Source organism: Vipera berus (assembly GCF_964194415.1).
Source record: "Vipera berus genome assembly, chromosome: 2".
Lineage (NCBI taxonomy): Eukaryota > Metazoa > Chordata > Lepidosauria > Squamata > Viperidae > Vipera > Vipera berus.
In genome coordinates, this window is record NC_138203.1 from 242296036 (window position 1) to 242431018 (window position 134983).

Consider the following 134983-nt stretch of genomic DNA (forward strand, 5'->3'; position numbering starts at 1 on the left):
TATTCCTATTCCTATTCCTATTCCTATTCCTATTCCTATTCCTATTCCTATTCCTATTCCTATTCCTACCCTATTCCTATTCCATTATTTCTATTTCATCCATCTCTGCAAGTTCCAACACTTTCACCATCACTCCTCCACTGTGAGTAGTGTCAAACCTTTCCATTTCAGAGCATATAATAGTCTTGCTGCAGTTGTAAAAAATAAAGAAATCCATGACTTTTTTCTAATTGCTCTTCCATTAGTTCTAAATGAAAAATCTAGTTTCAGATCTATTTTAACCTTTAGAATCTTTTGAATTAGTGTATGTATTGGTATCCAAAATTTTTTGGCTTAAAAGTATATGGCTACCTTATGTTCAGCTAATGGAAAAAATTAAGCTTGATAGGAAGAGTTATGAATTTGAAAATGTTAAGATTGAATTTTGTGTTGCTGGCATAAATTACTGCATATACCATGGACAGCCAAAGTAACTAACAGAGAGCTGTTAAATTCTTTAAAACTGGACACATCACTGGAAGCTAAAAATAATAAGACTATGTCTGATTTACTTTGGCCATGTTATGGTTGTGAATTCATTGGAAAAGACAACAATGCTAGGAATGGTTAGTGGATAAAGAAGGGGCAAACAAAGAACACACTGGCTTGATGACATTGAATCTTATGCAAAGTTGAGCATACAATTGAAAGAAGCTGTGTTTGACAGGGTAGCATGGAGAGCACTTGCTCATAAAGTCACCAAGAGTCAGTCATGACCAAATGGTTAAAAACAAACAAAACAAGATTGAATTTCATGTGGAGTTGTGTACAAATGATGACCATGGCATTGCTATCATGTACAAACTTTTATTGAAGATGGAAACAGAGGATGAATGCTAAAGACTATATAATAAAATGGGCAAACAATTTTGAATTACTATTATTTATATTTGTATGCTGCCCATCTGGATCAGTTGGAGAGTATGTAGAACAAGAGATTGAAATATACACTTAATTCTAATCTTAAAGAGAATTTTTATTAAAATATATCACTAGTACATGACCCCATACAAATTGTCAAAAATGTATAAGGGAATTTCAAATATTTGTTGGAAATGTAATCACTAATGTGCATTTGAAGTAAGACTTGCTTTGGGAAGAAAGACTGTTATTAATGGCTTTGGCTTCCATTGCAAAAATTGTATTTTGAATAAAACATAATTTACCAGTTTAGACTCTTTTATCTTTATCTTTAAATCTTTAAATCAATGAGGTTATCTCTCTAGGAAATGTTTTGAGAGATAATTTTGGAAATGACATGGAATTCTTATTAGGTAGTCAACATGGTGAGCAATGTCCATTAATAAAATAGTTTCTACAGTGGCTGACAGCCACAAAGTACCAATTTACCAAAAGGTGAACTGCCGAGATTGGTTCTTGTCATCTTTATTTATTTATTTAGAAAATATATTATTATTATTATTATTATTATTATTATTATTATTATTATTATTATTATTATTATTATTATTATTATTATTATTATTATTATTATTATTATTATTATTATTATTATTAATTTTATTTGTATACCGCCCTTCTCCCGAAGGACTCAGGGCAGTGAACAGGGCAAACATATAAAAATACAAAGATACAAAAGTTAAAAAGAGAATTAAACACAATGCCCAAGCTAAAATGATAAATAGATATATTAAAACAACAATAAAATCCCAACACATCCCCCATCAGGCCAGGCCGGCTTGTTCGAACAAGTGAGTCTTCAGATCGCGTTGGAAGGAGCGAAGGTCGGGCACCATCCGGAGCTCGACCGGCAACCAATTCCATAAATCCGGGGCGCCCACAGAGAAGGACCTCCCCCTGGGGGCCACCAGACGACATTCTCTGACCGGTGGCACCCTGAGGAGGCCCTCTCTGTGGGAACGCACAGGGCGGAGGGAAGTTGATGCCGGCAGCAGGTGATGCCTGAGGTACTCCGGACCCATGCCATGTAGGGCCTTGAAAACCATTACCAGTACCTTGAATCTCACTCGGAAGACAACTGGGAGCCAATGCAGCTCACGGAGCAGAGGTGTAACATGGGAGTATCGGGAGACTCCCAACACAACTTTCGCGGCTGCATTCTGTACCAGTTGGAGCCTCCGAGTGGTCCTCAAGGGCAGCCCCATGTAGAGAGCATTGCAGTAGTCTAAACGAGAGGTCACGAGTGCATGAGTGACCGTATACAGGGCATCCCAGTCTAGATAGGGTTGCAACTGGTGCACCAAACGAACCTGGGCGAAGGCCCCCCTAGTCACAGCCACTATGTGGTCTTCCAAAGTAAGCCATGAATTTAGGAGGACTCCCAAGTTGCGAGCCCTATCTACGGGGGGTAATAGCTGACATATTGCTGTCTACTGGCTCACAGTGACTCAAGGCAGCTTACAGGAAATAAAAACACAATATAAAAGAAATAAAAGAATTAAAAATAATAATAATAAAATAATAACTTCCCACCATCCCCATCCTGGCAACAACACACACTCATACCAACCATTTAATAGGCTCCATCCTGCTCTGGGTTCCCCAGGCCTGTTGGCAGAACCATGTCTTCAGGGCCTTGAGAAAGAGTATCAGAGGGCCTGTCTAATTTCCAGAGGGATGATGTTCCAGGGGGGGGGACCCACCATGGGGAAGGCCCTTCTTCTGGATCCTGCCAGATGTATCTCCTTAGGGGAGGGATCCACAACATTCCTTGCCTCCCTGTTCAAGTGGGTTGGGTGGATGGGACTGGCAAGAGACAGTCCCTCAAATAACCTGGTCCCAAGCCATGAAGGGCTTTAAAGGTGACAATCAGCATCTTGAATTGCATCTGGAAGGAAATCCACAACCAATGCAGTTCCCACAGAAGAGGTGACACATGTGCACTCTGAGTTTTGCACAAAACCATGTGGGCTGCTGCATTTTGTATCAACTAGAGCTTCCAGATGCTTTTCAAGGGCTGCCCCATATAGAGTGCATTGCAATAGTCAAGATGGGAAGTGACTAGGGCATGAGTGACCATGAATAGGAATTGTTGGTTGAGGAAATGGCATAACTGGCACACAACCCACAGTTGCGCAAAGGCCCTCCAGGCCACGACTGCCACCTACTCTTTGACCAGAACCAGGAGAACCCCCAGAATATGCACTGGCTCTGTTTAGGGCAGTGCCACTCCTTCCAAGACCAAAGGTGACAATTCTCCATGGATCAAAGAACCCCAAACACAGAGCTACTGTTTTTGGCAGGGTTCAGTTTCAACCTGTTGCTCCACATACAGCCCCTAACAGCCTCCAGGAACTGCAAGAGAGAGGTCACAGCATCACTTAACTCACCAAGGGCCTAGATATACAGCTAAGTATCATCAGCATATTGATGATATCTCAGTTCATGATGATGGATGATCTCACCCAACGGCTTCATGTAGATGTTAAATAGAAGTGGAGAGAGTACTGAGCTCTGCGGGACTCTGCAAAGCAGTGGGCTGGATCTCTCACCTCCTATTAAGACCAACTGAGAGAGGCCACAGAGGAAGGAAGTGAACCAGGATAGCACAAAGCCCCTCTCTCAACTCTCAACACTTCTCTCTCTCTCTCCACCCCAAGATGGAGTAGATGGGTACAACTGGCTAAGTATGGGACTGCAGCAATTCATCCTTTTAATGAATAGGACAGAGAGTCTGGCTTGCACCAGGTAAGGTCTTTGTGGCCATTGGGAGGGCTATTGCATAATATTTGAAGTCCCCATGTTTGCAAGATTAAATTTGTCTGCCTGGCAATAATTGTCATTGGGTCCAATGTTATTATTTTCTGGTGGGTTATGTAAGACTACATTTAGAGAAAATATGGCCAGATATACTTACAGAAACTTTTTTATGAAATTTCCATTAAACCAGCAATACATTTTAAAGGGTACTATTAGCCAAAGGCAGCATATTGATTTAGAAAGGTGGCAGTTGATTAGTTGGTTATTTATTCTACAGTATAAAGGCAAATAATGGTAGAATATATTTAGAAGGGACGCGGTGGCTCAGTGGGTTAGGATGCTGAGCTTGTCGATCAGATGGTCAGCAGTTTGGCGGGTCGAATCCCGAGTGCCGCGTAACAGAGTAAGCGCCTGTTACTCATCCCAGCTTCTGCCAACCTAGCAGTTTGAAAGCACGTAAAAATGCAAGTAGAAAAATAAGGACCACTACGGTGGGAAGGTAACAGCGCTCCGTGCACCTTTGGCATCTAGTCATGCCGGCCACATGATCACGGAGACGTCCTCGGACAAGCGCTGGCTCTTCGGCTTTGAAATGGAGATGAGCACCGGCCCCTAGAGTTGGAAACGACTAGCACCCATGTGCAGGGGAACCTTTATCTTTACCTATATTTAGCAACTCAAAATGAAAATAATAATGAAGTTCAAATATCTAGTTATGAAATGATTTTCTAATTTATGCTGGGATGACAGCTATTTATTTTAAACCATAATAATTAATGAAGAAGACAATGGTACTTCCATAGGTCAACAATTCACAGTTCTAACCACATGGTGGTGCCTTGATCATAATAAACACAGTAAAACATTTTCACCAGTTTTTAAAGGAGTTGTGACATATATATATGTCACACATACACACATATGCCTTCCATTGTATTCAAGTAGGCAGCATGGAAGAATCTGTCCAGCTACAATAAATTTAAGGTAGGCCTCCAAACCTTTGAAAATTTCTTGTGAACACTCTGAGAAAGGCTCTCCAGTATTTTGTTTTAGTTTGAAGAAAATATGTTTGAAGCAACCTTATACTATCATGGAAAATTTGGAGCAGGTGTCAATACTGCTAACATTGGATTTTCTTGCCTTGACAACATATGGAGATGCAGCCATTTTCCTTCTTATGTTTTACTCTTAGCATTAGAATTAGATGATACTGGGGTGGGGGGAGGAGGAATGTGTATGGAAGTTAGTTAGACATAACAATACTGCAGTAGTATGAGAGTCAAGGTTTTTTGAAATAAGAGATGATAAGAAATGGCGGGTTGGAGAACTGGAGGCTGTGTTTCAAATTAATTGGAGAACGTGATTTATGACTGTTAATTAGAGGAGGGATTTGTGCTAGATACTATGTGTTCAGGGGAGGGGAATTCAGATTTTGGCTTCACCTATGTTCGTGCCAATGCTATGTTACTCGAATAAAGATTCTTTAAGGAAAACAATGCCTCGAAATTCTTTGAAGAGTTTCATCTGTCAGAACCATGACAGCAGGTAGATTAGACAATAGGAGGTAACTGTCCCAGATGGCAGATGCTGAGAGGGCAACTTTGCCCACTGGTTCTTCTTTCATTGAGAAGTGAATGTAGCAAAACTTCTTCCAAGCTCCTGAATTTGCTTGCAGCCTTAATGATGCTAGGAAGTGAACAGGGCTGAAGAGCAAATTGCTGGCAGATTCAATGGCTGCATGCAAAAGGGGAATAGGGAACCATCTTTTGCTGAGGTTCCTGTAACAAAATATTTTATGACAATCTTGAATTAACCCAAGAACCCTAACCAGACATTGTTTCGATCAGTGCCAATGAATGATTGAACTCCGCAATAGAACTATCTGCAAATATATATTACAGGTCAGAGATTCCTAGGATCCCTTTCCCTCAATTCTACTCCAATACGTTTGGAGGAAGAATCAGAGATTTCCTGTAGAGGTGAGCTCAATGCACCGTAGAAGTTAATAATCTTATTTACTACTTTATTTGATTTACATAGCTACCCATCTCGCATAAGTGACTTTTGCAATAAAATGGATAAAACCAATAACATTCATAACATAAAATGAAAAACACAGCAGACATGCTCCATAAAAAAATGTAATTTATTAAATAAAGGGGAGTGAGGAAAAACAACACAAAGCCATTCATTCAATATGTATTCCACTGCAATTCAGAAACTCTTAGCAGCTTAATGATGATGATCGTGTGCCATTAAGTCACTGTCCACTCTTAGCAACCGCATAGATCAGACATGTCAAACACAAGGCCCGGGGGCCGGATCCGGCCCACGAAGTGGTTTCATGTGGCCCATGAAGCCATCCTGGAAACAGTGAGGGAATGGCCCCCACTGCCTTGGCCCTGGCCCAGAGACCCTCCTTCTGCCAGAGACCCTCAGATCTGTCCCACTCCTGCCCAGGCCCCCATAGGCACCCTTGATGCAAACGATGTACAGCTGGCCACGCCCACCCAGTAGGCCATACGCACTCTAGCCATGCCCACCCAGTAGGCCACACCCACCCTGGCCATACCCACCCGGCCCCCTGACGGCAACCGCAATGCTGATGCGGCCCTCAATGAAATTGAGTTTGACACCCCTGGCATAGATTATCTCTATGATGATCTGTCCCTAACCTGGTTCTACAGCAATTCCAATAATGCAATTATCACTTCTGTAACTGAGTCTATCTACCTCACTGCTCGTTAAAGCATCCACAGTAAGATTTAAAAACTATTTAAAATGAAGAATTACAAAAACCAAATAAATAATGTAAAACAAAAGACAAAGATGGCCAAAATTAACATTAGCTAGAATGCTTTGTGGGCTTTTTCAGCATCTTCCTGAATGCCATCATGGAGAAGGTTGGCCTGACCTTCCCTGGGGCTGATGGTGCCCCTGAAAAGCAGCAGCAGTTCCTGGCTTCAGCTCCGTTCACTTCCCAGAACCAAAAGCAGTTTCTTACCAAACTGACCTCTTTAGGGCAAAAACTGTGGAAAAATCAATTTGTAAATTTTACATTATATACTTATGCCCTTCAATTAACAATGCAGACAATTGTCAGGGGAGAGCCAGATTTAAATATCCATCACCCACAGACCTCATTAGACGATTTCAGTCAGTCACTTTCTTTCAACCCAACCCTTCCTTTCAACTCAATCTATCTCATAGGGTTGTTATTGGAGAATGAGCGTATACTCTCATTCATGATAATATGGCCTATACACAGTGGTGGGATTTAGCCAGTTTGCACCAGTTCGGTAGAACTGGTAGCTAATTTTTTGTTGCCCAGGCCCAGAATGGACTTCCGGAAGGGGCATCCACACAGAGAACTGGTTGTTCATATATTTGAATCCCACCACTGGCTATAGAGTATAAGAGACACTATACTTGTGAAAGTCACAAGACTAATTTGACTTACTTTGGCCATGTAAATTTACTTTGGTTTGTCATGCATGCAAATTCATTCAGAAGTCAATGATGCTAGGAATGGTTAGTGGAACAAAAGAAAGGGCAAGCAAAGAACAAAGTGGCTTGATAACATCAAAACAGACACAAAGATGAACATCTGACAACTGAAGGAAGCTGTGCTTGATAGAATAGCATGGAGAGCACTTACCTATAAAGCCTTCAAGAGTTGAACATAACTGAATGGTTAAAACAACTACAACTGGTGGTATTTCTTTCTCTATTTCTCCAGAAATTGCTTGGCAGGCCTTACTGGGTGTTGCTCATCTTGCACTGGATCGATCCAAGATTTGTTCTGAAGTATTGAGGTAAGATACATTGACATGATTGCTCTCGAGAGACTAAGCAGAATCAAATTTATAAAAATATTTGGGAGACACCAGAACTGCAAGGTACAGTAACGTGGAAATAAAATAGAATTATACCAGAGGAAAGTAGTGGCAAACTAGTTCCATGATATTGCCGAGAGTTCCTGGACATGTCCATGAAGTCACCAAGAGCTGAACTTGTTGGAGACACTTTATGGCACAGAAAGAACATCATAGGCCACATGATCAGGAAGATTTTAATGTGTTTGAGCAACATGGTGGAACTAAGGTAACATACGACATACGACCGACAATCTTTGCTGGCCTGGCGAGTTTCTAGTTGTTTTGGAACTGTTGGTGAGACCGTTAAAAGTCATTGGCGCTGTTTGAATTTGTTCTGCCAGCAGCAAGATCTGACTGCTGGCCCAGTGATGGATTCTATTGCAAATCAGGGCTGTTTCCAGAGGAGGCAGAGGAGGAGAGGACCTGGAGCTTATGGAGCGAAGGAACTGGATGAGGCTGTCGGCAGGCCCAGAGGAAGAGAGAGAGGCTTTTGGAGGAGTTGGTGGTGGCGGCAGCGTGCTCCAGGGGCGAAAAGAAGCAAGGCCTCTTTAAGGAAAAGGTGGAAGAGTCAGGATCAGAAAAAGGAAAGAAGGCGAGGTTGTCGGAATACAAGCTAACTTGAGGGCTAATCCACATGGAGCCCCATTTCCATCTGTCTTGTTTGCCATCGTTCACTCCCTAGAGACTAAAATGGACAATGTGAAATTTGAGCAGGCCCCGAACAAGGAGTATATATCTGAGGTGGTGACCCTTTGAGAGCTGTATGCAACGAAATTTCATTTTGATGTATGCTGATTGGTGTACATTCAAAGTGACAATAAAGTTATCATCATCATCATCAGAGGTTGGTAAAAGGTGCCAGCCAGTTCAACAGTTTTCTGAACTTTGGCTCATCTGATGAAAAGGCAGACAGCTGAAGCTTCAATGATAGTTTATCGCTTTTTAAATTTTGCTGTAGTATTATCATTTTCATAAGTGCCCTCGAGAGCAAAAATACAAACTTAATACATGTTAACCCATGGGAAAACTTTAGATGCTCACTTGGCTTGTTTTGCTCGCCATGCAGAAAAAGGACTGTTTTTCAGAGCACTTTATTCATGGCAGCTTTTCATTTTGTTTTGTATCTGAATCAGATTTTTAATGTTGAATTATCTCACCCTTCTTTCACTTTCTTTTGTTTATCTCAGCACACATTTAAGCATGTTTTATGTATGGTCTATTCTTGAAGAAAATCCACTGAAAACAGAAGGTTGTTTTGTTTTTGCTTTTTCCTTATAGGTTTATTCATTTTTCCCTCCTGAAAGATCTTATACAAGTTACCTTTTCAGACCTGGTATTGACATTAAGTCCAAATATACCTTTTGTTTATTAGAACTCTAGCAGTGCTACTGTATGTTGCTGCCATATTAGATTAGATTGTGATTCATAATAGAGACTAGCTCACCAGCTAAGATTGATGGTCTGGATCAAGTGTTGTTTATTTTTGGGCCATTCACTCCTTTGAGAATCTGGTGAAACCTCAGACCCACTTTTCAGTAAAATGTATTTATGTGTATAAAATGTAGAGCTAGAACTGTATTGCAAAGGAAACCACTGAGCCTCAAATACAGTTTTCAAAATATGAAACACTAGAATCCTAACCCTGTTTTAGGCATTGTTTGTCAATGCGGCTCTAGCCCTGTCTAGGAATTGCATTTCCCAGTATTTCAATATCCATTGGGACCTTGGGAATTGCTATGGAAAATATCAGGATGGGGAACATTGGTCCATGGAATATCAGATGTTTGCCTATCAGTTTAACATAACAAAGTGTTTTGGGAAAAGAGGAAAGAGTTTGAAATAGAATCCTTTGTGAAGGCAATCTAATTGTTGAATACTTGCTACTCATCATCATCATCATCATCCTGGCAAATAGATGGGAAAGAAACGGAAGTAGTGACAGATTTTATTTTCCTGGGCTCCAAGATCACTGCAGGTGGAGACTGCAGCCAAGAAATTAGAAGACGCTTGCTCCTGGGGAGGAAAGCCATGGCAAATCTAGGCAGCACACTAAAAAACAGAGACATCACCCTGCCAACAAAAGTGCGTATAGTCAAGGCTATGGTTTTCCCAGTTGTAATGTATGGCTTTAAAAGTTGGACCATAAGAAAGGCTGAGCACCAAAGAATTGAGGCATTTGAACTAAGGTGCTGGAAAAGACTCCTGCGAGTCCCTTGGACTGTGAGGCGATCAAACTGGTCAGTCCTAGAGGAGATCAAACCTGACTGCTCTTTAGAAGGCCAGATCCTGAAGTTGAAATTCAAATACTTTGGCCACCTAATGAGAAGGAAGGACTCACTGGAGAAGAGCCTAATACTGGGAAAGATCGAGGTCAAGAGAAGAAGGGGACGACATAGAATGAGGTGGCTGGATGGAGTCACTGAAGCAGTAGGTGTGAGCTTAAATGGACTTCAGAAGATGGTGGTGGACAGGAAGGCCTGGAGGAACGTTGTTCATGGGATTGCGATGGGTCGGACACGACTTCGCAACTAACAACAACAACAATAATAATAAATTGGAAGGGAACTAGGAGGTCATTTAGTCCAAACCCTTGCTCAGGAAGGAAACCCTATACCATTTCAGACAAATGGCTGTCCAATCTCTTCTTAAAGACTTACAGTGTTTTTCACAGCTTCTGGAAGCAGGTTGTTCCACTGATTAAATTATTCTAACTATCAGGAAATTTCTCCTTAGTTCTAGGTTGCTTCTCTCTTCGGTTAGTTTCCATCCATTGCCTCTCGTCCTGCCATCAGGCACTTTGGAAAATAGCTTGACTCCCTCTTCTTTGTGGCAACCTCTGAGATATTGGAACACTGCTATCATTTCACCCCTCGTCCTTCTCTTCATTAGACTAGACATACCCAATTCCAGCAACCATTCTTTATATGTTTTAGCCTTCAGTCCCCTTTGTTGCTCTTCTCTGTATTCTTTCTAGAGTCTCAACATCTTTTTTACATCATGGTGACCAAAACTGAATGCAATATTCCAAGTGTGGACTTACCAAGCCATTGGAAAGTGGTATTATCACTTCACGTGATCTTGATTCTATCCCACTGTTAATGCAGCCTACTACTATGTTGGATTTTTTTGGCAGCTGGGGCACATTGCTGGCTCATATTTAAGTGTTTGTCTACTAGGACTCCAATATCCCTCTCAATATTGAGCAAGGTACCACCTATACTATACCTGTGCATTTGGTTTTTCTTGCCTAAATGTAGAATTGAATTCCATTTTGTCAAAATCCTTCTATATCTTAAGCCTATCTTCTGAAGTGTTGGCTATTCCTGCCAGCTTGGTGTCGTCTGCAAATTTGATGAGTTCCCCATCTATCCCCTCGTCCAAATCATTGATGAAGATGTTGAAGACCACTGGGCCCAGAACAGAGTCCTGGGGCACCCCACTACACACTTCCCTCCATGTAGATGCAGTTCCATTGAGGGCCATATGCTGAGTGTGGCCAGTCAGCCAGCTACAAATCCATCTGGTGGTGATGCTGTCTAATCCACATTTTTCTATCTTATCAAGTAATAGGTTGTGATCTACTTTATCAAATGCCTTATTGAAGTCCAAGTAAATTATATCCACAGAATTCCTCTGGTCCACTAATTTTGTAACTTGGTCAAAGAATGGGATAAGATTTGTCTGGCGTGATCTGTTTTTGACAAACCATGTTGGCTTTTGGTAATGAATTTGTTTGCCTCTAGGTATTTGCTGATTCATTGTTTGATTATCTTTTCCAGAATCTTCCCAGGTATCTAGGTCAGGCTGATAGATCTGTAGTTTCCTGGATCCATTTTTTCCCCTTTTTTGAAGATGGGAACTATATCAGCTCTTTTCCAGTCCTCTGGTAGTTCCCCAGTGGTCCATGATCTTTAAAATATTAGTTCAGTGGTTCTGAGATCACATTGGCCAGTTCCTTCGGAACCTTGGAGTGTAGTCTGTCTGGTCCTGGTGATTGAACTCGTCTAGGCTGGACAGGTGTTTCACTTACCTTTTTCTTGCTTATCTTAACTTGTGTTTCTAATATGTTTTTTACAGTACTGTTTTTGATAGGTTGGGCTGTTTTTTTCCCTTGTTGTAAAGACAGATGCAAAAAAAATGAGTTAAATAGTTCTGCTTTCTCCCTGTTGCTTGTCACCTTCTTGCCACTTTCTCCCACTAATGGACCAATCATTTCCTTAACTTTTTTTCTTGTTTTTTACATGTTGAAAGAAGCTTTGTTATTTTTGACTTTTGTTGCAAGCCTTAGTTCATTTTGAGCCTTAGCTTTCCTCACTTCATCTTTGCAGGCATGGGCTATTTGCTGATATTCTGCCTTAGTTATGTGCCCCTTTCCACCTTTTATACTTGTCCTTTTTGTCTTTCAATTTATCAGAGTTGTTTGAGAGCTGTTATTTTTTTCTTCATTGGTGTTGTGCTAGACTGGGCTTTTATAATCTCACTTTTCAAAATTTCCCTAAGCTTGGTTGTTTGCTTACATTTTATTACCCAACTAGGCAACAATATCAGTGCAAATGAGTGTGAGGTTTGCTCCCCGTTTATATATAGTAGCTTGCCTTATGAGTGCTGGCGGAGATATTTTTCTCATTGGTATTTCCTTGATTAGGGTATCGTTTCTTTTTGATAGTTTGTTTGGTTTTAATCCCCTGCTTATTTGGGTGTTTGGTGCTGGAAAGGATATGTTCTGAACTTTTTTTTCTTTGTAGCTTTTTATTGTTTCTTTTGAATGGTGTGTACATGTGGTTTATCTTCATGTGTCTATAGATGGCTGACTTGCAAACTTCCAGGAATTCCTTAGAATTTCAGGAATTAGCTTAGTCTAGGGCAGACATGTCAAACCTGTGATGTCATGTGATGTCGCACAATGTATCACAACTTTTTCCCCATTGCTGGCAATGGGGTGGGAGTGGTTTCCTCATGACACGTCTGGCCCATGGGCCGGCAGTTTGATACCCTTGGTCTAGGATGTTCAGAGTTCCCAACTGAAACTATGTTTGAGTTGTGTAATTAAATGTGTTGTGTAATTAAATGGTTTTTGTTGTGCCTTCTACTAGTTAGTATTTATGGATGTATTCTGCAAGTCTTCAATTTGTCGGTCCTAGATAGTGGTGGCTGTTATAGTCCTTATACTATATTGTTGTAGATGAGTCCTTTTTTTCTTCTTGGTCTTCTGAGTCTTTTGGTTTACTTAACATGTTCTGGAAGGCTTTAGCTGGTCTGTGTGGCTGTAAGAGTTTGATGGTTATTTCTGAGATGTTATTAATGTATGGCAATGTTATCCTTTTCATCTTGTGAGATGGGAAGTTATATAAATTTTATTAATACATAAAATAAATAAGATTGTGTTGGTTGTTCGGTAGAGGGTTGAGTGGTCAGGCACATTTGATAATTCTTGTTAAGCTTGGGGTATTTTGCTGGAGTAATTTGTACTCAGATTGTCTATTTTGCTTGGTAGAAGGAATTATTTGCTCAAATGACTAAAGGGAACACTGCTAAATGAAGTCAAAGGTCTAGCCATACAGCAAAGTAGAGACTTGGAGAAGATCACAAGTAGGGCATAAGGTCAACAACGCACACTATCCATCCTCTACTGTAGCCACTTTGGGAATGACTCACATACTCATTCTCTTTCTCCTTAAATTGAAAGGTCACATAAATTTAGCATGCCTGTGTGCTGTTCATCAGCTCATGGAAAATTACATGCTTAAATTTACCTTCTTCCACACTTATTGAACAAATCTTCAAGAGTCTGGCATAGCATGTATGGTTTCCTCTTTCATTACTGATTCGTACAACAAAATAATGAGATAGTTTAGGCAGAGAGGTAGTAATTTGTCCAGGGTTGACCCATTAGTTTCAGAGACTGAGATTTTTGAACCTGGGTCATCACTGCCGTAACCAGTTTTATAATATAGATGTGTCCGAAATCTGGAAAACATTCTGCTGTATGGTAATATAAAACAAATCCACTTATCAGTCAGTCTCTCATGATTGCGGGCAGGGTTTGCGATGTTTGAACTTTATCTGGGGAAATATCTCTTTGAATTCAGTTCTTAGTAAACATACCTATAGAAGGGGCAGCACTGACTAACTTAGGGCGGCCAGTCAGCAGGAAAGGATCTCGTTAATACTTGGACTGGGGCCCATCAACAAATCTCAGAGGTAGAAAAAAGTCCTTCACTCGGCAAATGCGGGTGTGCCACTTTGCTCCGCAATCTTCGGGCTCCCCCCCCCACACAAAAGGATTACAACCTACCCACCCCACCCACCCCCCAGCCCCAATGTACACGTATATATATATACACACACGGCACCCGACGGGCGCTACACACCGTGGCAAACTCTAGGTGGCACAAAAGCATCTCCAGCCTCAATCCCAAATCATTCGTAAGCCAGAACCCCGCCCTCTCCACCCGCATTTTGGCCGCGAACCCTAAAAGGGCCTTCCCTCTTTCGTGCTTTCCTTCCCGACTCCTATCCGGAGACTTTCGCAAAACCGGGAAGTTGGCTCGTCGGGCTGAAAGGCGGGGCCCGGGTTATTGGTTAAAGAGAAATGAAAGTGAAAGTAAGGGGAAAGTCAGGCGGGCGAGCTTGTGGTTGATTCCCTTCTAAGCTTCCAGAGAGCTTCTACGCAGCCATGGCCCAAGCAAGCCAAGCGATCCGGTGAGAGCCTTTTACCCTCCCGCTTCCCCGGCAGCACCCCCCCCCCAATTTTTAAGTTTTTCAGTGACGCTCTGCAACTAGTAGAAAAGGGAGCGGAGCTGACTGCAGTTCATAAGCCACGGCGCCAGCGCTTTGCCTCTTTCTGGAGACTGGGAATTAAATCTTACGAAGCCACACCTAATCTCCGGTTAAAGATCGGGGCTTGGCTCTCAAGAAATCACGTTTTACGGATCGAATCTGATTGAAGATTACAGGGACCCGGTTCGCCCAACTCGGTCGGTCGTTTTACGGAGTTGGTTCAAAAAACGGCACTGCCCTTTTCTTCTTAAAAGAAGAAACCTAGTTGACATAGTAGACGCTGTATTCGCAGCAGCTATAGAGACCATAGAACAAAACCACCTTCTGAAGTTACTTCAGATTCTTTGTTAAGAACATAGGACCTGACACTGAATCAGGAGGCTGCTCATTTAATCTCGCATGCAAAGTGGCCTCAGGCTTTGCTCATAGTTTGCTTAATCGTGGTTTATTGAATAAACCACAATCATCTTGAGTTCACACAACATGGTAACAACTTGTGGTTTACAGACTGCAATGGCTGGGTTCATCCATATGCAGTAACAAGCCACTTTATGACTGCATTCTTACAATACACTGGTTGTATAACTAGTTGTATAAGATGCTGTGTACTCATTGTGATTTATAAGCAATCTTTATGGAGGTGTGATAGTCAGGCCTCAGGGTTGCAAGAGGTCTTGGATCCCTTTTTGTGACTCCTGGAGATTTCTCCGACCATGAATACTGAAAATCATAGCACAATCTTTTGCAGGTTTGAGTTGAGGTATGCATAAAATCTATTATTATCTAAACAAAATTCGAGACCAAACCAGTTTGTGGGCTCTCAGCCTTTGAAAAATGTCAGTGTACTCTATGGCCATCAAAAGATTGTCCACCCCTGCGATAAACTAGTGGTGTTAACTCAGGATTGTGTGTGTTATAACTCCTGAGTGAAGTTGGTTTTCCTATTAGCATTATTTTTTCATTGTTATTAAATATATTTGACACCTTTCTCATTTCAAAGTGACTCTGGGCAGTTTTTGTTGCAATGGTTACCTTTCTTTTATGTCCCCCTTCATTTCAAATTAACTACATGTTTTGGAAAAATTAGAAGATTGCTCATTGCTTTGGGACAAGAAAAACAAATAGTCACAGAAATTTAGCCTCATTTAAGCACAAATCCTATCTGGACAACAAAAATACAGACAGCTATTTAAATAACCACAAAGAGAGTTTCCAGTATCTCTCTTCTGTCATCTGGTTCCTGATTTATTAGATCCAGCCTGGTTATATATATTTGCATTATTGATTGGCTATGTTTTCCTCAGTATTAAATATTGGATGCTTACTGAGACATTGAAAAGAGCAGAAACTTGTCTTCAGCTTCCATTTATGAAAGTTTGCCTTTGTAGTACGATGGTAAAGAAGCTAATTTGGCCCACGGAAATCTGGCTTCATGTCCCCACTTGACCCTGGAGCTGGCTGAGAGACTTTGACTAGTTAGTTTTTTTCAGCCCAGCCTCCTGATAAAATTGTTGTGAGGATCAAGTGAAATGGAATTTTCAAGAGAAAAAAAAGAAATAATAAACTAAAGACGTGCTATTTTGCAACATCTTCTCTTTCTTTCTCTCCCCATAGTGACGCATCAAATCATAAATATTATGGAAGTATTAATCAGACGATGCCTGCTCCAGAGACTTTTGGTATGAAAATTAAGCCATCACTGATAGCAAGTATTCTAAAGATTGCAAGTGAACCCTGCAACGTAATAAATGTAGATGTTATTGTCATAAACCCTGCTTTAAGATAGGTTGAGTGGAATCAGATAAAAAATGATTGTGACTGCATCAGTTGATCTACTGTAATTTACTCCTTTAGAGGGACGTGGTGGCTCAGTGGGTTAGGACGCTGAGCTTGTCGATCAGAAGGTCGGCAGTTTGGCGGGTCAAATCCCGAGTACTGCATAGCAGAGTGAGCGCCTGTTACTCGTCCCAGCTTCTGCCAACCTAGCAGTTCGAAAGCACGTAAAAATGCAAGTAGAAAAATAGGGACCACTGCGGTGGGAAGGTAACAGCATTCTGTGCGCCTTTGGCGTCTAGTCATGCCGGCCACATGCCCACGGAGACATCCTCGGACAAGCGCTGGCTCTTCGGCTTTGAAACGGAGATGAGCACCGGAAATGACTAGCGACTAGCACGCATGTGCATGTGAGCACCGGAAACGACTAACGAATAGCACGCATGTGCGGGGGAACCTTTACTCCTTTAACACAAATTCACTCCTTTAACATTGCCATCATGTTTAAAGGGACTTCTTGTGTGCTATCAAGGGCCCATGACTACTTAAGATCAGACTAGCTGAGCGAACCTCATCTGCCTTGCTTCTAGAGCCTTGGTGGAGCAGTGGGCTAATGCCTCCTTAAGTAATACCAGCTGCCTGCAATTAGTGCAGGTTCGCATCCCACCAGGCTCAAGGTTGACTCAGCCTTCCATCCTTCCGAGGTAGGTAAAATGAGGACCCAGATTGTTGGGGGCAATTAAGCTGACTTTGTAATAATGCCGCTTGGGGTGTGTGTGAAAGCCCTAATAAGCAGGCATATACATAGAATGAAGGCTACTGCTAAGCTTGTAAGCCACCCTGAGTCTTTGGAGAAGGGCAGGATATAAATGGAATTAAAATAATAAAAATAAAAATAAAGATGTGCTACCAACACTTTGGATCTAAAGCCAAAAAGCAGCTTCAGTATATGCTGAAACAAGTCAACATCTTAAAGAAGCTGGATCTTTTCTTAGCCTTGTGTGGTAGCTGCACAGTCCTCAGGAAAACATGTGTTTGCACCAAGGAACCTCTTCTTTAATTCAAACATTTCTTGTTCCTGAGAGCTTCTACGTGGCTTCTATAAGGAGATGCTCACAGCTATGACACTTCACTTCTCACATTCAGATTCAAAGCCCTGCAAATCCCTGCTTGTCAATTATTAGCAACAGGAAGCTTTAATATCTTCCAGGAAACAGCTGGAATTGGCAAGCTGCGGTTCTCACCATAACCACTAACTTCAACACCATAGAGACTGAAACAAATTCTAGCCTTTTTTCCCCTAAGGATTAATAGCATGCAGTAGTATAGTCCAATTTAGGCACTGTGGGAGGGTTTTTTTTCTTCCCCAAATTATTTAGGACGCAGACACCAACATTACCCCTAAAAAGGAAAATTATATCTTATAATACATGTACTTTACCTAAAATTATTTTTTTTACATTCCAGGATTTACCTCCACTCCCAGCCCTTTTAATTTCTGACAAGATTTATCATTTCACTGCAAAATATAAATTGTGACATCCTGTGGTTGGTTTTTTTTATCTGAAGGAGATTTTAGAGCTTATTTAAACATAGTTTCTCACCCTTAAAACTGAAGAACTGCAGGCCTAGGATTTTTGCTCTTTCTCCTCCCAGTCTGCTTCTTAATGTCACCCTGTAAATCTTGGGTTGGCACATTCTGTCCAAAAGTACCAGTGTGTTCTTTGGCACCAGCAAAGCTTTTTCTTTCAGCAGTTGCCTCCCCAACCTCCTTGATCTTTCTCCATCCAAGCAGACATGGACAAAGGTCTTTAGCAATTTTACCTGTCCCCAAAGCAGACTTTGGGACACAAAGACAGCAGTTATCTGCTATAGGACTACCTAATCTGGACTGAAAAGATCTAGGAAATGGCAGGGGGAAAGGTACAGAAAGCAATGGTGTTTCCTTTCTTTTCATTTTTTTGTGCTTTGTGGTTGTCATGAGTTTTGCAGCTGGTAGCCTGCTGCTGTAGATAAGAGCTAAACAGTTTTGATTCAGAAGTGAAACCTGCTTGGGGGAAGTAACAACAGAGGGCTTCTACTCCCACCACTAGCTCACCCCTCCCCCCATTGTTAAGCTCATTGGGAGGGTGGAGGGGGAAGCAACTAACCGGATGTAAGCTCATCGGTATGCAACAAAGCACTTGGGCTGGGAGAAGGAACAGCTTTGAAAAACCTGTAGGAGTTCAGATAACTGACAGAAAGGTAAGCTGAATTTAAAGAGAGGAAGCCTACAAAAAGATCCCCAAAGCATGGTGTTTTAGGGAAGAGGAAGCCTGTGGGAGAGGCCCTTGTTCTATGGGAGTGTACTGTGGCTGTAGACTTCACACCAGTGTTTCTCAACCTTTTACGCTGGGTGGACTTCAACTCCTAGAATTATTCCCCAGCCAGCAGTGGAAGTTGAAATCCAGCTTAAAGTTGCTAAGGTTGAGAAACACCGCTTTACACTGATTATATTATAATAACAATAACAATAATAATGTTGGAAGGGACCTTGGAGCTACACTGAGCTAGAGTGTTTTAGATTAATCCGTACTCGGTTTGTGTGGTTGGTGTTGGGCCAGTCTCCAGACAATGCCTGCAAGATTCTCCCACACCCAGCCATGTTTGCCTGGTAAAGCAAAGTTCAAGTGGACTCTTGTCTGTTGCTTGACAAGAAGCAGAACTGGGCTTCTGCCTTCTTTCACTGCAGCAGATAAAAAGGACATTCTTCCACTGCATTCATCAGGTGTGAGAAAGTTGCAGCCTTGTTTAAATTTATCCTGGAAGAAAAAGGAAAAAAAAAACTTGTTGCGATGCATTTTTTCCTCCATGCTTTTCTCAGATGAAAGTCTAATATGCTGCAAACTGAAAACTAGAATGTTTGGGGACAGTGGGGCTTTGCGAAGCGGGTGGTCCGAATCTGCAGGAAGAGGAAGGAGGGAAGGGTCTTTGCTATGGGTGAGAGACCAGAGTGTCAAGCCTGGGACCCACAAGCACCTCCACATAGTGTTAGAAGAAAAGTCTTCGTCATGGTTCCTCCAAGCGGGGAATAAACATAGCAACTGCTTTGGGAAGAAGGTTGTAGTTTATTGCAGATGGATCCAACCGAAAAGAGCGAGAGAAGAGAGAGACCACATGTGGGCAGTGAGTTTTTATACCCCCTGGACTCTATTGTCTGGAGTTATTTCCTGTTTCAAGCTTTGTATTTCCTTTGTCAGGTATTCTGTCCTGAGCCCAGGTGTGCCCCTCTAGGATTCTTGCTGGTTGTCTGTCCCAGCCCACCTCCCTGGGGGCAGGGTATATAGCTTTCCATTTCCTCTCCCTTTCTCTTGTTTCGATTCACATTTCTTCTACAGCTTGTTTTGATGACTCCTCCCACTCTTTGACCATATGTGGGGCCTGGTAAATCCAAATGAGACAAAGGGCTGGGCTTTTCCAGGCTCTTGCATAATGTCATTTCCTGGGTTGGAAAAAGAAATGAGATCTAGAGAATTGAGAAACATTCCTTTCTTAATTGCTCCTTTATGGTGATGAGACCAGCGGGAAGGAAGATCATCCTGGTGCTCCACAAATCACAGGGCCTTTTTGGTGGATCTATTGCCTGCCGTGTTTCAGATCTTCCATACTGGTAGCTATTTGTTTGCTTCCCCTATCATGTCTTTCTTTTCCCTTCTTCCCTTTCTCCCCTTTCCAGTGCTCCTCTTTTTTTCTCTCTCCCCTTTTATTCTTTGCAATCCCAGCTCTTGGTTTTCTTGTTTTTCTTGTTTTTCTTTTTCTTTTTTTTTCTTTTTTTAAAAAAAGACATTGGCACAGGAATATGAAAATCAGGTAGTCACCTTCTGGCTAAAGCATTTTTTTTAAGAAAAGTGCTTGGGAGCTGCATACAGCTGATGAAAGTAGCTGCTGCTCAGGAAAGTTTATGCCTTTTGATAAAATTGTTAGTTGGAAAAGTTACTACCAGACTCCTGATTTGAGATTATAGCAGACTGATGGGGCTCCCTTCCCACAATTGCTGCAAGAATAGAAAGAGATTCCTTCATCTTTGTCTCATGCTATAAAAATGATATGGCATTTTCTATAAAGATTTTCGATTAGCCTTTAATTTCTCACCTAATGACTTCTAATGAGGAACTGGTATTTGGGGGAATATTTATTTTATGAACAGAGCAGTGCAGTGGCTTAGAGATGAAGATGCTTACCTCCCACTTGGAAGGTTGAGAGTTCAATCCTAGGCAGCTGTTTCCTATCGGTGCAAAGCGAAAATATCTGCTGTGAACTCAGCATAGGCATCAGGAAAGGCATGCAGCCAGTAAAGTCTCAGCTCCATTCAGTCACCCCAATTCCACCCCAAATGAAGGAATTAAAGCAGAGGTCTCCAACCTTTTTGGTTTGGCGGCCCAGAAAGGGAGGCAGGTACCGCTATGTGTGTGCATACAAATGGGCCACATGTGAACGCTTGCGCGCACACAAACGGCCACACATGAGTGCATGCGCATGTGCAAACAGGACTGCACAGGTGCGAGTGCTGCAAATGGGGCGGTGCTAGCGCTGGCAGGAAGCTATGGGCAGCACTAGTGCCGGTGGGACGCTTTGGGCCGTGGAGGTGCTAGCACCGGCGGGATGCTCGGGGGTGTGTGTGCTAGTGCTGGTGGGATGCTCAAGGGTGGGGCGGTGCTAGTACTGGTGGGATGCTTGGGGTGGCACTAGCATCGGGATGCTTGGGGCGGTGCTAGTGCTGGTGAGACACTCAGGGCAGAGTGGTGCTAGCGCCGGCAGGATGCTCAGGGCGGTGCTAGCGTGAGTGTGAGGGGAGGTGAGTGCATGTGCATGTGTGCTAGCCATCCCTTCATGCGGTCCAGTGGCCAAGAGGCCGTGGCCCAAGTTGGGGACCCCTGAATTAAAGGATTGTAAAAGGAAAAAAAGGTTTTATGAACAGCCCCCATGACAGCTATTTCTTTGTTCCTCTGAATACAAGACATACTAGTCAAAAAGATTTTACATAGCTATCAGACAGGCTAGCTCAGAAGTAAGTCCCACTAAATTCAGTGAGCTTCCCCCCCTGAACAAATATAGAAACCAGCCCTACATGTGTGACTCAGGAACAGCTTTCTCAAAAAGAGAAGATGTTCTTCACACAGGCATGCATGCTCACCCATGGAGAGTTTGGGCTATATAAAAAAATATGTTCTTTCAGTGGACTGGCTAATTAAACGTAGTCCTATGCAATAATAATAATAAAATAGCCTCCCTATTAATAATAAAATCACTTTCTGTTGTACTTTAGAAAAAAATGGAGATGACAGCATGACTTGCAAAACTAAAAGAAGTATAAAGTGACTGGTTTTCATAACCTTCCTTTTTTGGCTTTTAATCACAGATGACTTTCATTTTTGGCTCGTCACTGGATTTCCTAAGCTGGAGCCTTGGGTAGTGCAACAAAGGACTTGACTTGACTTGCAAAATATCTTGAGAACATAAAAAAGTCAAACAGGACGTTCTTCATCAGACGTGGATTAAAATTAGAGCTCTGAAAAAAAATACATCACACTCCATTTTGACTCTCCCTTTCTCTCTGGGAGGTGCCGACCTATTCTGAGCAACATGCAAACTGCCTTTCATACAGAAAAACACATGTTTCCTTGCCACTGAGATTAGAACTGTCACCCTTTCCTATGCCTCCCTTGGCTTGGATGCCCTACCCAAAGCAAATCCCAACAGACATACTAAAATGCAAAGGAATCACAAAATGCCGTGAGCATTGATTTAGCAGCCATGTTCACCCATTACCGGTAGTCATCAACTTACAGCGATTCATTGAGTGACCGTTCAAAGTTATGACCTTTGCAGCATCCCCATGGTAATGTGATCAAAATTGGGATGTTTGGCAACTGGTTCATGTTTATAAGTTACAGCGTTCTAGGGTTATGTGGTCACCTTTTGCAACCTGCTGACAAGCACAGTCAATGGGAAAATCAGATTCACTTAGCAACCACAACCAGTTAAGTGATTCACTTAGCTGTGGCAAGAAAGGTCATAAAATGGGACAAAATTCATTTAACAAATGTTTCGCTTAGCAACAAATTTTGGGCTCAATTATGGTTCTAAATTAGTCTATTCAACGGTGTTCACTTTGGTTCTGAGTGGACACTGGACACTGATTAACCATGAGTGTTACTTAGATCACATTGAGGTGTTTTTTAAAATTATTATTTATATTTATTGAGGATTTTACATAGAGCATAAAGCAAATCTAAAGGAAAAGTTAAAAGAGGAAAGAAGTGCAAGGGAAGGAAAAAAAACCTAATATAATGACTTCCAATGTTCTCTTTAACAGCTATTAACAAACGTACCGTCTAGCCTCCTTCTTAATTCTTATAGAAATCCCTTCAACCCTCTATTGAATTCTCATGTTTCAATCATTAAATCCATAACTCATCATCTCACTTTCTTTTAGTGAAAATTCTATAAAAGGTTTCCAGTCTCTTTTTTTTTAAAAAATGCTTGTTTTCTGCCTGACCAGAGAGGTTAATTTTCCATTTTTGCTAGTTTTGACATGTTAATGATCCATCTTCCATTTGCTCTTCCATCTCTGTGTATATAATAAACTTGTTTCAGTCACATATACAAGCTACTTTTAATTACGTTGAAACCATTTGGGGAATGCTTTAAACTAGCTAAAGGTCATGGAAGAGAGTCACTTTAATAATAACAATAATAAGTTGGAAGGGACCTTGGAGGTCATCTAGTCCAACCCCCAGCTCAGGCAGGAAACCTTACACCATTTCAGGCAAATGGCTGTCCACTGTCTTCTTAAAAACTTCCAGTGTTGGAGCATTCACCATTTCTGGAGGCAGGTTGTTCCACTGGTTAATTGTTCTGTCAGGAAGTTTCTCCTTAGTTCTAGGTTGCTTCTCTCCTTGACTAGTTTCCATCCGTTGCTTTTTGTCCTGCTTTCAGGTGCTTTGGAGAATAGCTTGACTCCCTCTTCTTTGTGGCAGCCCCTGAGATATTGGAACACTGCTATCATGTCACCCCTCACCCTTCTCTTTGTTAAACTACACATACCCAATTCTACCAACCGTTCCCTATATGTTTTAGCCTCCAGTCCCCCAATCATCTTTGTTGCTCTTCTCTGTACCCTTTCTAGAGTCTCAACATCTTTTTTACATCGTGGTGACCAAAACTGGATGCAGTATTCTAGGTGTGGCCTTACCAAGGCATTGCAAAGTGGTATTAGTACTTCACATGATCTTGATTCTATCCCTCTGTTAATAATGCAGCCTAGCACTGTGTGGCCTTTCTTAGCAGCTGCAGCATATTTCTGGATCACACTTAAGTGATTGTCTACTAGGACTCCGAGATCCCTCTCACAGTTACTACTATTGAGCAAGGTACCACCTATGCTATACCTGTGCATTTGATTTTTTGTGCCTAAATGTAGAACCTTACTTTTTTCACCAGTGAATTTCATTTTGTTAGATAGCGCCCAGTGTTCGAGTCTGTCCAGATCCTCCTGTATTTTAAGCCAATCTTCTGGAGTATTGGCTATTCCTGCCAGCTTGGTGTCGTCTGCAAATTTGATGAGTTCCCATCTATCCCCTCATCCAAATCATTGATGAAGATGTTGAAGAGCACTGGGCCCAGAACAGAGCCCCGGGGCACCCCACTACACACTTCCTTCCATGTAGATGCAGTTCTATTGAGGACCACACGCTGAGTACGGCCTGTCAGCCAGCTACGAATCCATCTGGTGGTGATGCTATCTAACCCACATTTTTCTATCTTATCAAGTAGTAGGTTGTGATCTATTTTATCAAATGCCTTACTGAAGTCCAAGTAAATTATATCTACAGCATTCCTCTGGTCCACTAATTTTGTCACTTGGTCAAAGAATGCAATAAGATTTGTCTGGCATGATCTGTTTTTGACAAACCCATGTTGACTTTTAGTGATGACTTTGTTTGCATCAAGGTGTTCGCTGATTTGTTGTTTAATTATCTTTTCCAGAATCTTCCCAGGTATTGAGGTCAGGCTGATAGGTCTGTAGTTTCCTGGATGTATTTTTTCCCCTTTTTTGAATATGGGAACTACATCAGCTCTCTTCCAGTCTTCTGGTAGTTCCCCAGTGCTCCTGGATCTTTGAAAAATATAGTTCAGTGGTTCTGAGATCACATCTGCCAGTTCCTTGAGAACTTTGGGGTGTAATCCATCTGGTCCTGGTGATTTGAACTCGTCTAGGCTGGACAGGTGCTCACTTACCATTTTCTTGCCTATCTTAACTTGTGTTTCTATTCTGTTTTTATGGCACTGGTTTGGGTAGGTTGGACTGTTTTTTCCCCTTTGTGTAAAGAAAGATGCAAAAAACGAGTTAAATAGTTCTGCTTTTTCCCTGTTGCTTGTCACTTTCTTGCCACTTTTCCCCACTAATGGACCAATCATTTCCTCAACTTTTTTCTATATATGTTGAAAGAAGCTTTTTTCGTTATTTTTGACTTTGGTTGCAAGTCTTAATTCATTTTGAGCCTTTCCTCACTTCATCTTTGCAGGCACGGGATATTTGCTGATATTCTGCTTTAGTTATGTGCCCCTCTTTCCACTTCTTATACTTGTCCTTTTTATCTTTCAATTTATCAGAGAGTTCTTTATGCAGCCATGCTGGTTTCTTTTGAGAGCTGTTATTTTTCTTCTTTGTTGGTATTGTGCTAGACTGGGTCTTTATTATCTCACTTTTCAAAATTTCCCAAGCTTCGTGAGTTGTTTTCCCCTTTAGGAGTCTCATCCATGGAATTCTTCCCAAGGTCTTTGATGTAGTGGTTTAAGGAACCCATGCTAAAAATTAGGAAACTGTTAAATTCCAATCCTTCCTTAGATGTGGAAGCTTGCTGGATGACTTTGGCCTATCACAGTCGCTCAGTCCCGGGAAGAAGCAGGCAATGGCAAATCACTTCCAAAAATGTTGCCAAGAAAACTGCAGGGACTATTTTGGGAAGTCCCCAGTAGTGAAGACTGACTCGAAAGCACCCAAAAACTAAAACAAACAACAACAACAACCCCCCCAAACTAAACATAGAAAGCCATGTCTGTATTACAACAGGCAACCAGTCATCCAACTGGCTTTGGGCTTAAGGTGGAACTGGAATTCACGGTCTCTTGTTTTCTAGCCTGATGCCTTCACCACTACACCTAATAGGCTTACATAATTTACAGCAGTGTAAGAAATGTTGGGATGATTTGTTTATAGTCATCAAGATAAGAATGTAGAAGGCTTCTGGTTTGACGTCACGGTGGAATGGGCGCAGGAAGACAGTGTTTGATTTTGCCCTGCTGGGGACCCTGGAAAGGGTCGAAAGTCGTCCTGTAGTGCCGACAAGCAAGGAGGGGACCCTCATGGATTGCAAGAGGGCAGTGGCCCTTCTGTTTGATCTGAGGAAGCCCTCCAAACCAGCAGTGGAAAGACTGGCTACATTTGTGTAGCCAGTCAGAAGCTGCTGACAACGGAAGACAATAAACACTAACAAGCAACCTTTCAGCAACAAGACTTTATTCTCTCTTTATGACTTTAAGACTTCTTCCTGAAAAAACTACCCAAAGCACCCTCCCTGATGAGAGCGGGATGGGGAATTTCCACTCCATTCCCTCAGGAAAGGAAAAGCGATGAACTAATTATTTGGGTGAAACAGGAAATTACAAGATTAATTTGGAATTAATACACATATATAGCTTTGAAATTTGGGGACTAAAAGTGCTTTTGAGACATTTAAAAAAAAGATTTGAAAAGCTTGTAATATGTTTGGATTTTAAAAACTGGAAAATGGCGCTAATGACATCTAGTGGCGAATTATGGCACTACAATTTACTGTGTCTAAAGGAAACCTCCTGAAGCTAAAACTCAAATACTTTGGCCACCTAATGAGAAGGAAGGACTCACTGGAGAAGAGCCTAATGCTGGGAAGGGTTGAGCGCAAGAGAAGAAGGGGACGACAGAGAATGAGGTGGCTGGATTGAGTCACTGAAGCAGTAGGCGTGAGCCTAGATGGACTCCAGAAGATGGTAGAGGACAGGAAGGCCTGGAGGAACATTGTCCATAGGGTCACAATGGGTCGAACACGACTTTGCAGCTGCTAACAACAACAAAGGAAACCTGGCTTGATAAGACTCTTGCTGACCTTGGGAACTTTCACTTTTGAAGACTGCAGCTAGGAAAAGGGGAAAGAAAACTTTTCGGCTCCTTATCAGTGTGGCAGAGACGATGAACTACTTTGAAATTGGCCTGCCTGAACTACAAATGTAAATATTAACTGATTTTCAGAGCTATGTTGTGGAACTATTTCCCTGCAAGAGAAACACACATCGTTGCTTGAGATGATGGAAAATTTTGGATTACAAATCTTTGATTGATGAACAATTTTTATTATAAAGACCACCTACAAAAAATGAATCAGAAGTCCCATATTCAGCTTAAAAATGGTAAAAAAAACATCTCTAACACCTGTCCCCAAGGTCTTAAGTTTGATATACCACCTAGAAAATATGGATGAAGATCAGAACGAAATTCTCTCCATGCTGAAATCAGTACAAGAGACTATTGCTTTAGCTCGTGATGAGACAAGAAATAACACTAAGGAGATAAAAGAATAATTTTCTAATCTAAATTTACAAATTCAGAAAATGACTACAAAGAAGGACTAGCAACTAGCAACTCTGAAAATAAAAGGAAAACTGGAGGAAGCAGATCCAAAGATGGAGGACTTAAAGGAAGGAACTAACCGACAGATTCAGACAACTGAAGAACTAGAAGACGGAGCAATAATATCGGAAATGAAAAAGACATCTTGTCAATTAAGAATTCAAAATACACTTGAGGAAAAGGAAGAACTACTGATTGAATGGAAGATAGAGCTGTTAGGAGAACTGGGGAACTGGAGAAGGAGGGAGGCTGTTTAATGAATATCAATGGGTTGGTTCTTCCAAAAATACTTTAATCAAATGGTCTTTCTTATTCCAAACAATATACACAAAACCAGAGGAAAAATTACCTGATGATTCAAATACATTGACTTGAAAAATTAGTTGGCAAAGGAAGAAAGCTAGAGTAAGATTGAAGAAAATAGAGGTTTTGATCCAATAGATGGGATATTATATTATTAAGTAGATGTTTGAAGATGGTGGAGAATAGATAATTGCTAGAAATAGAAAGATAAGATTAGTAATTAGAATATTAGATTTTGGTATGAGAAGGGAAACAGGAAAATGCTAAGAAGTTTGAATAAGGGAAGCTTTTGGTTACCCAAATATAACTTACTTTGAAATTACAAACAATGGAGACATTTTGAACACTGAGGGGAAATTAAAAAATTTAAAAAAAGCAAAAACAGGATACTGATTGAATGTATGGATATGAAGTGCAAATGCAATTAAGACATGTTTTGATTAGAAAAGTTATCTAAAACTGACATTATTGATATGAGACAAATGTAACAAATATGTTAATATTCAATTGTATATTTATTAATAGCAATTTGTATTTGCCTAGTGTGGGAAAACAGGTATTACCGGAGGAAGAGAGGAAACATTTGATGGTGTAATATTGGATCTAGACTGAAGAAGTTAATATATACAAATGAATTACTAATGGAGATAGACAACATGTTGTCTATGAAGTATTTGATTGTAAAACTACAAAATTAATAAAATATTAAAAAAGATAAGGATGTAGAGGATATTTTATTGGAAAGGGGAGATCTGCTTGTTTGGGGAAGAGGGATCACTTCACATAGACATTAACTTATCAGAGGCATACCCTGCAAATGGCCCCTTCTAATCATGGTAACACTGTGATGGACTCTTCTTGTGTTCTAAATGCAGGAAAGCTTGAATGGGTTTATTATCTTTATCCTTGAGTAAATCAGCACCACCAGAGGACATCTGATGCACATTTCAAAACTCCCTTTAGACATTATATAGTAAGGAATGTGGGTCTTGCTGCTGTCATGAGGATTTCCTACTTGCATGGCAGTTTGATGTTGTTTATGTATGAGGTGAGAAGAATCGCAGAGACTGCAGTTCTATACAAGGTTGCCAGTTATCTTAACCTTCCAGGTTCCATGATGTTCACAAAGCTTGTAGCCTCTAATTACTAGAGTAAGCCACACTGGATCCACGGTTAGGTCATTAAAAGGATTTAAGAGAAACATTTTATTTTAATGCTAAGGGTTCTGGAGTTAAGTTGCCCTCCTGTCATGCTTCTGGTCTTAAGATAATAAATTACAGTAGTTAGTTTTATTGCTATATAAACTGCTACTGTTGATTTCTAGGGTAAATAGATTCCTTATCATCCCATTCTCTACCTTCCCAGTATATACTGACAATCCATCTTTATTATCCAATAAAGAATGGGAGAAAATAGACTTGACATTCCAGCTGTAAGCAAGGTGACCTACCCACCTCTGTCTTAAAGTTTTCTGAAGACAAGGTCTGTATTAAGATGCACAAGTTAATGGTTGTATCAAGTGACCAGTCCTTCGGGGGAGAAATACATTTTAGACTTTTCTTTAATGTATGTACCAAAGAAAGAGAATATAGTAGATGCTGTGTTTCATATGGTTTGTTAAATGTTTGTATGCTGACAGTATTAATGTTTCTCCGTTGCATGTTACAGGGATCACCCCTCCTGTTATGACAGCTGAAGTAGCTTCTGCTCCTCCTGCCTTTGATGTAAACAATGTGTCTGGCTATGAAGGCACTACGATTGGAGATGGTAAGTTTGGTGTAGATGTGATATCATATATTGGATGCTAAATTGTCCCAAGGTTCTGGTGTTGATTTGGGGACAATTAAATTTGTCACTTTTGGGGGAAATACTGTATTTTTCTGAAAGGAAGATTCCCTTCCCCCCAATAATTACATTGCAATAGCAATAGCACTTAGACTTATGTACCGCTTCACAGTGCTTTACAGCCCTCTCTAAGTGGTTTACAGAGTCAGCCTGTTGCCACCCAACAATCTGGGTCCTCATTTTACCAACCTTGGAAGGATGGAAGGCTGAGTGAACCTGGAGCTGGTGAGAATTGAACTGTTGGCAGTCAGCAGAGTTAGCCGGCAATACTGCATTCTAACCACTGCGCCACCGTGGCTCTTGTTGTTTGATCTGCAAACAGTACATCAATTTACATTTGTGGAGTGTGGTAGTAACGGCAGATGGAGGTGTAGAAAAAGAGTGAATGAGGAAGGTGTGGAAACATTCCATTGCAGATAATGACAGTGACTATCTGGAGCAGAGAGAGGAGAGGTTGCCCCCCATTGCTTTGAGGGAAACATGGACAAGTCTGCTTATCTTGCCACCTGCAGTCACTCTGGGTAGCAAGACTGGTGGCATATACTTTTAATACATAAGATTAAAAACACAACTAGAGAGAATGAAAGTCTACCATGAGAAGGTCATGAACATTCTCCAGAGAGTGGGAATGTGCTCAAATCAACCATGCACACCACTTCCATGGACCTCGGAGCATTCCCTTGAAGATTTTCATCTCCAACATGGAGGGCAACAAGAGATGGGTCCTGTCTGTACAGGACTTAAAAATCTTAAATATACTGACCTAATGGGCAGAGCCACTGAATACTGTGGGACTTACAACAGAGCAGAAATGCATAGATTTCCCCTTGCAAACAGAAGGAAAAAAATAGAGGTCTTTATCCAAATGATCCATTGGCCAGCTGCTCAACTATCACCTGTTGCTTGTACTTGGTAACAGTCTGTAAGGAAACAGATTACAGATTATACTGTAAACAAATGTATCCTGAGCATAGCAGGAAATTTACTGGAGAATAAGAACCTTGATTTAGGAAGACTTTAACAATGGGACGTGGTGGCTCAGTGGGTTAGGACGCTGAGCTTGTCGATCAGAAGATCGGCAGTTTGGCGGGTTGAATCCCGAGTGCCGCGTAGCAGAGTGAGCACCTGTTACTCGTCCCAGCTTCTGCTAACCTAGCAGTTCGAAAGCACATAAAAATGTAAGTAGAAAAATAGGGACCACTACGGTGGGAAGGTAACAGCGTTCTGTACGCCTTTGGCGTCTAGTCATGCCGGCCACATGACCACAGAGATGTCCTCAGACAAGCGCTGGCTCTTCAGCTTTGAAACGGAGATGAGCACCGGCCCTTAGAGTTGGAAATGACTAGTACGCATGTGTAGGGGAACCTTTACCTTTTTAACAATGGGATAAGCCATTCTCACTGCTCCTTCGACCACAGACCATTAGGCCACTGTTTAACCAGCAGCCTCTTTTCTCATCTCTACTCCCTTCTTTTGCAGCAGGGAAGTATTTCCCTCCTCCACCTGATTCGCTTCCTTATCAGGAAAGAGAGCCAACGCCAGCTCAGACAAACTGGAAGTAAGATGGATACTGTGCTTTTAAATCTTCTAATAATCCATTTTTATTTTTCCTTTGCCTCAGACTAAGTGGTTGTCTGCTGCTTATCTGGAGGAAGGGAAAATGAAAGTGCAATAGATACACAGGTGGTCCTTGACTTACAACCACAATTGAGCCCAAAATTTCTCTTGATAAGCAAGATAGTTGTTAAGTGAGTTTTGCCCCATTTTACGACCTTTCTTGGCACATTTGTCAAAGTGAATCACTGCAGCTCTTAGGTTAGTAATATGGTTGTGAAGTGAATCTGGCTTCCCCAGATGGTCGCAAAAGTTGATCGCATGATCTCGGGACCCTGCAACCATCATAAATATCAACCAATTGCCAAGTGGCCCCAATTTTGATCATGTGACCGTAGGGATGCTGCAATGGTCGTGTGTGTGAAAAACGTTCATAAATCACTTTTTTCCCAGTGCCATTGTAACTTCAAACTAAATGAAAAATTGTAAGTTGTAAGTCGAGGACTTTCTGCAAAGTGAAATAGATCAGGCAGGAAATAAGAGCTGCTTCTATTGAGGGAAGGTTAGGGGTTTTTTTTTTATAAAGCATGGTTTTCTCAGCATCCTGTAGCCCAGAGGTCCCCAACCTTTTGGCCACCAGGGACCGGCTACGTGGAGAGAAGTCTTTCCACGGACCAGAGAATACATGGTTTTTTGTGCTGCCTGCATCTCGTGGATGGGGCTTTGGTTGTTTGTGCAAACCGGTTGCTAGCATGCCGCGGCCCGGTACCAGTCCACGGACCGGGGGTTGTGGACCCCTGCTGTAGCCACATGGCTTTTACACTTGTTTCCAGCATCACCTTTCTTCCCCCAAAGCTTTCTTTGAATGTATACGAATGATGGGTGACTACAGTCAGTTGCTTTTGGGAGAAATTTGCCCGTTTGGCCAGAAGAAGAAGAAGAAGAAGAAGTAGAAAAAATTACTAAAACACAAAATCACTGAGAGAGGCAATGAGAATTCTAAGTCCATAGCACCCTCTTTCATTTTGTCAACTGATAAATGAGGCTCTGTAACCGAGTGTGCCCACCGGGGCTTTTCATTTTGTGGGAGAATTAATAGATGCTCTAAAAATTCTGAACATACCTAGCAACTCAAAAGATACTGCATTTGTGTCCTAGAGGAGTATTTGAAGCTTGTGCTGTGATTTATGCTTACTGTCTCCATTGCTTTTGCTTGCCATGCAGTATTCCTGCTATTTCAGAAGATGAAGCCAAAGAAGCTTTTATCCAGTATGCTGCTAGCAAGTGCTGCTACAGCAGAGCTCCAGCGAGAGACTTGATGTTTCAGGATCTCGTAGCACTGAACACTTACAGAGTAAGCAGAATACGGCATTAGAACGTGTGTGCATGCAACAAGTTGTATGTGCGTCATGCACAGGTGGCCCTCGACTTACAACTATTTGTTTAGTGAGTGTTTGAAGTTACGGCAGCACTGAAAAAAGTGAGTTTTGGCCATTTTTCACATTTATGACTGTTTTGCGTTCAAAATTTGGACATTTAGCAACTGGCATGTCTTCATGACGGTTGCATGTCCCGGGGTCATAGGATCACTTTTTGTGGCCTTCTGACAAGCAAAGTCAACGGCAAAGCCAGATTCACTGAACCCACCATGCTATTAACTGAACATATTGCAGTGATTCACTTAATACCTGTGGCAAGAACGGTTGTAAGCTTGGGCAAAACTCACTTAAGAACAGCCTTGCTTAGCAACAGAAATTTTGTGGTCGTAAGTCAAGGACTACCTATATTATATTTAGACCGTATGATGCATAAAGACCTTGGTAAGAAATGTAGGTCACAAGCTTAAATAATTAAGCAGTAAATTCTCTGCTAGCTTTCAGGAACATATTGTGCAGCATGCTTTAAAGTAACCGATGCTGCAATTTTATATGTGGGTGTGTCTATTCCAAAATCATTCTTGCTGGATTCAAATTTATTTTGAGGTGATATAAGATTATCGATCAAAATTATTTGTGGAAATCACATGAACTTTTATCAGTGACCAAATTCTTTCTCCACATGAGTAAACTCAGGAGAGGCATAGTTATTGGGAAATTGAACTGAGATGGATGATATTTAGTAACAGGGTAGAAGAGTGCTTTGCGTATATATATATATATATATATATATATATATATATATATATATATATATATATATATATATATATATATATATATATATATATATATATATATATATATATATATATATATATTGTGTGTGTGTGTGTGTGTGTGTGTGTGTGTGTGTGTGTGTGTGTATGTATGTATGTATGTATGTATATATGTATATATGTATATATATATATATATATATATATATATATATATATATTCGTAACTTCAACCCCAACTTTTTCCAAGAAGATTGGAATATTTTCTAATATATGCAGGGAAAGCTTTGAAGAGCCATTGCCAATCACTTGTTTCCGTAATAAGGACAATTGATCTATTTATGAGACTGAACCAACCCCTGCCCCCCCTGATGTTCTGGATTTTATTACACACAGTTTTCTTGCAAGTATTTATATTGTGTCTATCAATCTGAATATGTTCAGAAAGATTTGCAGTTTCTGGCTTTTGTAAAGAACATAAGGTAATTCACAATGAATATTTAAAAGTAAAATAACATCACTTCGTACAAAACTGCTAAGCTTGTAAGCCGCCCTGAGTCTTCGGAGAAGGGCGGGGTATAAATGGAATTAAAAAAAAAACAATATGCAGTTTCAGGATAGATGGCTTAAGAAAGGACATGTGGAAAAAGTGATGAAGTACAAGTAGTCCTCGACTTACAACAGTTTACTTAGTGACTGTTCGAAGTTACAATGGCACTGAAAAAAGTGCCCCCCCAAGCCACAGCCGAGCAAGACACCTGCCTGTCCGTCCGAGGTTTTCATTGTTGTGACACTTCTATTGAGGATTGGCAGCGGGCATGGGCTGGGGGTGTGTGCTTGGTTTTTATTTCCCCCCCTCTGCTGTGTGGTTGCAGCAGGTTTTGGTCACTTCACATGACCCTGGGACACTGTGACCGTCATAAATATGAATCAGTTGCCAAGCACCTGAATGTAAATGACAAGACCCTGGAGATGCTGCAACATTCCAGCTGGTTTCTTCTGGGCTCAGCAGAAGCGCCAGGATCAGCGCCGAGCTCCAGCTGGAGCCTGGTGCTGATCCTGGCACTTCCACTGAGCCCAATAACCCCAAAGAAGTGCTGATCCTGGCGCCTCCGTTCAGCCCTGACAGCCCTGCAGCTCCAGCCTTCTCTCGCTCAGGCTTGTGTGGTGTTGCCACCGGTTCAGCTCAGTCCTCTCCCCCACTACCACTTTTCTAGGATAGTCGTGTACCACCTGCCAGGTGCCAATATACCACAGGTGGTACCCATACCACTGGTTGAAAAGCCATGGTCTATCTGAAGTGAATCCAACAAGAGAATAATAAAAACAGGAACTATAACCTAGCAGATTCTTTCTCCAGTTACTATCCACCTTATTGAGGACAGAATGGCATATTGAGGTCCAAGGAGGATTACAATATTTGTGTATATTTACCAGAGGTATAGCAATTGATGGGAAGTTCCATTTTCCACAAATTCATTCAGTGGTCTTAGACAAGATCATACTTAAACTTCCATCTTCTGATCTGAATCCACGGTGTGACAAAACATAGGCAAGTGACAAAACATAGTGCAAACACTGTCACGTTGCACATTTTTGTGATTTTGGCATCATGGAGAGAAATGGACACCTTTCTATAACACTGGAAAATAATACTTATTTTAGTGATGACTGGAGGAATGGAGAAAATGTTAGAGAAACTGTCACTTCTGTTCAGATATGCTTTGTTTTTCCTCTGTGGCTTGCTGCTTTTTACCTTTGTTTTTCTCTCCTTGCTGCTTTCCTTACCCATTTACTTTTTTTCAATAAAATATCAGTGATGAAAATAGAATCTTCCAATAGGAAATAAGTGATTGAAAAGAGAATAGAAACTGGCAACTTGATAATTCACTGTAATTCTACCTGTGGGAGCACAAGCAAATAGCATGTGATGCCTAGTTGACCTGAGAAAGTCACCTGTTGTGCAATGTCTTATGTACAGAGTTGTATATATATGTTTAAGACAGGAAGGAAAGAAGGAACAAAAGCTTCATAAAAATCACTTGACTTGCTGGCCTTTGTAGCCTTTAGTTTAACTTTGGATACATTTGCATTTTTGACTTTATAATATAGAACATAATTTTCATTTTCTGGATTCTGCTCAGTGGGTTGAATGGAAATCAATAGCTGTGGGCCACACTCAGCCTAAATTATAATAGTAACAACACATCATAATTCTAGACAGCCCTTTCTTGTTGGCAGCTATGGGGACATAATTAATACTCTCTTTTGCTAAAATGCTTGGGAATTCTTAGACGTTTGGCATTCAGACAAATCAACCACCAATAGACACATCGAGATAAACTCCCTTTACATACTATGTTAAAGATATAGTAAAAAATCCAGGAAGGCAACAAACAGCCTAGAACACATCCCCTCCAGCAGCCAAGTCCAGATAAAGAGGAAACCCACCAGGAAAACATGGAAGAAACAAAAGTAGCTGACAGGGCAAATTCCCGGGTATAATCAAACAGCAAACCCTTCCTTCCCTCACGCTGATGGTATTACCTAGCCTGGTAATGAAATGCTCACAAAGTTCCAAGAAGCCAGCATCAGTAGCTTCCAATATCCTAGTTATGTGGACTAAGTGGAATAAAACTTTAGTTAAAGCAGTCTTAACTTAGAATTTTAAACTGGCAGTTTTACATCCAAGTTATTGCTATTGTCAGGACCCACCCCAAACCACGTCTTAGGAAGACAAAACTCTTGGAGCCAAATCTTAGTCCAAAAGAAATCTTTACTATGACATGCTTGGTTGTAGGAATACAAGACAGGACTTAATATTGTTCTACAAACGAAACCCTTATAAAGAGTTCCCGGTTCAACCCCCCTTAACCCCATTTGGTCAGTCCCCCATCATTTACCTCGTATCATCCGTCTCGTGGGAAAAATGAACTTAAGACCTTTTATGTTTATTGCTCTCTTCCGTGACACAAGCCAGATGCTCCTACCCTAACCCCCCTCTTTTGTTTCCCCAGTTCAAAAGGCTTCTCTTTTCCTTTGAAATGCCTAATACAGGCTCAATACACATCCGTTCCCTCCTCCTCGGAGATGGCAGGATCCATGGAATAATGTTTTAAACATACATTTATGAATATGATATAAATGGATTCTGACAGTTATATTATATATAAAGATATTGATCTTCTTTGCACGCCATGGCTGCCTTTGGCAATATTTCTTGGAGATTTCTGTTAATCTGCTACTTTTTGAGACTAAAGTGTAGTTTTTTTACATTTCTTTTTAGTATTACTTGGAGACTTTCACTGAATCAAGGTCTTCATTATGGAAAACTATACCATATAGAGGTAAGTGTTGCTATGCTATGGCAGGAATTTGATTTTGCTGCCCCAATATGTTGTGTTCTTGTATTCTTTCCGGAGGGTATTTGTGGAAGTCATAGAGATGGCATTGGATTGTATTAAGCTTCATATACTGTAGGATTCAAATTCCATACTGGAGACGTCTTGTTTGCTCATTGTCAATTTCCATTGTCTCATGCCACATTCAATTTTGTTCTAACATGCAGACCTATTTATACATTTGGTTTTTTTAGTAGCAAAGTGGGAAGTAAAGATATGCTTCATCCTATAAGTGAAGATAATTTCTCTATCCGTAGAGTGTGCTGTATTCCAGGAGTCTATGCTTGATTCAGTACACTGGAAAAAACATGAATATAAAAGAGTCTCTTACCTCAATTTGAGGAGGATATGCGGATAACAAAACGTAGGGTGAAGCTAGTATACTTGACCTCACTTTCAGACTTTAGTGGTTAACTTCTGCCAAGATGGATGTAGCTTTACAGCACCAGTGCAGGATTAATGTGAGCTTAGGAAATTAATGATCTGTTTACATCACTACAAAAATTTATTAATTTGGACACGGTGATGCATTTTGCGATTTATGAAGCAATAGCGCTGTTTAAGAATTCCACTAGTATAATGAACTGTATAATTTGTTGAGTTCCTTGGAAGGGAGAACTTTTTTTTAATATTTAAATATTAACTCATTTATATAGGTAGGATGAAATATATGAACTGCGTGACGTTCAGGCTTTATCTGCTTTCTGAGAAAAATGCACTTCTTTTTGCTATTATTACTATTTTATATCCTGCCTTTCAGCACTAGGGAACTATTTTTAAGAAAATAAACACAGTAAAAAAGATGAGAATTTCAACTGTCAGAATTCTCTAACCAACATGATAATTTTGGGAGATGAAGTCCACAAATGGAGAGGATCCAGGTTAGGAATGCAGTTATCTGGTTACCTTGTTAGGTAATGAAATGTTCAAAAGTGAACAACCAAGCTCAGCAAGCATTAAGGATTCCACAGTTCATCCCTGAGTTATGTTCCCTTCTATTGAAATTAAATATATAAGCCTCAAGCTATGCTGCGGAAATGTTCATGCGCAAGATAGAATATTATGACATTGTCCAATCATCGTTGCTTTGATCAGGAGAACCTGTCGATTCTGCTCTGTATGGTGCAGCTCCTTCTCCCTGGGAGATGAGAGTAGAAGTTCCTGAGATATTCAAAGACAACGTCGCAAGAGTTAAAGTGCCTCGCACGTCATCAGTAAAGGTACAGAAAGCAAAAATGGGACAATGTTTCAGTTGCCGGGAGTTCCCTCTCTCCCTCCCCGCCTTCTTTCTTTCTCTTCAGTACTTTGCTTTACATTATTTATTAGTTTAGACAAACTACCGGTAAACTGCAGTGTATTAGGTAGAGCTTGGTTTGGGAGGTGTGCAGTATATGTGCACAGAATCGCAGCCTTAATTCTCAAGCTCTTGCTGCTTCCTTGAAAGTAGGTCAATAACAATCACCTACTTTGCACTCTAATTCACACTTCCATCACTATGGAACATTAATGGAGATTTCTTTGGGGCTGACTGAAGAAAGTAATTGAAGCATTTCTAAGCAATCATGTCTACCTTTCTTATGAAGAGCCTGGGATTTGTTTTGGGAGTGCTGAGGGTGCTTTAATAGTCATTTTGCCTAAATGGCCAGCCCATTTTCTTTCTAGCTTGGGAAAGAGGCAAGTGGTTAAAGTCTTCCAGGTTCTGCATTCAGACATGTTTCATATTAAACAAAGCCTGACCACGGAAAGATGTAGTACACATGCTGTTCATGGGAGATGCCAGTAGGCAGAGGTAGACGCGTTTGAGGCTTAAACACAAGCTTACATAACCACCATGTACAAACTGTCTTGTTTTTTCCTGTTAGATTGTGATAAGTAGTTAGACTGATTCTCATCCGGACAGGATATGGAGCAGAAAAATGGATTAGTGCCGACTTAAGCAATAAGGGACATGGTGGCTCAGTGGGTTAAGACGCTGAGCTTGTCGATCAGAAGGTTGGCAGTTTGGCGGGTCGAATCCCGAGTGCCGCGTAACAGAGTGAGCGCCTGTTACTCGTCCCAGCTGCTGCCAACCTAGCAGTTCGAAAGCACGTAAAAATGCAAGTAGAAAAATAGGGACCACTCTGGTGGGAAGGTAACAGCGTTCCATGCACCTTTGGCATCTAGTCATGCTGGCCACATGACCATGGAGACGTCTTTGGACAAACGCTGGCATGCCGGCCACGTGACCATGGAGACGTCTTCGGACAAACGCTGGCTCTTCGGCTTTGAAACAGAGATGAGCACCGGCCCCTAGAGTCGGAAACGACTAGCACGCATGTGCGGGGGAAACTACTTTTTACCTTAAGCAATTAAACCAGCTGGGATTGGTTTTTGAAGAAAATATTTTCTGGAAAAGCAAGTCTATTCTCTTGCATACATAAATGGGTAATATTTTATTTATAGGATTCTTCTTATTTGGATTGTTTTTGCTATTCAAAGAAAAACAAAAATCACAGATGAAAAATCCTAAAAATTTTTGGAAACTGGGGATGATTGTTACAAGATTCATTCAAGTAAATGATTATATATACATTTCAAACATGATTATGAAAAACTAAATTTAGTACACCATTTCTTTCATTGCTGGTGCAGGCCTTTTGTGCAAGAACAAAGGACTGTGGCTGTAGTTACAGGAATCATTAATTCAGTGTGCTTTCTTTAATCATGAAGCAATTATTAGCAGCTCTATTTTTATTTTTATTTTGTTGTTGTGGAAAGGATTTTCAAGAGGAAAGTATGGTGCATGGCCAGAGCATTGAAGAGGGACAGTGCTGTTTAGAAGTTAATAAGGCCAGAGCTACAAATGGCTATAAAATAAAATAATAAAATAAAGAACAAGGTGGTTGACAATTTTGCAGAATTTATCAGTTAATGTATGAAGACAAAGAAGTGAAAGAGGTTTAGAAAGGCCATCACAGTTTGAGAATATGGTAACTTTGGTGGAGAGGTTGGAAACACCCCCAGGCGAAGTGAAAAAAAAATAACTTTCTGGTGCTAATGAATCCTTTTACATTTCTTGTCAAAGTTGAGTCAGTCACAGTAAAAATGAAAGGCTGCCTTTTAACGCCTCTTTTTATTTGAAGGGATGTCCAATATGTGGCTGTTCTGGCAGACGACCCTGCACCCAGTGCCATGGCCTCACGAGGGTATGTACTTCTAAGTCAGAGACGTGTCTTGCTTCATGTGGAAAGTTCCCTGAAGAAAAGGGTTTTTTTTTTTTTAGAAAAAATAAAAGATAAAGTTGACGTCCTCAGAGCAGTTTGCAAATTGGGTTGCTACAAATAATAAGCTAGGAGAAGCACTAATGAAAATATTATGGTTGAGAAGACTGCTAGCAGAAAGAGGACTTATCGAGTATCTGATAATGGTATCTACTTACCATTATTTGAGGATATGTCCTCCCCACAAAGCCTCCATCTCAACAATAATCTCCTGGGGAGGCAGATGGAAGCCTGTTCCAGGCATTCCAGCATGGAGGGGAGTGTTTTTCACAGGGAATGGAAGAAGCTCTCCCAATTGGAAAGTCCATGGAGGTGCATGGTGGAAGTTTAAGGTGAGCTGATTAGGGTAAACATCTGCTTTATTACAACTGGCCCAGGAGTTCTATTTTTGGAGCTGCCTCCATCTGAGCAGTCTGGTGAGCGCATACCTCTGAAATTGACTGAAATTGTAATTGAAAGGACTAGGGTCTTATATTTCTGTAACATATGTGGTATGGCAGGAGTTTCCCAGTGACCTCCTCCCTTGCCCCTCACACGATGTTCTAGAATGAAACCTGGCACAGAAATAGCTTCAACACAGAACCACATTTTACATCTCCTTCCCTTTGAGATGATGGGCACTGATTTGCTGTAATTTGACACACGAATCAGGAAAGTGTTTCTCAGACTACCTAGTGCTCAGTAACAGGTTGACTGGTCAACCAGCCATTTTGAGAAACACAAGAGCACCCCACAGTTGGATGTGTTTCTCACACATCTTGAACTCCATTTGCAGGAAGACTTAACAGCAGCTTTATCTCAGCTGCACAAGTCCAGATGACCAGTTCTTCTGCAGCTAAGACTCTTAACGTTTTGTCACCTAGCAATAATTACTTTAATAGATCCTTTGGAGAAAATGTTTCAGTCAACTGCCTGGGTCTTACAAAGACCAGCACAACATACAACCAATCTCTGTATAGGGATTGGTAGCTTTTCTTGTGGTTGGCGATAGTCATATTTTAGCTAGAAGAAATAACCAATCACTGCTCTTACAGTGTCATGCCTCCGGAAGACCTAGAGGATCTACTAAGCAATGGTTGCTACTGTTATAAATAGCACCTGGCTGCACAGTATGTTCACAGATTTCAGTGTGAATTTATTTACAGAAAGAATGATGATTGTGATGGTTGGGCATTATACCAGCAGCTCAGGTTTTCTTATTTACTATTCTACCAACCGTTGAGAATGGAACTCTACAAAGTGATGACAGTTTCCATGGAAGGAAGAATTTTTAGAGGAAAGGAATTTCATAATGAGCATCTTTCTAAACACTTTCACAATCCTACCCAATTTTAAAGCCACTCTATATAGAGTGCTGTTTTTTCTAAGAGGAGCACAGAGGTCTGCTTTTGACTAATGAAAAAATGGTTGGTAGAAATCCTGCTAATTTAATGCTCTTCTATTTGATGTTATATGTCAACAGAAACAATGTTGGGTGTGTAATGGAACAGGATCCCAGTTCAGTAACCAGAGGTGTTCTACTTGTTCTGGAGTGGGAACAACCATGTACGTGAGTTAGTGCACTTCCTTTTTATTTGCAGTCTAGCCTTGAATGTGAGAAAATGATCGTGCTCACTTCTGTTCTGTAAATCGCAGCTAGGTGATAACACTGTAAATAATCTGATAATGGATTGTTCTACATGATTCCAGCCCTTTAAGCTAGACCAGGGGTCGGCAACCTGAAAAAGCAAAAGAGCCACTGGGAACTGGTTCCATCACACATAAAAAAAAGTGGGAGCCGCACGCGTGCATCCACGCATGTGCGTGCGTGGATACACGCACGTGGTTCCACTTTTTTTATGTGGACGCACCTGCACGCCAGCGGTGACGGGTCTCCGTGGTGACGGGTGCTGGGTTGCGGCACCGCCTTCAGCCCGGGCGCCGCCGGAGCCACCCCCGGGACCTCCAACCTGCCGCCCGAACACCCGTTTGGAGACCTGCTGGTGCAGCACCAGCAGGTCTCCAAACGGGTGTTCGGGCGGAGGTGCGCGCGCACCTCTCCAAAGGTGCATGCAGGAGCTCTCCAAAGATGATTGCAAAGGTGCGCGCAGCTCTCCAAACCTTTGGAGAGGTGCGCGCGCACCTCCGCCCGAACACCCGTTTGGAGACCTACTGGTGTTCGGGCGGAGGTATGGTTTGGAGACCTGCTGGTGCCGGTTTAGAAAGCTGCCGCAGCACCAACAGGTCTCCAAACCGCACCTCCGCCCGAACACCAGCAGGTCTCCAAACGGGTGTTCGGGCGGAGGTGCGCGCGCACCTCTCCAAAGGTTTGGAGAGCGGTGCGCGCAGGCCGATGAAACCTTCTGATGTTAGTAAAATGAGGACCTAGAGCAGGGATCGGCAACCTGAAAAAGCAAAAGAGCCACTGGGAACCGGTTCCATCATACATAAAAAAAAAGTGGGAGCTGCGTGCGTGTATCCTCGCACGAGCATGCACAAAAAACATTTTGCGCATGCGCAAAATGTTTTGTTTCTTGCACGTGCGCAGATGCGCGCGCGGTTGCCACTTTATGTGTGATGGAACCAGTTGCGCGGCGGCGACGGCCCGTTTGCAGAGCCGACATTAATCTGGCACCCAGTCAAATGGTCACCTCCTTATTGTGATGCCATCTTTCAACCACCCGCATAAAATTTTCTGGCAAAGCTTCCGTAATCTTAGAAATACAGGGAGAAAGAAAAGCAACACAAAGCGTGAGCTTTTTGTTTTTTCTTTACAAGAAAAGATCCTGTTGTTAAAGTGCTCTTTTCCCCACAACATAAAAGCCCAAACCTTACAAACTGGCAGCCCTCCTCCATTACATCAGATCTCCACACAGCCTAGTATTGTGCTGATTTAATTTTAAAAGTCCCTGAGAGTTCTGAGGAACTTGCTCCCCAACTTCGACGTTTTCCCATTTCGACAAAATGGCAGAACCCCACCCCTCTTCTTGGTGCCATTCGATGCTTTAATAGCTACGAGAAAGGCAGAAATTTAGCACGATCAGCCCTCAGGCAGCGCTGGCTGCCCCAGTATTTCTGCCTCCCACGCAGCAGAAAGACCACAAGGGGCGAGACTGGGTGGAGTGGGGTGGCAGAGATACGACAAACCCTTGAAAGAAGCCTGATTCCCTTTTCCTTACCCGCCGCGATCGCGGCCTCGGTCACCGAAGCGTAGTGGCTTCGGGCCAAAATATTCAAAGTACCTGGAGCCTCTCTGATTCTTCCTTTTATACACTTGTGCTTAACTGCCAATAAGACGCTGTGTGAACCAGAGAATTAAATTAAAAGTTCAATAAACACCGATCAATATTCGTGTAAATATTGAATCCATAAAACGATCTTCTCCTTAACTGTAGTTATACTGCAGGTACTCGTCCTTATCCTCCCGGGCGGAACGGAGAAGCGCGGTCGTTTCGCAGCTTTCCAGCCCAACTCAATTCGTCCCTCATAAAACCCAGGCAGGAAAGGCCGGCGCACTTCCCAGAGCCGCGCTCTTCACTTGCCAAAGGTTGCCGGGTGCCGAGCTCGCCGGTGGAATAAAGAAATCGTCTCTCCCTGTCTCACGTGTAAATAAATCATCAGCCTCACTTACTTGACCACCGGCTTGCTGGTCATTCAGGGAAATAATGGTTAATCGATGGCTAATCGATGGAGACGTGTAACGTATTAGTTTGCAGTCCTTCATCATCCTATTTTCTTCAATTGCCCCGGGGGGGGGTGTCGTCTGCGGTACTTACAGAATCCATGGTGGGGTTGGGTGGGGGGTGGGAACGGACAGAGACGACCATTCAACCCGCGCGGAGAGCCCGTCAAGCAGCGCTCTGAGGGAACGGGAGCGGGACGAGATCGGGCTTTTGCCCTTCGGCTGAAGGCGAGGTGCTCACCTCTAGTTGCAGACCTGGCAAACGGGGGATAGCCAGAAGTTGCGCGGAGGTGGGGGTGGGGGAAAAACGGGGCCCGCTACGAGTTGCTTCAAGGGAGTCGCGGCACTTTGGGGAAAGGCAACTTTTTCCCCCCGGCTCCGCAAACGAAAAGCGTCGCGCGCCTGAGTCTCAGAGCACACCTGAAGGGTAAGTGAGAATCCAGGCGACGGGGAGGCCGAGTGTGTGTGTGTGTGTGGGGGGTGTTCATTCTCCCCATTTTTCACAACCAGGTCGCAAGGGGTTTTGCCCTCGTTGCCTGTGGACGCGCAGGACAAGTCCTCCGTCCCAGCCACGCTCAAAAAAAAAAAGTTCCTCCTTAGCCGAGCGCCTCGGGAAACAGCATCGGCGGCAAAGATGGGTGAAGACGAGAGACGTTTCCCCTCACGTAAAATGCCTAGTGTTATACTGTGTTCCTTTCGGGGGGCAAGGGGGGGGTGGAACGAGGGGAAGGGGAATCCATTTTATTTTATTTTAAAGGAAATGTAAGCTTGTTTGTCATCAACATCAGACCGCGACAAGCCTGACTGGCTTCTTTTAAGCCCCCGGCGGAGGGCCACAATCAATGCCTTAATCATGGCTTTTAGCATTTCCCTTGCAAATCCGCGCCGTTTGGATTTGTCACCGGGCGCGTGGATGGTGCCAAAGACACCACATTCAAGGCTTTCCAGGAAATAGTTGCAAGCTGAACAATAGCGCTTCAAAGCATAGGGCGCTCACCATCACCACCACCACCCCGCGCCCGCGCGCCCCCGCAGGTATAGAGAAGGTATGAGAGGGATACCGGCGTGCGCAGGCCCCAGTCAGTTTCCTTAGAAACTGGCAAGTTATGTGTGCTCTGCAATATGTAGAGTTTAGTAACGGGCCGCGGCAACTTTCCATTCGGAGAGGTGCACGCGCACCTCTCCAAAGGTTTGGAGAGCTGCGCGCGCACCTCCACCCGTTCGGAGAGGTGCGTGCACAGCGCCACCCGTTTATAGACCTGCTGCTGCGGCCCGTTTGCAGAGCTACCGCCTTCCTCTGAAGGTGGCAGCTCTGCAAATGGGCCGCAGCAGCTTTCCCAACGAGCGGCGCCACTGCCTGTTCAGGCGGAGATGCGCGTGCACCTCTCCAAAGTTTTGGAGAGGTGCACGCACCCCTCCGCCCGTTCGGAGAGGTGCGCGCGCACCTCTCGGAACGGGCAGTGGCGCCATCCGTCGGGAAAGCTGCCGCGGCCCGTTTGCAGGCTACCGCCTTCCTCTGAAGGCGGCAGCTCTGCAAACGGGCCGCAGCTGCTTTCCCAACGAGCAGCACCACTGCCCGTTCGGGCGGAGCGCGCGTACCTCCACCCGTTCGAAGAGGTGCGTGTGCACCTCCGCCCGTTCGAAGAGGTGCGCGCGCACCTCCGCCCGTTCGAAGAGGTGCGTGTGCACCTCCGCCCGTTCGAAGAGGTGCGTGTGCACCTCCGCCCGTTTGAAGAGGTGCGCGTGCACCACCGCCCGTTCGAAGAGGTGCGCGCGCACCACCGCCCGTTCGAAGAGGTGCGCACGCACCGGGCGACTGGGAGCCACAGGAGATGGCTCAAAGAGCCGCATGCGGCTCCGGAGCCGCGGATTGCCGACTCGTGTCCTAGAGAGTGTTTGGGCCAATATGGTCACATTTGTAAACCACTCAGAGTGCTGTAAAGCACTATGGAGCAGTATATAAGTCTAAACGCTATTGCTATTGCTACATCATCATCATTCTAGCCATTATTTATCCATTGCAGGATGGAGGCCTCTTCCGTATTTTTCCAATCAGTAAGGTCTTGAGCTTTCTTTTACCAACTGGGCCCACAATACTTGCTGATGTTGTTGATCCATCTTGTTTTAGGTCTCTTTTGTAGACATAAAACAAGATTAGATTAGAATAACAGAGTTGGAAGGGACCTTGTAGGTGATATAGTCCAACCCCCTTGCCCCCACCCAAGCAGGAGACCTTACACCATTTCTGACAGTTGGCAGTCCAGTCTCTTTTTGAAAGCTTCCAGTGATGAAGCTCCCACAACATCTGAAGGCAAAATGTTCTATTGGTTGATTGTTGCTACACATTGACTACTATTGCTTTGTGAGGCAACATATAACTTCATTTTGTGCAGTTGCCTCATCCCCAATCACTGAAGCACCACTTTATCTTGGTGGGTCCAGTTGAAAGCCCTGACGTGGGCCACGTCACCTGGCTGCTTTGCTTCAGCAGAGCTGTCTTCTCTGCATGTGCAGACATTTGGTACATACTGTCTAGGACAGAGGTAGGCAACCTTGGCTCTTTTATGACTGTGGACTTCAACTCCCAGAATTCCTGGTCTAGAAGGAGAGTTTGCATTGCTCTGTGGAACTGTATTGGAGAGGCCTCATTCAAAGCAACAAGTCCTTATGAGTCTTTGCATGGACCTCCTGAGTAGGCATACATGCAAAACAGGTTATTTGTCTGTCACATCATTATGTGGACTTGGAAGCAATAGACAAGCAGCCTCCTGGTTTCAGATCTCACTTTTAATTTGAACTTACTAAGACTGCGACTGGGTCGGACACGACTTCGCAACTAACAACAACAAAAGACTGCCTAATAGACTTTAGGTGCAAAATAAGAGGAAGCATCATTTTGAATGTCCTTAGAGAAATGAGAACACGTTTTAGGGAAATAGCAATAGAAATGCTAATGTTATTTTTATTGAAAGAACTGGAATCCTGTGCTAATTGAAATGAAGTTTGAAAAGCAGTCCTATCATTTTGATATGCAGCTGTCTGAGAAACCAGAAAGGGAAAAAAATGTCTGTTTTGTTCTGCTCTGCATTTCAAAGAAATATTTGGTGACTTTCCACATAAGCGCGGAAATTGAACATATCTCAAGTGAATCAAGAAGAGATCCTTGCTTGAATTGTGTGTCTTCTCCAGTTACAGTATGTTTGGGCCTTATAAACAAGCATGGAAGCCATCATGTGAGCTATGATGAGCAGCCCCTCTTGTTCTTTAAAGTTGCACTGGAGTTATCGATGCAGAGCTAGTCTCCATGAGTATAATGCAATTTTCTACAGCCAGAAATCCTTGCATGTAGATTTGTCCAGTATGAAGGCTTATGGGTTTGTTGGGATCCTTAAAGTAAGGGTGTTTTTAGTCTCCCTCTCCCCAGTGGCACAGGGAAAGAGGAGGACAGCCTCTGGACCAGAATTTATGGAATATATAAAGACGACAGATAAATGATGTTCTGGAATCTTATGTCATCGACATACTTATAGTATTTGCTATATAGGATTCCAAAGTGGAACAAAACGGATGGAAAAATGTATTTATACAACATATAGGGAGATTTATTTATTTATTAAATTCATACGCCATTCCTCTTGCTAGCCATAGCGACTCTGGGCAGCTTACCATGCAATATATATATATATACAATATATATATATATATATATATATATATATATATATATATATATATATATATATATATATATATATATATATACAATATATATATATACAATATATATATATATATATACCGTATATACTTGAGTATAAGCCGACTCGAGTATAAGCCGAGACCCCCAATTTCACCCCCAAAAACTGGGAAAAGTTGTTGACTCGAGTATAAGCCGATCCGCCGTTCTGCATGCCTCGGAGGCTGGATCCGCGCTCTGCAAGCCTCTGCCGCCAGCAGAGGCTCGATCCGCCATTTTGCAAGCCTGAATACACAGGAATACCCTGTGTGGCCGCGGCTCTCGGGGAAGCCCTGGCTGTCCGCTTCCTCACTCCACGCTGCCATTCGGGGCCCGCGCGTTCCCCGGGCAAATCGCGGCGCCCAGCAGGCGAGGAAACACGCCCGTTCCAGTCGCCCCCCCCTTCCCTCAGGAGACGCGAAGCAAGTGACCGCCCGGAGCTTACCGAGGACTTGCGCGCGGCCGAGGCTTCGGTACTTCCAGGATCGCGCGCACCTCTCCCAAGCCGCCGCCGTCCGGAGACCTGCCGAAGTTTGGGGAGGTTTGGGGAGGTACGCGCGCACCTCCCCAAACCTCCCCAAACGTCAGCAGGTCTCCGTTCCTCCACGCAGACCTGCCGACGTTTGGGGAGGTTTGGGTGCCTCCCCAAACCTCCCCAGGTCTCCGTTCCTCCTGCCGAAGTTTGGGGAGGTTTGGGCGCCTCCCCAAACCTCCCCAGGTCTCCGTTCCTCCGCGCAGACCTGCCGACGTTTGGGGAGGTTTGGGCACCTCCCCAAACCTCCCCAGGTCTCCGTTCCTCCTGCCGAAGTTTGGGGAGGTTTGGGCGCCTCCCCAAACCTCCCCAGGTCTCACTATACACATTCACCCAGAAGTGACTCCCTCTGTCCTGACAGGGGATTATTCCCCTCCAAGTACATCTAGAATGGTAGTCAAAAGAATTGTTAAGTAGTTTTTACCTTTCACAAATCTCTTTCAACTTCTTTAGTTGATTGCTTTGGCATTCTTCTGCTACATCTGTTAGCTTTTGTATAAGCTTAGGAGGGGGAAAAAACAGATATGTCATAGACTGTACCAGCCACACATTCTGTTGATAAGTATTGCACAGATAGTCTTCAGGTTGTGACCCTAATGGAGACTGCCATTAAATAATGTTAAATGAACTGCCTCAAGTAATGACCAGCCATACGTATTCTCCTCAGTGCATTCATTAAAGAGTGCACTGGTCATTAATTGAGGGTGGGGGAGATCCTGGGAGGCCTAATGCAAGCACCAGCCCGCCTGCCTCAGGTCTCCCCCACCCCCAGATACTGGGCTTCAGCACAGCTGGCTGTCTTGCCAAAGAGAAACATCTGGGAAGGAAAACCCTGTCTTACCTCTTTCCCAATTCTGCCTCTGCCCTTCCTCCTACCAAGGTGTTCTGGGACTAGTTCCCTAGCCTTTTGGAGCTTTTGGTGTTCGCCCATCAGCTGTCTACGGGGAGGCAACAAAGCTGCCTCTCTAGGCTTTGAGAAAAGGCCCCTTGCACAAAAGGCAGCTTCAGGACGAGCTTCCAAAAACCCTTTCCTTCCTTAACGCCCTCCCCACCTTCCCCCAGAAAGCCATATTTGGTTTTTTTTATTGAAAATTTTTATTGAAGTTACAATATTATCCCCTCCCCAACCCACCCCAGAACCCCTCCCCCTCCCCCATATTTCTTCAATAACAAAAACATAAAAAGCTGGTTGGGATGTACTCGCTGATTTCCCCCCCCCCTTTTTTTAGATGCTAAAACTAAACTCTCCCTCTGCCTTCCAACCAATATCCCTTTTTAAAATCTTACCTTGGCTCCAGATGGAAGAGTAGAGGAACTAAGCTAGTAAGGAGAGAATTTTTTTCTGCAACTTTTTACTCCTGAAGTAGTAGTAGTAGTAATAGTAGTAGTAGGAATAATAATAATAAATCCATAAAAGTTGTGCCAGAAAATGGAGGACGCTGGGTCTTTGCAAGTTTTAGCTGTCTGTCAGACTGCCTGAAAAGGGCGGCCTTCAGGCAGCCAGGCGGACAGCTAAAGCTTGCAAAGACCCAGCGTCCTCCATTTTCTGGCATAACCTTCGGAGATTACTTTAAAAAACAAAACAAAAAAAAAACTTCAGAGGAAAAACAGCTGCAGAAACATTTTGTCTCCTTGCTGGCTTGGTTCATCTACTCTTCAGCCAGGAGGGAGTCCAAGGCCTAGAGAAGGAGAGCTTTGCAGCATCCCTATGGACAGCTGATGGGCAGACAGCTGAAAGAAGCAGGCAGGCAGGGCGCGGAGGAACGGAGACCTGCAGGTCTCGGACGGCGGTGGCTTGGGAGAGGTGCGCGCGATCCCGGAAGCACCAAAGCCTCGGCCGCACACAAGTCCTCGGTAAGTTTTTTTTGTTGACTGGAGTATAAGCCGAAGTGGAATTTTTCAGCCCAAAAAGTGGGCTGAAAAATTCGGCTTATACTCAAGTATATACGGTATATATATATATATATATATATATATATATATATATATATATATATATATATATATATATATATATATATATATATATATATATATATATATATATATATATATATATAATAGGAAGAATTAAAATTACAAGAACTTGCATGGAGCAAGGGTGGTGCTTTCTCTGTCACCTCCATCCTAAAACTTTCCAAATGGGTCCCCATGCCAACTGGGTGGGCCAAGTCTTAAGGCCACCCCTTTGGAAACCAGATGTATCAGATTAGACCAGAGCTCCCCAACCCCCAGTCTGTGGACTGGCACTGGGCCACAGCATGCCAGAAACTGGGCCATGCAAACAAGTGAAGCCCCATCCATGGGATGCAGGTAGCACACGAAACCATGCCCCCTGTGGTCTGTGAAAAAAACTTTCCCCCCCAGGACCGATCCCTGGTGCCTAAAAGGTTGGGGGCCTCTGGATTAAACTACACCTCCAGTGGTAAGGGGGGGCATGACAGAAAAGGCACTTCTTCTAGATCCCCCAACTGAAATTCCTTGGCTGACAGGGTTCACAGTAGGCCTTTTCTACTGGAATGTGTTGGGTGGGCCAGTCCCATTGAACAAGATGGTTCTTCAGATAACCTGGCCCCATCCCATAAAGGACTTTAAAGGCGGTAACCAGCATTTTGACTTGGACCTAGAAGCAGATCTGCAAGCAGTGCAGCTTGAGTAACAATGGTGCTATTTCAGGCACCTCCAGAACTGTCTGCGCCACTGTATTCTGAACCAGTTGTAGCTTCTGAATACTCTTAAAGGGTAGCCCCATATAGAGCACATTGCAGTAGTCCAGATAAGAGATGATCAGGGTATGAGTGCTTAAATGTGGGGCCTCACAATCCAGGAAATGGTGCGACTGGCGCACAGCATGAAGCTGCACAGAGGTTCTCCTATCCACGACTGCCACCTGCTCCTTGAGCAGGAGTTGTGAGTCTAGAACAGATATGTCAAATTTTCAACGTCACGTGACGTCGCGCAACGTATCAGGACTCTTTTGCCATTGCCGGCAATGGGGTGGGCGCGGCTTCCGCGTGACGTGTCTGGCCCACTGGCCAGCAGTTTAACACCTCTGGTCTAGAAGGAACCCCAGATTGTGCACCGGATCTGTCTGGGGTAGTATAACCTCATGCAGAACTAAAGATGGTAAACCTCTGGATCCCAATACATGAAAGAAAGTTACATAAAAGAAAGAAAGGAAACACCAGCCTTTATCAGAGACCTCTTAAATTTGTGTGTGAGTGTGTATTTGTGTGTGTGTGTAGGAAAAAGGCTTTTTGTATGTAGCGCATTAGATTATTAACAAAAATCCATGTGTGCTGTAGTGTCTGTGATGCACTTAGTATCCACTGATCTCCGTGGTTTTTTTTAAATTAGTAAAATTACATGAAATAGCCTAATGTTGCATAGTTTCTTAGTTGTCTTATAAAACTTATTACTGTTTGATACCTGTGATGGTATGCAGTATCACCCGCCCCCAAAGTCTGCTAATCCCTGAGTTTCCCAGTTGGTAACAGTGATCACAGTTAGAAATTCCTGCCTGGAATAGTCAATATTGAGTTGCTAACTAAAAGTTTTACTTTTAGTCTGGTAGATATTAATCTACCAGATCCAGCAGATGGCACCATTTACCCAGCAGAAAAGCTGAACAAAAAGGGAGCTGAATTTATTTACTGTAGTTCTTGAATTCCCATAGTTCTACCCATAAAGGAAGAAATTGCTATTATTTTTAATATCTGAGTCATTGGTAAAAAAGTAAGAAGGAACTTAAATAAACAAAATGATATTTTAGACATTTAAAAGTCTTCTTTTGCCAATTCTGATTATTTTTCCTGTCTATCATTCATTTGTGAAACCCAGAGACTTCTAGGCTTCTTGATTCATAAATAAAATTGTATATCAACCCATTTTATTCCATGTAGCTGCTGGGATTAATTGTAGTAAGTTTGTTGCTAGAATAGATGAAGAAATATATTATCATCATCATCATCATTATTGTTGTTGTTATATTTTTATCCATATCAAAATGGAATTCTCAGGGTACATTACAAAAGTTATATAAAATTTGAAATACAATAAATAATATTAAATAGTACAGAAAATGCATAATATAAATCACCATCCTATACTAATGTTGGCAGGTGCTTAACAAAATTGGTTCAGTGCTGAAAATGTACTTTGAAGAGAAAAAAAATAATCAGGAAACTTCAAGTCCAAAGACTTATTTCTCTTTCCAAGGATTCAGGGCAGTGACCAGGAAAGTGATGTAAGGTTACTAATGTGGTATGATGGTTTAGTTGTCAGGCTGCAATTAAGAGATCCTGGTTGAATTGTGCACTCACCGCTCTCTGGATAATTTTGAGCTAAAGGTAATCCTTGACTTACAACAGTTCATTTAGTGACTGCTCAGAGTTACAACGGCACTGGAAAAAGTGACTTATGACCGTTTTTCACACGACCTTTGCAGCATCGCCATGGTCACGTGATCAAAATTCAGACACTTGGCAAGTGACTTGTATTTATGATGGTTGCAGGGTCCCAGTGTCATGTGATCACCTTTTGAGACCTTCTGACAAGCAAAGTCAATGAGGAAGCCTAACAAATGAGCCTTGGTGGAGCAGTAGGCTAATGCCTCCTTAAGTAACACCAGCTGCCTGCAATTAGTGCAGGTTCGCATCCCACCAGGCTCAAGGTTGACTCAGCCTTCCATCCTTCCCAGGTAGGTAAAATGAGGACCCAGATTGTTGGGGGCAATTAAGCTGACTTTGTAATAATGCCGCTTGGGGGTGTGTGTGAAAGCCCTAACAAGCAGGCATATACATAGAATGAAGGCTACTGCTAAGCTTGTAAGCCGCCCTGAGTCTTCGGAGAAGGGCGGGATATAAATGGAATTAAAATAAAATAAATAAATAAATAAATAAATAACTGTGTTAGTAACTTAGCAATTGCAGTGGCAAGAAAAGTCGTAAAATGGAACAAAATTAACACCTCTCTCACTTAGCAAAAGAAATTTTGGCCTCAATTGTGGTCCTAAGTCAAGGACTACCTGTACTGTCTCTTAGCTTGTTGTGAGCATAAAATGAGGTGACACACACAGGAACGACCTTTGAATTCCCAGAGGAAAGTAAGTAAAAAGAAATAGTCTTTTAGCAAAATTGACTCTGGTGACTTTCTTGGCAAGACTATAGAAGGCCCCAGAGAAAAGATAGGAAATAAATGTAATTATTGATACAGTAATGTTTCTTTGTCCCATCCACACATGCCTGCACGTTCCACATGTGCCTGTCAGCCACCCAATCTGTCCAGGGGATCATCATCCTCCTTATTAGAAAAATGACTTCAGAAATGTGGTGAAAGTCTTGAAATAGAGGAAATTCACCAGCCATTTTATAGCACTAGACCAGGGGTAGGCAACCTTGGGTCTTTTATGACTCGTGGACTTCAACTCCCAGAATGGCTGACTCAGGAATTTTGGGAGTTGAAGTCCACGAGTCATAAAAGACCCAAGCTTGCCTACCCCTGCACTAGACCTTTCACAGGTTGTATAATCCAAACTCATCCTGGCTATTTTAAACTGCTTTTGCCAAAGCTGCTAAGAAAATTTATTCAGCTTTTGGGATGGTTTCATTTGTTGAGCCGTTTTGACCTCGTTCTATGAAGAAAATTAATTGTAGGCCATCTGAGAGAAAAGTATCCCAAGGAAAACATGCTGAAATTGAACAGGCATATCTCCTTTTCCTTCTTATTTGTGGTGCATTTTTTTTGGGGGGGGGGGAATTTAAATGCAAAACAATTTGTGTTCCTCACAAGAATTCTGTACAGGGGTCTTCCCACCTCTTTAAAAGCAATCTTTTTGGTTCAGTGGCTCCTCTTAGAATCTAAAAATTAAGTGGGGGGGAGAATCTCTGAAATTGGCAGGGAAAGATGGAAAGAGAAATTAACTTCCTCTAGTGGCCTAGTTAAGTAAATTATTGTAGAAGAGGATGGGATGAAACTACATTAAAAGAAATAAACTGAAGTTTCTTTAAGGAAGTGGTAGTGGGTTTTAAGCCAAGGTGTTAAGAACTTCAAAGATTTCTTGTTAGATTTCTCCATCCTTAACTGCTGCATGGATCACGATGTTATTTCCATTCTCTGAAAATGTCTTCTTATCTCATTTCCTTTATAGGTGCAATGCCTGTTCTGGCTTGGGGACAACTGCTTGTACAGACTGTGGAGGAACAGGACAGTTGCTGACCTACATTGAGCTGCAAGTTGAATGGCAAGTTCTGCCAGCCTATAGACTGAAGAACAGCTTTTCTTGTTCCAGGTTTTGTTTCTCACAGTGGCCCACAGATTCCTCTGGGAGTTTCCAAGTAGGAGACAGAGGCTGTTCTCCATGTCCCTCTTCCTTGCCTAACTGGTGTTTGGATCCAGACTGTTCCCAGCCCTGAAGTAACATGGCGGCATCAAGTCTGGTAGTCTTTCATAGACCTGTCCTGAAAGAACTTTTTGATCCACTTTCAGAGACATCCAATTTACAAGCCATATTTATGCAGTCTCATTGGTTTATTTATATTTTACAAAGAGAAGAAAAAAAGAGAAATACATAGGAATTACAGATTATAGATACAACTTAGAAATGTTTCTACAGCAAAATGAAGTAAAATTAAAAGAAGGGAAAAACCATTCCATTGGAAGAAACATTTCACTTTTATTTTTTTATGTTTACTAGGATAAAATAAATAAAGATTGTTTCACAACAGTTGTAGGTTTTATCACTTTCAAAACTATTATATTACATTAAACTATTACTAAAATCCCTGTCAACAAAAGTGCGTATAGTCAAGGCTATGGTCTTCCCAGTTGCAATGTATGGCAGTGAAAGCTGGACCATAAGAAAGGCTGAGCGCCAAAGAATTGAGGCCTTTGAACTATGGTGCTGGAGAAGACTCCTGCGAGTCCCTTGGACTGCAAGGCGATCAAACCGGTCAGTCCTAGAGGAGATCAATCCTGACTGCTCTTTAGAAGGCCAGATCCTGAAGCTAAAACTCAAATACTTTGGCCACCTAATGAGAAGGAAGGACTCACTGGAGAAGAGCCTAATGCTGGGAAAGATCGAGGGCAATAGAAGAAGGGGACGACAGAGAATGAGGTGGCTGGATGGAGTCACTGAAGCAGTAGGCGTGAGCTTAAATGGACTCCAGAAGATGGTAGAGGACAGGAAGGCCTGGAGGAATGTTGTCCATAGGGTCGCGATGGGTCGGACACGACTTCGCAGCTAACAACAACATTACTAAAATAAAAAAAAACCAATAGGTTAATTGTGAGCTAGTTTAATCTTTGATATCTATGTAACATATGTAATCATAGTACAGGTTAAAACTTTTAACTCTAAGAGGACCCAAGTTTTGAATGTGACAGCAAGCTGTGTATAAAATTGTATTCCATGAACATTATCTAAGTTAGATTAAAACAAAAGGCTTGTTTTTCATGTATGAAGTTATTTGGGCTGTTGATGAATACTCCCGTAATTTAAGCTGTCATTCCTCTAAATGTGACCATTTGGAATTTTCTGAAGCCTGTACAAATGCTTGGTGGAAGATCTCCAATTCATTTCAAAAATAGTTTAAATAGTTAAATCTTGAAAATTGGGCTTGCAATCTTTTGTCACTTAATTTGGCAGTATAAGACTAGATTATGGCATTGGCCTGTATTTCAGAGCTACCATTAACCATCATTTTAGAAGCAATGTTGGTTTTTCACTTTATTTTATCTTCTTTTTGACATAATACCAAATAATCACGTGCCTGCCTCATTGTTGATATACATTAGAGGCTTCGGCAGACAATTGACTGTTATTCTTCCTGATACTGAGTTTTTCTGAATCTGTTTTGCTGTGAAAATAGGGCATGCCCCAGAGGTGTTCTTTGTAAATGGTGTTGTTTGCCTTCACAGGAAAAATAACGTATTTGAATTTGTGGTGGATGAAAGAACTGGGTTTCCTACTGAACTCTTCAAAGCAGTTAAAGGGAAGAAGCTGTTTGTGGATGAGCAATACATGGTAATGAAATACTTTTGGCAGAAACGCAGGGCTTGCCCGGTGGCAGGATTGAAAAAAGCAATTTGAATTCATGCATTTATGCACTTATGCATGCGTGAATGTATGCATGTGCATGTTGCACAAAAGGGCAACGTATAACAATTACAAATGGCACAGTATAAATACAACTAGTCCTCATTTATGACTGATTGCTTAGAAGCTGTTCAAAGTTATAACGGACCCCTCGGAAAAGGTACTTATGACCCAGTTCCAAAATTCTGATGGCAAAAGTTCCCCGCCCCCATTAAGTGACCGCGTTTCAGGAAGTCAGCAACTGGCCCATTTACGACTGTTTGCAGTGTCCCGAAGTTATGTAACCATGATTTATAATTTAAAAGATTTTTGCTGAAAATTGGCATTTAGTTAAGGGTTTTTTTGCAAAAATGCTGCAGAGCAAAAAATGTGTTCACTTAACAAGTGTGGCATTTGCTTAATGACGGCTGGAAAAAAAGGGTCATAAAACTGGGTCAGTTATATGAGGATCCACTTTATCATGGCCATGACTTACAACAATAAAGGGCAGGATCTGTTAAGGTCATCAGTCAAGAACTTATGAAACATCCTCCCTCTGGAGATCAGGATGGCTTTGACCTTGCTGGACTTCTGTAAGGCCTTCAGACTTGATTCTCTGCCCAAGCCTGCCTTCCCGAGTTTGTGCAGAGGCCTGTTTGTTAGTTATATTAGTAGTTTGGGCTATGATGTTTCTTGGCTGCTGTGTACTTTATTTTTTTTATAATGTGTAAAGGTAAAGGTTCCCCCGCACATGTGTGCTAGTCGTTTCCAACTCTAGGGGCTGGTGCTCATCTCCGTTTCAAAGCCGACAAGCCAGCGCTTGTCTGAGGACGTCTCTGTGGTCATGTGGCCAGCATGACTAGACACCAAAGGCGCATGGAACGCTGTTACCTTCCCACCGTAGTGGTCCCTATTTTTCTACTTGCATTTTTACGTGCTTTTGAACTGCTAGGTTGGCAGAAGCTGGGACGAGTAACAGGTGCTCACTCTGTTACGCGGCACTCGGGATTCAACCCACCAAACTGCCGACCTTCTGATCGACAAGCTCAGCATCCTAACCCACTGAGCCACCGCGTCCCTTATACACATATAACTATTTCAATTTTGTTCACTTCTCAGAGCCACATGTTGAGATGGGCAGTCATATAAATTCAATGAATGAATGAATGAATGAAAAATAAATAAATAAATTGTGGCAATATATCTTCTTTCAGTCATGGATCTATCCAGTACTGGATGGAAACTTATCAGGGAGAGAACCTTATCTAGAAATAAGGAGAAATTTCCTAACACTGAGAACAATCAATCAGTGGAATGGCTTGCCTTCAGAAGTTGTCAGTGTTCCAACAATGGAAGTTTTTTAAGAGGTTGGAGAGCCATTTGTCCAGAATGATTGAGAATCTCCTGCTTGGGCAGGGTCCCTTCCAACTCTGTTATTCAATATTCTACATATCTTCATGAACGTTGTTTGTGTAGATCCAGCCCACTATTTAGTACATCCTTCTCTAGTGGTACTGAGATTATGCATCTCAGAAGTCCCTTTCTGCACTGTCAATGTTTTTTCAGAGCATCTGAAAAAGACTAAGCCAGAGGCAGCTATATCCCAGTTTTCTTCTCCCCCCCCATTAATTTATTTTTTTATTTAATTGAGCATCCATCCACATACTGTACTCCCATGGACATGTTTTTCTGCTTATTTATCTCCTATCTCCGCTTACTTTTTTAGTTACTTAATTTGATTATTTTAATTTGTATGGTGGTCTAGCAGTTCTGGGGGACTTTTAACAGTATTAAAAACATCACTGTACAAAAGCAACAGTTGAAAAATAAAATACACGTTACGTATTTGTGACAAAGTCTGATTCTCCAATCTTATATCTACAGTGAGCTTACAGGATCACCTGGCCCAGTGCCTGGATCAAAAACCAAGTCTTTGAGGCTTTCTTAAAGGCTGGCAGAATCAAGAAATCAGAGAGGAACTCTTTATTAGAGCAGGGACTGCAAAAGAGAAGTGTGTCTGCTGGATACCATCAGATGATACTGTTTAATTGGTAGGATCTGGATCATGCCAGTCCTGTTGGATCTTGTATGATAGGCTGAAATCATTGCAGTCCCTCAAATATTCAGCTCTGGGCTTTGTAGAATATTATGAATGACCACCAGCATCTTGGATTGCACCTGGAAATGTACTGGCAACCAATGAAGTTCACACAGTTGTGATGTTTCATGGATATATTGAGACACACCTATATTTACTTGCACGGCTGTTTTTTCAGGACTAGCCTTAGCTTTCAAGTAGTCTTCAAGGGCAGACTTATAGTCTAGACCAGGGGTGTCAAACTCAATTTCATTGAGGGCCACATCAGCATTGTAGTTGCCCTCGGCGGGCCGGGTGGGTATGGCCAGGGTGGGCATGTCCTACTGGGTGGGCGTGGCTGGAGTGCGTATGGCCTACTGGGTGGGCATGGCCAGCTCTACATTGTTGGCATCAATGGTGCCTATGGGGGCCTGGGCAGGAGTGGGACAGATCTGAGGGTCTCTGGCAGAAGGAGGGTCTCTGGGCCAGGGCCAAGGCAGCGGGGGCCATTCCCTCACTGTTTCCAGGATGGCTTCGCGGGCCACATGAAACCACTTTGCGGGCCGGATCCGGCCCCCGGGCCTTGTGTTTGACATGTCTGGTCTAGACTCTAGAGTTCTGAAATAAAAGACTGAACTGTAAATGTTTGTTGTACTTACCTGGCTATAGTCCATACAGAAACTGTTTCTAGCTCTTAGTTTCAGCATTCAGTTAAGTTTCTCTTAGTGTAGGGCAATAACATTACCGTAGTTTCCGGCGTATAAGACGACTTTTTAACCCATGAAAATCTTCTCAAAAGTCAGGGGTCGTCTTATACGCCGGGTGCTGAAACTTTAGGGACAGGGCTGGCTGGAAAACCTGGAGCGGATCTTCCATTTAGTCTGCGCAGGGAAAGCGGGACCAATTGGAGTAGAAGCTTCAGTCTGTGATTTTTTACAGGCTGGGGTCTGGGCGTCTTTCCTTCTAAAGTTGAAGAGCAGCTGTAGTATATCCCAACTTGAAAGGCAGGTGGGGAAGGCAGCAGCCAGAGCAGCGGCTTAGCTCTAAGGACACATTTGACTCAGGAACTGGGCGGGCTGGCTGGAAAACCTGGAGCGGATCTCCCATTTGGTCTTTTTTTTTTTAATCCCATTTATATCCCGCCCTTCTCTGAAGACTCAGGATGGCTTACAATTTAAAGCACAAATCAATGTGCTTAGCAATAGCCTTCATTCTATGTATATGCCTGCTTATTAGAGCTTTCACCCCCCCCACAAGCAGCATTATTACAAAGTCAGCTTATTGCTCCCAACAATAAGCAGCTGGTGTTACCTAAGGCTCTGCGCAGGGAAAGCTTTAGAGTGAATTAGGAAAAGTGAAAAAGTGAATTAGGAAACTAGGAAACGGTTGCTGGAATTGGGTATGTGTAGTTTAACGAAGAGAAGGGTGAGGGGTGACATAGCAGTGATCCAATATCTCAGGGGCTGCCACAAAGAAGAGGGAGCCAAGCTATTCTCCAAAGCACCTGAAAGCAGGACAAGAAGCAATGGATGGAAACTAGTCAAGGAGAGAAGCAACCTAGAACTAAGGAGAAACTTCCTGACAGTTAGAACAATTAACCAGTGGAACAACCTGCCTCCAGAAGTGGTGAATGCTCCAACACTGGAAGTTTATAAGAAGAGACTGGACAGCCATTGGTCTGAAATGGTATAGGGTTTCCTGCCTTAGCAGGGGGTTGGACTAGATGACCTCCAAGGTCCCTTCCAACTTCTTCTTCTTCTTCTTCTTCTTCTTCTTCTTCTTCTTCTTCTTCTTCTTCTTCTTCTTCTTCTTCTTATTATTATTATTATTATTATTATTATTATTATTATTATTATTATTATTCAGTTTAATCCACTTGCACTGTTTTATGTTTACATGTTTGATGACAAACAGCCTTATGTTTATAAGTGACAGTTTTCCTACTAAGTACCTGCATGTCATAAGCATTTGAATTAAAATTACCATATTAAAATCAAATCTGATGTTTTTTAATTTTTATTTGGTGTGCGTTGGAAGAGGGGTAGTCTTATACAGCGAGTATAGCCCAAACCCTATAATTTAACAGGAAATGTAGGGGGTTGTCTTATACACCCAATTGTCTTATACGCCGGAAAATACGGTACCCATCCATTCTTTTTATTCTAGAATTTTGTATCTCCTAAAAATGTTGTTTTTTCTAGGTTTTTCCAGTGTTAACCTTCCCTAACAGTGCCGTTAACCAAGCTTCCCGAAATGCTATTGAACAACATCAAGCTCAGTTTGGATCCACGACACGGATACTGAGACAGGTGAGATCAATAGAGATTGGCAAAATGCTTTTTGTAAAGGTGGTACAGTACTATGGATTAATACTCCTTTCCGATAGGGAATATAAAGGAAAGGAAAATACCGTGTTTCCCCGAAAATAAGACCGGGTTTTTTTGTTTGTTTTTTTTTGCCTCCAAAAGAGGCACCAGTTCTTATTTTCAGGGTAGGCCTTCCTTTTCCAATGGTCACCTGAAAAAAGTAAAAAGGGGACGCTTAGAGTGAGAAAAAGGTTGGGAAGGGAAAGAGACCTCCCCCTCCCCAAGGGAAAATCACCAGCTGCATTTGTGAAAATGGATCATCCTTAAATAATAGTTGTGAAACTATATCATTCTGTTTCTCAAAGAGTTGGCTATTTTAAAGATGACAATTATACCTTTTGTCTTTTTGCAGAGGCAAACCATTGAGCTGGTATTTCTCACCAAAGTGGAATATGACTGGCATGGGAAACCCTATTCCTATTATGTCTATGGGAATGAGCACAAGGTGTATGCAGAGAAATATCCTAAAAAGTGTGGCTGTACTATTCTATGATACGTGGACTTTCCAACCATTGACAGAGAAACCCTGATTATTCCTGCATTATGTCTGCTCTTCTGCTCCCCCCCCCCCGTTCTTTCTTTTTTCAATTCATGTATCTCAGTTAGTTGAAGTATAAACAATTGTGTTAACCTTTAACCTAGGGATCTCTAGGATTGAAACACTGCATAATTTTTGTACCATTAAATGTTCATTGTCCTTGATTGTTAAAAATACTTGTGTTGGTATATTAGTTATAACAAATGTTAAAAGTTTAAGTCAAAGATGCCAGAGATTCCATTCCTTTCCTGTCTCTGGTTTTTCTTATTTTCTTCTCTCATACTGAATTAATTCATTATGTTCTCAGTCTTTAATTGAATGTTTCGTTTCATTTGCTTTGTGCACTTTGCACATGCTGTTGCCCAGTTCTAAATATAACTGGATTTTTTTTATGAATAGTTGTACTCTCTTTTTTAAACATACTATTTCAATATAAATCAGGAAATGGATTATCTAAAGTGACAGAAACTTACATCTAAGGTTTTGTAGAGGCTAAAACTTTTAAATTGTTTTGTTCATGGTAAATTCTTATAGGACTGTATGCAAATAATATTAATTCACTTTACTCTCACTTTAATGATTATAAGCAGAAAAGATCGCATCCTAATAACTATGCATTATAACCTTTCTGGCCTGAAATTGGAACTAATAAAATGCAGTGATTCTAAACATATTGCAGTAAAAAAAAAGAACACTCTGATATGCTGGTATGAGGTTTAAGATTTTCTTGTATAATTTCATAAAGATTTTATAAAGCTATATCTTTTTTTTTTCAAATGCTGGATGGAATGGCTCTATTCTATAAAGTATTGTAATAAAATGGATTATAGAAAAGAACAAAAAATAAAATATGTTTCCAGTGGAATAAAATAGAAATGGATAGTGACAGAAATAGCAATCAAAGGGGAAATATTGATGGATTTGATTTTGTGATCTATTGTTACTCCAGATACTTTTCAATTGTGAGTGCACTCCTGTTGGCTCCTCCTGTTCTAAAGATTCCTTTGGAGGAAGCTAATTGCGATTCGCTCCAGTCCCACTGAAGTTTCTGTTAGTTAAAAGTACAAGAAGAGAAGATCTTATTGTGAGAAGAAAGCAGTTGGATCAGTACTCAAGAACCCTTTTCCATTCTTCCAAGCTGCATCCGACCTAGGGGATGGATTCCAGTGATGAGTGAATCTGAATCTAGCATGCATCTACTTGCCTGCAGGTTTGCTTCCAGTGCATCTGTTAGATGTAAGCACTGCTTCTGTTGGTTTGGATGTTGCAGTTAGGCTTACAGTAGAAACGAATCTCACACTAGTTGTGTTCTCTTGTGAGAGGATTTCTTGGGGGTGCCCCCTGGATGGCAATCCTAAAATAGGCTACTCTTTCAGTTCTCCAGGTGTGCGGTGGAATTTTCCAGTATGGGTTCTTGGTGATCTCTGAGCTTGGTTGTTTTCTTGCAGATGTTTTATTATCCAACTAAGGTAATACTAGTACCAATGATAGATGGGTAATGAAACATCTGCAAGCAAACGGCTACTGTAAGCTCAGAGAGCACCAAGGATCCCACAGTTCAACCCTGAGCTACAGTACATGCATTCTCTTCTATTAATTTTCCATTGATTATACTTGGAGAGAAACTTCTTTGAAAAGACTGATACAGCTCGGATAAAATGGTAAGAGGCGTTTTAACTATTTGTTGTCAAAGCACAAACATTACAATTTTTCTTGAAGTAGAAAGATAAAAGTTAGTGGAGTCATAGGTGTCTGGCTTAAAATAGCAATAGACATGCCCTAAGTTTCTAAAAAGCTAGACTTATTGCTTCTGAAGAGTGCATCAAAACCAGCACTTGTCATTTCTCTGCTTAGTAGCTCCTGAATTAATAAAATTTAAACAGCCAGTTGTCTTTCTATGACCTTGCTTTATTATTGTTGGTGGCATTGCAAACCTCCTGTCCTATTTTATAAATAGGCATATTTTAATTTATTTTAAGATTACTTACCTTAATAGTGTTGCCACTAGATTCTCACACTGAAATCTACAGGGCCACGTAGTTTCTTCCGAAAGCAAGGAAACAATCTGTTCTTGGCAAATGAAAGAAAAATGTCAAGGTGCAGAATCTTTAATATAACAGTTGGATAGGGCCCTCCTTTCAAAATTATCTAGAGGTGATCAAGTCCTTCAATTTTGTCTACTTTAGAAGTTAACTTAATTATCAGGCTCTTTAAGTGCTCTAGTTATAAATAGATCAGATCTTTCAGATGGTTTATTTTTTGATATATTGCCTTGGTGCTGACTTTGTCACTGATTTTTGATGTGACATTCCAACGTATTCTAGCAGTTTCTTCACAACTAATAAAAAAAGGTAAAGGTTCCCCTGCACATGTGTGCTAGTCGTTTCCAACTCTAGGGGCCGGTGCTCATCTCCGTTTCAAAGCCGAAGAGCCAGCGCTTGTCCGAGGACGTCTCCGTGGTCATGTGGCCGGCATGACTAGACGCCAAAGGCGCACGAAACGCTGTTACCTTCCCACCGGAGTGGTCCCTATTTTTCTACTTGCATTTTTACGTGCTTTCGAACTGCTAGGTTGGCAGTTCACAACTAATACTAGTGCTTAAATTCTAACTAAAGGCAGTTTAACCACCTGATCCTTTTCAGATACTTTGAAAGATACATTACAGTATGAAGTTAACAGCCCAGTAATTAAGTGGTCAACCTTCAAAGGATGTCTCACCATATTCCAGGTATGGCTATACAGACTGTGGTCCAGCTTGATCTGTGGCCATTTTAGAGACAGCAATAATAATAAAAACAACAAAAGCAAATCAGGACATATGTATTAAAAATGTTTAGGTCCAGGTAGACTAGACTGCGCAATAGAGCATTTCAGGAATACCTATATTTTCAAAAGTTAGGTGACCGTGCCATCTTATTCTAAGTTCCAAGTGAAATGCAGCCCATTAGAAAAGGCTGCAGAGGTATTCTTGGACATGGGAACAAGAATGTGGGATCCATTTATTTGGATTGACAAAGAAAATTAATGGACAATCTCTTCCTCCATGTCTATCCTTTAAAATTAGGCTGATGAAATGGTACCTATGTCTTCCTATTTCTTCTGTTTCTTCTGCCTGCTTCCTAGGGCTGAGAGAAAATCACTGGCTCAAATCACCTAGCTGAATTTGCATCTAAGGCGGCACTAGAACTCACAGTCACCCAGTTTCTGGCTTGATGCCTTAACTGCTATATATATAGCTTCCAAGAATGCCCCAAAGCCCAAAAAGTCTGTTTTGAAAATGACACTGTTGGAGGGGGATAGATGGGGGAGACTTCCTGAACGATGATTCCCACCATATCCATCATTTTACCATTATGGCTAGGTCTGTGGAAGATAAGATTCAGTCACATCTATACCTGATGGTGGCAGAGGAGTGGGGACTTAGATATATGAAGTTATCAAAAGTTGATAGGTTTTATTCTACTAGGCCTCAGCTCCCATATTGTCATTGCTGGTCATTGTACCCTTGCATATTCCCAGCAGAAAATGTTGCAGTCTCATTATGCTCACTTTTGCAAAACTTTTCAGCCTTACGACTTTTCCAGTCTTGACAGTTAATAAGAGGGCATCCTGAATTTGTTCAACTTAAATTTTTGCAGAAATAATATGTCTGTGGAAAGTCTTATTTCACATTTTGGAAGTCCTTTATCTGCAAAAATCATGAAATGATAAAACAATGGCTTGCATTAGACAGTTTTAAATATAAGTTGCTATGAACATGTGCAGTCCTGTTTCTTTGGGCTAATTATGTAGCTGAAATGACGAATTCCCTGATCTGTGACCTCAGCCCGATTAGGGTTGTTTTTTTGAGTAAAAAATGAAGTGAAGCCCACGTATTTGGATATAGCTGCAGGCCCAAATTTCACCCTATAAAATGGGAATACAGTAATGAGTTCAGTTCCTTATTAGAGTCACTGAGCAGCAGGACAGATGCTGTGCAATATAACAAATAACAAAACAAAACACTTTGCACAACTAGAGAGAGAACAAAAAGGCTAAAAATAAATACTAAGTCAATGGACATTCATAATTTACGATGCCGTGCCATAATTCAATATTAAAACTGCCAGCTAAGATAATCAAAGAGATTGTCAAATGAAAGCAAATTCTGCAAGTCAGAAAAAAACCATAATGGATAGGGAATTCATCTGATCACATAGGAAAATATTTAATAAGCAGTCTTTTCCCTAGAGAGAGGTTGTCAGTCACAGCAGGTGATTTGCTGTGTAAATAAAAATATAACTTTCTACATAAATGGGCCAGGCACTCACTCTCATTCCAACCTACTGAACTATGTATGTAACACCTACCTCACAGGGTTTTTGTTGTGGGGAAAACAGTGTTGCCTTAAAACTCAGGCACCCCAATTTTGGTATGGAGCTGATAAGGGTCGGACCTGTAATGTGTCCTCTTAGGAACACACATTACTGTCTGTGCCATCACATTTTATACAGCTGAGCTTTCTGGATTCTTAGCATTCTATAAAACCACAGTTAGTTTATAGTTCAGTGTGTTGTGCAAATCCTCAATTTGTTTACAGTAATTCAGTAAATCATGGGTTAGCATACAATAAAATTACAGTCTTGCTCTTGCTAAGTAATTTTGCTGGTAGAAAATGTTTCCTGTGCGCATTTATCTGAGTAATTGTTTGCTAACCCATCATTCAACATGCAAACAATCAATTGCACAATATACTAAACAGGGCCTGTGAAAAATATTACAAGTTTATGTCATGGATCATATTGGAATGGAACAAGGACAGTTAATTTGCAGTTAAACCAGAATGTTTAGTGATCTTTTAAAGCTATAGCATAAGCCTCTGACTAACACATACACAATACAATAACTGCTTTGCTTAAAGGTGTCAAATGTACATAAATCATCCTTTTGTAATTTCATTAAGGATGGCCAATTCAAAGCTACCATGAAGTGGGTTGAATTCAGGATGGCTTTTGTTCACAACCAGGAATTTAGCAAACTTTGAACAGTGAAGGAAGCAACTCAGCCTTTCATCTTTTGGGCATGGGAGTGGGGCATGGGAAATGTCACAAGAAGCAATTTAGTGACATAGTGATCAAATCATAATGATATTTTCCAGCCCATTCCCTAGTGTTTGGGAGTTTCCAGGTGTGAGTAGGAATCAAAATATTCCCATTTTATCATTATTCTTGTTAAAAAATTTACATGGGAAGCTAGATTGTCTTTCCAAATTTTAGGTTAAGGGGATTTTATGGGTAGACATGAGAGTATTGTGTTTCCTAGAGGACCAAATGTAAAACATCTTAAACAGATTGTTTTTTGGCCACTGGAAGAACAATAGTTTTAAGTTAGAAGTTGAACTAGGGATCTTTGGTGTTTTCTAAGCTTGGTTGTTTTCTTGCAGACATTTCATTACCCAAACAAGGAGAGATTATCACTGCTAGTGCTAATGAAAGCAACCAAGCTCAGAGAGCACCAAGGACCCCCCATTTCAACCCTGACCCACAGATATTCTCATTTAGAAGTCAAATTCCAATTAAATATTAGGAAACCTGAGGGCAGTCAAACAGCAGGCATGACAATGAGCTATCCTTCATTGAATGTGTTCAAGCAAAAGATGGGTAACCAATGGTTTACTCTGAATCTCTGCACAAAGAGGGGGTGAAACTTGATGCCTAAGTAATCCAAATCACCTTTACAACTCTGCAATCCCGTGAAGTCATTTTATGTTTTGCAGTCTAGGTAAGCATCCTTGTTAGTTGCTTAAATGGCTTTATTCTCCTATAGACATTTGTGAAATCAAACTAGTGTCTTCAGGAGAAACAAAAAAAATCACATACGGTATATGAATGAACAGGCACTGGATTGCCCCCAAACCAGGGTTTACTTCAAAAGATTTATCTCCATTTGAAAGAAAATCTTGGTTTATTAGAAACAACAGAAAGCAGCACTATGAATAAATGACTGAAATTAGATGAATTGATATAATCTGGAATTAATGTAGTATGAAACCACTTATTAATCTTTGACTTATCCAATATTCTTTAGATAGTTAAAAGCCTGTTTAAGAATGCCTAGGCTATTACAAATATCAGCATTATACAGAAGTGAAGCAGAAAGCTCTGTTTCTACAGAGCTTCTGAAAACTTCGGTCCGCTGGAATGCTGGGGCATTTGCTGTAACCCAGCTAAGTTTACTTGTGCATATTTTTCTATTCTTTGCATATTTACTTAAACAAAACTCATAGGACAAAGCTGGTGCTAGAAAAAGGCTGTTTCATTGTAAGCAAACAAACTGGGTCAGAATAGTAAACCAGGAAACATTATACAGCAAGACTGAAGAGACTTTACTTAAGCACATAACATTGCCATTGGTCATGCCACCTAGGAATTTTTGTGAATTATAGTTCAATGCATCTAGGGGACACCAGTCTGGAGAAGAATGTGGTGTTTCAGCAAATTCATCCCTAAATATGAATAAATTCCATTAAACATGAGCATAACTGAGTTTTGAATAGCTACGATCAGTATCACATGAATTGATATGTGAACCTCATTGAATATGTCCTTGCTTAAAAGCATATCTACTGTAAGTGTGTGTTTGGGTTGTAGCTTGGCTTGACATACATTGAGGTGTTTTGATGACAAGAGCAGTAAGTAGTTATCACAACAAATCAGCATCTGGACAGCACATCTTTTTATCAATATCCAAACTTTAGCATTCTCAAAGATTTGACTGAAAATTCTTTAGGATTCCATCAGCCCCAAATCACCCTAGCATTCCAGGTTTCAGGGACACTGTAGCCACATCAAGATGGCACATTGTATGGGTGAACCATGGATTTAAGAACAATCTGCTCATGGGCTCCCTTTTTATCAAACTCTTCATATTTGTCCATCTCTTATATAGCAACAAGAAATGATCTTGATTCAGTTTGAATGGTAAATTCCAAATTCGAAGACAGATATAGTAAGTTTACAAGATTTGATGGATATCTTCAAGAATTTTACAAAATGTGTCATCTTTTAAGGCAATGCTAGCCGGGAGGGAAAGAAAGACAGAACAAGTTTCTAAATTGTTCAGCAAGGAGGCAAATTGTGCTGAACCAATGCAGCAAGTATCCTATCTAAATGTTAAAATTAAATTTTTCAAAAAATGTTTAAGAAGGAAAAATCTTGCTTTTCTGTTTGCCTTTTTGGGATGCCAAGTTTAACATGTCACTGAATGTCAATGGATTGAAAAGTGTTCTTTGAGTTACCCTTGTAGGCTAGTATATTTTGCTCCCTCTTATCATTAGATTTTTCTGGGATACCAAAAGTTTGGGATGGCTAGTTAGTAAATTGGGCACTTCTTGAGAAGAGTTTCCTAATTACTGGCTTGGGTGGATTGTGAAGCTGGACATGGAATATGGGAAATGTGTTGACTCTTCTAGGCAGGAATTGGAAAGTTGATCCTTGATAGTCCTTATGTCCAATGCAGTTTTGGATTTTCTGGGGAATTGGCAGGTGATTGCAAACTTGGATTCTTCTAGAAATGACTTTTATCATCATTACCCAAATTGGATTGTTCCAGTATTTTAGCTTGCTGACAATATCTTATTCTAGTTGCAGGGACAGTTAGAAACAGGGTGGTGCTGTGGGACACAATGGTAGAAAATTAGGCAGTTCACAGAAAAGAAGGCTGTAGCAGAGACAGAATAGCATTCATAACATCTCAGAAGCTCTCAAGATTGATGCCTGTAAGTGATGGCCTGAAAATCATTCATTCTTTGTTGGGATATGTCAACCTGCAGCTCCAATCATTCAGAAAGTCAAAGTAAGGTTAATCCCAAAATATGTGCTGAGCTCAGTTTCAGAGTGCTGAGATGGGTTTCCAACTGGATTGGCAGAGCCAAGAGAGAATATTTCCCAACTTGTAGCAAGTGAGAAAGAAGGAAAAATCACTTTTTTCATTGCTTCTTCTTTTGCTACTACAGATTCTTTTTGGGATGGAATTGTAATTTCTCATTATAACATGATTGACAACCTAAAACCTTCTGCTTTTCTATTCCATGGTACAGAAAATGTCTCCAGAGGTAAGTATAATATATAATCACTACTATTTTTGAGCTAAATAAATAAAATATGTGTTCAGGCTGTATCACAGATAAAATGAGTATTGTTTTATATTACAGACTATTTCTTATACTGTATGCCAGTCTATTCTTTTATTTCTTTGCTATTATACTGCTTAACTGTCCAACAACCACAGTTAGTATGAGAGTGTTAACAGCAATAAGGTAATAAAACAATAAGTAATAAGAATCTCTGGGAAAAAGAATTAGTTAGGAAAGCATAGGAAAGACCATAATTCAGGTTTCCAGATCAGCCTCTTAGAGGAGAATATTTTATAAATGTAGCAATTACATTGTGAAAAGGTTTGGCTTGTTATTTACTCCTTGTAAGTCATCTAATGCAGCATCTGGAAAAATGAACTTGGATGGAAACTTTAAAATCTGAGCAGATAGATAAGGAAAAAAAATACAGTCTACCTTCCCTTTGTTCTCAAAGCAGAGAAATACAGATATTACATTATGTCATAAATCCAGTAAGGAGCAAAAAAAGAACAGATTAACCAACAGATGTAGGCACAAACAAGAGCAACTGTAGTGACAATGGGGAAAACCATTGTTATTTTGAGGAGTTTGGTGGCATATTTGTCCTTCATATTAAGAAAAGTTTAGAAGTTTTGAATCCATTCTGAACTAACCTTCTTTTGTTTACTGAATATGCTTGAGCCTAAAATCCTTTTATTCAATGGTGTGTGTTCATTGTTTCTGGATCCAAAAGAGCCAAATGCCTAGCCACCTATCACTGCCCTGACAACTTGGAAAAACAGCAACTAAGGCAATGTGGGAGTACCTATCCTTGAAGGACTTGGGATATTTCTCTTTTGCCTGCCAGGGATTTTTATTTGCAGAACATTTATATGTTCTTGGGGTGAGAGACCTACCTTCTCCCAGGGCTTTTTTTGTGTTCCAAAAAAGAAAAAAATATTTCACAGAATAAGTCATACTCTGTTCTGATTAAATACATCGAATCTGGCTTTTTGGCATGACAAGAACTGATTTTCATTGGAATCAAAGCAAGTAGGGAAGGGAAGCTTTGAAGTGAGCTGAGGACATTTAGTTTTAATGCTGTAAGTGGTTGTGATATCTGTTTGATATTTACTTTGTTGTGTTAACAAAGTTGTTTTAATAGTGAAAATACTGAGTTTGCTTTGGTGTTAGGTGCTATCCTCAGTTGGAGGAATAAAGTAGATTAGACAATTAAATGTAAATACGCTGTTCAACAGAATGGGACTTCGAACAATTTACTTTTCTCTTACCTCTCTTATCTGCTTAATGCCATTGCCATTTCAGCCAAATAAGCTTTTATTCAGTAAGTGGCAAGCAACTGCTGGTATATATATAGAGAGAGATGAAGATTTATGAACTAAATTCATCCAGGGCTTGTCAATAAATAGAAGAGTAAGTAGAATCATGACTGCAAATGAGATGATAAATCCATCTGTTCAATATTTTATTCAATTGTAGGGAAAGCAGTCACCAGGTTCAGAAAAGACAGCACAGTATCTTGACAACACACATATCATAAAATAACAAGAGCCTTTTCTGTTGCGTCACATATTTTTCTAACATAATTTCCTTGGAGATTAGGGTTAGGGTTAGGGTTAGGGTTAGAGATTAATAGAATAACAGAATAACAGAGTGGGAAAGAACCATGGAAGCCTCCTAGATCAACCCCCTGCTCAAGCAGGAGAGCCTATACTATTCTAGACAAATGGCTATCCAATCTCTTCTTGAAAACCTCCAGTGATGGAGAACCCACAACTTCTGGAGGCAAGTGGTTCCCCTGATTAATTGTTCTCACCATCAGGAAATTGCTCCTTATTGCTTCTCTCTTTGATAATCTTCCATCAGTTATTTTTTGCCTTGCCCTAAGGTCCAAGATTGAATAGGTCAACCCCTCTTCTCTGTGGCAGCTCCTCAAATATTGGAAGACTGCTATCATATCACCCTTAGTCCTTCTCTTTGTTAGACTAGACATACCTAGTTCCCGCAATTGTTCATTGTACAGTTTAGCCTCCAATCCCCTAATCATCTTTGTTGCTCTTTTCTGAACTCTTTCTAGAGGATTAACATCTTTTTTGTATCACGGTGACCTGTTGACTTTTCATAAGGCCTTGGAGATTTGGTTCAAATCTGCCCATGTCACTAGGCACGGGGTTCAGAAAGTATAGCAGAGCCCATGGGATTGTTGCTTGTTGATGGTTGTTTGTAATTGTATCTAGGTTGGTCTTTGATTGTGAAGTTAGTGGCACTGTTATAAAAACTGGGTTTCATAATGGGATCTCTTGTGCCTGATGGGAAAGACAGGTGCTGAAAATATCTCTCTCTCTGTTTGTACATGTGTGCAGCCTTTGTATGCATATACAAATATGAACATTTATACATATAAATGCACATATAAATGTGTGCATTTATATTCTTTGTACTGCCAGTTTCCTCCTTCTGACGATGTTGATTTCCTTTTTTTTAGAACAATAATTCCTGCACAAAGTTACTGAATATATTTTTCAAAGGCTTTCTAGCCTATTGATTTGTGTGCCATTTTATGACTTAATGAAAGTAGTGTTACTTTCCTATGAAACAGTGGGCATATGCAACACTTTAGCTTTCATCTCCAAAAGATAATCTTGAGTAAAAGCACAGCTTTGGCCAGACTCTGAGCTGTTCTTTCCCCCCTCTATTAGCTTTAATTTGGGGTCAGTCAGCATCCCCAGAACCAGCTTCAATGCCCATCCAATATGCTATACCCTTAACAGTAAACCAAACACAAAAAACCCCTCCTTCTTGATTAGGGTATCACATATTCTAGGGTTCAGCTATTATATTTGTCTCTATATAGTAAGAATATTTATCTTTTGTTTTCATTCTGCAAGAAATATATTTTGGTAGCTTTTTTCCCCACATTGTAGTTCCATAGCTCAGCAGCTTAAGCCACCTGGAATGTCTTTTGAAACAATCTGAAGCTCAGTTTCCAGCTATAATGGAAACAGTGAGGCAGGTGAATGCAGAGGAAAGTAGCAAAACAAAACACTCAAAATAAAATTGGTAATCTAAAGTGCAGCATGTTTTCAGGAATTTCCATTTCTGTTTGAAAAGGTTCTCCTTGAATATGACTGTAGTGTTTTCCATTCCATGCATGCAGCTTTTCAGCAAATATAGATAATACATCTTCTGCTTGTGTTCTTCTTTTTAATAAAAACTTTCAAATTATTTCTGCCTAAAATTTTGAGATGGTAAGCTCTTTTACAATTAAAATTAGGTTTAAAATAAAATACCTAAAAGACACAGGGACAGAATCTAGTTGGGGTCATTTTGAAATTCCCTTATTATAAAACAAATTTATAATGCATATTCCCAAGTTAGTTACATCTTACTCTGAAGATTTCTCAGGGATTGCCCTCCAAATATGCATTTTTAAGTTAAATGTCCCATGCACAGCCTTATTGCATTCTTTTATCTATATCTCTTTGCTGTTCAAACTTTGCATTCAAGGCAGCTTCCATTTTCAAGCAATTAAAAGTAGAGAAAGATAAAACAAGCAAGTGAAAATAATACGATTTAACCCATGACTAGAAAGAAAATTTTAATTACTTTTCCAAAAGAAAAAAAAAGCAGTCACAAATTCCAAAGAAAAGCCCTTCTGCCGCGTATGAGACAAAAAGCAATTTCAGAAGGACTCTCTCTCTTATCAGATAATTAACAATAACAATAACAATAATGTTGGAAGGGAACTTGGAGGTCATCTAGTCCAATCTCCTGCTCAGGCAGGAAACCCTATACCATTTCAGACAAATGGATGTCCAGTCTCTTCTTAAAAACTTCCAGTGTTGGAGCATTCACAGCTTCTGGAGGCAGGTTGTTCCACTGGTTAATTGTTCTAACTGTCAGGAAGTTTCTCCTTAGTTCTAGGTTGCTTCTCTCCTTGACTAGTTTCCATAAAGTTGCTTCTTGTCCTGCCTTCAGGTGCTTTGGAGAATAGCTTGACTCTCTCTTCTTGGTGGCAACCCCTGAGATATTGTAATATTGCTATCATGTCACCCTTAGTCCTTCTTTTCATTAAACTAGACATACCCAAATTCAGCAACCATTCCTTATATGTTTTAGTCTCTAGTCCCCTAATCATCTTTGTTGCTCTTCTCTCTACTCCTTCTAGAATCTCAACATCTTTCCTACATCATGGTGACCAAAACTGGATGCACTATTCAAAGAGTGGCCTTACCAAGGCATCGTAAAGTGTTATTAACACTTCACATGATCTTGATTCTATCCCTCTGTTAATACAGCCCAGCACAATGTTGGCTTTTTTGGCAGCTGCAGCACACTGCTAGCTCACATTTAAGTGATTGTCCACTAGGACTCCAAATCCCTCTCACAGTTACTTCTATTGAGCAAGGTACCACCTATACTATACCTGTACATTTGGTTTTTCTTGCCTTCACCATTTCTTTCTTCACCATTGAATTTCATTTCGTTAGATAGCTCCCAGTGTTCAAGTCTGTCCAGATCTTCCTATATCTTAAGCCTATCTCCTGCCAGCTTGGTGTTCTCTGCAAATTTGATGAGTTCCCCATCTAACCCCTTGTCCAAATCTTTGATGAAGATGTTGAAGAGCACTTGGCCTAGAACAGAACCCTGGGGCACCCCACTACACACTTCCCTCCATGTAAATGTAGTTCTATTGAGGACGACATGCTGAGTAAGGCCAGTCAACCAACTTTGGATCCATCTGATGGTGATGCTGTCTAACCCACATTTTTCTATCTTATCAAGTAGTAGATTGTGATCTACTTTATCAAATGCCTTACTGTAATCCAAGTAAATTATATCCACAGCATTCCCCTGGTCCACTAATTTTGTCACTTGGTCAAAGAATACAATAAGATTTGTCTGGCATGATCTTTCTGGCTAGACAGATTCATGATAGATAAAATGCTAACAGGCTAGTTAGCTAAATGTTGCATGTACCAACATTTCAACAGGACCTTTTTTAATGGGTAAAACCACTCAGTACAGATGGTCCTCAACTTAGGATCACAACTGGGACCAGAATTTCTGTTGCTAAACAAGGTAGAATAGAACAGAACAGAACAGAATAGAATAGAGAAATAGAATAAAAACTTTATTGTCACTTTATATGTACACTATTCAGCATACATTAAAATGATATTTCATTACATTCAGATCTAAAAAAACCCATACCATTATGCATATACCCACACACACACACATATGACACAAAGAAACATCACAGTCTAGTTAAAATGTATACATGGCACCAAAAAAAAAAAGAATCCTACCAATTTACAAGACAGATGGCATAAAGAACAAAGCTGTTACAGAATCTACTAATTCTGCTATAAATACTTCAAAACCTCCTCCCAGAGGGAGGAACAGAAACAGACTGTGAAGTGGGTGTGGTATCTCTAACAATGCTTTGAGCTCTATTAGTGCTTATAAGCACTGTCCTGAATAACAGGAAGCAAGCTTGCTATAATCTTTTCAGCTGCCCTTTCCATCTCTGTATGGCCCTTCTATCTGAGGTACTGCTACCACCAAACCAAACAGTGATGCAATTTGTTAAAACACTCTCCATTGTGCCTCTGTAAAAAGCAGCCAGGACAGAAGAAGAAAGATGTGCTCTCCTCACCCAACACAAGAAATGTAAAAAGGTGGATGTTACGTGAGTTGCACCTGATATTACACCTTTTTTTGCCATGATTGTTAAGTAAATTGCTGCAGTTGTTGTTAGTGAATCATGTAGTTGTGAAGTGACTCATGCAATTGCTAAGAGCCTGGGGAATTCTGGGAGTTGAAGTCCACAACTCTTAAAGTGGCCAGTTTTGAGGACCCCTGGCTAAGAGAATCCAACTTTCTCCATTGACTTTGCTTGTTGCAAGCTGGCTGGAAGTTCACAGATGATGATCTGGGATGCTGCAATTGTTCAAAGGACCGGTTGTAAGTCAATTTTCTTCAGGGTTGTGGTAGCTTCAAATCATTGCTAAATGAATGGTTTAATCAAAGACTACCTGTACTGGTGGCCCTTGGGTTTGCATCTCTTTATGCATAACTGGCTGTCCAGCTGGAAGCTAAGCAGATGACTGAACACATGACTGGGGTTTTTTTGGGAATACACTGTCCCTCCTTAAATCTCTGATCATCTTACAAACACAATATTTCATTTATTTTGTATGTATTAAGTGAAACAACAACTACTTCCATTTTACAGTTATATGTAAAGGACAAATAACAGGGCTTTATGGAAACAGAGATAAAACATACATATAAAACAGATAGAGCTTCGGCTTCTGAGGGCGATATGGTGAACTGACAAAATGACAACCATGGCAAGGATCAAGATCCTGTTGAATAGACTGGTTCACTTCTCCAGATAAGGAGAGGACTGGAAACCACCCACATTGTTCCAATGACTGCTCAATGTTAGAAGACCGTAGGAGTTTTCTGTGGGTTGGAGTGATGGGAGATGATGAGTTTACACATCTTGATCACAGCTATGGCATATCCTGGCGGTCTTCAAACTTGGTCCTTTTATGACTTGTGGACTTCAACTCCCAGAATTCCTCAGCCAGGAACACTGGCTGAGGAATTCTGGGAGTTGAAGTCCACAAGTCATGAAAGGACCAAGTTTGAAGACCCTGGGCGTAGCCTTTTAAAGGACACTCAGTTTACAAACCTCACTTTTTAATCAGTTTCAGCAATTGCCTGTTAACTATTCTAAAGCTATTAGAGACCTTCAGGATGATAGGCTTGAGAAATCTTCCTCAGGTGAGTTTATTTTCAACTCTGAGCAAAAGAAAAATTAAAGGCTTAACAACTTAAAGAATTTGAAATAAACAGTACAAAGTAAATAAGATTTTGACCTAAGAAAGTTATTAAGGGTCCAAATAAATTTGGAATATTGACTTTTTACTGTACTTTTTATTAGCATAAAAACCACAACTTTTTATTAGAAACATACTTATTTTGCTTATGCTGGCAACTGCAAGTCATAATAAAAGATAAGGGATTTAGAAACTGGCCATTAGAGGGGGCTAAAGATGTAAAGCAGGAGAAAAAAAACCCCAGCCTAATGTCAATGAATCCTGGCATTAGTGTCTGATATCAACAAACGGGTAGATAGTTGCTGTAGATTGGCACTGGGTTTTTCTTGTCTTTTTTCTTGTTTTTGTTTTTGCTATTGCTATTAGCCATTTAGAGTTGTGTTTCACAAGATGGGTGGCAATGCAAACCTTTAAAATAGATAAACAAATGAATAAATTAATGACTGATAGTTTTCTGCCTGCAGTACGGCTGTAAGCTTCCTACAAGCTATCTGGCTGAGTACAAGCTATCTCTCTGTCAAAAGTTCACAGAACTTTCCAGAGCCACTTGAAACAATAATGTACGTAATTAGCATAGACAGTCCCAAAGGAATTGGCTATGGTTGTTCTGGTTTCAATCCTTTTATGTGCAACATTAATTTGGTGCAATTTGGTCGAAATGTGCAATGTATCCAACTCTCCACTTGACTGCTGGATAATATCATCTTCAAATGGAAGTACACACACATATAAAATGTTTGCTCCTTTTGACAACATTTCTTTCACTTCTGTGTTTTCCCCATTTGCTGGTTTCACATTGCCACCCAGTGGTGCAAATATAATGAGCAGAAGCTAAGTTCAGTCAAACCTTTACAAGACATTTTACCTTCCATAAGAAACATGTTCTAGAAAGTGCTGCTCCTTCTACCCTCTTCTTGTCTCTGACCAGCCTTCCTGCATTTATCTAGATTCTAGATGTTCTGAAAGGCAACTGTGTGTGCTTTCTTTTCTTTATTATTATTGTTGTTGTTATTGCTGTTGTTGTAAAAACAAGCAATAGTGTATTGCAGAAGTCCCCAGTCTTTTTAAGTGGCAAATTTTGAGAGCATGTTAAGGGCACAGTCTCAAAATGCTTGCCACTGAGGCATGCCAAACATAATCTATGCATGCATGCATGGATGCATACTTCATTCCATTCATTAAAACATAAATCTTCTGGACATTCTCCATGTTCTCCTTTAGGGTGTCTCCCTTTATCATCCTTTATCTTCTACCTGTGCAAGTGGACTTTGAAACAAATCCCAAACTATAGCTATCCTTATTTTATTTTCTAGGAATACCTCTATAGTATAACAGGAGCTCAGAGACAATGTTAGAAGTACAGATATTGCTTAAGTATTGTTGAAAGAAAAATCTTTAGGTTCCAGTCAAAGCTGGGAATAAACAAAATGGAGGCTGTTTAGAAAGAGGTTTCTTTACTGAATTGGCAGAAACTTCAGTGACACAGCATGTGTTTCTGGGGTGGCTGACACATGGAGCTGGGAGTGGTGGGTTTTTATGTCTTCTTGGGCTTTTGTGTTTGGAGTTGTTCCTGTTCCTGTGGCATGAACTTTGACCTGAGGTTCAGTGTGCTGGTATTCTAATGGTGGTGGGTTAATCCTATTATGTCCTAAAGGTCATGTCCTGCTTCCTTGGGGCTGGGAATGATGACTATGTCCTATGTTGGATTTTTGGGTGACGGTTGTTGGTTCTAATCCTATCACTCTGCTGTTGTTAGCTATCAAATCTTGGCCCAAGGGATTTTGAAAGATCCTGTCTTGAATGGGTTTCTGCAGATATAGTATTTGCTCACGAATGGTGCCTCAGTTTTTCTGAATGGGATTATCAAATCTGCATTTCTACAGATCTGGCCTGCTGAGTTTCTGGCTGGGGGAGACGGAGAAGTTTCTGCCTTTTAAGATTTTCTCCATTATTCCTTTGGGGAAATATACCGGTAATATTCTGCCTTTTTAATATCCCCCAAAATATTTCTTTCTGGTGTGTGTGTGTGTGTGTGTGTGTGTTCTGTCTTCTTACAGCATATTTCTTTGATTTGCAACATGGAAGCTTACCATTTTTTTAAAAAAAATTACACATTGGTAACTTCTTATTTTTACAAAAAAGGTAAAAAGTTCTTAAATCAAGCTTGGTTTCAGGATGTTTTTGCAACTTATCAATGACCCTGGTGGATCAACCCTCTCCCAGGTGCTTCCACAAAGTAAATTACAGCATCATGATGAATCTACAGGGGTTGAAGGAAAGTACCCATAAGTGTCATATTAAAACTCAGGCTCTGTTCTGTCAATGAGCTTTAAGACAACCATTTTCAAATCAAATTTCAATGATTTCAATGAGTTGGTGAAAGTGATGTTTTTTTTTCATCATTAAACAAATCACACATATTGGATGTCATATGAGACCACAAGCACTGGGTCACATGCAGTATGAGAAAATTGGAAATGCAAGGATTGGGTGATGTAGGATAACTGCTCCATGATTTGAGCAGTTTAGGCAAGAGTGAAAGTTTCTTCGGCAGAACAAAATGTTCTTAATTCCTGGGAGTATTTTATGACTCAATAATAATAATAATAATAATAATAATAATAATAATAATAATAATAATAATAATAATAATAATAATAATAATAATAATGATGATGATGATGATGATGATAATAATAATAATAATAATAATAATAATAATAATAATAATAATAATAATAATAATAATAATAATAATATTTTTTGTATTGGTTGTTTTAAATGCCCTGTAAACCACCCTGAGTCCTTCGGGAAAGGGCGGTATATAAATTTAATAAAATAAATAAAAATAAATAAAATAAAACAGTGCAAGTGGATTAATAATAATAATAATAATAATAATAATAATAATAATAATAATAATAATAATAATAATAATAATAAAGTTGGAAGGGACCTTGGAGGTCATCTAGTCCAACCCCCTGCTCAGGCAGGAAACCCTATACCATTTCAGGGAAATGGCTGTCCAGTCTCTTCTTAAAAACCTCCAGTGTTGGAGCATTCACAGCTTCTGGAGGCAGGTTGTTCCACTGGTTAGTTGTTCTAATTGTCAGGAAGTTTCTCCTTAGTTCTAGGTTGCTTCTCTCCTTGACTAGTTTCCATTTGCTGCTTCTTGTCCTGCTTTCAGGTGCTTTGGAGAATAGCTTGACTCCCTCTTCTTTGTGGCAACCCTGGAGATATTGGCACACTGCTATCATGTCACCCCTCACCCTTTTCTTCATTAAACTACACATATTTTTTGTTTTTTTTTTGTTAATGTAAAGAACTTAATTTATTATACCGGTACTAATATGTGAAGAAAACTATGTGAGGTGAAGACAAATGACTAGGATTCCAGGATTTCTTGTAGACTGCTCCAAAGTTTTAGGAGCGGTTATGAGTCTAAATTTAAGTTTAATAAATGAATTAATGATTATTACATTTTTATGCAAATAAAGGAATTGATTTCTTAAGAGCCTTTTGTCAGCTGAAAGAGTCTACCTATCCTTCCAAATTTTCTCCTGTCTAATTCATCCCTGTTCTAAGGATGTTGTTCATGTCCCTGATATCAAAAAGTTAAACTGAGTTGTGCCTAGCTAATCTGTGGACAGAAGACCACCAGGAAATGTTGAGACTGTAGGAAGTGGAAAAGACAAGCCATCCCAGAAAAAGGTAATGGCAAATTGTTGTGAAGAAGGCTACCAAAATGTGTCTGTGAAGCCACAATGTTTCAAAGTTGTATTTCCGTTTAATAAAAAAGAGTGAACAATGCAGCAATCACACTGACATTTCTTTAAATAACCACTTACCTTTTTTACTTCCTGTCTTTTGTGATGCAAACTGTCCCTGTTCTTTGTGAGGAAAAACAAACAAACAAACAAACAAACAAACAAACAAACAAACAGAAAACATCTCCAAGTCCAAATAAAAAACATATTATTAAATGGAGGATGGCTGAACTTTGCTCCAGAATGTATAGAGTTGCTGTCAGTTAAGAAAAACCTTGTGCAATTCAGAATTACTGTTACACAATCAATGTCCTGTTGAAAAACTACAGGAGGGAAGACCATTTTAAGCAGTATGTAGCAATAAAATAGACAGCTCATGAATCTGGGTCCTTCCACGTTTCATTTGGATAAATCTACTTCCTTAGTCTTGGACAGAGGCTTTTTAAAAGCAAGGATTTTTTTTTCTCTCCTTTGACCTAACCCATCCCTGGCAAACAGCCATGGAGAAATACTTGCTTATTGGGTAAGCTGTCTTTAAAATACTTTTGTTTGATTGAGTAAATCAGGTATATCAGCATGATTTCTATCAGCCTCTGTCTCTGTCTTTTGTCTCTTAGTAAGTAGTAGCAGTAAGTAAGTAGTAGATGTAGAATAGGTTGAAACAGAGACTTGAAATAATGTAGATTAGGGATAATAGATTTGGATAGTTTTAAATGGAATAACATAGTAGTTTTTACATTCTCCCCCTCCCCCCATGTGAGGAATTAATGCCAGTCACCAGCTGGGTGTGCTTTTATTCTTAGTAGAACAATGCAGCTATGTTGCAATGTCATTTTCAGCATATGAGCCTCAAAAGTATTTTCATAAAATAATTCCTTTAGAAGATATCTCTACAGAAGGTAAATAATTTTGCTACTCTAATTTTTCAGCTTTAATTTCATGTCTGCAATTATATTCAAACTTTAAAAAGGAGACTGGACTATATCCCAGAAAAGAGAAGATAGTTTTTTGTTTTCATGGGTAGTTGCCATTCTGCAATAGCTGCACAGTTTCATCAATGTAATTGCTTTTTATGCCTGATTATCTGAACTGTCCAAACTGACAATGATGGTTTTGGCAAAGGAAATGATTGTGCACAGCAATGTACATTTTAATTTCTTTTATTGTGCCTAAGGATGTTCCAAGTCAGCAGTACTAAGTAAATCCACCTTTCTTGGCCTCAATACTCTTTGCAGGGTAACAACACCAACAACTAGCATCCCTTTCAGTGACCGTGCTTAGAATGAATTAATGGAGTTTTAAGCTCTTGTCTAACAATCATCTTTGTTGCTCTTCTCTGTACTCTTTCTAGAGTCTCAACATCTTTTTTACATCATGGTGATGTATTCCAGGTGTGGCCTTACTAAGGCATTGTAAAGTGTTATTAACACTTCACGTGATCTTGATTCTATCGCTCTGTTAATGCAGCCTAGCACTGTGTTAGCTTTTTTGGCAGCTGCAGCACACTGCTGGCTCATATTTAAGTGATTGTCCACTAGGACTCCAAGATCCCTCTCACAGTTACTACGGTTGAGCAAGATACCACCTATACTATACCTGTGCATTTGGTTTTTCTTGCCTAAATGTAGAACCTTACTTTTTTCATTTTGTTAGATAGCGCCCAATGTTCAAGTCTGTCAAGATTCTGTATCTTAAGCCTATCTTATGGAGGGTTAAGCCACATGTTTTTCTGGAGTTGGGCAGTCTTAACAATTAGATAGATAGATGATAGACAATAGACAGATAATAGAAAGATAGAGAGATACATAGATAGATGCAATAGATAGATGATAGATAGATGATAGATAGATAGATAGATAGATAGATAGATAGATAGATAGATAGATAGATAACAAGTATATCATTCTGCTTTTTATGAACTCAAAGCACCAAAAATCTAATTTCTCTCATACCCTCGTTTCTTGTTTCTATAAATCAGTGATACAGGATAGGCTGAGAAAGTGAGAAGCTGATCCGTTATTATGAGCTTGTCGATCAAATGGTTGACAGTTTGGTGGGTTGAATCCCAAGTGCCGCGTAACAGAGTGAGCGCCTGTTACTCGTCCCAGCTTTTGCCAACCTAGCAGTTTGAAAGCACATAAAAATGCAAGTAGAAAAATAGGGACCACCATGGTGGAAAGGTAACAGCGTTCCGTGCACCTTTGGCATCTAGTCATGCTGGCCACATGACCACAGAGACGTCCTTGGACAAGCGCTGGCTCTTCGGCTTTGAAACAGAGATGAGCACTGGCCCCTAGAGTTGGAAATGAGTAGCATGCATGTGCGAGGGAACCTTTACCTTTACCTTACTCTTCCACTAGTGTGCCAGGAACTTAGCTAGATATAATCAGATTGCAGAGAATCAGAGTGATGTATCATTGTCCTAAACCCACTCTCAAGAACTGCTAATTTTGAAACCTCTGCATTAGAGGCCATGAGTGCCTTCTTCCACAAGTGTACAGCAATTTGCAGGATATGGACCACATAGTTTTGTAGTGTATATGCACAGGCTGATATAGAGAAATTGCCTTCATTGTTTGAAGATTGAATTAACACTATTTGAGAAATTCCAGAGATTTGAAAAAGCAATGCTGTGCAGTACTGTTTGTTTTACTATGGAAAAATCCATGTTTCCTTATTTGTGTACCAGAGGAATCCATTGTCAAAGTAACAGAACCTCCCCATAATGCATAATCAGTCTAGCCATCTCTTGGCTTTAGAGAAGATCAAGTTGCTACTTTTGTTCATGATTTTTTTTTAACTTCTTGTTTTTCAAGAAAGAAAAAGTTACAGGGCATTCTTTCTTTTTCTTCTTCCAGAGACAAAAGCTGTGTGAGCTATGGAAGTGACAGTCACCTCACCCCAAAGACTGCACAAGGTATGGTAATACAGGAGCAGCTAGCTTCAAGCTGGGATTCAGATATTAAAGCTGTGTTCAAGTCAAGGGCCAGAATACTCATATTGCTGGCTGCTTGATTGGATCTGTACAGTTTAGATAGTTGAAGAAGTAGGTAAGTGAGAAGGCAATGATAGTGAAGTATGAAGACAGTGACTTCAGTAAGAAAGATCCATTACTGGAGATACTTTGCAGATACCCCAAAGATGGTAGGAACAGAAATTATTTTAGATACAATTTGATCTCTAATTGTTAAGGGTTGTAGAGTTAAAACTAGCATCCTGAACTCAATTCATAATCAGAAAAAATTATAATAAGCCAGTGTAATACAGTGATATCAACCCAGTTTCTGCCTGTCCTCTTGCTACAGCAGTTTGTACTGATTGAAGATTCTGAATTACCTCCAAGAACAGCCCACATGTATTTCAATCATTTATACAAGAAGTTACCAGGGCATGGATATTGCCAGGCTCTATCAAAGCTGTATCTTACTGTATCAAATTAATCTAGTAAAAGGTACTTCATATGACAGAAGATTTGGTGTCTCCAGTGTCGAAAATGGCTCTAGAAACATCTTGATCTTGTAGAGGATCACAATCCCATCCAGAACAGGTTAAACACTGCTCAGTTGACAGGTAAACTATTCATAACAACACTTCTGTCTTGTCTGGTCTGGTCTGTCCCAGTCTTGCCTGGACTGAACTTCAATTTGGCCCTCCACTTCCATAGCCAGGCACTGATTCAGCAATGCATTACCTGGATCTGATGAAAAGCAGAGATAGTGCTGGTATCATCAGCAAACTGCTAACATTTTATTCTAACATTCTGAATGATCACACTCAGTAGTTTCATATACAGTAATGGAAGTTGTGGAAGCCTTTTTGGAAAAGTGTACAGTAAAAATGCCACCGTTGGTTAAGTTTCCACCAATTTTTCTCCCAATTTCTTTATAGCTGTAGCCTTGTTCACTTAATAATACTATTTTACAGCGCTTTCTGGGCAACCAGTCAACTCTTTGCACCATTACTTTAATTTTATTACGTTTTACAAGCTCACTAAATGAAAGAACACAAAAAACCCCAACCAACTTGATAGCAATCACATAACACACTGACAAATGTCCTCCTCTCAGCTTCAATACATGACATCAGTAACTGAATCCTACTGTGATCTGATTGGCTCATTATTAAAACAAGATGACACCTGATTGGCTCTCTAAACACTCATGCTCATTGGCTCCAATCAGATGAAGGAAAGCTACCTAATATCAACCTAAGCAAGTTGTGCTTCCTTTTTCTGGTTATTTGGCTATACCTTTCATAGAATATAGATAATTGAACTAACTTTATTGCATTACATTCTTGATTAAATTATCTTTCAATTGATATATAATTTTATGATACTACTCCAAACAAAAGTGGTGTTATTAGCCATTAAACCTCAAATGTACACTTTTCCCAAAAGGTTTCCACAATTTTGGCCACTACTGTAAGGTAAAGGTAAAGGTTCCCCCGCACATGCGTGCTAGTCGTTTCCGACTCTAGGGGCCGGTGCTCATCTCCGTTTCAAAGCCGAAGAGCCAGCGCTTGTCCGAGGATGTCTCCATGGTCATGTGGCCGGCATGACTAGACGCCAAAGGCGCACGGAGCGCTGTTACCTTCCCACTGTAGTGGTCCCTATTTTTCTACTTGCATTTTTTACGTGCTTTCGAACTGCTAGGTTGGCAGAAGCTGGGACAAGTAACAGGTGCTCACTCTGCTATGCGGCACTCGGGATTCGACCCGCCAAACTGCCGACCTTCTGATCGACAAGCTCAGCGTAGAATAATAGAGTTGGAAGGGACCTTGGAGATCTTCTAGTCCAATCCTCTGCTTGAGCAAGAGATCCTATAACATTTCAGACAAATGATTGTCCAGTCTCTGTTTGAAAGCCCCCAGTGACAGAACACCCACAACTTCTGAAGGCAAGCTATTCCTGAAATTTCTTCTTAGTTCTAGGTTGCTTGTCTCCTTGGTTAGTTTCCATCCGCTGTTTCTTGTCTTGCCTCTTGGTGCTTTGAAAAATAGTTTGATCTCCTCATCTTTGTAGGAGCCCCTCAAATATTGGAACACTACTATGATGTCTCCTCTAGATCTTCTTTTCACTAGACTAGACATACCTAATTCCTGTAACTCTTATTCATATGTATGTTTAGCCTTCAGCCCCCTAATCCTTCTTATTGCTTTTCTCTGAATTCTTTCCAGAGTCTCAGAGAAGCCTCTTCTCTGAGATGTTGAACAATGGTGATAATAAAGGGAAACCTTGCAAATCCATACAGAAAAACACTTCCCAGTGTCAGTTTCTGGAGATGGCTATCTAATTATGGGAAGAATCACAAACAGACTGTTTTGCCTGCACCTAATTTAGACATCTTCTCCAGAAGGATGCTATTATCGATAGTTTTGAAAACTGCTCAGAGATTCAGGAGAATCAATAAGTTTATAGTTCCCTAATTCTCTCCTGGCAATATCATCCAACAGAGTGACCAAGATAATGTCAGGGCCAACATCAGTCCTAGAACATAAATGAATTGCATCCAGGAAATCTGTTCTCATCTGATTAGCCACTGGACGCTTGCCAGTGTTAACTTTTGATGTATAATTAATTCGATCTTCTGGTTCCAATGATTTTTTTCTCAGAAAAGGACTCATTAGAGCATCCTTTAATGTAGAATTATTCAGTGTAGAGGAAAATGCAATTTTCTGGATCCAGCTGAACACACTTTATGGCTATGTGTAATAAGCAATGATGGAAATAACTAAACACCTTATTCAATCAACAGCCTTAAACCTATGTATTAAGTTGCCATTTTACAGTATCTGTTATTTTTGAACCAAATCCAATACCCAATAGACCGTATGTCACTGCAAAACTAGTCTCCAGAACCTCCTAATGCTACTTAATGTCAGTGGTCAAAAATTGTAGCATTTTTCTCATTTCCTCTAGAAACAGAAATAAAGAGGAAAAATCCTGAGGCTCTTTTTAGGATCAACAACCATCAAGAATAACAACAAGGATCCGTACTTTCATTGCAGATTTATCATGAGATTTATCGGCCAAACTAATAAAGTCAGCCTTACTTTATCATTGTTCTCTATCCCATAAAGTGAAGGCTAATGGTAAAATTAATGAATGTGGGAAATAGAAGTCTTGATATTGTATTAAACAAATATTATGGAATAATTCAGTACAGAAATTAATGGCAAAGTTCTGTGCTCAGCTGTAATTTTTAGAATTAATTACAGATATTCTTTGCAGCTCTCTAAATATCTTAATAGTATATATTTAAGTAAATATATACTAGTCTTTTGGAAAGTCAGATTAAATGTATTGCTATCAAATATGCTTTATGGTATATTTTTAAAAACTGCCATATCTGAAACATTTTCCCCCTGTAATGGGGACAGTGGGTCATATTTTATTGTATTATGGATTTTATAAATCTTTGGCAGAATGTTATTGGGCCTATTTTAAAATTAAATCAAGAAGAGATACTTCAGAATACATTGAGATTTGATTTAAAGATGATAATCCTGAAATTTCAGATGCAACAGCCAGATTTTTACAATGGCCATAAAATGGGTATAAAAGCAATGTAGCACATCAATAATTTGAAGTTTTGAGTGTTTTATGTAATATTTATCAAATATGCTATTTCTAAACTGTTTTATTTAATACCAAATTTTATTTAATACCAAATACCAGATTATATTTGTAATCAGGTATTTGGGCCTTTTTTGGTCATGAATAAATAATTACTGAACCATACCATCTGAAGAAGATACCTACATCCACAAGTATATTCTGGCAACTGATTAGCTAAGGAGTCCTAAATCATAGGAATTGTATTTTTAAAAGATTGACATTTAATTGATCCATCTTTAATTGTTTAAGGAAAAGTAACAGTGGAATTAATGTGTGTGAATATTTTTGCTACTCATCTAGTCCTAATTCATAAGCCACCACAGTTATAATTTATTTCTGTCTCCAAAGATGCTATTTGGGGAGATAATTTTCCATCCACGATTGTGAATGTTTGAAATATTCTCCTACTGTTATTATCCTAATATAGCAGGCTCCAGAATTTAGATTTTTCTTCTTTTCAAGCAAGGGGTAGCCTCACTTTTTTATTTGGCTGTTTGAAGTTGCTTGGACTTATGTAGCAATTTAGAAAGTACCTTCTTTTTTCTCCTACATGGATGATCAAACTAATTTAATTTGTACGCTTCTTTTTCTTTATGTAACTATAAAAAGTGAAATAAACTCCAATTTCCTGAAGTATTGATGCACAACAGTTAATTCAAAAGTAAAAGTGAGAGATTTCAAACATATTTCCTGTTGTAAATCGAGTATAGTACATTCTTATAACCGAAAATCTTGTAATATCTGTTGGCTGCTTCTACTCAACTAGATTAAATTGCATGTATGAAACTCTCACAGAATTTAGCAACTGTCTATGGGGAAGCTGGGATATTTTTCTTACATTTTTACAATAAGGAAATATTGTAAAGAGAAGACAGTAATGCTGGTTCCTGCCAATATAAACAAATGAGTACACCACGTAGCAAAACTCACATAAAGGAAAACTTATATCTTATGTATAGAAAAACATGTGTATAGGAAAGACAAAATCCCCATTGTTTTAGGTCTACATGAAGAGGCATCTGTTTCAGAATAAATAAGGAAGTTTCCTGTAACTCTAAGATAAGGAAACTTCTATTTTAGCAAAATATGAAAAGAAGGAAGGATTGCACAGGAAGAAGAATTTATGATGATAGAGCAATTGCAACTTTTGATTGAATAAACATATTTCTTTTGACTCTCCACTGATTGTGTGGTGATTTTTATTAAATTCTCGGCTTGGAAATGAATAGATGAATAAGGTTTGATCCTTCTGACAATGAGATGAAATCTTTTAAAGATATTTCTGTACAAAAGCCTTAGTATTATGCCAAGTCTCACAGGACAACATTCTTGCTTTGTTGCACAATACACTTCAAACAATTGCAGGTTTGTTCCTCTTGCTCAGACTTATTCTCTGCTACAACTACAAGGTGTAACTTCACATATATAATTCAGAAAGTTTCTCTAATGCAGTCCTCTTATGCAAATGTTGCAACTTCCAATGTCAAAAGAAGGTGGTGGCATTAGGTTTACATATTTGCTCTTCCCTTGGCCTTTCAAAACATTTTGATTTAGCAATAGCAAATTTACTGGTGTTATTTGAGCTTCAGATTCCTTTACAGGAAGAGTATACGTGGAATATTCCATACACCGTAGAGGGTACTTAGAATGCTTAGAATACAGCAGGCATGCTAGATATCTGAGGAGAGAGCTTAAATTCAACCTTCTTTTGCTTATGAATTGCTTAGAGCTAAATTCAGGAGTGGCGTTTAGTGTGTCAGAGTGCTGCTAGGTTGGCCGTACAAAAACAAAAGGCAGACAGCAGATAAAGGCTGAAAGTTTCTCTGGGAATTAAAATAAAGAAAGTAGAAGAACTACTGCTATTATTTGCACTGTCTTTCTCCTTGTAACAATGACCACCATAAAATCTGAAACAGGGTGTCACATATTTGATGTGATGGGATATCTTGTTCATGAGATGGCCTAAAATGAGATGAAATGAGATGAGTTGTCTTCCCTAGCCTAATTGGAAGATTAGGTACGTGAGTATCATAGTTTGCAGAATAGCATGGCTATTTTTCTTCTGCACTTCTGGAAGTTTGGAAAGATTTCTATGAAATAAAATAAAGATAGTATATATATAGACTTGTTGTTTTCATCTGTTATTCAGAAATTGTTGATGTCTTGAACTGGTGCTGGAGCTGGTAAAACTTGGAATACTAAGTTATGTTTTAATTCAGTTAAGATGGAGGAGATTCCTGTTGTAAGGAGAAAGGATTCTGAATCTGGGACTGAACACATTTTAGGTAAGGACCAGGCTGTAGCCGGCCTATGGGTAGCTAAGTCCAGATTAGATTGGTATATTTGCTATGTCCATTTTTGAAAGAAATAGTTTTGACTATGGAAACACATACCTATTATATACCTGCTGAATAATCATATTGCTCTCTGTTTGGGGCTGTCTTAAAAGTACTTTTGAAAATTTTCTCTGTTCAGAATGTTGTAGCAGAATTTTTGTATATGCTTGGTTATGGGATGATGCTACATTACATAGATAGATCAGTGCTTTCACTGACTGTCAGTTTATTTCCTAGAACTTTCAATATATTCGTGATAACTTTCAGAGCTCTAAATGGCTTGTGTTCAGCATATATGATCAGTTGCCTCATTCCATGGCTGCTCATCAAGAACAAGTGGGAAGGATTTTACTTGTGTTTCTTTCTATAATACCTTTCTCTGTTGTAGAGACGTCTAGTCATTCATCTCTTTTTGAAGGAGCTTCTGCACCTCCTTATGAACTGATTAAAAATGGATCGATAGATGAAAAACAAAGTTCAGGAAAGAATGGTAGGTAAAAATTTTTACACACACTTGACTTATCCACTAAATCAACTCTACTGTCCTTTCTTTTCTTCTTTTTCTTCTTTTACTACTACTACTACTACTACTACTACTAGTAGTAAATAACAATAAGAAGTCATCAAATTTGCAGATGACACATTGGGCACTATCTAACAAAATGAAATTAAATGGTGAAAAAAGTAAGGTGCTACATTTAGGCAAGAAAAACCAAATGCACAGGTACAGTATAAGGGGTACCTTACTCCATAGTAGTAACTGTGAGAGGGATCTTGGAGTCCTAGTGGACAATCACTTAAATATGAGTCAGCAGTGTGCTGCAGCTCCCAAAAAAGCCAACACAGTGCTAAGCTGCATTAACAGACAAATAGAATCAAGATCACATAAAGTGTTAATGCCAATTTACAACACCTCGGTAAGGCCACACTTAGAATACTGCATCCAGTTTTGGTCACCATGATGTAAAAAAGATGTTGAGACTCTACAAAGAGTACAGAGAAGAGCAAGAAAGATGATTAGGGGAATGGAGGCTAAAACATATAAAGAATGGTTGCTTGGGTATGTCTAGTTGAATAAAAAGAAGGACATGATAGCAGTATTCCAATATCTCAGGGGTTGCCACAAAGAAGAGAGTCAAGCTATTCTCCAAAGCACCTGAAGGCAGGGCAAGAAGTAATGGATGGAAACTAATCAAACAGAGAAGCAACCTAGAAACTAATATGACTTTTACTGTAATTTTCTATAACAACAAAATCTTACAAATCCAATTGTGCTCTACCTTCTCCTTGTCATACCTCTGAATTAAGGAGGCTTCAGCCTGTGCAACCAGTATCTTCTGGACCTAAAATATGTTTCAGCACCATTTTGCATGGATAATTATTTCTGGCTGTCTACTATTCTGGAATTGTCAGTCAGCATACCATTGGTTAAACACAATGAACTGTATTTGCAAGATTCAATTCCTGAACAGTATGCAGTCGCTTAAACAACTTATATTATCTTGGAATGGATGTAAAAGGGAAAAAAAATTCTGTGTTATTTATTATTATGTCCTCTTGCATTGCAGGAAGCAAATCTTTGTCTGATTTACTTGATCAACAGCCACCTCAACATCTCAGTGATTCAAAGTATGATATTATTTGACTAACTCTGTTTTACTGTTTTACTGAAATTATTATTTTGAAGAAACAGTGGTATCCTTTCCTGTACAAGAGGGCAAAAGTCTTGTTTCTGAAACCAAGGCATAAGAATTGAAGAGTCTGGTCTCAATAAAGGAGAATATTTGTAGCTCAGATTGAAATGAAGAATCCTTGGTGCTCTCTGAGCTTGGTTGTTTTCTTTCAGATATTTCATTACCCAAACTAGGTAACATTATCAGTGCTAAGCATTTACCTAATTTGAGTAATCAAAACATCTGCAAGAAAGCAACCCAGCTCACAGAGCACCAAGGACCCCTCACAATCTAGTCTATTCTACTTAGCTTAGAAGATGGAAGCACTCTAAGCAGGCATCCTAAAATTATTTTAGTGGACAGTAGATTAGTGCAGATTATAGGAATTACTTTTTCAGATACTATGATCCCAGATGCTGACTATTCATACCAGCAGATAGAGTAAACCCAATTATTCTTTCAAAACAATTCCATCCAGTTCACAGGTTGACCTATGATTCTCTAGGTCAGGGGTAGGCAACCTTGGCTTTTTTATGAGTCATGGACTTCAACTCCCAGAATTCCTGAGCTAGCCACGTTGAGGGAAAAGGGAGAGGTTTCCAAGCTGAGCCATGCTGGCTCAGGAATTCTGGGAGTTGAAGTCCACGAGTCATAAAAGAGGCAAGGTTGCCTACCCTTGCTCCAGGTGAAGGAAATAAATTGGTGGAAATAGAAATCTTTGCAGAATAGTAGTTATTGCCTCATTACATACAATAATTTTGAGGTCTCAGAAAATCAGGATATAGTTTTCTAATAATTATTTCAACCCGAAATGAAGTAGTGTATTTTCTATTTTTTTTCTTCAGCAGTCTCCTCACCTCTGAACAAGAGATTAAAGATGCATTTCTCCAGTACACAGCAACAAAGTTTTGCTATAGGACTGCCCCTGCAAAGCATTTAAAAATACAGAAGCTAACTCCTCTCAACACATACAGAGTATGTACCATAGTTGTATCTTGGGAATGACATGTTTTGAGGACTGAACTGTAGGAAGCCTGGCCTGAGCTTCAGCAAAATAACTCTTAGACTGATTCCATTCAAGGTGCTAAATATCTAGGTTTCCTAACATCACCCCTTGTTATACTTTCAAGTTTGCCATTTTGTATTTATGAAATATTATTCAAAAATATGTCTTCATCTACATGGAAACATCTGGTCACATCCTGCAGGGACCATCTGAACTCAAATGCATATTTTCATGCAATTGTTTGGCTACAGTGCATACACAGAGAAAGATGCAGTTTCTTTAAGGAGGCTCCAAGAAGTGTGGTGCCATTGGGCTTTGGATTCAATATGTACACATTCCTGTAATCAAGTCAATGAACTTGTCATGCTATCATCTAGATTAGGGGTGTCCCACCTTGGCAACTTTAAGACTTGTGGAGTTCAACTCCCAGAATTCCCCAGCCAGCCATTGAATTCTGGGGGTTCTAGTCCACAATTTTAAAATTGCCAAGGTTGAACACCCATACTCTACATTATACTGTATATTTCTGGAAAGTCTCATCCAAGGGCATCTATTGGTATGTGTAGATATGCGAGTTAAGATTCCAAAATAAATATCTGTAAATAAGTTTGACCTCAAACTTCTAACAACTTAACTGTATGGGGGCAGTTATTTCATGGTGAATGAAAGTAGTTTACACTCACTGGAATTAAAAATAAAGCAGTAATTGCTTCATTTCAAAGCATTAGGTCTGGGTTTTAGAATTTCTCAAGACAAAGTACAGAGCCAGATTCTGCTAATTGTTGGCTGGGATTTCCACATCATAAGCCAGTCTGCTTTCCAAGGATGCCCACTTCTGTTCAAAGAATTAAGACTTCTGTTTCAGATTAATGGATTATTTGCTGTTTTCTGTTCTCAGTATCGGTTAGAGACTTTCACTGAAAGGAGAGACACACACTTGGCTAGTGAATGCTATTATGGTGAGTAACTGGGGAATGAGGGAAAATTTCCAGAATAAATTCCTTTGCAAGGGATTACCATTTTGAACCTTTCAAGATACTTTTCCAAGTAGTCATACTATTGGTTACACTCTAACATTAACATTTAATGGAATCATGGCAATAATAAGTTTAAAAACAAAATAAATATATTAAAATTAAAATACCAAAATGAATGTCATCAAATAGGAAAAAAAATAAAGTCCACCAGGGGTAACTCCTTCAAAATAATAATACATTACATGGGCTCCACTGACTTCCTGACTCCGATGGCTGGGTTAGCGTGAAGGCTAATCTGGTCTCGGGTGGTTGGGTGTTCCAATGGACAACTACCATGGCAGAAAAACTATGCTTCCTGTGTCCTATTAGATAGATTTTCTTAATTAACAGGATCTGCTGTTGGATTTCATGATGTGGGTACAGAAAATTGGAAAGACATCATACCGCCAAATATCATGAGGTTGTCGAAGGGATCCTGGGAAAATTGATTTTATTTATTTTTATATATCATATTTAGAGACTGCTCATCTCCCTCATAGAGTGGCTGTGGGCAGTGTCTTTTTTAACTGTGTTTTTAAAAATCATTACAGTACTTATACACGGCATATTATTCAATATTTTTTTAAAAAAAAATCTGTACTGCTTAATGGAACACTATTAAAGCAGTATAGTTGTAGGTACGTGTTTGTCTACTTTGAGGCCAAAATACATAAAGGAATACAATTCACAATCGTGCTGTTTTGTTATTTAGTTCCATGATTGACTGAGGAGGGTCTGTGTGTTTGTCTTCCAGGTGGATTTGTGGACTCAGCTGATGTTGCACCTCAGCCCACCCCCTGGGAAATCCCTGTGGATCCACCTCCCTTGTTTACAGACTGTGAAATGCATATCCCAGTGCCCCACTCATATTCCCTGGGGGTAAAACAAATATTTCTTACTCTTGTTAGAATTACAGTTGTATGCTGCTTTTCTAAAGTCTATTCAATAAGTCAGCCAAGACAGCTTTGTGAATACGTGGCCCACCAGAACAGTGTTTTTTCAAACATGGCAACTTAAAGTTGTGTGGACTTCAACTCCCAGAATTCTCCAGCCAGCAGGCCAAGTTTTAAAAAAACTGTACTTGGTGAACAACTTCTAAATCTAAAGGGCTCCTAAAAACAGCTCTAGAAAATATATTTGTTGGGCTATTTGTTCATGGCAAGTTATTGTTTAACTGATTACTGCCATTTTTAAAGTAGTCTTAGAAATGTGCAATCTTCTAAGTAATTACTCCTAGAATATAAAATTACTTTTGAAATGGTTTTGTTGGCAGGCTGTTAAAGAAAGTAGACAAGCATAAGAATGTTAAAGCTTATCAGATAATTGGGTAGATTAGAAATACAATAAGAAATAGATTACAATAAAATGCCATCCGATTGTGCATTATCAGGTCACAATGAGCTTAAGTTGATTCATTATGTAAGCAATACATGAGGAAAATGGAATCCAAAATACATATTCAAATTCAGGACATATATTTCAGACTATTCTACAAAAACTAGTAAAAAGTAAACAGAAATAGTTTTCCAATCAGTCTAGAAGCCTCTGAAAAAGGCATGGTGGGTGGACGGAGGTACAAAAATATGTTACAGGCCATTAATGGATCTTGTTATAGGAAGTGAAATCAAATTGTGTTTCCCTGACTCATCCTTATCCATTTGATTATTTGATTTTTTTTAAAAAAATGGTTACTGTGAAATGACTTACCATCTCTAATGTGGCACTTGATGTTCTGCTCTCTGATCACTGTAGCAAAAATAGTTTTGAACTGTTTGAAACTCTAAGATAGTAATTTTAGTATATAAAGTTTAGAAATAGTATTTGTATTTGGCAAGGGAAACTTCTGGTTTATACATATTAAATAATTATAACATATTTATTATTTATATTTTTAGAAGACCTCCAGGGTTCTTCCGCACTTATGATTCTATATAGTCTTTCTTATGCATTTTAGTTAAAAGCAGGAAAATTGTCATAAAAATGGGATTTGATTACATATTGTAACAAAATGTGGGAATGATCTCAGAAGAGAAGAGGAAGAGCCACAGACTAGTCCAGGGGTAGGCAACCTTGGCTCCTTTATGACTTGTGGACTTCAACTCCAAGAATTCCTGAGCCAGCCATGCTGAGGGGAAAGGGAGAGGTTTCCAAGCTGAGCCATGCTGGCTCAGGAATTCTGGGAGTTGAAGTCCATGAGTCATAAAAGAGCCAAGGTTGCCTACGCCTGACTAGGCAATAGTCAGATAAGAAGCAGTTGAGCCCAGAGAAGGAATATGGGTGTGGCAAATGTCTCAGAAGGAACCCTCCCTAGTTTCTTGGACTGTAAAGGTGACAAAGAAAAAAAAGTACTTTCAGACTTGCAAGATTCTGTTAATGTAACCTTACAATAAAGACAGAGCTGATATTCCTTGCTGTGCTTTTTGTCTGACTATCTCACGAGTCTGACACCCTCCTCCTCTCTCTCAAGGTCATTCCCACATACCACTATACATATATAAAAAGTTTTTTTTATATATGGATGGGGAGCATGGTGGCTGGGTAGAATGCTGGGTTGACAAGTAGCAAGCCTGTGTTCGAGACCTGAGTGCTGCTGTGGGATGGGGTGAGCTCTCCTCCTTCATTCCAGCTCCTGCCGGGGACATGAAAGGAGCTCCTACCTGGGCATACATCTGGGCAACGGTGATGTCACCAGCTAATCCTGTCAACCTGGAAACACCTCAGTGCTTCTGACATTAATGCAATGCAATATGTTATGTTCAACTTTTACTTTGTAACCTTTTTTGGGTGTGTGTGTGGTAACTTTCAGGCTTGGTTTAATGTCATGGTTCCAATAAATGAGACCAGTAGAAATAAGAACCCTGAGGCAATTGCTTTCCTCAAAGAACACTTTTAATGGTTACATAATATCAGCAAAAACATAGGTGAAACAAAGACTGAAAATTACCCCCCCCCAAAAGGTTACAAAGCAAAAGTTGAACTCCCCACTCCTTGGTGTGTCATAAATCACAATCCTCAATTAACACCTTTGGCGGGCTTCCTAACGAAAGCTCCTGCCCGCCAAACTTTAAAGCTCCTTGACCTTGGTTCCCACAAGAAAGTTATTGTTTTGACTAAACTATAAGAATGCATCTTCTGTCTCCCAATGCTCTGGCAACTGAAAAACGAAGAAACATGGTTGAATTCAGAGCACTTGAAGGTTTGACAGCAATATACATGGGTAATTTATTTCTGTGTGAGTTTGAAGAAAAAACAATAGGACTTATATAAGATACTAATTTTAAAGATAAGTTAAACCTTTTAAAGATAAGTTGTTACACCTACTTAAATCTAATCAAAAGTAAATCCAAATAAATTCCAAGTAAAGTACAGTAAGTGACTACAGGGTTTTAAATGCTGTCTTTTGAACTCTTGTACAAATTGTGAAATTAGAAAAAAAATAAACATGTTTCCATATGAACCATATAACATTTCATTGCTTTTAATAGCCTTGAGGGAATTCAATTAGTATGTAGTCTGGGATTTTAAGTAGAAATTATGATTTCTCAGTAGGAAAATTCCTACTCAGTTCAAGGGGCAATTGCTTTCTGAAACGACTTTGTGAGATTTTTATCTTCTTTGGTATAGATATTCACAAGTCTCCCATAGAACATTTGATATTTGTGGATTCATAGTTGGAAATATATAGTTGGAGGAAGCCTAAGGCATGATAAAATGGATTAAACATATGGATGTCAAAGAAAAATAATTATGGGCAGGAAACTATTATCCTTTTGCTGAGGACTATTGTTATTTTAGGAACGCGGTGGCTCAGTGGCTTAGGACGCTGAACTTGTCAATCAGAAGGTTGGCAGTTTGGCGGGTTGAATCCCGAGTGCCATGTAACAGAGTGAGCTCCTGTTACTCGTCCCAGCTTCTGCCAACCTAGCAGTTTGAAAGCATGTAAAAATGCAAGTAGAAAAATAGGGACCACTACGGTGGGAAGGTAACAGCATTCTGTGCGCCTTTGGCGTCTAGTCATGCCGGCCATATGACCACAGAGACGTCATCGGACAAGCTTTGAAATGGAGATGAGCACCGGCCCCTAGAGTTGGAAATGACTAGCACGCATGTGTGGGGGAACCTTTACTTTTACCTTTATTGTTATTTTAAGAAAATAATAATAAAATTAAGGCTTGGGCATAACAATTCTCCAGTGAAGTAGGGCTATCCTGTCAACAGAGTCTTTCCAATGGTTCACTTATGCATCCTTTGCTTTACTTTCAGAATTGTCAAAATTGCAATGGCCGTGGTGCAATTACATGCCAATCATGTCAAGGAAAGGGCAAAGTAAGTCAGTGCAAGAAACATTACAATATTCTTATCAGATGTCAGTGCTTCCTTCTGTGCAGAAATTAGGAGAAGAACTGCATGAGAAAGATCACCCCAAATATGGGCAAATAGATGACACAAATAAAAGTTTGATGGCTTTTATTGTAAACCACCCCAAATAACATGGAACTTAGCCACTTGTTATTATTATTGTTCTTAAATGAATACATTTAAATTGTTCTGCATTTTTTCAAATATAGAAAAAGTGTCCATCTTGTAATGGGAGTGGGTTCAATTCATCTGAATATACTCCCCCTGATACACTCATAATTGTGCCCAATATTTCCACTGCTAAGCGAGACAGTTGTTAAGTGAGTTTCCCCCCCATTTTATGATCTTCCTTGCCACAGTTGTTAAGTGAATCACTGCAGTTGTTAAGCTAGTAACATGGTTGTTAAATGAATCTGGCTTCCCCATTGACTTTGCTTGTCAGAAGGTAACAAAAGGGGGTCACAATGACCCCAGGACGCTGCAACCGTCAAAAACACATGCCAGTTACCAAGCATCCAAATTTTGTTAATGGGGATGCTGCAGTGGTCAGATGTGTGAAAAACAGTCATGTTACTTTTTCAGTGCTGTTGTAACTTTGAATGGCCACTAAACACATGATTGTAAGTCAAAGACTATCTGTAAACTAGGCAACTTAACCCAGTTTGGATGGCTGTATTTCAGCTTCAAAATGCAACTATAAGAGACCTGGTCTTTCATTCATGAAAGGGAGGAGAAAACTGCAGTGTGTGTTTTGGAATTTTAGGAAATAAAAACTTTTAGTTAATTTGCAAATTTGGCTATTAGCTTCAGATCAAATGCAAATCATGAAGGATTTTAAAGGTGACCTTGCAATGAAAGCAGACCGACAGTGACCTTACAGCATGTTCTTGGAAAAAAGAAACTAATCTGAAATATGGGCAAATCTGAAAGAAGTGGCTAAGCATAAAAAAAACTTAATTGTTTGTTTTGGTTTACAATGGACAATTCAAGAGCAAAATCAAGAAAAACTTTAGGGAAACATATATTCTAATAAAAATGTCTACGATCAAACAGAATGTGTAAATTTATTGTAAAAAGACAATACAACTTTTATATTTTTCACATAAATTTGAAAGACTGTCCTAATGGCACTCTTTGTATGGTAAATGTTAAATCAGAGGTCCCCAACCTTTTGGGCACCAGGGACCAGTTCCGTGGATAGAGGTTTTTCTGTGGACCGGAGGGTACATGGTTTTGTGGTCTGCCTGCATCCCGCGGATGGGTCTTTGCTTGTTTGTGCAGACTGTTTGCTGGTATGCTGCGGCCCAGTACCAGTCCACAGACCAGGGGTTGGGGACCTTTGTGTTAAATTACCCAAAATAAAGAACAAAGAGATTTTCTGAAAAATAAATCTAAAGGACAGCTTCCTGAAATAGACTATCCTTTATAATAAAGGAGGTATGGTCACTGTACCATAAGCCATTTGAAAACCAGCTTATTTCTCAAAGCAGAGCATTGCTCCCTGTTGAACTTAGGAGTTGGCTTCTTGGCTACCTTTCTGAGAGGCCCCCTAAAAAACTCATTTCAAAACATGTTTTCTTTGGGGTATTTTTGATGCTGATTTGAATGTCACTGGTCTTAACTCAGGTTTAATGGCTTTTATTGTAAACCACCAAAAATAACATGGAACTTAGCCACTTGTCGTTATTGTTGTTCTTAAATAAATACATTTAAATTGTTCTGCATTTTTTCAAATATAGAAAAAGTGTCCATGTTGTAATGGGAGTGGGTTCAATTCATCTGAATTCACTTCCTGCTCATGGTGTTCAGGTTCAGGAAACAACCGGTAAGTTTTGCTTCAATCCAAACTTCATTTCTATTCTTTTAATAGTTTTTACTATAACCTTTTATTGGGCTGTCATACCGCATCTAGATATTTCAGAAAAGATAAATGTGTGTGTGTGTGTGTGTGTGTGTGTGTGTGTAGATCTAGATCTTGATAGATCTAGATATAGGTAGAGGTAAAAAGACAGATAGATAGATAGATAGATAGATAGATAGATAGATAGATAGATAGATAGATAGATAGATAGATAGATAGATAGATAGATATAGATATAGATATAGATATAGATATAGATATAGATATAGATATAAAGGTAAAGGTAAAGGTTCCCCCGCACATGTGTGCTAGTCGTTTTCTGACTCTAGGGGCCGGTGCTCATCTCCGTTTCAAAGCCGAAGAGCCAGCGCTTGTCCGAGGACGTCTCCGTGGTCATGTGGCCGGCATGACTAGACGCCAAAGGCGCACGGAATGCTGTTACCTTCCCACCGGAGTGGTCCCTATTTTTCTACTTGCATTTTTACGTGCTTTCGAACTGCTAGGTTGGCAGAAGCTGGGATGAGTAACAGACGCTCACTCTGTTACGCGGCACTCGGGATTCGACCCGCCAAACTGCCGACCTTCTGATCAACAAGCTCAGCATCCTAACCCACTGAGCCACCGCGTCCCTGATAGATATAGATATAGATATAGATATATAGAGATATAGAGATATAGAGATATAGAGATATAGAGATAGATATAGATAGATAGATAGATATAGTTTTCTGAGGTTTTCGCAGGTGTTTGTATGTAGATCTTTGGTCATTTGGGGTTTTTCCCACGTAGAATTGGAGGTATCAGGGCAACTTTAAATCCCTCCAAACTACACAATAAGCAAACTGACACCCACTATAAAAACATGGCACCACGACAAACACGGAGCCGAACAAAAGCAGCACAACTCACCAGTTCAGGTCTAAGGCTGGCAGCTGAGACCAGCCCATCCACTCAAAACACATCCCCACCCAATCAGAACACAGCCCCCATTCAAAATACATTCCCACCCAATCAGAACACAGCTAACCCCCCACCCAATCAGAGCACACCTCCACCCACAGACCACACCCCCTCTGGCAGTTTAAAAAAGAAGAAAAAACAGCCACTACCACACACTTCTCCCAGAAGAACGAAGCTGAAGCCACCAGCCTGAGGATGACGGATGAGATTTCGTCGAAACGTTGCCCTGATACCTCCAATTCTATGTGGGGAAAAACCCGAATGACCAAAGATCTACATATAGATATAGATATATAGATATATAGATATATAGATATAGATATAGATATATAGATATATAGATATATAGATATATAGATACAGATATATAGATATAGATATAGATATAGATATAGATATAGATATAGATATAGATATAGATATAGATATAGATATAGATAGAAGAAATGAAAGTATACAATATCATCAAGAGAGTAAATGGAAATGGGCTGGTCACCTAGCAAGAAGAACTGATGGCAGGTGGACCAAGGCAGTAATAGAATGGATCCCATTTGATAAAAAGCATCAACGAAAAAGACCTAAAACAAGATTGATCGATGACATCAGCAAGTATTGTGGGCCCAATTGGCAAAAAAACCTCAGGACCGTTATTGGTTGGAAACACGTGGAAGAGGCCTTCATCCTGCAGTGAACAGACAATGGCTAAAATGATGATGATGATATATATATATATATATATATATATATATATATATATATATATATATATATATATATATATATATATATATATGATCTACATTAACTAACATTCAGAATTTTTCCTTATTCATTTTTTCCATGAAAATAGATCACTTGCAGTAATATTCCTACAGCAAAATCAGTGGACTGATTTCATGTTTAATCATGTTTGATTCACAGATATTGCCTGGGCAAATCCCTTCATGGTTTTTGGCATGTTTTTTGAGAAATGACTTGCCATTGCCTCTTTCCTAGGATTGGCCTTCATCTGTCACAAGCAGATCATATGGCCTTTGGACCTTTGCTGCTGTTGCAAATAAGGAAGGCTATCACTTTGGTCTGGGAAAATGGAATGACTGTATCATGTCCTAGTGAAAATGATTCACAGGACAGCTAACTTTCACCCAGGCAATTTGCTGAACCAATAGGGCAGCTGCATGAGAAAGTAGACAGCAGCATTTGAAATCAAACCATCTGTAGGCCATTTTTTAAAAAGAGTCATTTAAATGCCAGAGATGGAAAAAGCCTTAAATTTAGCAGGAAATATTTGTTTATGATCCAGAAGTATAGATAATACAGAATTTTACAAACAGGATTGGCCATTGTATGAACCAGTAGGTGTGCCCTATTTATCAGGTTCTTTGGTAGCTATCTAAAATATAAAGTGGATCTTTCTTAGCATAATTATTAAATAATTCTTTTTGATAAGATGATTGAGAAGAAAGTGATAGGGTTACAAGAATTTAAATAACTGAATTAAATCTCATTTACAACCCATAAGTCCTGATTAGAGATTCTGATTTTCTTTCTAATAGAAAATAAGGTGAGTCTTTATATTGACAACAAAAAGGTATAATGTTTATAGTTTTGTTAGTAATGCTAATCTTTAGTTATTTCTTGTTTTGCAGTATTTTTAAGTTTTCTTGTATATCTATCAGTATTTACCACACTTTATATTTTATATTGCATATATTGCATATATATTGCATATATTCTAGATTACTGTACGAGTGAAATAAAATTATGGTGATGATGTTGTTGATGACGGTGGTTAAATTGCTGTTTGCAAGAGAGGAAAACTTACAATATCATAGAGTCTGATTTGAACATTGATCTCTCTTTCACAGTTGCTTCAGTTGCCATGGCAATGGGGGGCACATGTGTTACCGTTGCGATTGCAAAGGAATATTGCTATATCATACTGAACTTTCAATCACATGGTAAGATATAAAGCAAAGAAATGAATGTTGTAAGTCTCTTTGTTCATCTGGAGGAAAAAGTATGTATAAGAAGGCCTGTAAGGGCCATATGTCTCTTTTTTATCCCAGTAATATATTCCCCAATATGACCACCATCATCATGGATACTTGGGTGCATAAGATTTTGGATTACACATATTTTGCCAGAGTGGAAAAGCAAAACTACCTCATAAACTCTTACATATATACTTTCTCCCTTCATCTAAGTTATATTTCTTTGAAAACTGTTAGGGATAACAATAACAGGCTTCTGATCTCTGGGCTACATGGAGGGCATGATAAGTGTCTTCCAATAACTAAGGGGTTGTCACAGAAAAGAGGGGACTTACTTATTTTCTAAAGCAACTGAGGGCAGACAAGAAGTAACAAGTAAGCATGTTAATGAGAGATCCAACCTAGAAGTAAGGAGACATTTTCTGAACAATTAATCAGAGGAATAGTTTGTCTCCAGGAATTGTGAGTGCTCCATCACTGGAGGTTTTCAAAAGCAGACTGGACAGCCATGTGACTGGGATGATATAAGGTCTCCTGCCTTGAACAGAGATTGGGCTAGAAGAACTTTCAGGTCCCTTCTAGCCCTATGATTCTATGTTCTAATAAACCATTTTGTTGCTTTACTACAGAGTACTTTGCACTTGTAATTTGCTACTAGGAAAGACCCCAATTTATAGCATTCATTTATTTATGACTTCCAATAAGGCCACTTTAAATGAGATCCAATTTCTCTTTAGTGTTCTTTTTGTAAGAACTTGTCCAATACTAAGTTAGTCTTTGTAGCTTAATTTGATATGTTCTGATATTTTAGCATCCTTCCTTAAATAGGCCTCAGTTGAATTTGGAATACCATCTTTTCTTTATTTATCTGACTTTAAATCATTGGAAGAAAAATTCCTTCCAGAACAAAATATATTCAGGCAGTTAACCAAATGCGTTGTGCAATGGATTCAAAATGAAAGCTGAATGTTTGTTTACTAAACATTATTTACTCAGAAATAATGAGTAAATTAATTGAGGTTTACTGCTAGTAATTGAATTAGGGGATTACAGCCCAAAAGTGCACTTCTGTTAGACACTTATCTGCAACATGTCTCTGTAAAAACTAGAGATATTTTTGGAAGATATAAATGGGATTAAAGTTGTATCTTATCTTCTAGAGCTTATTAACATGTACTCAGTTTCACCTTTAAACTGACATTTTACAAGCAAATATAACTTTTTTCTCCTCATAGGAAGAACAATATTTTAGAACACATAGCAGACAAAAAATCTGAAGTTCCAGTTTACCATCTGCAGGAAGCAACTGGAAGAAAAATACTCAGTGATGAGCATAACTTGGTAAGATATATACTGCTACAAATATGTATGAAATGATTACTGGAAGAATATGTAGGTAGTCCTTATTTAGCAACCACAGTTGAGATGGGCAAGTTGGTTGTTAAGCAAAGTGATTGTTATGAAAAAACCTGCTATGGTGCTTATGATCTTATTTTAGATTTCTTTTGCTTTACAAACCTGCAAAAATCATAAATGTGAGAATTGGCTATAACATTATTTTTTCATCACTATAATGTGGAGAATGTGGTTGTAAAGTGATTTTTTTCATCACTGTCATAACTGAAAAAAGTCTCTCCAGGTGCTCAGTAAATGAGTTGCTAAATGAGGATTACCTTTATTTATAAAAGAATACTGGAAGATAGTGTCAGACCTGCCCCAGTCTACTCTCTCAAGAAATTAAGACTTGTGACTCCATTTAGTTGAAGCAAAGGAGCTTTTACTGAAATAAACTAGTAGTACTAAAGTCAGGCAGAATCTGATATTCCTGTGCAAAAAAACTATTCTTTTCACTTTTCACTCCCTCCCCCCATGACCAGTCCCCTGGCCAGCCAATATGATACCGGTAAGATGTTTTGAGAAACTCTGAAGTGTCAAACTAACATTCCATTCTCAGGGAAATGGCCTTGAAGATTGTGGTACAAGCCGGTTTGGTGATCTGGTCTTCTTCCGTTGTCACTCCCCCTCCCTATTTCTCATGTTATAGCAATAGCGCCCAATAAACCCCCATCTCCCTCTCCCTTCCTGCCCTAATGGCAGGGCATCAGCAAGGCACCAAGCCTGTGATGGTGGACCTGATAGATAGAATGTAAACTGTTCTAGAATGCTAGAACAGAGCGCTCTTATTGGTCATTCAATTCTTTGTTCAGTTCAAGACTCTATTAAAGTACGCCAAAAGAGATCTCTCTAGTCCATTATAGGGTTTTTCCATACATATGTATAATAACAAGTCATCTAGCTCAGCATTCCCAACTCTGACTAGAGTAGACTCCAGTGTTACAGAGAGGATTTTTTTCTAGTCCAATTGAAAAATGTTGGAGATTAAATCTGGAAATTTTGGCATGCTTCTGGCCGAAAGCACAGTTTAATTTTGCAGGCAATAATTTAGACCAGTCTTTCTCAACCATGACAGTTTTAAGATGTGTGGATTTCAACTGCCAGAATTCCCCAGCCAGCATACATAAAGTTGCCAAGATTAACAAACACTGATTTAGACTATTCATGCCCTCTGTGCAAAAAGATAAGCACAGCTACATTTTCTTAAATTTCTAATGATGAATGTATGCTTTTTGATATACAATAAAAAGCATTTACTGAGAGAAAGTTGACAGTTCTACGCAGTCATGCTGTGCAGTAGTTCAGTCCAAAGTGCTAAATAATCTAATGTAAAAGAGTATTTTGTGGCCTTTATCTGCATACCAGGTACGTCCCATAATTGATTTCCCAGAATCTTCCATTCAAGACTATTCAAGAACAAGCATTGTTCAACACAAAATGATGTTTGCTTCAGATGAGCATCGGATCTTGAAACAAGTGAGTACCAAGGAGAACAACTGCATTTTAAAAATGAAATTATTTTCATTTTCATGTATTATTTTCATGTTCATTTTATTTTAAAAAACCTCTTGACTTACTAAACAGCTCTTTTCCCCCAAAAAAGTTTTGAAAATGTTTGTGTGAGGAATATTTCAAGTTGATGAAGAATTTAACTTAGATCTATCTAAGAATGTATCTTAGATTATTCTCAGTTTGATTATTCTTCCTTTTGCAGGATATTTTGCAATCAAATTATTATTTTTGTATTTACCAAAGTGCAATTTTCTCATCCCTTTTGGTTTCTAACTGCTGCAAAGTAATAATAAGGTAAAACCTTACTTTAATGCACCATTAAGAAATAAGGTGTTTTTAACCCCCAAATATCCATATAACCCTATATTATCTACATCAATTTATGTCAGTTTATATCACTTGCATAATTATGAACTGTACTTATGCAATAATGCAAGTTATATAAATAACAGCATTTATTTACTTAATATAAGACACATATAATGGAAAATGATGGGATTAATGCAAGGTAAGTTAACTTCTGATTACTTCATATACAATTAATTTAGTCTTTATTTCAGGGATGTATGGATGGAAATTTTGTGCATAGCATCTAAATTCTGGTAACTCTAACCTTAATCCTTTACAAAAAGATTTTATTGTGCACCAATAAATAAATCAGTACAAATAAAAATCAGTAACGCATCACCAGCAGTCTTTTATTCTAAGAGCATAATGCTTAACAATTAAACTCACTTTTGAGACAAAAGGCTTCCTCTTAAAAAAACTAAAATGAAAATTTATTTCCATAAGACTTTGATGGAGAATTGGGAGACTCCAGCTTTTCCTTATAACACAGTCTTAGATACTGTAACACAGAAATAATGTTTAGTTGTTATTTAAGCTCTTTTCCCTGAAGTGTGAAGAACACACTTTTAATAGTGCTAACTATTTCTCCAATAAAAGAGAATATTTGTAGCTCAAGGTTGAAATTAGGGGTCCTTGGTGCTCTCTGAGCTTGGTTGTTTTCTAGCAGATGCTTGACTACCCAAACTAGGTAACATCATCAGTGCACCATTGATTTTTATTTTAAAATACACCTAAAAGTCACAACCCATAAGTTAGCCTGCATTGTTGTGAAAGTAGTTCTCCTGAAAATATCCCAAAATGTAAATTTTCAAATGTTCTTTGAATTTGAGTTTACAAATTCTAGCGGCTAGATCTAAAGATTGTTAAAGGACTAAAATAAGGCATGTTCTTCTTTTTTAATAAATAATATCACATTAATTTCTCAGTTCCTTTTATATTGTAGAGACATTTGATATAAACACATTTCCAATAAATAAATAAATAGAATAGACACACTTGTTCCAATTTTTTTGGATGAAGTTACATGTTGGTGCATCGTGTAGAACAGAAATCTGTTATTCTTTTTTTTTATTTTTGCCTTTATTAAACAATGAGCAGAAAGGAAAGGAGGGGACCAAGGAGAATTAAAAAGACAAAAGAAACTAGAGTTTTCCACCAGCCTGTTTTTCTGAGATATACTTCAAGTGATGCATGTTGCAAAGATTACAAACTGACAATGCTTCTAAATTTATAATACTTACATCCATGAATAGTGAAAGAGCTGCCTGGTCAGGGAACTGATGTAACTGATTTCCATAACATAGAAATAAAATTGAGGTTGTAGAAATATTCCTCAGGTTTCTCTACCTAGGAATTAGGGTTTGTGCTTCTACCTCCCTTCTTTCCACAGATCTGTAAAAGGCCACCTTGTAATATGGGAATAGAATAGAATAGAATAGAATAGAATAGAATAGAATAGAATAGAATAGAATAGAATAGAATAGAATAGAATAGAATAGAATAGAATAGAATAGAATAGAATAGAATAGAATAGAATAGAATAGAATAGAATATCTTTATTGTCATTGTGTAACTCACAACGAAATTAAGTGCTGTCCACAGTGCACACTACACACAAGTAAAAACCACAAATAAGAACATACATTATACATACGCTTCTTTCACATTCTATTCACCATTGTGCTGCCCCTAATATTGCACTTCAAGGTTACACTATACAGTAGTATTTAATATGATTACAGTTCTGGAATAAAAACTATTTTTCACCTATTTGTGTTTATTTTTATTATCCTGTACTGTCTGCCAGATGGTAATAGTTCAAAAAAGGAATGTCCGGGATGAGATGAGTCTTTAAGAATGTTTTGAGCTTTCCTAAGACAGCAGGAACTGTACAGTTCGTCCAGGGGGAGGTAGGAAGGAGAGGACAGCCAATAATCTTCTGGGCAATGGTAATGACCCTCTGGGGTGCTTTCCTATCTGCTACTGTGCAGTTGGCAAATAACACACAAATGCAATAGGTTAGAATGCTCTCTCTTGAGCAGTGGTAGAAGGTCACCAGCAGTTTTTCATTCACCCTGCATTATTTATTTAAAACATTTATATTACTGCCCATCTTATATCAAAATCTGGGTGGTTCCCAATCAACCGTCAAAACAATATCAATAATAAAACAAAATAATGCATATATCTATTAAAAGCATAACTATTGAAAGCCTGGCACCAAGCTTCCAGATGAAGAGAAGTGGAGGGCCAAGGTAGGAAGGGGCCTTGCAGAGATACTTTTTGAAGAACCCCTGAGGAGCAGCTTGAGCCTTTCCATTCTATTTTCCATCTTAAAAAAATAAAATAAAAAATGGGCTACAAATGGCTTGTTTATAATGATTGGCCTCCTCTTCCCCTTCTGTCAGGTTCCCAAAACAAAGAAAGTCACATTGTGATTCTTCTAAACAGGTTTATTTATTATTCCTCAACTATCTTGCCAAACTAAAACAGACTACTTGTACCATAAAACATATATCCTGGGAACTAATAGGAAGGAGTCAGCTTCACCCTCTTTTTCTCACACAAGCTATTTAAACTGTGTTGTCTTTTGCTCCTCTGGAATACACTCCCTTCCTCTGGACAACATTTCATAACACATTCCCATCCCATCCTCAATTTTGAATTAAATTTTCAGTAGATCTGGGTCTTAGGATGATGGGGAGGCATAAAAATGGTGCTGGGGTTAACACAGAGCTTGGAAATCATTAGTTACCTTCCTCCCCTTCCTCCAGATAGCTTGAAAATATAGACTGCTAAGGGAATAAGATGACTGCCAGAATCCATTTATATCACATTCATAATTGTTTAAAACATTACCCCCCCCATGGATTCTGCCATCTCCCGAGGAAGGAGGAGCGCATGTGGATTCAGCCTGCCTTAGGTTATTTCAAAGACCAAGGAAACCTTTTGAACTGGGGGAACAAAAGGGAGGGTTAGGGAAGAAGGCATCTGGCCTGTGTCTCCATTTGAATCTGTAGAGGAAGAAGGCAATAACCATAAAGATTCGAAGTTCCTTTTTCCCACGAAAGGGATGACACAAAGTAAAATGATGGGGGGCTGACCAAATGGGGTTGAGGGAAGGGGGGTTGAACCGGGAACTCTTTATAAAGTTTCAATTTGTAAAACAATACCAAGTCCTGTCTTGTATTTCCACAACCGAGCATGTCCTAGTAAAAATTCCTTTCGGACTAGAACTGACTCCAAGAGTTTTTGTTTTCCTAAGACGTGGATTGGGGTGGGTCCTGACAATGACCTATACCTTACCCTGTACAGCAGATTCCAATTGTACAGTATTTCCTAAGGAAAAGGAAATATGTGGAGCACAGCACTCACAAACTGGGCTAATACTTTACTGCTTTTTTATTTCAAAGTATTCTAAATAAGCAATGTCCTCTCAAAGTGATGTTCCAAAAAAAACAAGGTGAGGTGTCATCTCCACATCTGAATAACATATTGATTCTTTTGACAAAAGTGGTCTGCAAACATAAACTCTTTTGATTTTCTTTTAAGAGGAACATTGAAGAGATTCCTCTTAATGCCTGTCTGAACTGAGTGGAAAAAGTATAAGCACTTGAAAAGGAATTCTGTATCTTTTAGGCCCCTTTTGCATATCCAACTTAAAGGTAAAAGGTAAAGGTTCCGCCGCACATGCGTGCTAGTTTCCAACTCTAGGGGGCGGTGCTCATCTCCGTTTCAAAGCTGAAGAGCCAGCGCTTGTCTGAGGACGTCTCCGTGGTCATGTGGCCGGCATGACTAGACGCCAAAGGCGCATGGAATGCTGTTACCTTCCCACCGCAGTGGTCCCTATTTTTCTACTTGCATTTTTTACGTGCTTTCGAACTGCTGGGTTGGCAGAAGCTGGGAAGAGTAACAGGCGCTCACTTTGTTACGTGGCTTAGACAGACTTAATTGCCAATTTTATGTCTAGTATCTAAATTGTATAGTTCACATTTGAAGTGGATATAAATGATCTCAGAAATATAACTTTTTTTCTCTATCTTTTTGCAGAGACAAACGGTTGAGCTGGTTCCACTCACAAAAGTTGAATATGAATGGAAAGGCAAACCTTACTCCTTCTGTGTTTTTGGCAATGAGAATAAAGTCTACAGCGAAGACTACCCTGCAAAATGCTGGTGCTCTATCTTGTGAAAAAGAACCAGTTTAGTGACATTCCCCTGTTAAACTACATAGCTGTTCTCGGCTTTTAATCTCTGCAGCATTTCTCAGGATTCTTTCTTGTGCAGTGACTATGCAAAAAAGGATGTTACTATTTGCTCCATCCAGAGGAATCCTGTGCATTGCTTTCTCTGTCCAAAAGAATTTGTGGCTAATTCATTAACCTTATTTATGCAGATTGAAAAATGAAGGAAGCTACTTATTCTAATGCACCTAGCAAATAGCATATTTGCGTATTTTGCAACTCAAATATTTAGATACTTTTCAGTCATTTTCTCCCCAGAGCATTCACTGCAAGAGCAGCCTGGAGAAGTTGTATGTTCCAATGATGCTGCTCATCAGCATTGTGTGCAGGAGGCAAGCTTTCCCACAAATAGCTGTATAGGTAGGCTTCTACACCAGTCAGCATTGTGGGGTCTGCATCTAAGAAATCAATGTACATAGCAATAGCACTTAGACTTATATATCACTTCACAGTGCTTTACAGCCCTCTCTAAGTGGTTTACAGAGTCAGCGTATTGCCCCCAACAATCTGGATCCTCAGTTTACCAACCTCGGAAGGATAGAAAGCTGAGTCAACCTTGAGCAGGTAAGATTTGAACTGCCAAACTGCTGGTAGCTGGCAGTCAGCAGAAGTAGCTTGCAGTACTGCATTCTAACCACTGCGCCAACACATCACCAATACATACCATCATATGTATTGTATATCTTTTTTTAAAAAAATTAGGGCAACTGCATAGCATGTTATATTAGCCTTTCCTACTCTGGTACCTCCAGATATATAGGATTGTACATCTATACTCTCCAGACTATATGGCATTTCCTTTCCCCTCTTTCCAAACTGTACCTCATTGTAAATTTAAAATCTGAAGTTGACAATCCTTGTATTTTATTTAATGATCTACTTTTTCAAAGATCCTGACTTAACCTAAAAAGGCTACATGCTTTGTAAGTTGTGTTTATAGAATTATTTCCTTATGGCTGTGCGTTCAGTGTAAAATCATGTCAAAATATCTTCTCTGTAGTCTTCTAGGTTTAAAGCAAAAGCTGTGATTTTTCAGTTGCAATTCTCTAAAACTAAACAAACTGTAAATCATGACACCCTCTCTATGTCAACACCAACTCAGTGAAGATCTGTGATTTATATCAGAACATTTATTATAGTAAATATAACATTTGCCACTGTTGATTTGCTCCCATTTATTCCATGAATAAAGATTTCAGCACTGTTTTGATAAAGTATGGCATCTCATTTCTTTCTTTTTAAAAATATTATTTGTCTGGTTATTTTTATTTATGCTTTATTATTTTACCGTGTAATAATAGTGTTTTTCCCAAATGTTGCTCCTTTTCAAAAGTAGATAAATAAATGACAATGTTATCAGAAAGTAACAGGCTGCTTTGTTTTGTTCTATTTATGTAGCACTGTTAGAACAAGTTTAAGGATGTGAGCATAATTGCCTAATCGGGTTTTCAAAGGAGAATAAAACTATGATGACGGGTATTAATTCCAGAAAATCATTTACAGATGGTACCAGTTTAAAAGTAATCTGTGAGTGAGATGGGTGGTTTCCAAATTTGATACAGAAATAAATCAATAAAATAAGTTCACTCTTTAAATATCCATTGTAGGGTTTAAAATACCCTGGTTTAAGTCTTCACTTTACCATGAAGCTCACTAGATATCTTTAACTCAATGTTAACATGGTCAGTGGATGTCCCAAGGTGCTTTTTCAAGAGGCAACTGGACTTTCTTGATGTTCTTTGAAGATGTTTGGCTTCTCATCCAAGAAGTTTCTTCTTCATTCCTGGACAACCATAACCATGATGACTGAAAGTTTCCATAGACTTTGGCCATTGGATGATGTTGTTGTGGAACTAATGCTCACTTCGAAATGCTTCGAAAGATTGGTTCTCCAACATCTTAGGACATGCCTCCCACTGGACTTTGATAAACATCAATTTGCCTACAGGGGAAATAGGTCGACAGACAATGCCATAGCTACTGCTTTACACTCTGTAGCAAGTCATCTCGAGAGACCTGGAAGTATGTCAGGATGCTTTTTGTTGACTACAGCTCGGCTTTCAACACCATTTTGCTGAGCATTCTCATCGAGAAGCTGACTGACTTGAAATTCTCCACCACCATCTGCGATTGGATTCAAGACTTTCTTAGGGATCGGTTACAAACAGTGAGGGTCGGCTCTGCTTTGTCTACCCCCCTGAAGCTTTGCACCAGCACGCCACAGGGCTCTGTGCTTAGCCCCTACCTGTACTCTTTATACACTTATGATTGTGTATCATCTGACCCATCCACTGCGATAATCAAGTTTGCAGATGATACAACAGTGGTGGGTCTTATTACAGGTGGGGATGAGACAGCATATAGGGCGGAGGTACAAAAACTATCCATATGGTGTAGTAACACCAACTTGCACCTAAACATTGCAAGACGAAAGAGATGGTGTTAGACTTCCGGAGAAAAAAGGAGGAACCTGCCCCAGTTTACATCGGGGAGGACTGTGCGGAGAGAGTTTCCTCCTTTAAATTTCTGGGAGTCTACCTCTGTGAAGATCTGACCTGGAAAGTTAACACAACCCAGGTAGCTAGAAAGGCCCAACAGAGGCTTCACTTTCTTAGGGTCTTGCGGAAGAACAGGGTAGAACAATGGCTAATGACCCTCTTTTACCAGTCTACTATAGAGAGCATCCTCTCGTATGGTATTGTGGTTTGGTATGCTGGTCTGACAGCCGCGGACAGGAAAGTATTACAGAGGGTAGTGAGTACAGCACAAGACATTGTGGGCTGTCCCCTGACACCACTGGATGACATCGCCAGGGCTTGTTGCCTTGGAAGAGTGAGGAAGATTCTCAGGGATGACTCACACCCTGGACAGTATCTCTATACTCTCCTACCATCCGGTAGGAGATATAGGAGTATAGCCAGCTGTACCAACAGGCTGAAAAATAGCTTTTATCCGTGGGCTGTTAGGCTTTTAAATGGGATATAATCTCTGTGAACTTATGCAGAATTGACTTGGGAGGCCGGTGTGTGGTGTAGTTGGTTCAAATGGTGTGGTAGGATGGAGGGTTTGTTGTCACTGTATGTTGGGGGAAGAGAGCACGGGTGGAGGCTCAGCTAATCTCAATGTACACATGTTGTACTTTGACAATAAAGGTTTATTAATTAACATTATTTATTATTTATTATTAACTTGTATTTACACATGCAGTAAGCTCAAAAAAAAGAGCAGAAAAAATAGATCAAGCCAAGCATTTCATAAGGAATATGGAATCTCTGTATACTAAATGTTTCTATCAGATACATTGCCAAATTTTGGGAAGATGATGGTGACAGTAATGGATAATATTTGGCCAGTTGTTGATTTTTCGCCGCATGTAATATGTAGCAATTTATATTTTGCAGAGATTTTGTAATTTCCCCCCTCCAAAACTGGCTGCTGAACAAGCATAACCATTTGTTTAGCAACCATTCAATGTTACAAGGGAACTGGAAAAAAGTGACCTATAACCTTTTTGTCATGCATCCCCACTGTCTTGTGTATGTTCAATGTTTGCAGTATGCTAGAATCATGTGATCATCATTTGTGATTTTCCCTGCTTGCTTCAGACGAGTAGTTAAAGGGGGAAGCCAGATTTGCTTAACAATTATGCAAGGGCTCGCTGCCTTGGAAGAGTGAGGAAAATTCTCAGGGATGACTCATACCCTGGTTGGTACCTCTTTACTCTCCTATCATCGGGTAGGAGATACAGGAGTATATCCAGCCATACCAACAGGCTGAAAAACAGCTTCTATCCATGGTCTGTTAGGCTCTTGAATGGGAAATAACTTTATGTATGATTGACTTGCGAGGCCAGTGTCTTTTGCAATTAGCTCACATGGTGTAACAAGATGGTGGGTTTGTTGTCACTGTGAGTTGGGGGGGCACGAAGGGGGGCTCAGCCAATCTCAATGTATACATGGTTGTACTTTGACAATAAAGGTTCATTCATTCATTCAATTCTCTTAACTGAGGTGATTCACTCAACAACTGTTGTAAAGTTGGATGCAGCTCACTTGACATATGCCTTGATTAGCAAAATAAATCCTGGCCCCAATATTGGGCCAAGGTCAAGGACTACTTGCATTTGGCAATTATTTCTACTTCTTTTTTTTGTAGTAAGTAACATTTTTTTTTAATTTGTTTTATTCATGTATAACATAAAATGTGAAAATGCAAAAGCAAATATTTGGGGACAACAGTAGAGAAAGGAAAAACAAAAAAAGGTGTGAAGAAGAAGAGGGAAGAAACAAAAAGGCATTGCCTTCTGATTCCCTCTGTTGCAGTGAAATCAGACATTGAAATCAAATCTCAACTTTCTGCATTTCTATAATAGTATGCAATAGCCCAGGGGTAGGCAACCTTTGCTCTTTTATGACTCGTGGACTTCAACTCCCAGAATTCCTGAGTCAGCCATTCTGGGAGTTGAAGTCCACGAGTCATAAAAGAGCCAGGGTTGCCTACCCCTGCAATAGCCATTTCTGTTTTGGCAAATCAATCTAATCAGTAAAACCCAAAATCATAATATTATTTTTTTCCCACCTCAAGCACAAAGTCCAGAAGCGGTTTCCAAGTAGAAACAAAAGTACTTATGTTCTTTTCTTTTATCAGCACAGTCAATTTGGCCATTTCTGCTAATTCCATCAGCTTTTGTAACCATTTGTCCACGGTAGGAACCGAGGCATCCTTCCACTTTTGTGCATAGAGCAATCTTGCTGCCATCACCATATATAAAATCAGAGTTCCATTTTTTTTCCAGTTCTCTTTCCATTAGGCCCAGAAGGAAAATTTTTGATTTAATCTTTATGCTCACTGTAAAAATTTTCTGCATTAATATATGAATCCTACTACAATATTTCTTCACCTTATCACATGTCAGCCATAAATGATTAAAGTCCATTCTTTTTTGTAGTAACATATAGTGAATATATAGTGATATATTTCATGATATCTATAGGCTTTTTATGGTATCTGACAGTCATGTATATGTGATGGCAATGTAGGAAATTCAAATGAATTATTTCTGTTAAAGCATTTATATCCCTCCTTTCATTTCAGATTTTCACATTTACAACAATGTTTATTACAATTCTTCAGAAGTAACATGGAATAACAATTTGTGACACTTTTCTGACATTTACAAGTAACATTTTTTTTCATAGCATTTGACACACAATAATAAAATGTGGATAACTTGATACAGAAGACATAAATAACTGAAGCAGGATTGGAGAAATAGGCTTTTTTAGTCTTTAAAAGAGGCAAATTCATTATAGGAATGTTGTATTTTTTAAATAAATACTAAATGATGGCTTACAATTATATGATAAATGGTATTACAGGTAGTCCTTGACTCATGACCACAATTGAGTCCAAGATTTATGTTGTTAAATGAAAAAGTTGTTAAGTGAGTTTTGCCCCATTTTATGACTTTTCTTGCCACATTTGTTAAGTGAATCACTGCGGTTGTTAAATTGGTAACACGGTTGTTAAGTGAATCTGGTTTTTCCATTGACTTTGCTTGTCAGGAGGTCGCAAAAGGGGATCAAATGACTCTTGGACATAGCAAACGTCATAAGTTTGAATCAGTTGTCAAGCATCTGAATGTAAATCTCTTGACAACGGGGATACTACAAAAGTCATAAGTGTGAAAAATGGTCATAAGTCACTTTTTCAGTGGCATTGTAACTTTGAACAGTCACTAAATAAAGTGTTGTAATTTGAGGACTACCTGTATTTGGAAGAGTCCAGAAATGGCGCTTGTGGTAGATTATTATTTTGATGGTTCATCTAATATATCAAATGTAGATAACATTAAACTGTGTTCATCATTCTGTGTATTTATTGCTCATAATGTGTACTTATTATAACGGTGCACAGATTAAACTGGGACTTTTAGTTGGAAATTTGATAAAATATTATGGAAACAAATTTTGGAACCTCCGTATCACTTCAAAAAATTACTTTTGTTCATTTGAAAAACACCTCAATAAAAATGAATGGATGAATTGACTTATTTAGATGCTTGGAATAATGGATCTAAATCAAACTTTTTAAAATTTGAATCAGAATATTGTTTCAGATCAGAATATTTTAATATCACAAGTATAATTTTGACTGTGAGTGGTTAGGCTGAAGATTAAAAGACCTGTAGCTCTTCCACAGTGTGAAATTTTTCTTCTTCTTCAAAAGTGAGTTAGATAAATGTTTTAACAATGTCTAAAAGGTATTAAAAGAATAGCACTAAACACAAATTCATTTGTAAATTTATAAATAGCTGCAAAAGAGAACTGCAAAACAGCAGGAGGTATGCAGCAGCAGCAGGATTAACTTTCGAAGACCTGCATTTGCAAATATAAACGATAGATAATTAAAAATACTAGGAAGATTAGCAAGCCTTGCTATAACAATTACTTAATGGCTGTCCCGTTCACTATCTTTTAAATTACTTTATTCCTTTCAGAAATTTTAGATGCAATGGTGGGATTCAGCCAGTTCACACTACTTCAGCAGAACCAATAGCTATTTTTTTGTTGCCCAGGCCTGGAACGGACTTCCGGAAGTGGTATCCACACAGAGAACCGGTTGTTCACATATTTGAATCCTGTAGAGTTGCAGGGAGATTGAGTAGCTATATAAGTGGAGTAAATAAACAAACAAACATATTGACTCATATTGAAAGCTCATTTGGTATACTAATAGTCCTCATTTAGCTACCACAAGTGGGACCAGCAACTTGGTCATTAAGCAAAGCTAAGTGAAAAACAACTGTGCCAAATTGTTCTTACCACTTGCAAAGGTGGTAAATGTGAGAACTGGGTCATAAAGTAACTTTTTCATCACAGTTGTAACTGCAAACAGTTGCTAAACTGCAAACAATTGCTAAAGACAATTGCTAGATAAGGACTACCGGTAGTGTCTAAGATGCTAGGATAGAAAATGACCATAAGGTCAAGTCTTCCCTTGGCCATGAAAGATGGCTGAGTGATTTTGTTCCCATCAACTTACAGGGTTGATGATATGGGGAAAATAAGAAGCATGGACATGAAGCATTCATGAAACTTGAGTTTGGAAAAATAAAAGTGGGCTAAAAATTGGGTTGGAGGTTAGCAAGACTGTTCAAGACTTGCGTGAGCCAAAATGAAGGGGTAAGCTCCCATCATTCACTCCAGTTCCTTGATGGGGACATGAAAGAAGCCCCCATGGGCATCCTGGAGGAATGGTGATGTTACTGGCTAACCCTTTCAACCTGGAAGTGCCTTAAATGGTGCCTCCAATGTGAACGGGATGGGAGTCCATCCATTGGACAAGCTGAATCCAGTAATCTGAGCCTGAATGAGAAGTTTAGAAACATTAACTTGACAGAGATGAAATCAACCAATCAACTACAGTCCAACCCCCTGCTCAGGCAAGAAACCCTATACCATTTCAGACAAATGGTTCTCCAATATCTTCTTAAAAACTTCCAGTATTGGAGCATTCACAAGTTCTGGTGGCTAGTTATGCAACTAATTAATTGTTCTACCCATCAGGAAATTTCTTCTTGTTTTTAGGCTATTTGCTAAGGTTTATTTCTTCTCCTTAGTGGATTGACACCTTGATTGCGCAATACCCTTTATAATTTTCCTTGAAAAAGTAGCACTTGAACTAATGTTTGTGGTGATTTTCCGTTACCACAGCATCAAAGGGAGTTTTGGTGAATTATGTGCAAGTCATGTGAATGCATAATTCCAAAGTCTGCTAATTTCACATAAAGTTTTCCTCTCCAACAGATGTTAATCACAGCCCTGGTGGCAGGGTACCTACAAAAAAGATAAACAGTAAGATGAAGTGTGGTATCAAATTGTCCCCCTAAGAGTGCAGTATAAGTCATACATATTAACGATGACAAATAATAAAGGGTGCATTAATGAAAGCATTACTGCTAGGAGGACCAGATGTTATTATTTACTGAAATGCTGTTGGGATACAGGAAGCCACTCTGATTATTCAGATGTAATTTCAACGTGAGAAACTGCAGCAAACATGGCAATAAAATTACCGCTATTGACAAACTTAAGTTTATAGTTTCCCTTCATTTCGCACATTTTGACAGTAAGGTTTGAACAATTTACTGATTTTTATGATAAAAAAATCTTATTTCTTAATTTTTACCAGCTGAAACTAGTCTTCTAAAAAAAAAATCCCAATCCATAATTAGATTTACTTAGATTTCCTTTAGTCTCTCTTCTCTCTCTGAAATTAATTTCTGTTTTCTCCTATATCTGTTTTCCTGTGCCTTGCAGAAAATTGATTGTCCTGAAAAAGGAGAATATGATGGATATGCATTGATGCATAATGCAATCACTGATAGCAGCAGTAGCAGCCACAAAATTCTAAGTTAGGATTAAAAATAGCAAATGACACTTTTCTTGAGGAAAATCAGATGTACAGACTGGATGATGGACATATTTTCCCCATCTTTACAATGGCAAGCATAGTACAACTGCAACACAACCAGGAATGTTTATATACATTTATATACATTTATATACATTTATATACATTTATTTATATACATTTATTTATATACATTGGACCGAGATGCCCTACGCACAGTCACCCATGCGCTCGTGACCTCCCGGCTAGACTACTGCAATGCTCTCTACATGGGGCTGCCCCTGAGGACCACTCGGAGGCTTCAGCTGGTGCAGAATGCAGCTGCACGAGTTGTGATGGGAGTCTCCCGATACTCCCATGTAACACCTCTTCTCCGCGAGCTGCATTGGCTTCCAGTTGCCCTCTGGGTGAGATTCAAGGTGCTGGTGATGACCTATAAAGCCCTAAATGGCATGGGACCGGATTATCTAAGGGAGCACCTCCTGCCAGCGTCAATTTCCCATCATCCTGTGCGCTGCCACAGGGAGGGCCTCCTCAGGGTACCGCCGGTCAAGGATTGCCAACAGGCGATCCACAGGGGGAGGGCATTCTCTGTGGGTGCGCCTGCCCTATGGAATCAACTGCCAACGGAACTCCGGACTGCCCCCGACCTTCGTTCATTTCGCCGGGACCTAAAAACCTGGCTCTTTGAGCTATCTGGTCTGGACTGAGGGGTTTAATATTTTTAAATTGTGATTTAATTTTTGCAGCTAGACTTAATTTAAATTATTTTAATTTTATATTGGATTGTTTTTAAATTTTGCCTTGTAAACCGCCCTGAGTCCTTTGGGAATAGGGTGGTATATAAACCGAATAAATAAATAAATAAATAAATAAATAAATAAATAAATAAATACATAAATACATACATACATACGGCAGACACTACTCATATCACTCAGAAGTGATTGTTACAACAGAACAATTCACTTTTTTCAGCTGCCTCAAATGAATAATTATCTGCTTTTTGATCTACATTGGGAAAGATTCTCCTAGGTCCTATTCTTCTGAGATAAGCCAGTGTCTCATAAAATTTGCTACTGAATAGTAGGGTGATGGTGCTAGTGGCTTAAAAAAGAATTAGTTACTTAATGGAAAATAAAACTGTCCACGAGTAGTAGCTCTGAGGTGCTACCCCATTTTCAGAATCTGTATATCCTAAATACCAATAGTTAGGGATAAAAATGTTTTGGTTGATAATGATGTTTTCAATAGATAATCAGAGGGTATGAGAATAAGACAGCTCTGGAGGAAAGATTCAAGGTTTCCTTATTACTATAGAGTCATTCTATGAGGGAGATGGGTGGTTTCTAAATACAATAAATAAATATATTGAGGACCATGAAGCATGGTATAGAAATACTAAGAACACAGTTAGAGGTATGGAAATGGAGTTTAGAAGGCTAGACCAAAATATTTATATAGAAGAGGGAATAATATATTGATAAGGACAGAAGATTAAAAAAAGTGCAGAAAGTCAAGAGTGAAGCCATGATAAATCAACCCACTGCTTAAAGAGTTGAAGAGTTTTGAATGTTTAGTCAGATAAGCAGAACAACTAGTTCAGAACATGACTATAGAAAATTAGGGCATAAAAAGAATGATTAATAGAAGGTTTCTTAGTTGTGAGATTTTTCACTCATTAGTCAGTTGTGGTGGTAGATTAGGAAGAATTCAGGGAAGTGGAAATGCCATTAGGTAGGAGAGTAAAAAGTTGAGATGGCATGAGTAGATAACAGGTGTCAGAAACTGAAAACAAAAGAAAATTGAAACTACCTGGAGAGGGAAAATGGGATGATGGTGGCCAATAAAGTTTACAAACAACTAAATGAGATGAAGATATTTTTTTTAGTTTTGGGGTAATATTGCATGTTTGATCATATTAAAGAAGGATTAGGTGACACTAAGAGACCTATGAATTTGCTGGAGCCCTCATGATGGGGAGAAATGGCAAGGAAGGAATCAGTCAAAGGATATAAATTGATAGTTCAGATGCGGAGTAGTTGGGAGAAAAAGTAAAGGGAAGAAGTGGGAGAAAATTTAAAAAGAAGAGTGAGAAAGTGAGTGAGCAGAGGGAAAGTTGACCTTAGCAAAGTATTTATATACAAGTGTCAAAGATAAAGAATAGGTGCTGAAGCTTTCTTAAGACTACATAAATCAAAATGATATAATCCTGCTATTTAATCTTGTAGATAGCAAACTGTTATGATGCAAAATGATGCACATTTAATGACATTATCACAAATCTACAATTATATTCTTGCCTGTGTCTGGTGCAAATAGATAGTGACATTTGTATGTTAATGTCTTTACACATCTTTTATCATCTGCTGTCCTTTGCTCCTGCTGTTCCCTATCGGGTAGAAAACATGAATTTATATCAGGTCAATGCTCTTGCTTACTTTTAGACCTAGATGAGCAACTGATGTACTAAATGATGGAAAGAGCCAATGTTGAAAACTTAAAAGTCAAACTGATCAAGACTTGAAGGAAATCAATTGTTGGTGGTAAGTGAAGACTTTGGAAAGCAATACAGAAATACAAGAAGAGAAAAAAGAAGACAGTGTTTCAAAGGAAATCAGTAGATCAATAATCTGGAGATCACAGAAGGAGCAGAAGGCAAAACATGGGATGGATGGACATGTATGATGTAGAAGGAGACACAAGGGATTTCACTACAGACACATCAACAAAAGTAAAAAAGAAGTCAAGGTCAAGACATTGCCCCAGGCTCTTCATGTGTGGGTCTGGTGTCGAGGAGACAATATCTAGCAACACCTTTCACTTCTCCTTTCAAACAAACCTATCTTCTGATGATGGCAAAATAAAAGGAAAAGTCAGACATTGAATAGAGAGAGAAATATTTTTCCCTCTTATTGGCAGCTGATACAAATGAGATTGTTGCTTTCTTTTGGAAGGTGAAAGTCTCCCCATGAATTGAGGAGCTAATCAGAACTGAAAAATCTCCACAGAGCTGAAGGCTGAGCAGCTGAAGAACAAGCTAATAGCCAGAGAGGAAGGAGAACAGCAGACCAGCCAAGCTTAGCTGCAGCTGCAGTGACAAACATAGTAAAAGCAAAGATTCTATCTAGCAGATTAGTGAGAGATATCACCAAAGAGATCTGGGCAGTAAGTTGGGAAGTTGTCATGTCATCTACTAAAGAGACCCCAACAGAAGAAACCTTCCAGGAATGGTCTACAGAAGCTTTAAAAAATTCTGAGGGAATGGATTTTAGAGGCTGTGAAATTTATCCATATTCTGAATATTTCTATTAAAGTGCAGAATGAAAATGGATTTTTCCAGTTTCTATGAACTCTGTGCTGTCATCATATGTTTGATTGTGTGTGTGTGTGTGTGTGTTTGTGGTTTGTAAAGGCAGTCTCTTCTTCTTCCCTGATGAGTGCTCTCTTGATACATTGCAGTTTCACTCCCATAGTACCTAAATAAACAGGATTTAGGAGTTTTTAAACCCAAGAACTAGAGGGCATCAAACAGATAATTCTACTTTGAATGAAATGTAAGTTTGGGGAGCACAGTACATTTTGCTTATGCAACAGTGATTTTTTCCCCTAAAGGTTTTCTGTAAAATGAATAGAAATAAAACACAGAGATTAAAGTCAACGTCCTATTTAGAGGATGACAGGATGTCTTTCCAAGTAGTGATCAGTGCAACTCTTACTGGCATTGCATAGCTGAGACTTCATTTCCGTAGTAACCAATGATTAATCACCAGCTTCCAAATTGTTTTATTCGCTGGGAGTGGTTGCGAGAGCTGGCCTGGAATTTTGAACTGCTGCTAACACAGAATTTTTAGTAAACAATACAAGTCCAAACAGTTGTAGTGGGACTTTGCCTTGCGTGTATTCCTTGTATTCTCTGCATCATGAGAATGGATCAAGAGCACAATGCAGACAAAGACAGTAAGTAAACAAGAAAGGAGTATTTCAGAAAACAGAATTTGCTATACTGTTTTAAACAATGGCTTACAATTTGTATTTTAGGGTGCTGATTTAGCACTGAGCTACAATATGTACTTTGTGATTCACTTTTAGACTGTTGTGGAAATTTGGCTCACACTGAAGCATGGCTCTCAAACTGGAGGGCGGATCATAATATTTGCTGAAAGTCCTGTGCAAAATTCCTTTAGACTCTTTAGGCTTTTATTTGTAATTTGAGATCATTCTTAGTTTGCATTTTCTGCTGGTCTCAGTGATCAGAAAGTTTAGTGATCATTTATTATCCAACTCATAAGGAAAATATGCTGGGTTATAAAAAGCTGGTTATGCAGCTCTGAGCTATTTGAAGGCATTGAATTCATAAGCATTTTGTAGAAAACAGTCAAGTTACTATCTGTAAGCACATTCAAAGATGGACAATTTAATTTTAAGCACAGGTAATACATTTATCTGGCTCAGAGATTTTTCCTCCTAGATATTTGTATATCAAATCTTGTTGCCAGTAAATGAATACTTCATATTTTTTTTAAAAAAAGATGTCAAGTTGATATTAATCTCTTTCCCACCAGGGACCAACATATTCAACTTTAACCATAGTGAGAATTAGATTGAAGCCATTTTCTTTATATATATTAACTGAGATTTTGTTTGGAATGAAAGCAATTTTTGTGGCATCAAAAGTAGTACAAAATGCTTCAGTCTGTTCAATTTACAACTGACTAGAGAAATCGAGTAGTGCAGCTTAGACTACTTAAACATCTGTATCCACAGAAAAGATTATACATTCCAGCAAATTACACTTATTGGAGACACTCATCTGCTTTCATGTTGGCTTATACTCCTTGACTCTTACAATGGTAAAGACTCCTCTTCATAAAGCCTGAAAAAATTGAAAATGTAATTGATCCTATCCAATTGTATTGAATTGTTGAACCTTGTTATTTATTCTTTACTTATACAATCTAAGTCTGAGATCTTCAAACTTTAGTGAGTATCTTGGAATTTTGAGAATGTATTTTGTGTATTCCCATAAAATGGCTGATGTGAGAGAGTTCCTCATTCATCAAAAGAATTCAGTGACAGATATGATTATGCAAATGCTCATTTTCCAAAAGGCAACCTGGTAAGGTTGAAATTTGTCCAAGTACAAAGCAGGGAGATCTACTAGAACCCTACTTGTTCTAGTTCTAATGCCTATTTTGCAAGCTGCAATAATACAGCCAGTAAGACCTTACTCTACGGGTTTCTTCAAGAATTAGTGGCTTACAACTTATCAACACTGTCCAATTGCTCCTTCACCAGAATGAACAGGCAAAAGTTTTTGGAGGGCAGAAACAGACAATATCATCCACTTTAATTTCCCAATTACCTTTAAAGTGACCTCAGGACATGTTTTTCCCTCCCCCCCCTCCATTTCCATAGTACACTCTTTCCTGCAGTTTTCACATGTAAATTAACTTGATTTACAAATCAAATAACTTCCCAGTGTACATTATAAGTTTTTTTTTCCAGATGTGGATTATTTAACTCCAATAGGCAACTTTACTTAGGTCCATTTCTCATTGTTTAAGAGATGTTTATTTTTGTTTTTAAATAGCTGTACAAAAGAACTGCTTGTTACTGCCTGAATTTTCTTCTTCCCACAAAGAAGCTGGAATTGATAGCTCACAAACCAAAGTGCACTTATTTGATCTCTGTGGTATCAATAACCTGCATAGAAAATGCCTTACGTTGATGCATACCAACTTGAGGTTCTGCTTAAAGTGCCAGATCATTTGCACAGTTTTCTCCAGCTTTCCAGCAGTTGCAGTAGATGGGAATCTGGAAATTGTAGTTCAACATATTTACAGGGTATTTGGCAAAAGAAACCTGGGAAGGTGCCTTTCTTTCCCTATATGTCAGACTCCAAAAACCAAGAAATGCATTCAGTTTCAGCCGTTTCCTTTATTGTTCTTCATGCATAGACAAAAATCTTGCCAGACGAAAGCAACTACTTGCATTATTAAAGATATACTCTGATAAATTCTAAGGAAAAGCTATCTTGACCTTCTTTCTCCCACCAAACTATCTAAATGTCACTGTCTCTTATTCTGCAATGCAGCCCCACTCCTGGGAATCCAGACTGCATTCCACCATACTATGTGCATCAATTTGCTATATACCACCAAGAAAGCAACAAGAGATTGTCGTGTGGGGAATGTTTCCGGTAGTGTGTAGGACAACCCTGCTCAACATGTGCCACATCACTTCAACTATTACAAGCAATATATGTCATGTGATTTGGATGAGGCCCCAATGGAGCAAACTAAATTTTTTATCAAGATGTGGATTAGTGGTCACACATTTTTCAAACATAAATTTGGTCCCCAAAGGGTTAGCATTTATAATAATATAAGACAAACAAACACACCACTTCCTTAATAGTTCTCAGAACCTTTTTAAAGAGCAGCTCATGCAGCCATAGACAACTATAACTAGCTGCAAAGACCACAAAATGGAGCAACTTTCGTTATGATGCAAGTATTTGAGAAGCAGTATTTGTGGCACAGTGGCCTTGAGGTGAAGACGCTCACCTCCCACTAAGAAGGTTGAAAGTTCAATCCTAGACAGCAACAAATATTTCTCTATCAGGGTGCAAAGAGAAACTATCTGGTGTGAACTCCTTGTAGGCATCAGAAAGGGCATCTGGCTAGTAAATGCTCAGCACCACTCAGTCTCCTCAACCCTACCCTGAAGCAAGGGATTACAGGGTTGTAAAAAGAAAAAAAAAGGTGAGAAGTGGTATTTGTAGTGTGACGTACCAAACCATACAGCATGTCTTTATATACCATCATTATATACTTATATGCAGTGCTTTTTTATAAAAGAAAAAGGTGCCAGAACTCACACATGTCATACAACCCGCCTTGCCTACCCTATAAGGTTCCATCCAGAAAAGATGCCGGAACTCTGTTCTGAGTGTTCTATGAGGAAAAAAAGCCCTGCTTATATGATTAGATGCTATAGATATCTCATTATCTCCAGTTTCAATGGTGGCTGATATTTGAGCAGAAAAGGATGAATTCAGGATTTTGTTTAAACCATTCTTTTTATTCAGCAATTAATATACATGTAAATTCAAAGTGGCTACAAAATGGTCATTATAAAATCTCTTTAGACTGATTTAAAACTTCAGTTTGATTTTTGTTCATGCCATAGATAAGGTTAATTAAAAAGGGAAGAGTCTGTGTATGTGACTTAAGCCATTCCAAAAATAATTTCTCTAATAAAGAACAAAGTTATAAATAGTTCTGTTTGGAGAGTATGCTTTCCAGAGTAGACCTGTTGCTATAGCAATCCAGCTTGGAAAATACAATACTATGTTGAAATCCAGCCAGAGAATATTCATGTGTTCTCATGTTTATTTCTATAATTTGTAAAGTTGCAGCTTTGACTACTCTCATTTGACTACTCTCATTTGAAATCAAGAGACTGCTTCTGGTCATTTGGGGGGAAATGAATAGAAACAATAAAGTTTTTTGGAGTCACTATAATTATAGAATTAATTCATTTAGATATTCATCTATATAGTAAAATAACCATTGTGAAAAATTAGCTGTTCTTTGTAATTAGGAGTAACATGTCAAAATGACAACCTAGAACAAAAGAGAAATTTCCTGACAGAACAGTTCACCAGTGGAACGACTTGCCTCCAGAAGTTTTGGGTACTCCAACACTGGAGGTTTTTAAGAAGAGATTGGACAAATATTTGTCTGCAATGGTATAGGGTTTCCTGCTTGAGCAGGGGGTTGGACTAGATGACCTCCAAGGTCCCTTCCAACTTTGTTATTCTGTCAAAATAGCCTAGGCATTGAAGGAAAGAATGGGTCTCCACATTTTTTTCAGAGCACTGAAAGTTGTGAGTATTCCCACAAAATGCCTCACATAGGAGAACATCTCCATTTATAAAAGGACTGCTGTGGGAGTGTGGTTAGTTGTAAACAGTCATTTTCCAGAGAGAAACTATTGAGACCAAACAAAAATAATTTGTGGATAAATCTAAGGGCAAAGCAGAAGTGACATCTCCCATTGAAAAACACAACTGTTCCAACATTCAGGAAAAAAATAATAATGTGGTTCAACAGTATTCTTGTAAATAAAGGTGATGCTGTAAGCTACAGTAGGCTAGTATAATGGTTATTTTCTTAAAATACCTTAAATAAATTACATAAGAAGCCTGAAGAAGCACAAAAAAGTACCAAGTATCTATGGGCATACTATGTGCAGCAACTTAAGGAAGTCAAAATGAATATCTCAATTTATGAAATAACTCTTATTTTAATTAACATTTAATTAAACATAAACCTCACGTGATACATTTTAATTTTCCCATAATTTATGATGCACATTGTTGCCAGATATGCCTGCATATTGCTTATATAACTAATAAAACCCCATCATTCCTCATGGTATAATGATCTGCAACTCATTCATTTTATTTTACAGATATATAATAACACTCATTAATATTCTTACACAAAATGTACAACATATCTCATATTACCCATATTTTATACTTTAATGAATTCAATGTAATGTAAATACAAGTCAGTATATTGGTAGGTCTTATGAATTTAGTGGCTAAATTTCCAGTTCCCACAGCAATTCCTACCTATATTGCAGAAATATACAGGGTTGTTTTTTTTTGTTCTGGTACAGGTAATCCTCAATTTACAATTGTAGTTTGGAGCGAGAATTTCCATTATAAGTTAAGGGCAGTCAGAAGTCAGGGCATCATCAATTTTATGATAATTTTTATCATGATCATTAAGCAAATCACTGTAGTATTTAAGTAAATAATGTAATTAAGCAAATCATATGTTGAGAAAATCGAGTTTCCCCATGGATGTTTTTTTGCCAGATCAGAACAAAAGGTCACAAATTGTGATCACATGATGCAGGACATTGCAACCAGTCGTAAATGTGAGTCAGCTGCCAAGTGCCCAAATTGTGATACCTTGACACAATAGTCATAAGTGTGAGTACAGGTCATAAACACTTTTTCCAAGGCTATTGTAACTTTGAACTATTATTAAATAAATGGTTGTAAGATGAGGACTATGTATACCCAGTAGTGGGATCCAGCTGGTTCAGACCGGTTTGTTGAGTTCAGTGAACTGGTTATGATAAATCTGTGGTTTCGGAATGTGTCTGGTTTTCGTTCAACTTCCTTCCAGGTGGGGGAAAAAAAAATCTCCCCAAAAGTTGAAGAGAGGAGCGACAGAAACCAAACGGAGATGCAGTGCCTTTGATCACATCAGCGCCCTGCCCGCCTTTTCCCTTTCACTCCCCTCCTGAGCTGGACTGCCATGCTATGGAGGATGGGCATTACCTGTTCCCCCTCCGCCATTTTGGAGCCAGGGGGGAGTGATGGTGAAAGGGTCTGCTGCTGCTGCGCAACAGCCATGTCTGCTGCTGGAGGGGCTTTCTTCAGTCCCCGCCACCTCCCTCTGCCACCCTTTAAGGTAGGAAGGATGCTTTGTCTGGAAGGACACTACAGTAAGCTCCGGGAATACTATGCCAGCTGGAGATGGGCAAGGAAGGCCAGGCTCAGATCCACTTCTCAAGGGCTTTGCAGAACCATTGGGGAAGGGGAGCCTGACCTTCCTCGCCCAGCCCTAGCTGGCATAATTTTCCCGGAGCTTACCGTAGCATCCTTCCAGACAAAGCATCCTTCCTTGCTTCCCTTCTGCCGGGCGGGAAGCGGCAGAAAATGGAGTTGCCATTTCCAGAATGGAGAAGGGAGATGAGGGCCGATGCAGGGAAGAAAGAAAGTGTGGACCAGAGATCGCTGCACTGAGGAAGGAAGGAAGAAAGGAAAGAAGGAAGAAGAAAGGAAAGAAGTCTTAAGAACACCCAGGGAGGCAAAGGAAGTTCCTGTAAGCCACATTTCTCCCTTTCTCCCTTACCCAGCTGGGGTGGAGGCAGCCCATACAGGCTGCTGCTTCGTGCAAGTGGGTGTGACATTGGCAATTGAGATGCCTCAAGGCCACTTGAGAAGTTTTGTTCCTCGGTGGGGGTAAGTGAAACCAGCCACCCTGCATCAGTTTTCCACCTTTGCCTCTTCCTTGGTCAGCTTACTCCACCCCCCTTTACTTTTAGCATTTGGGGAAACTTGTGCCTTTACGTGTTCTTAAGTTGTTCTTTGGGCAGAGAACTGATTGTTAAATTATTTGAATCCCACCACTGTGTATACCTGACATTGAATTGAACAAGATAATGAATTGAACAGGAAATGTTGACTGGGGAAATTCAGCGAGTTTGAATCCATATATCATAAAATTGCTGAGGCTGACAAACACTCCTCTAGAACAACAGAGCTAACTTGGAGGCCTATTTTGTTTTTCATTTGAACTCCACGATATAAAACCATTAGTTAGATCAATTAACTGCAGCATCCCTTGAATCTAACACTGGGATAAGCAGCAGGCAAGGAATGAAAGCTGCATCTGAGTTAACCAAGATCTTGGAAGTACAGTTGTTAAGCAACTGGAGCAGAGTTGGAGCTATTTGCCAATCCTGCTGCAACTCACCCCAAATATTTTTGCCAATGAGATTTCTGCTTCTAAGTTCTCATCTCCCCATTCATGGGGCACTTTTGGGAGGGAAGGTAGGGAGGGACAAAATGATAACAGGCTACCTTTCCTGTAAACATCCAGTATTTCAAGCACATTGTCTGCAGTTCCAGCAACATACATAAGCTATGTCAGCACACTATTTTTTTTTCTTCCTGCCAAATCCCGAAGCTACTATTACACTTTTGCTATTTTTTTTAAAAAAAATCTGCTTGTTGTTGAAGGAAAACAAAAAAGAAAACTGCTCAGGGGAGAAATAAAAATATGTCCATCTGTTAGCAAAAAAAAAAGTAGCAATTTTGTCTTGCAAGACTGCTGGGTTTAGTCATTTATTGAATTAGCCTAGCTGGAGGAAGAAAAAGCAGGTATACTGATTTAAGGATCCATAAATTTGCCTCGTTCTATAATGCTCACATCACAGAAGCAATTTCTACCTCTGCAAGGCAAACGCTTCACCCTGCTTTCATTTATTTCATCTGCTATGTAGGCAGCCAGATGTTATTCTGTAGGGTACATATCCTCTGCTAGAAGCTGAACTCATGGATCTTTGCACTTTAGATAAGTATTCACTCAGAATAACATTAGGCCAGACATGTCAAATTCACGACGTCACCTGTCGATTTTGCCATTGCTGGCAATAGGGTGGGTGAGGCTTCTGGATGACCCATCTGGCCCACAGGCTGGCAGTTTGACACCCCTGCATTAGGCGATCAACATCCAGTGGTGAGATTCAGCCGGTTTGCACCACTTTGGCAGAACCGGTAGCTAATTTTTTGTTCCCCAGGCCCAGAATGGATTTTGGGAAGCAGCATCCATACAGAGAACTGGTTGTCCACATATTTGAATCCCACCACTGTCAGCATCTAATAGGTTTCCAATGAGAAGAAACCAGTCTTATATTGGTTCCATCAATATAAGTCATATAGAAGATATACTTGGTGTGAATTATGAAATTTTATCCCCCTCTGAGGGAAGAGGTAGAAATTAAATAAAATCTACGCAGGCAGACTCCACTACAGACAGTCTTGTTTAGAAACCATATGACAACAGGTAAAAAAAAGTTTTGCAACAAAACTACAAGTTCATAGTTTCTTATATTTTTAAACATTCAGGCTTATTCAGTCAAAGTTTATGACCAACCATCCATCTGGGTCAGAACTTTGGACCCAATTCTGATTCTTCCCTCCCCCCCCCCCGAAAAATCCATCATGATTTTTTTAAGGAAAGAAATGAACCTATATGAACCTCAATAGAATAATCTATGTAAGGAATTTAGTGTGAAAAGAATTCACAATAAAAGTTACTGCATATTTGCTTGTCTCATGGAACAACAACAACAAAAATATTTTTCCTCTATATTCAATTTAATTGAGGCAACCTTCATATGAAGACTTCTGCAGTTTGTTTATTTCTTCCATTCTTTTTCATGAAAAGAAAATAGAAATTTTTTTTTTGCTTTTAGCAGAAAATTCTGTTCAATCAAAGTGATGAATTATGGCATCAAATAATTACTTTGCTTTTAGAAATGTACTTTGTTAGCAGAAGGCATTTCCTGTAACCTCCATGGGTATATATTGTTTCTTGTATAGATTTTTTAAAGGATACAAAATACTCTACTATAGTACTTAAGAAGAAACACATTTTTCATACCCAATAGAAGGTTCCAAAAATAGTTTATTTTTTAAAAAGCATTCATATTTGTTGAGGGGGAAAACCAATAATTCATCAAAAGCTTCATTTCTTGTAACTCATTTGTTTGTAGAATAGTATTATAGATTGCTAAAAATCTATCTGACTAAATGCTGACTGACATGCTTTTCTTTCCACATATGAATTGGATAATTTTACATTTTCCTTAGAATATGAAGAGGTTTCAAAAGCAAAATGAATGCATCATGCCATCGGGACAATCTTTCCTGACTTTTAGTAGATCATTTCTGACATTGTATCTGATACTGTAAACTCTTTCCCTCCCTCCCTCCCTCTCCCTCCCTCCCTCCCTCCCTCCCTCCCTCCCTCCTTCCCTCCCGCTCTTCCTTCCTTCCTTCCTTCCTTCCTTCCTTCCTTCCTTCCTTCCTTCCTTCCTTCCTTCCTTCCTTCCTTCCTCCCTCCCTCCCTCCCTCCCTTCCTTCCTTCCTTCCTTCCTTCCTTCCTTCCTTCCTTCCTTCCTGCCTGCCTGCCTGCCTGCCTACCTACCTACCTACCTACCTACCTACCTACCTACCTACCTACCTATCTATCTATCTATCTATCTATCTATCTATCTATCTATCTATCTATCTATCATCAAGAATAATTAAAAGCAATGTTAAAAAGTAATGAAAAGGCAAAGGGAGGGCTTTCAGGGCAATAACCAGCCCCAGGGTTGCATGTTCCTCTGTGCTCTCTAAGCAAGACCACAGAGCCATGTCGTTCACACCTTTCCTGAAGGCCAGGAGAGTGGGGGCCTGCCTCATCTCACATGGTGTAGGCAAAGGCAGAGAAGGTCTCTTCCTGGACCCCGCCAGCTGGAATCCTTTAGTTGATGGAGTCTGCAGCATATCTTCCCTGCCTGACTGAGTGGGATGGACAGATTTTAATGGGCTGAAGATAGTTCCGTAAGTAGCTTTGCCCCATATTCTATATGGTATATACAAAAATAAAATGGCTGGACTAAATATATCATTCACTGTTTACATTTAAAATAGCTACCTTGGAACTGGAATCAGAGCCTGAAAGTCCTTCATTGCCCCTTATGGATCTGTATACCCCAATTGGTCTCGATACATGGACTTTTCGTGATCATGGTATGTATACATAACCCATTGAGCTGTACTGATGGTTGCAGTTGTATAACTACATGAATGCAAGTTCTTTATCAGGGTAGTGTTTCTTATTTTCTTGTATTTTAATATATGCATTTTTTTAAAAACATAAACATTTCTACATGTTAGACAATGAACCTTTGTCTGTGCAGAGATACCCTTGTAGTTCAATCTTGAACTTAAAGAGATTCCTCTCAGTAGATTGCCTTCTGTCTTAGAAAGACGTTCAGGCAGTATCTTCAAAGAACCTTTCCTTGAATTCCAAATTAGAAACATTCAAGTTCTCAAAACGTCCTTGTTGAAACATAAGATTTGGGGAGTGCTAATATGGGCCAAATTTAGTCCTTTCAAGCTCCTGATCTGCACTGCAGAATTATTCTTTTTTCCCTATATATAGACCAAGAATTAGTGGAGCCCTTGGTATTTTTCGAACAGTTTATTACCCAACTAAATAACAACACCAGGGCTAGAAAGTGTGGGGTTTTCTCCCTTTTATACGGAATAACTTGCCCTGCCAGGTTTGGAGGGGGTATGATTTTCTCTTCAGTAGTTCTTTAATTAGGCTTGTTTGTCTGGTATTAATCCATGCTTATCTGGCTACTGGTCTAGGAGGTTAGGATGAGTCCTAGTGGACAATCACTTAAGGGTGATCCAGCAATATGCTGCAGCTGCTAAGAAAGCCAACACAGTGCTAGGCTGCATTAACAGAGGGATAGAATCAAGATCACATGAAGGGTTAATACCACTTTACAATGCCTTGGTAAGACCACACTTGGAATGCTGCATCCAGTTTTGGTCACCACAATGTAAAAAAGATGTTGAGACTCTAGAAAGAGTACAGAGAAGAGCAACAAAGATGATTGGGAGACTGGAGGCTAAAACATATAAAGAACAGTTGCTGGAATTGGGTATGTCTAGTTTAATGAAGGGAAGGACGAGGGGGTGACATGATAGCAGTGTTCCAATATCTCAGGGGCTGCCACAAAGAAGAGGGAGTCAGGCTATTCTCCAAAGCACCTGAAGGCAGAACAAGAAGCAACAAAAACTAACCAAAGAGAGAAGCAACCTGAAACTAAGGAGAAACTTCCTGACAGTTAGAACAATTAACCAGTGGAACAACCTGCCTCCAGAAGTGGTGAATGCTCCAACACTGGAAGTTTCTAAGAGACTGGACAGCCATTTGTCTGAAATGGTATAGGGTTTCCTGCCTGAGCAGGGAGTTGGACTAGAAGGTCCCTTCCAACTCTATTATTATTATTATTATTATTGTTATTGCTCAGTTTCCCCAGTTAAGAGTATTGCTGAGTCAGACCATCTGTTGTGAAATCTTGTCTTCTGACTACTAGTTGGTGTTCATGGATGCACTCTGTTAATCTTCTACTTATCTGTTCTAAATAGCAACTGTTACAGAATTTACAATGTATAGTATGTTGTAGATGACTATTTATAAAGGATTAAACAATTTGTGACCCATTCAATAAATTATTTCCGAGATATTTTCTTATCCTTTCTCCCTCTGTCCGTCCATCTGTTCATCTGTCTGTCTGTCCGTCCCTCCCTCCCTCCTTCCCTGTCTTCAGTGGCATTCACATCTGGTTTGTATTTGTAAGTATAGCCTAGATCAGAGGTCCTCAACCTTTTGGGCACCAGGGACCGGTTCCGTGGAGAAAGGTTTTTCTGCAGACCAAAGGGTGCATGGTTTTGTGTGCTGCCTGCATCTCACAGCTGGGGCTTTGCTTTTTTGTGCGGGCCAGTACCTGGCATGCCGTGGCCAGGTACTGGTCCATGACCCAGGGGTTGGGGACCTCTGGCCTAGATCTTTAAAGATATTTCACCTGAACTGGCCAACAGCTAGGATCTTTGTTGGCTAGTGATGTATAAAAGGCAGCATTTTTTTAAAAAAGTCAATTTCTTCTGAATTTAACTTAATAGATAGCACAACCCTATTTAAGGCTGAAAGATATTTATAGAAAATATAAAACAGTAACAAATAACAGGAGACTAAGTCATAATAATCTTAATGCAGTCTTTGTTCACAAATTGGAATTCCTGGCTTTAAAAACATAGCAAATGAGTGTTCTTTCAAATATCAACTGGATTGATCAGAGCAATACTATAACTTGGAGAAAAAATGTTGTGCTCAATGAATAATGTGCAAATCATGCTCTATGAAATGCTGGAGAAGAAAATCTTGGAATTATAATGATAATTATAATTATAATTATATTGTAGGCTATTTTGCTTATGACCCTGTTAGGACTTTAGTGGAAATCTGTCAAAAATAATGTCAATACTGTCTACCTTAAGTATAGCTAATATATCTGTTTATAACATGACATCACTGGAATATAATAGAAATTGGGGGATTAAAGGAAGACTAGTGAATCACAGGTCATATTCTTAGGTCCCTGTAATCTGAAGGAGTGCTGTGCACCTGAAATTAATAGAACTGAAATAGAATAAGAAATTGGTAGATGTGCTTTAAATAATAACCAAAACTTTTTACCTGAGGCATCACCATCAGTCTTGTAAAGTGTAAAAAAAATATCTTTGCTCCGTTTTACATTAAAACAATACCTATATATTTTTTGTGTAGATTTATTTTTTGTAGTTTGGTTAGGATTAAAAGCAAAATATAGAAATAACATAAAGTACAGTATTATCTTATCCATATATTGCCCTATTCCATGACAAAGTATTCTAATTAATTCTCATAAAGAATACTAACATTATTTTTAGTATGCATCGACATGTGTTGCTATTAGTAAAAAAAGGAAAACATATACTACTGAAAAATACAGCTGTTTTCATGTGACTTTTAAGATTAATAGCATAGAGCTATCTACCATATAAATATTCCTCAGGCACGTAGTTGGCAAATGCCATCTAACAGAATATATAACAGAGTTATGTTGAAGGTCCAGGTTCAAACTGCAAACACACTCCTGCTGATTATGCTTTATGTGTTTAATTTGGTTTCAATGCTTTTACGTATATTTTGCTTTTTTTAAAATTTGCATTTTGCTTACTGTTTTCTGTTGCTATTTTACTTGTGTGATTCTCCCAGAGTCACACATATGAGATGTGTAGCTAGGCAAATGGAACAAACAAACGAATGAATAAATAGATAATAAATATGATTCAGAGAATAAATAGACAAATTCATAGCAGCAGCTGGTGAGAACACCTCAAACATCATAAATCATCTTTAGAAGCACCACATGAGCACAGAAAAGGGGTCTGATTGAACATGCCATCAGTGCTATGAGTGGTTTTCTCTAGTTTTCATGTTGTACCCATCACTGTATGTATTTATTCATCATTATTCATTCTTCCTTGAACCTTTCCACCTAGGCAAGAAAAAGTTATTTCCACCTCCGGAAATGATGCAAAAACTTAGTGAAAAGAGGAGCAACCCTGTGTTGCTGGAGTGTAGGTAAGTCATTTTTTATTGCTTTATCTTTTTGAAAATGTCCCCACTCTGGTCATAGTAGTTTGCTGAATTGCTTCCTTGCTCAGTTTAGCAAAAACTAAATCAAACCTGCAAATTCAATGAGTTGTCATCTCCAAGCAAGACAATAGAAGACTGGACCAAGTTAAAAGACTTGGCCTTATAGGAGTCTAGCAAGTGCTGATTGCAGTTCATTTCAACATAATGTCAACTCTGCAACAAACCTGGCTGCAGCCATCTTGGTCGTTCTAGGTTGCCACATGAAAGGAAGGGGGTGCGGAGTTTCTTTGCTAATCAAAACAAAACACTGTCCTGTAGGAACCAAGGTAATTCCTTTCTTCCGGGGTAAGAGGGTTAGGCGTTTTGTTAGAAAGTGTGCCAAATCATTCTATTGGGGAACGTACTGTCAACTCTTAAACGAATTTGGCTGAAGCCATTTTCCCTTTGTTTTTGGTTGCCACAGAATTGGGAGGGGGGATGAGTATTGTTTAGCTTAGACAAAACAATAAATTGTCCTGTGGGAACCAAGGTCATTGCTGATTGCATTTTGGCAGGGTAAAGCTTCCGTTAGAAAACCCGTTAGAAATCACATTGGGGAATGTGATTTATGACATATTATTGGGGTGGGAAGTTCAACTTTGTAACATTGTAAACTTTGGAGGGGGGAAACTTCAGTCTTGGTTTCACTTTTGATCGTGCCGATACTATGTAGCCAAATAAATGTGTTCTTTAAGGAAACATTTTTGCCTTGGAGTTCTCTTTTATTGGTCTCATCTATTGGAACCATGACACGTAGCTGATTTCATAGCAATGGGAAGTTTTACTTTGTAATAGTGAAACCCTTTGGAGGGAATTTCAGACTTGGTTTCACTTTTCACTGTGCTGATACTTTGTAACCAATAAAAAATGTTCTGGGAAAAAGCTCAAGCCTTGGAATTCTGATTTGTTGATGTTCATCTATTGGAACCATGACACACAATTTTCTTCAAAATGCCACCCAGGCACCAGAGTGTAGAAAATAATAAATATTCAAAGAACACTGAGAATCATTTGCCCTTTCCACCTATATTATATGTACAGGTATTCCTTGACTTACAACAGTTTGTTTAGTTACAACAGGATTGAAAAAAGCAACTAATGACCATTTTTCACACTTATAACCATTGTAGCATCCGCATGGTCACGTGATCAAAATGCAGATGCTTGGCACCTGACTCACATTTATGGCAGTTGGCAGTGTCCCAGGGTCATGTGATCACCTTTTGCGACCTTCTGACAAGCCAAGT

General features: G+C 39.5%; 2 protein-coding genes across 11 annotated transcripts; both read left to right on the forward strand.

Annotated features, from left to right (window-relative positions):
- The first annotated feature begins 14131 nt into the window (after positions 1 to 14131).
- Positions 14132 to 60757, forward strand: LOC308664342 (protein SSUH2 homolog). 3 transcript variants are annotated; one of them, XM_081321507.1, is made up of 13 exons: positions 14132 to 14300; positions 15993 to 16057; positions 28831 to 28929; positions 30487 to 30565; positions 31786 to 31915; positions 36003 to 36063; positions 37213 to 37337; positions 39240 to 39302; positions 40840 to 40922; positions 53455 to 53547; positions 55224 to 55329; positions 59659 to 59766; positions 60176 to 60757. In XM_081321507.1, the coding sequence occupies exons 1-13, from the start codon at positions 14275 to 14277 to the stop codon at positions 60314 to 60316; spliced, it is 1179 nt and encodes a 392-aa protein (XP_081177633.1). In that variant the 5' UTR covers positions 14132 to 14274; the 3' UTR covers positions 60317 to 60757. The 3 variants fall into 3 exon arrangements, with proteins under 3 accessions (XP_081177633.1, XP_081177634.1, XP_081177635.1); XM_081321508.1 differs by lacking the exons at positions 14132 to 14300; positions 15993 to 16057 and adding an exon at positions 18312 to 18395; XM_081321509.1 differs by lacking the exons at positions 14132 to 14300; positions 15993 to 16057 and adding an exon at positions 28569 to 28644.
- Positions 60758 to 61496: 739 nt separating this feature from the next.
- Positions 61497 to 109774, forward strand: LOC308664344 (protein SSUH2 homolog). Of its 8 annotated transcripts, none has more exons than XM_081321513.1 (14): positions 61497 to 61571; positions 81954 to 82012; positions 87934 to 87999; positions 88439 to 88540; positions 89619 to 89679; positions 90569 to 90698; positions 91628 to 91688; positions 92500 to 92624; positions 96009 to 96071; positions 97844 to 97929; positions 100794 to 100886; positions 102155 to 102260; positions 103680 to 103790; positions 108225 to 109774. In XM_081321513.1, the coding sequence occupies exons 1-14, from the start codon at positions 61531 to 61533 to the stop codon at positions 108363 to 108365; spliced, it is 1245 nt and encodes a 414-aa protein (XP_081177639.1). In that variant the 5' UTR covers positions 61497 to 61530; the 3' UTR covers positions 108366 to 109774. The 8 variants fall into 8 exon arrangements, with proteins under 8 accessions (XP_081177639.1, XP_081177640.1, XP_081177643.1 ...); XM_081321514.1 differs by having other exon boundaries at positions 90572 to 90698; XM_081321517.1 differs by lacking the exon at positions 61497 to 61571 and adding an exon at positions 78407 to 79039.
- Positions 109775 to 134983: the final 25209 nt, after the last annotated feature.

What these genes read in the sequence shown, in the direction of transcription:
- LOC308664342 (XM_081321507.1), top strand. Translation starts at nt 14,275, where the DNA reads ATGGCCCAAGCAAGCCAAGCGATCCG. An exon ending in CCAGCTCAGACAAACTGGAA is followed by an intron (nt 30,566 to 31,785) that starts GTAAGATGGATA and finishes CTTGCCATGCAG; the next exon opens with TATTCCTGCTATTTCAGAAG. An exon ending in TAGCACTGAACACTTACAGA is followed by an intron (nt 31,916 to 36,002) that starts GTAAGCAGAATA and finishes ATTTCTTTTTAG; the next exon opens with TATTACTTGGAGACTTTCAC.
- LOC308664344 (XM_081321513.1), top strand. Translation starts at nt 61,531, where the DNA reads ATGAGTGAATCTGAATCTAGCATGCATCTACTTGCCTGCAG. An exon ending in ATGCATCTACTTGCCTGCAG is followed by an intron (nt 61,572 to 81,953) that starts GTTTGCTTCCAG and finishes TTCTTCTTCCAG; the next exon opens with AGACAAAAGCTGTGTGAGCT. An exon ending in CTCCTCTCAACACATACAGA is followed by an intron (nt 90,699 to 91,627) that starts GTATGTACCATA and finishes TTCTGTTCTCAG; the next exon opens with TATCGGTTAGAGACTTTCAC.